General features: G+C 53.3%; 4 protein-coding genes and 2 long non-coding RNA genes across 18 annotated transcripts; 3 read left to right on the forward strand and 3 right to left on the reverse strand.

Annotated features, from left to right (window-relative positions):
* Window positions 1-4,949: 4,949 nt before the first annotated feature.
* On the reverse strand, window positions 4,950-13,038 carry LOC130679190 (uncharacterized). The gene is made up of 2 exons (XR_008992266.1): window positions 9,834-13,038; window positions 4,950-7,157 (listed from the first exon to the last, which is right to left on the reverse strand). It is a non-coding gene; the product is annotated as an uncharacterized LOC130679190 (long non-coding RNA).
* A 347-nt stretch (window positions 13,039-13,385) lies between these two features.
* On the forward strand, window positions 13,386-46,567 carry HDAC7 (histone deacetylase 7). 8 transcript variants are annotated; one of them, XM_057487509.1, is made up of 26 exons: window positions 13,386-13,404; window positions 27,851-27,901; window positions 31,060-31,244; window positions 31,370-31,460; window positions 31,706-31,817; window positions 32,388-32,503; window positions 32,715-32,840; window positions 33,205-33,296; window positions 33,444-33,554; window positions 33,684-33,864; window positions 34,079-34,275; window positions 34,506-34,679; window positions 35,888-36,107; window positions 37,141-37,274; window positions 37,413-37,533; window positions 37,726-37,775; window positions 38,944-39,051; window positions 39,992-40,047; window positions 40,235-40,322; window positions 41,396-41,515; window positions 41,730-41,827; window positions 42,731-42,849; window positions 43,475-43,608; window positions 43,912-43,996; window positions 45,132-45,267; window positions 45,418-46,567. In XM_057487509.1, exons 3-26 carry the CDS (start codon window positions 31,107-31,109, stop codon window positions 45,461-45,463), a joined length of 2,853 nt encoding a protein of 950 aa, XP_057343492.1. In that variant the 5' UTR covers window positions 13,386-13,404; window positions 27,851-27,901; window positions 31,060-31,106; the 3' UTR covers window positions 45,464-46,567. The 8 variants fall into 8 exon arrangements, with proteins under 8 accessions (XP_057343492.1, XP_036760608.1, XP_036760604.1 ...); XM_036904709.2 differs by lacking the exon at window positions 13,386-13,404 and adding an exon at window positions 13,541-13,880; XM_036904715.2 differs by lacking the exon at window positions 13,386-13,404 and adding an exon at window positions 14,413-14,486.
* An 867-nt stretch (window positions 46,568-47,434) lies between these two features.
* On the reverse strand, window positions 47,435-54,463 carry SLC48A1 (solute carrier family 48 member 1). Its single transcript, XM_036904721.2, has 3 exons — window positions 54,228-54,463; window positions 49,084-49,251; window positions 47,435-48,544 (listed from the first exon to the last, which is right to left on the reverse strand). The coding sequence occupies exons 1-3, from the start codon at window positions 54,361-54,363 to the stop codon at window positions 48,408-48,410; spliced, it is 441 nt and encodes a 146-aa protein (XP_036760616.1). The 5' UTR covers window positions 54,364-54,463; the 3' UTR covers window positions 47,435-48,407.
* A 1,796-nt stretch (window positions 54,464-56,259) lies between these two features.
* LOC130679189 (uncharacterized) lies at window positions 56,260-71,733 on the reverse strand. The gene is made up of 2 exons (XR_008992265.1): window positions 71,602-71,733; window positions 56,260-56,886 (listed from the first exon to the last, which is right to left on the reverse strand). It is a non-coding gene; the product is annotated as an uncharacterized LOC130679189 (long non-coding RNA).
* RAPGEF3 (Rap guanine nucleotide exchange factor 3) lies at window positions 71,605-98,039 on the forward strand. 4 transcript variants are annotated; one of them, XR_008992262.1, is made up of 29 exons: window positions 71,606-72,249; window positions 72,727-72,939; window positions 78,376-78,429; window positions 78,513-78,619; window positions 78,802-78,923; window positions 79,053-79,221; window positions 79,846-79,930; window positions 80,241-80,301; window positions 80,403-80,479; window positions 80,631-80,777; window positions 81,296-81,408; window positions 81,700-81,788; window positions 82,085-82,163; window positions 82,357-82,507; window positions 82,588-82,670; window positions 83,453-83,492; window positions 85,869-85,950; window positions 86,258-86,404; window positions 88,222-88,319; window positions 88,804-88,929; window positions 89,018-89,199; window positions 89,459-89,549; window positions 89,679-89,729; window positions 90,572-90,659; window positions 91,001-91,065; window positions 91,490-91,544; window positions 91,641-91,712; window positions 92,544-97,597; window positions 97,839-98,039. XR_008992262.1 is itself a non-coding variant. In XM_036904707.2 (28 exons), the coding sequence occupies exons 1-28, from the start codon at window positions 71,650-71,652 to the stop codon at window positions 92,660-92,662; spliced, it is 3,312 nt and encodes a 1,103-aa protein (XP_036760602.2). In that variant the 5' UTR covers window positions 71,605-71,649; the 3' UTR covers window positions 92,663-98,039. The 4 variants fall into 4 exon arrangements, 2 of the variants coding, with proteins under 2 accessions (XP_036760602.2, XP_036760601.2); XR_008992263.1 differs by having other exon boundaries at window positions 92,544-95,260; XM_036904707.2 differs by having other exon boundaries at window positions 71,605-72,249; window positions 89,513-89,549; window positions 92,544-98,039.
* A 2,350-nt stretch (window positions 98,040-100,389) lies between these two features.
* ENDOU (endonuclease, poly(U) specific) lies at window positions 100,390-115,358 on the forward strand. Of its 3 annotated transcripts, XM_036904717.2 has the most exons (10): window positions 100,390-100,600; window positions 104,910-105,032; window positions 107,191-107,262; window positions 107,700-107,834; window positions 108,234-108,405; window positions 108,793-108,992; window positions 111,621-111,734; window positions 112,354-112,460; window positions 113,186-113,328; window positions 113,936-115,358. In XM_036904717.2, exons 1-10 carry the CDS (start codon window positions 100,546-100,548, stop codon window positions 114,054-114,056), a joined length of 1,242 nt encoding a protein of 413 aa, XP_036760612.2. In that variant the 5' UTR covers window positions 100,390-100,545; the 3' UTR covers window positions 114,057-115,358. The 3 variants fall into 3 exon arrangements, with proteins under 3 accessions (XP_036760612.2, XP_057343496.1, XP_036760614.2); XM_036904719.2 differs by lacking the exon at window positions 104,910-105,032 and having other exon boundaries at window positions 100,392-100,600; XM_057487513.1 differs by lacking the exons at window positions 104,910-105,032; window positions 107,191-107,262 and having other exon boundaries at window positions 100,391-100,600.
* The last annotated feature ends 11,966 nt before the right edge of the window (window positions 115,359-127,324 follow it).

Here is a 127,324-nt window from a genome sequence, read left to right on the forward strand (position 1 = left end):
CCAGACACCGGAGGCTGGGAGGAGGAAGGCAGTTGGCAATTGGTAGAACTCTCCTTAGGCACCTGTGCCTTGGTGGGGAATGGAGAGTCACGTGTACCCCAGTTTGGCAGCCCCTATTTGACTACATGGGGCCTCCCCGTTGCCCTCTTCACTTGCACTGAGACCCCAGCGGGGTGTCTGGGAAGGCGCATGCCACCCTGACCCGGCCCCATCTAATTAAGAACCCTGCACGGGCCTATGAACATCTGTGGCTGCTCGGGTGGGGCTAGGGTGAGCAGAGCAGGGGCCCCAGCTGTCTGCGCCTGGCTCCTGCTTCTTCATTTGCCTGCCAGGACTGCCAGATGATCAAGCAGCCTATCAGAAAAGGCTTGGCCGCCAGGTGTAGCCCTGCCTGGACATGGTGTGCTGAGAGCACCAGTTCAGAGTGCCAGGGAACCCCCTTCCTGATGCCCCCTCTGTTTCCTCTGCTGCCCCCAACTGCACCCCCAGTTCCACTGATTTAAATTTCTTCCCCTTTCCCTGCCTGGAGCCCCCAGGGAGTGTCAGGGAGGGCCTGGCGGAGCAGTAGGGTGATAAGGCAGGGACGGGGAGAAGTGATAAAGCGGGTGGGAGAGAAGTCAGGCCCACTTCCTCTCCGATAGGGACCCCACCCAGGGGCTCCTTGACGTCTGCTGTGTTCATAGGAAGGCCTTGAGTGGTAGAGGAGTGGAGGGGTGGGAGGGAATGCTGTGGGGGCGGGGGGGCAGGAGACCACTGGCCTTGGAAGATGACGGTTCCTGGGTGGCTCAGTTAACCAACTGAGTTCGTTGTTCTTTGAGCGAATGCTCGCCGCAGCTCCTCCTACCACAGGCCAGCAGTAGGCTGTGAGGGCACAGAGGCAGGCGGGGCTCCCACCTCTCCCACCCCCCTCACACCTTCCCCAGCCAAGGTGCCGAATAAGTGCATTACCTTTAAAAGTGGGTCATCCTGAATCCTGAGGGTGTCTCTTACTGGCTGTGTAATTTGGGGGAAATGACTTGCGCTCTCTGGGCCTCGGTTTCCTCATGTATGAATGGGAACGTACAGTCTGTGAGGCCAATGCGAAGGCAGGCTTGTGGCAGGTGCCTGGCGGGGCCTCATTCAGGCAGGGGGCAGGAACAGCAGGACCCCATCTAGGGCAAGCAGGGTTTGAACCAGCTGTGGGGTGTGGGTTCTGTGTACCTGTTCTGGCTCCTGCAGGGAGGGTAGGAATGGCACTTACCGCTGGCTGTTATGAGGGCTAGGTTAATACACCATGTTTGGTTGGGGCCTGGCTGCAGTCAGCGCTTGATGACTAGTAGCCCTTACTCTTAGAATTTTCACCACCATCCGGGGACCCTGTCCTCTACCCAGACGGCCTCCGCCTTTTAAGGAGCACCTTCCCCCAGTGTGCACACACTCCAAGTCAGGCTTGGGGGGGCATGTGCCTCTTGTGAAGGACAGGCTGGCACCCCACGGTGCTCACAGCCCTGCCCATGCCCCCAGCTCCTCCTGCAGACAGGGCAGGCAGCTTCTGTCTTGAGGGGCCCCCTGAGGTAGCAAGAGCTGGTGGTGGGGAGCTGGTTCAGGGGTACCTGGCCCGAGGGCAGCTTGTTCCGACCAGTGCTCTGCTGCCCCCATTATCTCCTTCCACAAAGCCTTCTCCACCCGTCAACCCCCAACCGAGATTATAGACCCTCAACTGTCGCCAACTGCTCTAATTCAGGGACAAGGCTGGGCCCTCGTCCCCACACCCACACCCCCTGGCCTTCCCCATGTCTGTCACACGGGGCTGGGAGCCAGATATTCCAGGACTAAGGATGGAGGTGGCCAGGAGAACACGGGCCCCCACTGCTGGCTCGCCCCCAGAGCTGGGAGAGGAAAGCTGGTTTCTGGCAGGGAGAGATCTAGAAGCCTCCCGCGTCTTCCACTTGATCTGGCTTGCAGGCTCCTCATCTGCCTCTGTGTCTCAGCCACTGGTGCGGTTTCTGCTGCCCTCAGCCTGCTCCCCCCGCCCCCAGAGCGCACCTGGCCCCTCACATCAGATAACCCGACCACAGCGGCCCCCCATGGCCCCTGCTGGAGGCCCCTCCTCGCCCTCTGCCCTCCTCCTCCCCTGCCTCTCCCCACACAGATCCCTCTGGGGAGGGCTGGAGAGGGGCCCCCAAAGCCTTAAAGTTCTACTGGGTGATGTGAGAAGACACCCGCCCACCCCCCCACACCCACACACCACACCCACGCACTTACACACACATTTACATGCACGGTTGGAAACTCTGTACCCCTGTGCACTGTAGGAAACAGAGTGAGGAAAATCCAGCCTGAGGGAATGAGGGGTGGTGGGTCACAGCCAGGCCAGGTGAGGAGCTGCCTCTGGGGTTCACAGCTTCTGGCTCCTAGGCAAAGAGATGTGTCTTCCCTTTTCCAGAGCTACCTTGCAAGTAGTCCTAAGGCTAGAGGTCTTCCCCGCAGGGCCACCCTCAGGCCAGTGTCTGGGCTGGGGAAGCAGAGGGATTAGGCCTGAGCCATTTACAGCCCAGCCCCTGCACCCCCCCACCCCCCAACAAAGAGCAGGTATGGAGGAGTTACACAGGAAGAGGTGCTGAGGCTGGGGGCCCCAGGGTTTCCGGGTGGGAGGCAGTGGGAAGGGGAGTGGTGGTCTTGGGGCTGGTGGGGGCCTGGAAGCTGAGGCTGGAGGTTTTAATGACTCTTGACAACAAATGAATCATAGGCAAATTATGTGGAAATGATGGTGTAAATAAGGATGTGTTATTTCAAGGCCCCAGTGTGTAATTGTAGGAAGACAGCTGAGGGGGAGGAGCAGGAGGCTGCCCAGGCCGGATGGCGCCCGGAGGTGGGGGCCCAGGTAGAGTTCCTGTGTTGGGGGGTGCAGGTGACGGCCCACCCACATCTTGTGTCAGCTTAGGTGATAAGAAGAGCAGGTGGCCGGCCACAGCGCACCGACACTCCCCCTCCCTCAAACACCCAGAGCTCCTTGATGATCCCCCAACCCTCCCCTAACCTCACTGGGGCCACTGCTACCCACACACACTGTTCCCTTTTCCCAGGCCTGCTCTTGACTTCCCTGAGTCCTGTCCTCTGGGGCTGTCCCTGCAGAACCCAGCAAGGCCTTGCTCCCCAGCAGTGGTACAGGAGCCAGCGGAGCTCCAGGAGTTTCCAGGGGGCAGACCGTGCTGGAAGTGTCAGAGAATCTTTTTCCATTAGAAGAGCGTTGAGCTAATGCCCACAGTGACAGCTCCTGGCACAGGGATGGAGCCCAGTAATACACCTGCTGGACGATTGGATTCCTGACCTCCATGTGAACACCTCCTGGTAGCCCAGTCTAGGCTTCTGCTCAGCCTCCATCCTCACACTCCACTCTTCACAATGCCCACATTCTTAAGTGACTAGAAAACGTGCTCATGCCACCCTATGTTAACATTACCCAGTGCATGTATTTCCTCTCCAGCTCTTTCCCTGTGCCTATGTTGTTGTTTTTTTAAAAACAGTTGCCATCACAGGACATGCACAAACCTGTGTTCTCCTGTGAAGGTATGTTGCATTCATAAAAATCTTTTTAACAGCTTCATAATTTTCTATTAAGTGGAAATATAATTTATTTCACAATTTTTCCAATTATAGATGTTTGAATTGTTTCTAATTTTTCTGTATTGTAAATCATTCGGTGGTGAACATCATTATGCACAATTCCTCTGCTCCCTGCATTTGAGCTATAAAAATCTAGTTTAGGGTACATGGGATGGAGTTATTGAGTCAAAGGGTGAAAACATCTTATGGCTCTTACTACATATCGCCGAACTGATTTCAAAAGACGCTGCTCCACCACATAGATATCTCGCCCTCTCTCAGTGCTGCTGGAGGCAGTGCCTCCCTCATCTTGGTTTGATCGGCGTTACATACATTGATGACGAGCCGGCTAAACATAACCCTATCTTTCCTTGCTAGCTGTGTTTCCTCTTCGGAGATCTTTTCGGTGCTTTGAACTTCAGTCTACCACTGCTCTAATGTTCATTATCGGTTTGTGTGGGCTCTCTCTGTAAGAACAATTTTAAAGCATTGTCAATGGCCGTCAAGGGCAAGTCTCTTCTTGAGATTCTCTCCCACTCTGGATTCTGACATGGCACTTCCTCTGCTTCATCTAAATCTGCTCTCAGCTGCCTTTATTGGCTGCCACCCTCTGCCCACCCTGAATCTTTGTTCTGTCGAGTTTCTGCCCTCTTCCCGCTTCTCTTTCCTTCTCCCTGCTCTTGCGGCCACTCCCACTCCCACCTGCAACTCCAGCTCTCACCGACCATCCCAGATCTTTATTTGTCCCTCCCTCCTCTTCTGAGCTCCAGACAGCAACTGGCCACCCAACACCCGTGCTTGTCCCACCAGCCCCTCAACCCCACATGCCCACTGCTTGACTCTGTATTCCTCCCCAAATTTGTTTCTCCTCCTGTATTCCCTAGCTCTGTGCCTGAATACCTTTTGGGTTTGGGGAAAGAGGATGGTAGAGGTTAGCATGCCTGAAGAGGAAATTAGTGTAAGTCAACCTTCAGCTTAGAGGAAGAGGACAGGGAAGGGGAGAAGGCCAGTTGTCTGGAAAGATACTGCTCTGTGACTCAGTTTCCCTGCTTTCCTGTACGCTAGGACTGGTTCCAGGTCTGCAGATAGATGCTTGAAAGGAATGGCTGACCTCCTAGAGCAAATTAACATTGACCTTACTGACCTCCTCCTTCACTTTGTGAGCCTCTTCCCCAGCAAGGACTAGAAAGGCTGAGGCAGAGGCTAAGCAAGGTACAAGTCATTTAAACCTAGATCTTCACTGCAGTTACTCTAAGCCACACGGCCTGGTGAGCACCTGAAACGGGCCAGATTTGGAATGTGCTGTAAATGTTAAAATACACTTCAGATTTCAAAGGCTTACTATAAAAAGGATGCAAAATACTTCATCAGTAACTTTTTGTTTTGATTATATGCTGAAAGGTTTTACATATATTAGGTTAAATAAGTATACTATTAAAATTACATCACCTATTTATTTTAGCTTTTTTTTTTAAAGAAAATGTAAGGTTACATATGTGGTTCACCTTCTGATTCTATAGGGTGGTGCGCCGTCTAGATTCTCCAGCAGGCAAAACACGGGGCTCCCAGCTGAGGCGCAGGGAGGGGGCGTGACACAGGCAGACGCAGAGCCTGGAGCCTGGGCAGCGGAGGCTCCGGCCGGACGTCACCAGCCAGCTAAACACGGAAGGACAGACTCTGGGTGGTCCGTCTGCCCCAGGCAAGGCTCCTTTGATCCTGGATTTCCTGGGGCCCTCTGAGCCGTGCCATGGCCCCCCAGAGCTCACCCCTGTGGGGGTTCTGTTACTCCAGGAAAACAGCCACCGAGAGCCACCCCAAAGCCTTGGATCTCCCCAGCTCAAACCGTCTGTGGGGAAGTTCCCCATCATCCCGCAGGACCAGGCCCTGGGCCCCTCTCCAGAAGCCCAGAGGCATGCATCCGCCTGCCCAGAGGGCTCTGTCCACCCCTCCTGGGCTCAGGCTCAGCCCACCTGTAGTCTGGGAGGGAATGAGAAAAGGGTGGGCTTGGCGTCATGCTGCGCCTCTGGATACACTCCCCGGCTCACAGGCATGTTTTACTCTCCTTCCTAATGCCTGTCCTCCCTGTTGTCCCACTGAAAGGGGAACAGAAAGGGAATGGGAGGGGGAAGGGCGGTGGGCACAGAACACTAGGCTGCCCTTCTCTGGCTCATTCTCCCGGGCCTATGCCCCAGCTGAGCCATAGGAGGGCACCAGAAGCTGGGGCCACAGTCTGCATGGGTCTGCCCCTCCCTCTGCACCCTCCCCCAACATCCCCAAGACTCCACCTCTCCCAGGTCCTGGCTGGGATCCGAAGGCCCCAGGCAAGTGGAGGAAGGGGAGCCACTCCTACTTTCCCAGCAGCTGCTGCCTCTTCCTGTTTTGCTAAAACTCTGGCTCTGGACCCAAGGGGGTGGGGAAAGTAGCCAGGCGCTCCTGCCCCCCCAAAAGGTCAACCTCATCCCCCTGGTCCTCTTAGCTAGTTATTTATAGTCCCCCAGGCCCTTGCTGGGGAGCCAGATCTCTCCTCCCTCAAATGTCAGCAGCTGTGGCCATTGCCCCAGGGATGTAACCAGATGTGCCGGTCACTCCAGATGTAGTGCCAGAGTGGAGGTGAGGCCCTTTGCAGTCAGTGCGGGCTTTCCCTGTACCCCGATCCAGGCTGCCCTCAACTCTGAGTCAGCTCTGAGGCCACACCTTGAGTACCAGCAGGATTGGGAAGGTTCCACATATTTTGCCCGTTCCCACAGCCTGGCCATATCCTGTGCATCCCAGAAGGGTCAGCTTGGGCTATAAACCTCTTTGGATTTATTTGCACAAATTAGGTCAGTATTCATTTTCAGACCGAATTTGCAGAGGAAAACTGCAGCTTAGTGGGACAGAGAGACAGGACTTAGTTTTCTAATGTCTGCATGCAGCTGGAACCTTACGGGGAGCCTGGGGTGCACCAGGCTCTGTAATAAGCACGTCAAGTCCCCATCTCATCATCTTCCCAGCAGCCCTAAGGTGATAGGCACTTCACACCCCAGTATGCAAGTGAGGAGCTTCTGAGGGGCGAAAGAACGTGCTTAGATTATGCAGTGGGTGAGCAACAAGCTCCAGCCAGGCAGCCTGACTCCAGGTCTGGCTTTAACCGCAACACCACTGCCCAGCTGCAGCCATTCCTCTACAGGTTTCTAAATGGTTCCTTGAAAGCTCATAGCGGAGAAGCATGGAACCCAGCCTCAGGGTCTGCCATGGGGAGACAGTGTCCTCCTGCCCCTATTCACTCAGGCAGAGCTGGCATGACGGATTCGACAGGGCAGAGACTTCTAGAACCCTGCTCCGAGCACAGAAGCGGGCAGGTCGGAGAGCTGCCCTGGCCCACAAGGACCTGGCAATCAGCTACACCACCTTCAGCGTGGGCCTCCTGTGACTCTGTGCGCACAGATGTCCTTGGCAGCGCGGGCCACTGGAGTCCTTCCTGGCAGTCTTCTCCCTCTCTGGCCTTTTTGTAGCTGTGCCCTGCTCTCCAGGAGATGACAAATTCCTCAGTGACAGGGACTGTGGCTTCTTTGGCCTTTGTGCCCAAGAACCTGGCATGAAGTAGGTGCTTAATAAATATGAAATTATACTAATGCAAAAGAGTCTGGGGTGGTCACATGTGGGTGGGGCACCTCAAGGTCATGACAAGGACATTCCCACTCACCCTACTTAGCCACCCTCACCTCAGTTTGTCACTCCTTTCTGATCTCTACTCCCTGGCCACACAGAGGCATAGTACAGACCCACCTTGAAAGACACTCCTGAAGAAGAGAGGTGAGTGTCCTTAGGCCAGGACCTTCCCAAGGTCTTCCCTGGAAGACTCTGTGGCCAGAGTTAAGTGCCTCCAAAGAGGAACCATTAGGCTTGTAGCCAAGAGGCACCCTGCCTTCCAGCCAACATAGCCACTAGAGCTGCAGCGGGTCCTGTTGGATGCGTGTGGCAAGGCTGAACCCCCAAGCCCACCGGTGGGGGGATCACCGCATCCCTGCAGGGGACCCTGGAGTGAGAAATTGTGAGCTGGCTGCGGAAAGACGTTTTGCAACTCAGACAAATTTCTTGCTCCTGGTTAGCGCCTGGCCCAGTGGCTCCTGACCATGGTCTCTGCTGGCATAGGCATCTCTCTGGGGGGGCAGTGCAGGCTGCCAAAGGGGTGCTGAGCTAGAAGCTTGGACCCCTGGCTCTCTGCCTGCTCCCCGGGCACTGATTGACTATGCTGTCTTTGGCAAGCTATTTCCCCCGGGGTGGCAGGGGGAGCTGTTTCCTCTGCTGTAAAAGGAGTAGTTTGCATTAGGTCAGGGCATCCCAAATCTAACCCCACCTTAGAACTCCCCATGAGCTTCCCATTACTGGGCTATCACCCCAGAGTCTGATCGGGTCTGTGAGGGGGGCCATGAATCTGTTTTTCACATGTTCATCTAAGTGATTTCATATCAGGATTGGGGGAATGCCATAGATTAGATAATCTTATACATCACTTACAGCTGTTACGAGCAGACATTGTAATATATGGGATGGTCATAGCAAGAGGCTTTGGGGCTGTGGGGTTTTATCAGAGGGCAGGTGACAGGTACTTAGTTCCATCTTGTCATAGTAACTGTCAGTATTATTGTTCTGTTGCTGGCATTGTTGTTACGGACGTGGCGGCGCCCCCATTCATTTGTTTCCATCACTGACAAGGCTTTGGCTTCAGGGAGCCCTCATTCACCTCCAGGCTGGGAGTGGGGCTGGTAGAGCAGGGAAGGGTGGGTGAGGCCTCTTGGCCAGAGAACCTTTCTTTCCCTGTCTCCTGGGTGGAGTTTGGCTGCATGGGCTTTTGGCAGGGACCTCTGGGGCTAAGAGTGTCTTCCCACCCATCTTCCTCACCCACTCTTGTGTCTCGGCTGTCTCAGCCCTGGGGACTGCCCCATCCTAGCTTCCTGCCAGTCCTACCTCATTCCCAAGCCCAGCTAATCTGTTTGCCACCCCTCTGCTTCCTCGCCTGCCCTGCACACGCCGTGCTCCCTACCTGGAATGTCACCCACCCTCCCCAACACTGATTCACACATCTGGGCTGCTCCAAAACCCAGCTCAAAATTTCCCTATTTCATTCAGGCCTTGATCCATGCTGGTCTTTCCTCTTTGCTGTGTTCTCATTTGTACTCAGAATAACAGAATCAGAAAACTGCTTCAGACTCCGAAAAATAAGTGGAGATGGATTTAAACCAGTTTCCTCATTTGATAGATAGGAAAACTGAGGCCCAGAGAGGTTGTGACTTGGCCAATATCACACAGATAATGAGATTTTTTAAATAGCTGCCTTTGCAAGAGGCTTTCAAGTATTTTATGTGTTTGTTTTGTTTCCCCCACACATATTGTAATCAAAAGGCCGAGGCTGTTAATGTTCCCTTTAACATTTTTTATCGCCACTGTGTGTGTTGTGAATCCAGAGGCCAGAGTAAGCAGCTGTAATATTTCTTATGCAATTAGAACAACAATTTAAAAACTCACAGGGGTACAAACTTTGCATATGTAATTCGTATGCTCTCATATCAGCCCTGTGAGGTAGATAGCCAAGACATTGCTATTTCACAGAGCAGGAAACTGAGACTTAGAAAGGTGTGACCCAGGAAGTTAATGGGAGGATTGGGCCTAGAACTCAAGGCCCCTGACTTCCAGCCCCAGCCCAGGGCCTGGACACCCACAGGCCTCTCTTCCAGCTCTCTCCTATTGTCCCTGACTTGGACCTGGGGCAGTCAAGGGAGTGGCCTCTACTATCTTTTGCGTTCAGCTTGCCTTCATAGTGTTGGGGTTGAAGAGACCCTGCCTTTGGCTTCTTGCCCCTCCTTATCCTGTCCCACTGCTTTCTCCTTGTGTCCCCTCACCACACTGTTGGCACAAAGACACACACACACTCGGAACTGCAGGTGTCTAGGGCAACAGACCACAGGGGAAACCACATCACCTTGTTGACACTGTAGGGGGACGGGGGGAGGGCCGTCCTTGGTTCTCTCCACTTGCCTGGTGCCCATGGTCATCTTGCCTCCCTACTCGAGCCATCTGGTCTTACAGCCATGTCCCAGCCTCTTCTTGATTTATTCATCCGATTCTGCCCATCAGACTATCCAACCAATACATCCAGTCCAAGAAGATGTATAACCTCTTCTCTTAGATCCTGAAATGGTGATGAAGGTCTGGCTGGCTACACCCCAAAGCCACACACACCTCAAGCCTAGCTAGAATACTTACACAGTGCAACAGGGAAAGGTGGGAACCAGGGATGAGACAGCATGGTGGGGGGCAGTGAGGGAGGTAACTTGGCATCTAGGATGTCACACACCGATTGGCCAGGACCTCAAGTGACCAGGTTCACACGGGGGCAGGATGCTGGCAGCAGCTTCTGCATTGTTTCCACCTGCTAGGAGAAACTGCACAGGCTCTGAATCAACACACTTGGGATTAAGTCACTTACGGGCTCTGTGGACATGGGCAAATCATTTTGTCTTTCTAAGCTTTAGTTTGCTCACTAAAACATTGAGGACAATAATGAGATATAAGTGTAAGGGCCTTGAGCAGCACATAATACAAACGAACACTCAATCCTAATTATCTTCTCTCCTATCCTTCCCTCCTTTCCTGCCTTCTTCTCTTCCTTCCTGCCCTGCTGCCTTCCACTTGCTATGTCTGGTCCCCTGAAACCCTTGGGGATCTACCTCCCCTTTTAGTCTGCCAGTCCCAAACCCTGTGTATTAGCATTTGATTCCAGGTTTGGAAACTTAAATGCGAAGCCCAACCCAACTTCCCGCCATGGCTGTCCTCTGAAATCCCACCGAGGCATTGGGGCCGAGCACTGTCTCACTGGCTTTGTAGACGAAGTGTGGGAAGTGCGGCTTCGGGGAGGAACTGTGGCTTCAGTGACCACATCTAGAAGGCTGGGACAGAAGTGGTCTCAGTGTCCTGAGGTTTAGACCAGATGACTTTCTGGAGCTTTGAATCCTGGCACAAGGTGGGCAACAATAATATTTGCTGAATGAATCAATGGCCCCATCATTTACTAGTTGTATAATTTTGGTCAGGTTTTTCTCAACCTCTATAGGTCATTCTTTAATCATGAGCATAAGGATTACTGTTAAGATTAAATTATCTAATGTTTCCTAAGGGGATAGCAGAAGGCTGTTACATGGTAAACAGTCAGTAAAAGGTAGAAGAAGAGGAGAAAGAAAAAGAGAAGGAGGTCAAGTAGGCCCAGAACCCCAAAGAGAAGCAGAAGATGGGAGTCCTCAAGCTGTGTCCTGGCCAGAGCCTCCAGGAAGACTTGAGGGAGTCAAGGCAGGTCTCCCAGGGCTCATCCCCTCAGTTGGGTGCTTAGCTGGGCAGTCTGTGAGAGGCCTGGAGTCAAGAGCCTTTTTAAAAACTTCCCATGGTGATTAGGGTAGAGGAAAGAGAAGTCATTTGCACTTCTCAGCCTCATGCCTCTTAGGGTTCCTGGTGGCTCTGTAAGATTCCCCAGCAGGGGATGTGCGACTTAGAAACTGGCTTAAGACTCTGCAGTGGGGGTGGTGATAGTGATGGAGAGGTAAGGAAAGCTAGGAGGGGAAAGAGGAGCACAGTCCAGCTTCCCAGATGTAAATCTTACAGTTTTTCTCTCTGTCTATACTTTGGGGGAAGTGAGTCCTGCGGTGTGTAAAAAGCCATGTGCTGGGCACTGTGGACACAGATTGAGGCAGGGGGAGATACCCTTTTTGTTGAAATCTCTCAGAACTCAGTGATCTGGTCAAAAAGAAAAAGAAGGCTCACAAACAGATGGATGATGCTCATGGTAGAAATGAGCAAACAAGGGCCTGATTTCAGTTCACAAATAGGTACAGGAGTCCTGGTGGATATTAGGTGGGGACACTGTGGCGCCAAAGGACAGAGACAACAGGGGAAAGGCTGGGAGTCTGAAGTAACCAAGCAATTCTTCTGGAGGCTGTGGGCACAGAGAAAGGATATGGAAGGAGGGAGGTCTGGCTTAAAGGTGAGGGCTGTGAAGCACACACACGAGGTGGAGGGACATGTGTCTTGCCAAGTCAGCATGGGGAGGCATGGGAAAGAAGGGTGCAGTGGTGGTGTCTAGCTAGGGGACGGTCCTTGAAGGCCATGAACCTCTGTCTCAATTCAACAAATAACCCATAGGGAGCTTGAATTCTGTGCAAGGCACTTGGCAAGACCCTATAAGAACTGTGCTAAGACAGTAGCCGGGCTCAGGGGATGTCCACCTTTGAACATTCTCCGGAAAGAGAAGGAGAATTGAGATAGAGTAGGTGGGTGAATGTCAATGTAGAGAGAAAGACTGACAATGTGCTGGGTGGGGTACTTTAAGGGAAGGAAAGAATCCCTTTAGCTATGATAATCAGGGAAAGTGGAGGAGGTGGTATAGACCCTGAGGACTGGGAAGATTTCCACAGGAAGAGAAAGGGACTGGGAAGACATCCATTTTGGGAGGGAACTAGATAAACCAAGGTCAGGAGTTGGTCATGATGGGAAGCTGCAAACAGACCAGTTTGGCTGAAATAATAATAGTAATAATAACGACCAACATCATTGAGCATTAAGTACCAGGAGGCACTGAGCAGAACAGTAGGAGAGGTGTGTAATGCGGTGGTGCCATGTTGTAGCAGGGCATGGAGGGCAGGAAAGGAGTGTGTGAGGATAATTTAATAAATGCAAAGGTCTAGGATCTGTCTGTTGAATGAGCGGGAGGAAAGGACTGACGTAGGAAGCCAGCAGCTGAACTCCAAGGTAGCAACAGGCAGCGAGGAGGGCACTGCTTGCAGGAACAGGGAGTAGTGGGCAAAAGCTAGACCTGGGCGTGGCCAAGCCCTGCTCGGCCACTGTGGACCCTTGCTTCACCTCTGATGTGCCTCTGTGTCTGGCTCAGCCTCAGTTTCTGCTTCTGTAGAACTGTGAGAATCTTGCGGTTCCCAGAACAGAGGGAGGTAGGATGGGATGGAGAGAAGCCGCAACCGGCCTCGGTGCTTGCCTCACACTACAGGAGAGCCCGCTCAGAGTCGTGGACCTCTTCCCTTCCCAGGAACCGCTGTGTCTCTGACCCAGCAGATTGCTAGAGGCGACAGGGCCGACAGGCTACGCCAGAAAGCAGAGCGGTGAGGTCCGCAGCCCCTGACCCCTGAATATGACCTCGACCTGCTGAAAAGGAGGGGGCAGGGAGGGCTGCTGCGTAAAGCCACCGGAGCCGAGTTTACTAGCCCAAGGAGGGCTGGAGGCGGCCGCATTCCAACTCACAGACTGGAACATTTCTGTGATCCGCTGTAATGCACTGGGAGACACTGGGCACATTGCTGAAGTTTGACTCATAGGGACCGGGAGGGGTAAAGACGGGGCGGGAGGCGGCGGGAGGGGAGGAACGGGAGGAAGAGGAGAGGAGGGGAGGAAATCCCTTGAGAAATTCCTTTAAAAAAAGAAAACTTTCAAAATCCGCACAACCCCCAGCCCCCTTTTCTTTTAATAGGAACAGGCTGGACCCTTCTGTTCCCCTCAGCAGGCGTGGGGGCGGGAGTGGCAGAGGGGGAGGGCTGGACAGTGATTCAAATCAGATCCTGGAACTTTCCTCAGGCAAGTCATTCTTGGGGTGGGGGTGGGGGGTCCGTCTGGGATTCCTAGCACGGGACTTGGGATTCCACGCGTGTTCCACTGTGCCCGTGCGTGGTGGTTTGCTTGTGGGCTCTACGTGTCTGTACTTGGGAGCGCGAAGGATCCTGCCGGGTGTAAACACGGGTGTGTGCTCGCGTGCGTTGTGTGTGCACGGGTGCGTGCGCTCAGGTATCTGGCTTTCCGGGAATTGTGCGCGGGTCGGTGCGTCGCGGCGCGGCTCGGGGCTGGGCGGCAGCGCGGCGGCCGCGCGCGGGTCGGGGTCGCGTCCCACGCCCCGGGGTCGGCGATGCCTTGCAGCCCAGCGCCGCGGTCAGGCCGCGCCGTGCCTGCCGCCCGCCCGCGCGCGCGCCGCTCCGGGTCTGCGGGGCGGCGTGTCCCAGGGCCGCGAGCGCCGGCCCCCTCCTTCCCCTCCCCCTTGGCCCGCTCTCAGCCTCAGATAAAGCATTTCCTTCCATTGTCATCCTACCCGGCCGGCCGGGCTGCCAGGGCCCTCCCCCTCCCGGCCCCCTCCCTTCCTCCCGCGTCTCAGAGTCGCTCCGCAGCCTCGGCGACTGGGGGGATGTGAGGCCGGCGCCCAGCCCCCGGCGCGCCATGAGCCCCCCGCTCTGAGGGCCCCGGCCCCTGGATGCACAGCCCCCGCGCCGGTGAGTACTGGGCGGCCGCCCCCGCCCCGCCCTGCGCGCGGCGCCGCCCGGCCCTGGCCGGCCGCGCGGGCCGGGCCCTGCGTGCGCCCCCCGAGCCCGCGCCCCCCTGGCTGCGCGGGGCTCCGGCAGGCTCCCGGCTGGAGCTGGTTCGGGGCCGGAGGGCTCAGGCCGGAGGGCTCGGGCCTCCCGCGGGGCGCCCACATCCGCCCGCCCCGGGGCAGCGACAGGCCGGAGGGAGGGAGTAAGAGGCCCCGGGCCGCCGGCACACAGGTCCCCGTACCATTATTCTCAGTCCCTGCGAGGACGGGCCGGGGAACCGGGAAGGGAGGGACAGACGCCGCGGCCTCGGGAGGGGGCGGTGCTCCGGGGCGGAAGGTTTGGAAGCGCGAGGGCAAAGGGCAGGACCCACTGAGTTGGGGCAGGGCTAGCGGCGCTGGACATCAGCGCCCCCATCCGCGGATCCCGGCAGGGCCTCCCTGCGCCCGCTCCGCGGCGGAGAGTGATCCCCGGAGGGAGGGTCAGGACGGCGAGGCCTCTCCGAGCGCCGTCCCCCGCCTTTGCTCACCATCCGGCGAAGAGGCACCTGTGCCCGAGAGAGCCGCGGAGGTGCGGGCCGCGGCGCGGGAAGGTGGGGCCGCGGGCTGTGTACTGGGGCGGGAGGGCAGGACCAAGCCTGGAGTCCGCTGGTGCTGGGGAGTGTGCGGCAGGCGGCAGACCTGGCAGCTGGGCTGGACTCTGACGCCTGGAGCGTCTAGGCTCTTGGGCCGGGAGAGGCTCTCCGGGACCTGCAGGCCGCCCAGTTCCCTCTGCCTAAGATCTGCTTGCCTCTGGTTGCCCCTTCCGGTCTGACCTGCAACCCTGCTGCCTCTCCCGCCATGCCCAGGCCATGCCCTTGTCCCTCCTGGCAGTCCTGCGGACCCAGGCCTCCCCTTGTATCTGGACTCCAGCTATCTTGCTGCTGCCCATCCGTCCCACACCGCCATCCAGCATCTGCTTGAGGCCCAGCTCTGCCTGCCAGTTCGTAGGGTGAGAAGCACGGCATGGGTTCTCGGCGGCCTTTCTGAGGACTCAGCACCTGGACTCAGCCTATTCCTGAGCCTTGCACCTGGACCCAAGGGGACCTTCCTCAGTGCCCCTGCGCTGAAAGGAGGCTGTGACTCGGCCCTCCACCCCCTAGTGGGGCACTTTGGCAGCCCGTTTCTCCTTAACAGGACCCCATAGGCCAGGACCCTGGAGTGGCTTAGGCTGCCACACACACTTCTCTCATGCCAACCCCCTTATAATTCCCAGGTCCCTTCAGCTTCTGCAAGCCATCTCTTAGCATCTCATTCTTGTTACTTCCTGCTCTCTTTTCTCTCTTTGCCCCTCAATTAATTAGTAATCTCTGCAGGCACTTCTGAGGGAAACTGAGGCACAAAGCAGTCCACTGTGGTGCCCAGTTAAGCTAGGCTGGAACCAGATCCTGGAGTCAGTGGGACCCTTCCCCCACATCTAGTCCCTGATGTTCCTTGTGCTCAGAGGGGGCCAGGTGCCTCTTGGTGTTACATCTGGAATGGCCCTGGGCAGTGGTCTCCTGAGGCCTTGTTGCTTGACTTGAGCCTGTGGGTGGGTGTCTCTGCCTGCCAGGTCTCAAGCTGGGACCCTGAGCCTGGGAAGGGTGCACTCAGGTCTTGTAGTGGCCCTCACCCTCCCAAGGGTCTAAACTGGTCACTCTGCTTCGACACTAGAACCCATCAACAGAATGTGAAGAAAATTTCAGGTACACTTCCAAGAGCAGAGGAGGGCAGGCTGACTATAAAGAGGTGTATTTGGTGTCCAGTGTGGGGGCTCTTATGCCCCTTACTTCAAGGATAATGGACCCCAGCTTTCATTTTTGGTGGCCTCTGGGAATGAGAATTGGAACTTTATCTTACCCAATCCTGTTATAAGACCTTTGGGAGTGAGAAATTCACGCAATGTAGGAGTGGAGAGTGGGGACCTCCTATAGCTGTCGGCATGCTTGCCGAAGGACCCGGAAGGCAGAAGTCCATGTAATTTCCAACTCCTTTCTGTCTTTTTCTCCTGGTCTTTCACTAAGAGCTGGTAATTTTGAAGTTGGCAGGGGCCTTAGAGAAGATGAATTAATGCAAGGCTCAGGGTCACACAGCCAGGGAATGGGCAGGCTGGGGGCAGGAACCAGACCTAACTGCTGTTGCCTATTCTGGTCTCCATGGCCTGGCGCAGGTTTTGCCCGTGTCCATCCCTCACACCTTAGCTCTCGCCTGTCCTCAGACTTGAGACTGGGGCCAGTAGTGGGGTGTGGGCTATATCTGGAAACAGGGCTGGAGTAAGGCCTGGAGCTGCGGGGAGGGCATCGTCCTACTGAAGCCTCAGACTATGCGCGCGGTCGTGTGCGTGCGTGCGTGCGTTCGTGTGTGCATGTGTGTGTGTGTGTGGTGGTGAGTTTGTTCACTAGATGGGGCACTTCCTCTGGGGCAGGAAGCTTGATTTCCTGATTTCCTGTGCTGGGGCATTAGTAGGATTAGGAGTGGGGGCTTAGCCCTGGGCCATCCCTCATATTGTTGTTTGGACCCATTGAGGGTAGAGTTTCTGCACAAGGCTTTTCCCCCCAACCCAGGGGAGGCCAGGAGAGTGTTGGTAAGGAGGTCCAGGCTGAAGCAAGAGGAGGCCGAGAGGGCAGTGGGATGAGGGGGGCGGTGGGCAACATGGCAGGAAGCCTGGTCAGCAGGTGACCCTGCCGGGTATTGTGTTTCCCTGTGATATTCCCCCCACCCCCTACCCTGGGTTTCTGTGGTAACCTTCCCAGGGGAACCCAGACCTTCAGGCTGCAGGAAGCCCTTTCCTTAGCCTGCGTGTTAGGAGGAGTCCCTAGACTGGGCCACCTCCCTAACGCTTTTGGCTCCCGAGGACCAGGGCCTGGGAGTCTAGGTGAGTGGGCTGAGCAAGCCCTGACTAGGGTGCTGGGTGGAGGCCCCTTTGGATGTCCTTGCTGCAGGCTTTCCCTCACCCCATCTCTCCGCTGCCCGCTTCTCAGCAGCCCTACCCCTAGGTAACAGCATGCTGCCTGGGGCACGGGTAGTGGTAGGGGTGGCAGAGGAATGTTTTCATCAGTGGAGCACAACTCCTTTGGTCCTGGACCAGTTCCCAGAGACAAAATAATTTCAGGATAGTGTCTGTTTAGCGTGGGTCAATGTGTGACGGGTGTACATGCCCACTGGGTGTGTGATGGGGGTCTGTGTGTATACCCCCAGGCTTTGTATGTACATGTGGTTCTGTGGTAATATGTGATCCATGTGGTAGCTCAGCGTCGTGTATTTTTGGAGTATGCACACATGTAGTACAAATGTGTGTCATGTATAGGTGTGCACCTTTGCAATTGAAGGCTCTGCATGGGGTATACCGACATGTTTGATGGGGGGTGTATACCTGTGCAGGAATGGCTTTTTAATAGAAGTCTGGCAAGTACCATGTCATCCATGATTCTCAAATGCTAGTGTCTAGACCATTTGTTTCAGAGTCACCTGGGAGTATGTTAAAAATAAAGATCCTCAAATCCCATTCCAGACTGACTCTGCAGGGGTGGGCCTGGGAATGTGGATTTTAATGTGTGCTTCAGGTAATTCTGCAAAGCGGTGTTTGAAGAGCACTGATCTGGGCCAACCTCTTCATTTTTTTTGAGGAAACTGAGGCCCATAGAAGGTATGTGGTTTGTGTAAGAAGACAGTAATTAAGAGAAAGAACCAGGACAAAACTCAGGCCTTCTAAGGCTAGCCCACCTGTGCACACTGTGTATGCAGTATGCCTGTGTCCATAGGCGGCACGATGAAGGGGACCAGATAAGGCTGGTGCGGATGCCAGCTGGGCCTTGCCCTTTCCCCTGGGGTCCCATGCTCCCTGACCTTGTTCTTCCTGTTATATCCTGCTCTGTCCTCCCTGGGGAAATCCTGGAACTGTTGAGCATCACCCCTAAAGGTGATGCTGGCAGCCAGAGGCCCCATGTGCTGAGCCAGTCATCAACTCTCCATGCATTCACTGGAGGCACTCTGGGCCTTGCTGTGTGCCCAGCACCAGGCACAGACATGCAGTGAACACAGAAGTGGAGTGCTGACCTCCGGGAACTTGTACTTCATGGAGGAGACAGACAGTAACAAAGAAGCAGGTAAAGAAATGAGTGTGTATCTAGTTACACATTGTAAAGGCCCTAACAAGGAAATGAACTGGTACAGCAACTGAGATTAACAAGGTGGGACTTAGCTAGGGTGGCCAGGGGAGGCCTGCTGAGAAGGTGACTGATGCCTAGACGAGAGGTTAGTCCCAGAGGCTTCCCAGCCATGCTTGGGCATCGCCTGGATCCAGGTCGGGACCTGGGCTGAGCGCTGGCATCAAAGCCAGCAAGCTCTCTTCTCCAGAAGCGGCTCGTGGAGGTTGGCAGGAGGGAGGGCTGGACAGGGCTGAAACAGGCTGCTCCATGGAGTGGGGATGCAGTCTTTTCCCTTCATGGGGCCGAGTCCACGGCCCTGTGGATGTGTTGTGTGTGCCGGGAAGGTGACACCCTCCGGGAGCTCTCGAACATCACCCATTCCTGACGCCTCTGCGTCACCTTCCTCCCACATCATCTCCCTACCTGGGAACTCCTGTGCCAAGTCCCTCCCCTCTGGGTCTAGCCTGGCTGCCTCTGTGGCCCCTGGGATTTATTTACTTGGTTTAGGAATCACAGTGGAGAGAGGGGGTCAAGGTTGGTGAGGACCTGGGCCCTGGAAGAGAGGACAGGGCAGGAGAAAGCATGGAGAGCCCTTTGGCTAGGCGCCCCAGGGCCTTTCCTGGGCTCTTGGAACCTGTCCCCCCTGGGAGAGACCCTGAGCCCAGAGGGGCAGCCACAGCTAGAAGGCAGTGTCCTCACTGCCCCCTTACAGTTCTGTCCTTTTCGCCCTCAGGAGGCTCACTTTCACATACACAAGTGGCCTTCAGACCCTCTCATCCCCAACCTCTTCTCCTGGTAGGTTTTCCCTGTAGTACCTGTGGCTTAGAGACCTGAGTATAGAGAAAAGACCCTGTCTCCCCCTGCCCCCCTGGCTGGCATTCCACCCTGGGCCTCCTTTAGGCTGCTCAGTGCACAAACCCCGTCGACTCCTGTGCCTCCCAGGCCTTCCCACCCAAGCTCAACTCTGGGGGCTCCACAACCCCCATAGCAGGATGGGGAGGGGATTCTCCTAATGGGAGGGCCCTGGACTAAACTCATACCCTCTGTTGCCATGCCTTCCCACCCCCCACCATGTAGTTTGCAGGGATGGGAAACTGGCTGTCAGGACCATAGGCCTTCGGGGAGCGTAGCGCCTCATGTCCTGGGAAGAAAGAGGGGTACCTCACTCCCCTTCTGGAGTCCTGCCTGACTCCCCGCAGAACCCATTCCGAGGAGCCAGCTCTGGCTCCTGCTGTCACCCCAGCCCTCCAAGTCCCAGTCCTGCCTCCTCTAGCTCCCAGCACGGCCAGGGGAAGCAGGGCAGGCTGGGAGCCGCAGGTTCGGAAAGAGCCCGGGGTGGGGGAATTCGGCGCCTGGGCTGCAACCGTCTTGTTTTTCTTGCTCCACAAACCTGCATGGGCATCCGCTGCGCCCTTGAGGGCGTTCAGGTTGTAGAACTGCTCTCAGAATGACAGGCTGGTGGCACCCGGTTGGGGCAGAGGGTGGGGGTGGGGTGAAAGGGGGAGCCCCAGGCAAGGGGGAGCTGGAGGGTTAAAAATAGCAGCAGCCGGGTTTCGGTTAGCAAATGTGGAGGCGGGGAGCTGGAGGCGGGGCAGGCAGCAGGCAGTGTTTGCCCGGAGCACAGGGCTGTGCTTCCCCTGGGTCCCAGGAGTGAGTCACTGTGGAGACACTGATGAGGAGCCGGCACAGCACCGCCACCCCCAGCTGGGGCGAGGGGCTGAGCGCAGGCTTCACCCCCACATTCCAGAGGATGTGCATGTCCCCTCCAGGCCCTCGGAGCCCCTCTAGAGTTGGGCCGGGGGAGGTGGGGGGGTACTGTGTGATTCAGGGAAAGTCTCTGCCAACTGGCTGTGGGACCTTGTGTGAGGCTGCCAAGGGCTCTCCAGTCCTGGTTTCCTCCTCTTCCAAGTGGTGATTTTCTCATATGCATTTGTTAACATTTGGTGGGCTCTAAAGCACCCTGCCGATGTTAATCCAGCCTGGACTGCACTGTGCCTGTTGCAAAGCTTGGCAGAAAGGCCTCCCAGTAAGGGATGGCTTTGGCAGTCTCTATTTCTTCTGCAAACAGTTAAGTGTAACCTTGGCACATGGCTCTCTCCGTGCCTCAGTTTCTCTGTCTCAGTCATGTGACGATAATAACAGTTTCAACCTCACGGGGTTGCTACCAGGATTGAAGTAAGTAATGTTAAAACCATGCGTGGTATGAAGTCAGTGCACACAGAATATTCATCATTATTATTGGTGTTATTGTTCATATTTTTGAAGGTCAGGGATAGGGAATGTCAGAGACATGAAGAACAGAAACTGGGCCCAGCCCCAGATCACAGGAAAAAACAGGCCAAATTCACTGTTCCAGATTCCTCCACCCTAAGGGCCTGGAGCGGCAGGAGTCCACAGCCAGAAGTCGCAGGGTGGACCCCTTTCCTCTCGCGTTCACTGCCGCCTGCAGCCGCCCCCAGTGAGGCAGGGTGTGAGGGACCCGAAGGCCTCACAGCCAGCTGGCACTGGGGAGGGCTTGAGACAGGACCACCTGACGGCCTTGGTGCTGGTACCTGGCCAGCATCTGCTCGGGTGACCTTTATTTTAGCCCTTCCCTGGCAATTCTTAAGAGGAACATGAGGTAGAGGAGGGATGGGAAGGCCAGTGATGTCAGCAGTGAGTATTACCAGCACTGTGGCCCTAGAAGAGGCAGGAGGCATTTCTTTCAGGAAATGATCATTATTCAGCCTACAGGCATTCATTAAGTCATCCCTGACTTTGTGCCCAGACCCGCTGGTGATTCAGGGGAGGCAGAGGACCCTGGGTGGTAGACAACACAGAACCTCAGAGAATATGAGGTCCAAGAACATAGTATATAGTCGACAAAAGCTCCGTGTGCTGGTTGTCGCGGGAACCAGAGGTTACTTCTTGACTTTGCCACCCATTGGCTGCACCATCTTTATATTTGTGTGTGTATATGTGCATCTGTATTCTGTTTTATTATTACCAAGGCAGTTCGTGTGCATTGTAGATAGACAACACAGACAAGCAAAAATTAAAAAATAAAAAACCACAATCGCAGAAGCCGGAGAGCACTGCCACGGTTCCTCAGTGTGTACCTTCCCATTTTCTGATAGGCTTTTATATGCCATACTGTTACGAAAATGAGATCACACTGTGTGTGCTGTTTCCTCGGTCAGTGATCTCCACCTTCCACTGCAGTAAATTTTCCCCTTATTGAATTTCAAGGCAGCCAGAAATTGTCCTTTGCAGCTGGTTTGTCCGACTCCGTACCTGGGACCATGCATCTGGCTACTGAGTTCTCTGCAGGCTGTGCAAGCACCCTGGCTGCATTTGCGATCTGGAGAAACCCTGGCTGACCAGGTCTCAGGGATAGCATCGGCTGCATAAGGGAGTCACATCACATGGAGAATCTGCCCAACAGACCGCTGCCATCTTCCAGAAATAGAGGGCAAAATGAGGGGGCTTCCAGGGCACAATGGGGATGGGGACCTCTGGGGTATTTACTGTTGTTAATATTAATGTGGCACCTTGGCAAGTGCCAGCATCCATAGCTTGTTGCTATTCATGGACTCCCATCCGTGATGCCCCCAGTCCCATAGTGGGTCTCCATAGTGGCCTCTGCCTTCCCCCACTCAGTCCAAGGTGCCAATGGCCATTGGCTTTGTTCCTGGTCTGAGGAGCCTGCCCCAAAGGTGGGTGTCTCTTCTGCACTGGTGGGCGCCTCCATCCCTTCTACCTGCTGTGGCCTGCCTGTGTGTGAGGCCTGGGAGAGTAAGGGAGAAAGGAGAAGAAGAGAGCATCTCTCCCCAAGGGAATCGGCTCCTGAGTAGCCACTCCAAGGGCGACTTGCTCTGGTTGTGCAACCTACAGCTGATACAGGGCCTGACAGCTTCCAGGCTGCTTCCACACAGGGCCTGACCCTCTGGCAGCCCTGGGAGTTTGCTTGTTTAGTTATATCCTGCTGGAGGCAGCTTACAGAAAACAAAATAGCAACATGTACATTCACAAAGCAGGGAAAATATAAGACGAAAAAAGAAGTGAAGATCAGGTCGGGAGTGCCTCCTGGAGACAAAAGTGTGGAGGGACACAGGCAGAGATAACGATCTCTTATTTTTTGCTGTTGCTGTTCTCTGGATGGGGTGCCAGCACACAGAGGGGCCATGCTGGTGCAGGAGGCACGCCAGGCACTGGTGTGGGCCTGCACTGTGTTCTGGGCCCTCCCTGAGGCGAGTGGGTGGAACTGGGTGTCCACACAGTGTAGTGATTATAAGCTTAGGTTCTGTAGCCCCACATCTCCACTTACCTGCCATCTATGGGACATCTCTTAAGCCTCAGTTTTCTCCTTTGTAAAATGATAACAGTATTTACCTTCTAGGATTGTTGAGAGGACTATATGAGACATGCCCAGCACAGTAACATCCACACAGTAAGCATTCAATACGTGGCTGATCGTCACCCATATTATAAATAATCACAAAGAGATAGGAATTGTTCATATGGTAACTGGCAGTCTCTCCAGTGGACTGAGTGGCTTGTGGGTGGCACAGGTGAACGGAGCCGAGGAGGGCACCCCGGTTCATGTGCAGCCGGGAGAGGAGCGAGAGACATGGGGAGGCAGGGTCTGGTGAGGAGGTGGAGCAGCACGGTGTGTAGGGGAATGAGTGTGAGCCTCAGAGGGAGAAGGAGCGGCCCTGAGAGGCAGCCCCGGGGTGGTGACTGCGCTTCCTGTGGGGCAAGCGCTGCCCTTGAGAAGACTGTCTGGGCTGGGCTGCCGCTGAGAGGCAGCAGCTGGTCCGAGTGGGGCGCCAGGGGTGGGGGAGGGGGAGACAAAGGCAGAAGCTGACAACCTCACCTCTTCTGCCCAGACTACACCTGGGGCCCCCATCTTGACTGCTCAGGATGTTTTGTTTATGGTAGGGAAGATGGTGGTTAGACATCACGGTGAACGTCCCGTTCAGGGATTAGAGCTCCCAGAGAAGGGAAGTGAGGGCACGTGGAACATGTGTCGTCCAGGGCTTTCAGGACCTGAGGAGGTCTGGGGTGGTCTGGACCGGGGGCTGGGACTGCGGGAGCCTGCCACCTCGCCTTAGGGAAAGACTGTGGGTGATGGAAGGGGATGTAGGCTCTCGAGGCCAGCCTCCCTGGGCAAAGAAGCTCTGCCTTCTGCTTCACACCTTCCTGAAGGACAGGCAGGGCAGACTGAGGTTGGTCTGAGGCTCCAGGAGGCCGGCAGAGCTTGGGGAGCCACTGTTCCCCTTGGCCAGAGACAGTGAAGCTCTCCAGAGCAGCAGCCCCAGGAACTGACAGCCACACAGAGCTCAGAATGGCCCAGGTTCCCCTGCCTTCACCCGGAGGGGAGGCCACAGAGGGGCAGAGGACCTGGGCTGGGGGCAGGGAACCAGGGAGGACGCTTTTCCACCCCTGGGAGCTCAAGCTGTTGCTGCCATGGTTACATCTGCTTCCTGTTTGATTCATCTCAAACAGCAGAAAGGGGGGGTGCCGGCTCCCAGCTTGGGCCACCGCTGCGTGGGGCTGTTTACAACAGCCGCATGTGGGATTCCCAGAAAGAGACTCCAAACCGGACATCCTGCGGCTGCAAAATACCCAGGTGTCAAGAGCTAAAAATAGCTGCTGCAGGGCCCCAGGCACGGGGAAAGGGGCATGCTGGCTGCAGAGGCGGGCGGGCCGGCCTTTCACATCCCGCTTCCTTCTTGGTGCACAGCTCCTGAGCCTGCCCAGCCTCAGTCCCCTCACCGTGGATGGACAGAAGGCTTTTGTCTGGGCAGGCCACCCACCTGTGAGCAGAACCTCTGCCCATGGGCCGCTGACCCCTCTGCCTGCACTGGGGAGCTTGCTTTGGGACGCTAATGAGAGAGTCTGGAGGCACTTGGGAGCTTCCAGCAAAATGATACAGCTGGGCACCAAAGGGCAGGGAAAATGAAGCCCAAGCTCCTCTGAGACCTGAGCCTGTCGCCAGCTCATTGTTCCCACATGCAGTCTGAAGTCCTTGCTTAGAACATGCAAAGCCAACAGGTGCTATCTGTAAGTGATTGGGATTGCCTTCACAGAGACCCAAGGGTGAAGTAGGGAGCTTCTGCTGCAGGTGTGGGCTCCTGTGGCTGTGTGATGTTGTGCTCTTTCCCTGTGAGCAGCAGGGTCCTGCTATCTGCTCTCTAGCAGCTGGCTGGGGAGGAGCAGGAGGGAGCACTGATTGAGAGCATGCATTCTGGAGCCCGATTGGCTGGCTCAAGTCCCAGCTCAGCCACTTCCATGTTACGTGACTTCAAAGCTATTTAATACCACTGGCCCGGTTACTGATCTATATAATGGGAATAAAAATAGTAAATACTTCATAGGTTTTTCATGAGGGCTTGATGAATTAGCAAATGTAAGGCAATTAGAATAACTCCTGGCACACAGTAAAGTGTTAGTTTATAAAGGTCGAGATGGAAGGAAAAGAGAATAGATTGTGGTTAGCAGAGAAGGAATAAGAGATGAGGCCAGAAATACACCTGGGAGGAAATGGACTGTGGCCGAGGAGGATGCAGTTGGAACCAGACTCTGAAGTGCTTCTGCCAGGTGGGAGGCTGCAGACAAGTTCAGGGGCAAACTGTAATCACAGCCACTGAGGGAGCACCTTCCGTGTGCTGGCTGCTTCACACACAGCGTTGCTAATCTCAAATGAACTCTTCCAAGTAGATATTCTTACCCTCATTACATGCTGGGCAGCCGAGGCTTGACTAGGTGCGTTGCACCCTGGCTCTCTCTGCCAGCCACTGAGGGAGCCAGTTTGGACCCAGGTCCACCTGACCTCAAAGTCAACATCCTGCATGCTGTGGACCTTCACTCCTGTTGCTTCATGTGGCAGGAGATTCCAGACAGTTTGTAGCCTCCAGGGTTCTGGATAATGCTAAGGAGTAAGGAGCATAGTGCCGAGATAATGAGTGTTAGAATTAATAATAAGAGAATTTCTGGAAGGGAGACATAAACTGCTAAAAAGGGTTGATTCTAGGGAAGTCCTAGGGAGTTGGATGAGTGAGAACCTTTCTGATTTATACTTTTTGAGGCTCTTTGAATTTTTTATTATCTGCAAGTAGTATACTTTATAATTTTTAAAAAATTGTGGGCTGTATTTTAAACTCCTTGAAAATGAGAACCAGGTTTCATTCATATTTTCATCCCTTTGGTCCCCAGGACCATGATCTCACATGGAGGTGTTTACTAACTGCATTTGGGACTACCTGGCTTTCTCCTGTGCTGGCCTGGCCTGGCCTGGCTGTACCGCAGACCCGCTGGGTGACCATAGCCCAGCCCCTTCCCCTCTCTCTACTCTTCATCTGCAAAGTGGGAGTGTTGGCCTGGGCAATCTCTAAAGCCCCATCAGCCCCTAACATTCTCAGATTCTGTGACCTGATGCCCTCATGAAGAGCTTCTCTGGGCTCAGCCCTCACCCTGTCATACAGGCCTGGCAACCATGATGTTCTTCTCATGTTTATTTATCCTCGTATCTTCCCGAAGCTATTTCACCCCAGCTTTCTTCTCTGCCAGCCCCCACACGGAGTCCGGCTTTGCGTGGCCTGAGTCAGGGAAGGAGGACCAGAGCTGCCACTTGGGGGACTCAGCCTTGAACCCAGAACTGGTCTCCCACCGCTGCCTGCTTTCCTCTTGCCTGCTGGGGCCCAGATCTTCCTGCTACTCTTTTTCAGCTAGTTGGGAGACCAAGGAGGGGAGAACAGCCTCAAAAAGATCTGGAGGCATGGGGGAGGTGGTGAGGGCTTCTGGGCAGTAGTGCTCCTGACAGAGGCAGGTGATCAGGCAGGGCTCAGGTTTCCTCTGCGTGTGCTGGCCTTGGGGCAACCTCACATCTGCAGGTGAGGCCCAGGTCAACAAGGTGGGAGCAGAAGGCCGCCTGTGCAGGTGTTCCAGGGAGAGAAGGGTGGCGCTGGAGGTTGCCAAGGGCTGGGGCCGACCCACTAAGGCAGAGTTTCTGGGGCTCTGGTTTGGTGTGAGACTAGGTGCTCTGGTGTGGGAAAGTGACCTGTAGGCCCAGATGCCTCAGTACCAGGTAAGGCGCTTCTTCAGCCTGTGGAGGAGGTAGAAAAGGGCGTAGCCAGGATTCCAGAAAGAAGAGCTCTCCCCCTGGCTGGGAGCTGTGTGCAGAAGGGTCCAGCCCCTAGGCAGTGTTCTCAGTCCCTCAGGTCCACTCACTCCTGATGTTATTTCAGTCTCACCCCGCAGTATTGGTAACAGCATCCTGTGAGGGACCCCAAGTTGACCCCCATCCCTGGGATACGGGTTGTTCACTTTCCGGGCTTGGGTTAGCCCATGGCTGGGTACCTTTGGATACCTTTCCTCTCTCTTGACATGGGAAAGTTATTACCCAGGTCTGATCTCTGTTGCTCTGGGTTCTTCTGAACTCAGAAGCTCTCAGCACAGAGCCAGGGAGTTGGGGGAGAAGCAGAACTTTTTCCAGGAATTGCTTTGGAAGCGGCCCCTATTGGCAACACACAGGCACATATGTGGGCACATCCAGGCACACATGAAGGTGCACACACAGGCATGCGGGCACACGCAGGCACACACAGCTTTTCTCAAGGGTTTATATCCCAGATCATCACCCCAAAACACCCCTCTTGGCTAGGCGGAGCAGCGGCACTTCCCTGCTAGCCCTCAGCCACTGGAGCCTGGGCATGAGTGCTGGAGGGAGGCTGGCTGTGCCTGGGGTTGCCCCCGCCCCAGTGGCGCCTACCTGCAGGGAGTTCTCCTTTTTCTGCCTCTGGAAGAGGAACTGTGGCTGGCCCTTAAACACAGACCCAAAAGAGCGCTTGTCCTTCAGAAAATATCCCTTCTGCCCAAGTCTGGCCCTCGCAAGTCTGTGTGTCCAGGTGTACACCCAGTGTCCTGGCTGCTGTCCCCTTGGCCCTGAGCTGGGTTAACAGGAGGGAACATGTCCATCTTGGGCGGGTGGCCTTAGGACTCTCGTCTCCCCCAGGCCTCCCTGCTGTGGACTAGCTGGGCCCTACCGTGGTGTGCCATGGGTTCTGCATGGGATAGGGGGCCCTGGGCCAAGCTTAGGAGCCTGGGAGAGGTAGTCATTTCCAAAAAGAAAGACTTCTATTTCAGGTTATCCAAGAAAAAGGCTGAGTGGTTCTCTCTTCTCTGGGGGTACAGAGGCTGCAGGACACAGGACTGGGGACAAAAGGGGTTCCTACTGTGTGGTCCTGGGGCTGTTCCATACCTGCCACTGCACAGCTCTCACCAGACCTGACCTGACCTCCAGGCTGTACCCACGCCCTCCCCCATGGCGGAAGCCTCTCCATTCCCACCTGTTCCTTTCTGCCCCCACCTGGGAGGCATCTGCAGCCCCCACCCCTTCCTATTCTGCAGGCCTGCTCCTCCCTGTCTCCCTCCAGGCAGCTACGCTGTCCCGCCTCCCTTGGGGACCCAGGATTCTGGACCCAGGAGGATAGGTCTGAGCACAGCGGGGAGGGCTGAAGGCCTTGTCGGGTGAACTGCGCCCCGGCCAGACCTGAGATCTGAGTCGGTCAGTAGGGTGGCTGAGGAAGACGGGGCTGGGGCTGACGTCGCCTGACATGGGAATCTGGGGAGAGGAACGGGGCGGGATCTCCTTTTCCTTGGCTTCTGGTTTGGGCCCTACGTGTGGGGTGCTCAGGCTGGCACTGGGCCTGCCCGTTGTGGCCTCCTCCTCCCTCACCTTTCTCCCCTTCCCTGCCACCCCTTCATGCCATCTCTGTTCTCTCTACAGATGGGACCCAGGTGAGCCCGGGTGCCCTCCGCCCCAGTGCCCCTGGCCCAGGTAAGGTCAGACTTGAGGAAGACTGTGGTGGGGGGTGGAGGGTGACGACGGAAAGGACACAAAGGTGAGGAGTGAGGGGTGGGGCAGTGGGGTCACTGGTGCACCTGCCAGTGAGTGGGGAGCTGGGGGTCCAGGGTTTGAGGGCAGAGCTGGGGTTTCACGGGGAAGGGGCGAGGAGCAGGCATGGGAGAGGCAGCTCTGGCCCCAGGCTGGTCCCAGCGCCAGGAGCGCAGGAGGAGGAAACGCAGGGTGCTCTGGTCCTTGCTGAGTGCGGCAAGGTGGGAGGCAGATAGGAAGCTAACGCGTGAACCCCGAGGTCTGGGCGAAACCCGGCCGGGCGTGTTCTCTCCAGTGGTTTTCAGTCCTCACACTGGCCCCGCAGGGTGGGCGTGGCCTTGCCGGGCATAAAGATGCCTCACGCCGCTTCTGGGAAGGAAGGGCCCTTTCTCAGCCCTCTCACAGTTTCTGTGTATGTTGTGAGGCTGCACTGGGCATGTTACAGAGGGGCCTTCATGCTGCTGCCCTAGTTTAGGACATGCCCACAGGGCTGGGCTGCACTGGAGGAGGGCTGCCCCTTCCTTCACTTCATCCAGTATCCACTTAGAGCCAGCTGGGTGCAAGGGTCACACCTAATGCCTAATCACTGCAGGGAGACATGGAGGCCAGGTATCCTCTTTGCTTCCGTCCTGGCTGTCCAAAAGTTTAGAGGCAGGTTGGGAAGACCAGATACACAAATAAAAAGAGAAGTAATAGTAGAATGCAGTGTGTGACCAGGACCAAAGGAGGGAATGGCAGATTAATGAGTTCATCCCTGATATCATTTAGTTCTCCTAGATGTGTACTTTTCTAAAAAAATTAAAGAGAGAAATTTAAAAAAGGAAGAAAACATTAACAAACCCAGTCTCTGTGTCAAGGCACTTACTAGGCATTTTAGCAGGGATACAGAGATTTATTCCTGGATTCAACCAGTATTTATGGGGAGACTCATGTGCTAGGTACTGTTCTAAATGCTGGAAGAGTGAACAAGAAACAAAACTGTCTGCCATTCTTATAGGCACCACTGCCAGCATGATTGAAATCTAGAGAGGGGAGAGACACAGGGCATGCTGGGCTGGGTCCAGGTCGGAGGGAAGACCCCAGTGGGCTTGGAAGAAAGGGTAGGATCTGGAAAAGTTGAACTGCAGGGTGAGGGCGGTGCCCGCATGGGGACACTGAGCCACAGCCCAGAGGACATGGGCGTCAGGACGGGACCTGCGACCAGGGTGGAAGGTTGGGCTTAGCTGTAGGAGACAGAGTGAGAAGCCAGGTCAGTGCCAGACTGCGGAGATCCCCCAGTGCGTAATCACCCCGAGAGGCACTCCCAGGGCTTCAGGCAGAGCGCCTCCCCGCACGCCCAGAGCTTCTGCCCTGGAGGCCTCAGTGGTGCTGCGGTGAGGGATGCGGCTAGCTGGGCGTCCAGGTGGCCTGCCTTGAGTTCCTCAGGGTCCCTCTGACATCACTGGGGAGTCACCCTGGGAGCCAGGATGCCGAGCCTGGGAGGATGGGACCCTTTCTGGGGCAGGAAGCCGTTGGCATCAGAGGCCCAACCAGAGCACGAATTGGGATTCCAGGGGTGGAAGGACAAATAGTGGGGGGGTCCAGAGCCATGCGTCCTGCGGGCCTCATCTGGGCACATGCCCATCCTCCCTTCTTGACGTCTAGAGAGCCGTGGCAGGCAACTCCCTGCTCTGTTGCCCTCTCGTCTGCTTCTCACCATCAGAGAATGTGTGTGGAAGCCCTTCGTGGCAACCCACTGCAGGCCTCTCTTCCTTTGCCCAGTGAGACCTGCCCCCCAGGAATTGGAGGGGGCCTTCCTGAAAGTTGATGGGAATTTGAGCCAGAACACTGGCCTCGGAGGGGCTGGAGCACAGGCTCACTCGGCCCCTTGTGGGGCGGCCCTGGCTAAGACCTGCCACCTGGGCCTCGGTTTCCTCTTTTGGGGTGGTGGGACAGTGATGCCTCCCATGGCCTGCGGCGTGACCGGGTGGGAGGGTTTTGCAGACAGGTGCACAGGTAATTGTGGAGTAGGGCCTGAAGGCCGACTCTCCTGGCTCCCCGTGGTGCTTGGCCGAATTGCCTTCTAGTTCCCCTCAGCCTTGGGCCCAGAGGACAGCCTGTGGTTGCCCCAGAGGGGGATGCCCAGCACTGGACGAGCTGAAGGAGGCTCTCCAGCAAGGTTTCCCTGACTGTGTGCTCTGTCCTAGGGCACCAGCTCCCACTCCCACCTGCTTCGCTTTGCCAGGATACTTGCTCTATGGCAGCTCCACCTCCAAGTGCCTGCTGCCCTGCCCAGCCTGGCCCAGTGGGCACAGAGCACAGTCTGGTGGCTGGCTATAAATAGCCTCTGCACCCCTGGCCTTGGAAGGGTGTTCCTGGCATGGGTGCAGAGGACACTCAAGAAGAGGCAGCTGAACCTGCTGCCCTCACCATGCCAGGCCCAGAACTGGCTGGCATGAGGGTACCTGGGGGCAAGGCCCACGGGTGTGAGGTCCCAGTGAGCTGAGGAAGCTGTCCTGTGCCTAGGGCTGTCCAGGCCCAGAGTGTCAGGCCAGGGCTGGCTGTGGGCTTGAGATGCTGGGCCTTTGCCCTGTGGCCTGAGATAGAGCACAGGAGGGGGGGCGACTGAGAAGTCCTATGGGGACCTGTGGCTGGGAGGCTGGACAGAGAGGAGTGCTTGCCTGTCAGATCGCTGTCTTTGAGGGCAGCTCATTAGAGGGCCACTGGGCCAGATCCTCATTCTAGCAGGAACGGAGGGAAGGGGATGGCAGAGCCCAGAATGCCACAGGGCTCACAGCCCATCACTAAGTCGCCACAGCCTCAGCCCCTGGCCTGGAGAGGTGACATACTTAGTGGAAAGGCACTCTGCTTTGTGTCAGAAGGCTCAATTCAAACAACCAGCTATAGGCTAACTGCACAGTTTATCTGACCTCCTTGCCCATGGGCAAAGTGGAGTTGAAGGACCTTGCACGACTCTGCTGAGGATGGAGTGGGAAAAGGCTCCCCGGGGTGGGGGGTGGGGCATTCCCATTGACAGGTGAGTCTGAAGGGGGCTGATTAGGCGGTAACTGTGGGCCTGCAGACAAACTCCGGCTGACTGTGCCCTCCCTCTGTGTCCTTAGGCTGCCCCAGGCCCCGTGCAGACACACCAGGCCCTCAGCCCCAGCCCATGGACCTGCGGGTGGGTCAGCGGCCGCCAGTGGAGCGCCCCCCAGAGCCCACGCTGCTGGCCCCGCAGCACCCCTCGCGTCTGCACCATCCCCTCTTCCTCGCAGGCGTGCAGCAGCGCTCCGTGGAGACCCTGAGGGTAAAGATAGAGCTTCCTGCACGCAGGGCAGCCTTGAGCTCGCCCTGGCCCCCTCCCTCCCTCCATCCTCCATGACCCTGATGTCCTCACCTCCATGCGCTTCCTGGGCGCGGCCCTACCCACAGCTCCCGATGGACACGCCAATGCCCAAGCTGCAGATGGGGCAGCAGGAACAAGAGCTGCGGCAGCTTCTCAATAAGGACAAGAGCAAGCGAAGTAAGGATGGAGACTCCCTGCTGGTGGGCCTGTGAGGGCTGGGCTGGGGAAGCCACGCTAGCCTGGGTCTCCCTCTGCTTGCGGGGCCCTGCCTGCGGATGTCAGGTGGGTGGCCGGGTCTTGGGCCTGGCTCTTGTCTGAGGAGTGCCTGGGACACCCGGTACTGGGCGTGTGGACAGGGCACGCAGTGAGCCAGGGGGCCCCCCCCATCCCTTGCAGCCCCCCCATGATTCTCTGCCCCACAGGTGCCGTAGCCAGCAGTGTGGTCAAGCAGAAGCTGGCAGAGGTGATTCTGAAGAAGCAGCAGGCAGCCCTGGAGAGAACAGTCCATCCCAATAGCTCCAGTATTCCCTACAGGTAGCTCTCACCTGCCCTCTTGTGTCCCTGCCGTGGCCTTCTTCCCTGTATGTCAGCCTGTGAGTGCACACAGCCTCCCCTGCTTCTCCCAGCTGCCTGCCACCTGATCCTTACTCCTCATCCTTGACCGTGCTGCCTGCCCAGGCCCCTGTCCCACCTGACACCTGCCCTCTTCTCTCCTTTACTTACCTCTCCCCCCCCCCACCTGAGGCCCATCGTCCCTCTTATATTCACACTCTCACGTGTGTACTGTGCTGGCTTTCTTCCTCACATAAGTCCCTTTTCCAAGTCTTCCCCTAAGCTCAGAAAGATCCTCACTTCTAGAGCAGATTCCTCCTGCAGGAGACAGAGTCCCAGCATCTGGCCCTCACCCAAGCCAGGGAACCAGATGGCTGCTGTAGGGAGGCTGGCCCCATGCCTGCCAGCCACAGACCCCCTGGCCCTGCTGGCCGCCACCTCCTAGCATCTCCGGGGCACAGGACTCTGGAAGGAGCACCGGCGGAGTGAGGCGGCTGCCAGCCCTGTGGGCGTCCGTGCCCCTCTGAAGCTCTCTTGGCACTCACCCCACAGAACTCTTGAGCCCTTGGAGACAGAAGGAGCCACCCACTCCCTGCTCAGCAGCTTTCTGCCCCCTGTTCCCAGCCTGCCCAGTGATGCCCCAGAACACTTCCCTCTGCGGAAGACGGGTGAGTGGGCTGGGCAGGCAGGGACCTGCAGGGGCGAGAGGCAGAGGGGCTCGGGCAGAGGCTGGGGTGCGGGAGCCAGTGGGGAAGGGCAGCACAGGGGGCTTTTCTCCCTGGCTGCCCCTTCTCTTGCCTTAACTCAGAGGTGACTAGGAGGGAGGGCTGAGGGGCAGAGAGGAGGGTGCTGCGGGCTCTCAAGCTGCTGCCCCCGCAGTCTCCGAGCCCAACCTGAAGCTGCGCTACAAGCCCAAGAAGTCCCTGGAGCGGAGGAAGAATCCGCTGCTCAGAAAGGAGAGTGCGCCGCCCAGCCTCCGGCGGAGGCCTGCAGAATCCCTCGGTGGTGAGGGCCAGCAGGGTGGCGGGGTGGGGGGTGCCCTTGAGGTCCCACCCGGACTGCAGCCGCCTCCTCAGGGCTAATGTGTGGCTATGCAGGGTGTATCCTACACACTGAGGGGGTGCTAAGAGCAGCCCTTGCTCTTTTGGCTAAGCTGGCGTCCACCCAGAAGGGGCCTGTTAGGAAAAAGGTGTCCAAACTTACTGGAGACTCATGGCAGCCTGCCTTCTGCCCCTTATGGGAAGAAAGCAGGAAGCAGAGACTGCCTGCTGGGGAGGGGTTGTCCTGGATACCTTGGACCAGGGGCCCAGCCCTGCCCTCCTGGCCACACTGGCCTCTAACTGCACTTCCCTGTCTCCCCAACCCTCAGACTCCTCCCCCAGTAGTGGTAGCACTCCGGCATCAGGGTGCAGCTCCCCCAATGACAGCGAGCACGGCCCCAACCCTGTCCTGGGCTCGGAGGTAAGGCCTCGCAGGCTGGGCTCTGCCTTCTCAGCAGGTGGCCCTGACCGGGCCGGGCCGCCACTGGGCGGCCTCTGGGTGTCTTGGGGAAGGCGTGCCTGGGGTGGAGTTCTGGGGCCAGTGACCCGGCCCTGCTCCCCACGGCAGGCGCTCTTGGGCCCGCGGCTGCGGCTGCAGGAGACCTCTCTGGCCCCGCTCGGTTTGCCGACAGTGTCCCTGCTGCCCGCGATCACACTGGGGCTGCCAGCCCCTGTCAGGGTGAGTGGCTGAGGTGCCCTCCCCCATTCCACGTTCCTGGCTTCTTCTGCTTCCTTCTATTGCCTCCCTTTCTGCCTTTACCACTCGGCTGAATCTTCTCCCTGTAACTTCTCCCCATCTTTCCCCCAGGCTGATGGTGACCGCAGGACCCACCCAACTCTGGGCCCTCGGGGGCCAGTCCTGGGAAGCCCCCATGCTCCCCTCTTCCTGCCCCACGGCCTGGAGCCTGAGGCTGGGGGCCCCTTGCCCTCTCGCCTACAGCCCGTTCTCCTCCTGGACCCCTCAGTCTCTCACACCCCACTGCTGACGGGTGAGTCCTGCTGCTTCTCCAGGGAGGGGCTGGGTCTGTGCACCATGCTAAGGGCTGGTCTGGGGAGGGGTCCCACCGTCCCGGCCTCCTCTGCAGCTCCCCATCCTCCTGTGCACCTCCTTGCTGAGCCCCTGCCCCCCGCTGCATGCCCTTGCTGCTTCCACTCCTCCCTGCGGTTCCCTCCTCATGCCCACCCCCACCCCGTTCTTTCCAGTGCCCGGGCTGGGGCCCCTGCCCTTCCACTTTGCCCAGTCCTTACTGACCACCGAGCGGCTCTCCGGATCGGGCCTCCACCGGCCGCTGAGCCGGACCCGCTCAGAACCCCTGCCCCCAAGGGCCTCCGCCCCCCCACCGCTGGGCCCCCTGCAGCCCCATCTGGAGCGGCTCAAACCTCACATCCAGCTGATCAAGGTGAGGGCGGCTGGGTAGGGGTGGTGGTGAGGGTTGCCTGACTGGGCCCATCGGGGAACAAAGAAGGGAGGCTTAGGAAGAGCAGGGAGCTGAAGGGCCAGAGAGAACACGTGCTCCTGAGGGCCGAGAGCTGTGTGGCCACTGAAGTCCCAGCAGGAGGAGCAGCCACCAAGCCCAGCCCATACCCCACACTCCAGAATGGCTTCTCATTGAGCGTCTTCCCTCCTCAGAGGCCAGCCAAGTCAAGTGAGAAGCCCCGACTGCGGCAGATACCTTCCGCTGAGGACCTGGAGACAGATGGTGGTGGAGTGGGGCCCGCGGGCGGGGACAGTATGGAACACAGGGAGTTGAGCCACAGGCAGCATGACGCCAGAGGCCCTGTTCCTCTCCAGCAGCACCAGCAGGTATGATAGCACCCAGCTGTTCCTGGAAGGTATCACCAGGGAACCTTGGGGCCTGGCATAGACAGGAGGGAGGCAGACGGGGTCAGGGCCAGGAACAGCTCTGGGACCCGTGGTTGCCCTGCCAGATCCACACCAAGGTGCAGACACAGGCACACACACACACACACACACACACACACACACACGCACGCACGCACGCACGCACGCGCACACACGCATATGCACACACACTCCAGCAGCCAGCTAGCCAGTCTCCTGTGAGGCCATGTCACTTGTCCTGCAGTGAGGCTGGCCTTTCAGGAGCCGTGCACATCCTTGCCCCAGTGTTTCTCCCTGTGAGCAGGTGCTGCCTCCAGGAAGGTGGCTAGGGAGCAAGTGGGGCAGAGCCGGGCTCGAGCACCCCAGCCAGAGTGCTCCCCCACCTGAGTGAAGCCGAGCTGGGGCTGCTGTAACAGGCTACAGGCTGGGCGGCTTAAACAGCACAATACACTGTCTCCCAAATCTGGAGGTGGAGGTTTGAGATCAAGGTCAGTAGACTGGCTCCTTCTCAGGGTTATGAAGGAAAGCAGTGCTCCAGGTCTTTCTCTTCAGCTGTAGCTGGCTGTCTTCTCCCTGGGTCTGCACATCGTCTTCCTTCTGGCCATGTCTATGTCCAATTTCACCCTTTTAGAAGGACAAGAGTCATACTGGATTAAGGCTCATCCTAATGACCTCATTTTAAATTGATTATCTCTGTAAAGACCCGATCTCCAAGTAAGGTCACATTCTGACATACTGGGGGGTGGGATTTCCTTCCTAAATGCAAAGTTGGAAGGGGAACACAATTCAGCCCATGATATGTGGTACCACTAACACATGCTCACCCAGAATCCTGTGTCCTTGGGCAGGTGTACAGTCCCTGGAAAAGAGGAGATGGGGTTAGAGCTGGTCCTGAGGCCTCTCACCTGGTTTCTGGCTTTGGAGTCCCCAGGGCCCAGGGAGCTCTGGTGGAATGGGGTGGTCAGTCTGGGGTACAGACATTTGGGGGCCTGGCAGGGGTGAGGGGCTCATAGAGTCAAAGGCCAGATCCTGTCTGGGAGGCAGGCCTAGAGGCATCCTGGAATCTACCCAGAAAAGGGGCCTGTCTGGAGGTTTCTGAGACTTTGGGCAGCAGCAGGACGGAGCAGGGTCCTGAGAACCTGGAGACTGAGGCCCCCTGTGTCCCTCAGGTGTTCCTCTGGGAGCAGCAGCGGCTGGCTGGGCGGCTTGCCCGGGGAGGCACTGGGGAATCTGTGCTGCTTCCTCTGGCTCAGGGCAGTCACCGGCCCCTGTCCAGGGCTCAGTCATCCCCGGCCGCACCTGCCTCACTACCAACCCCAGAGCCGGCCAGCCAGCCCCGTGTCCTGCCTGGCTCAGAGACTCCTGCCGGGACCCTGCCCTTCACCACAGGTAAAACCCGGATTCTAGTGGGGCAAGAGGACGGGGCTGGGGGCACACACAGGCCCAGGGCGTGAGTCTGTGTCTGTGTCATGGCGTCACTGGGACATTACAGGAAAGCGTAAGAATAGAATGAAAACTGTCCCCCAGTGCTGCCACTCTGAGGCGGCCACTCTTAAATGCTGCTTTACTTCTGTCCAGTCTCTGTTCTGGCCTTAATGTGTACATACAAATACCAAATACACGGTAACCACATTGTGTCCCCCATTTATTCAGTTAACATGTTTTGAATACCTTGCAATATAATTAATCATTAGAAGTGAGATTTTTGTGGTATTTCATTGGAGTATTTTATTTTGATTTAAGATTTCTTACTGGTTGGGGATTAGAGGGCACTCATTCTCCCTTATCTGAATTTCCTTGTACATAAATCTTTCCTCATCCCCGGGACTGTTTCCCAAAAGTCGCTCTTCAAGAGTGGCATCCCTGGGCCAAATGGTACCAACACTTGAAGATGCTGATGTCTGGAGGTGCATTGACAGTGAGCCCCCCCACCAGCAGCGGTGCAGGGTCCTCTTGGCGTCCTGCCGGTCGCCTGAGAATGGCATTTTCCCCAGACTGCATCTGTCCTGTCTCATTCCCAGCTCCCAATTCTGGGGGTTCTGAAGAATTCTTTCTCCTTTTGCTTCCCCTTTGTAGCCTACTTGGGTCATGACATCCAGTGTGAGACCTCCCTTGGTTAGGCTTTGAGCTCTTGAGGCGATAGTATATGTATTGGGCCATATAAGGAGGGTTCGGTGTGTCTAGAAGGCAGGGCCATGCGGCAGTCGTGTTGCAGGGGGTGGTGGTGCTATGAGATGCCTGAGACTGCCCGGGGAGGCTGCCAGGGGGTGTGCATACAGGTGTGCAGGGCCAAGGGGCGGGATGGGGTATGTGGTACTGTGGGTGTGGGGGGCATGCTGACCCTGGCCGTGTGTGGGTGCTCCACGTGCAGCCGATGGTGGGGAACTCCCTGGGGTCCAGGCCTGAGCCCTGCTCCTGGCAGGGCTGGTCTACGACTCGGTCATGCTGAAGCACCAGTGCTCCTGTGGAGACAACAGCAGGCACCCGGAGCATGCAGGCCGTATCCAGAGCATCTGGTCCCGGCTGCAGGAGCGGGGCCTCCGGAGCCAGTGTGAGGTGAGGAGGCAGGATGGGTCTGCAGAATGGATGAGGTGAGAGTAACAGAAGGAAGTGTGGGCTGTGGGGCCAAGGGAGCAGCGACCAGGGTGGGGTCGGGCTGAATGGGGCTCAGGAGCTCCATGGGCCCTTTCCCAGTGTCTCCGGGGCCGGAAGGCCTCCCTGGAGGAGCTGCAGTCAGTGCACTCCGAGCGCCATGTGCTCCTCTACGGCACCAACCCGCTCAGCCGCCTCAAACTGGACAACGGGAAGCTGGCAGGTAGGGGCCCGGGGGCGCCTGCTGTTCCTGTACCCCTCCTGGCTCACCCAGCCCCAGCCTCTCCTGTGCCCTCTTGTCCAGCTCTGCCCAGCCTGCCCCTCCAGCACCCTGGATGTACCCTCACTGCCCCTTGTCCCTCTGCTGCCCACCGCTGCCCCCGGCAGGGCTCATGCTCTGGGCCTCTCCCCGCAGGGCTTCTGGCACAGCGGATGTTCGTGACGCTGCCCTGTGGTGGGGTTGGGGTAAGTGTGCCTGTGGCCTCACGCGGCCATTGCTACGGGTTCTTGGATCCCCTCCCCTCCTTCTCCCAGGCCCAGCCCCTGCCTGCTTGTTCTGGTTCTGCCAGACCCAGCAGGCCAGGGGCTTTCCCATAGTGTCCCTCTGCTGGCTAGAAGCTCCTTGCAGGCCCGTCAGTGTTTCCTAAGCGTGGAGCCCTGGGCCTCACACTTAGCCGGTGTAAATGATGAGGAAGGCTCCAAGAGCAGGGCCGAGAGTGGGGCTGGGGGTCATCTCCCTTCGTGACGCCCTGGTGCTCAGGACTGGCCGTTCCACGCCAGCCTCCAGGTGGTCTTGCCCTCCCCGAGTGGGCCTCTGGCCACTCGGGGCTGCCTGGCCAGGGGCTGAGGGGTACCCTCCTCTACCACTCCCCAGCTTTCCTTCCTCCTGCCGCCTCTGGCGGGGCTCTCCTCACCTGAAAAGGTCCCTGCAGTGTTTCCCAGCCAGCTGTGTGGAGGCAGGGAATGGAGGCCACGTTGTGGAGGGAAATGGGAGCCGTAGCTGGGGGGCTGTTTTGGGAGCCAGTCAGCGCCCTGTTCACAACTTCCCATTTCTTGCCACTTTCTGATTTTTCCAACTGTTGTTGCCTCTGTTTTCTCTTCCCTCCTCTCTCTGTCTCTCTGTCTCTCTCTCTCTCCAGCCTCTTGCGACTCTCTCTGCCTTCCTCGCCTCTCTTGGTCCGCCTCGCCCTCCCCATCTCCCCATCATGCCCCCCGGCCCCTCCCTAGCCTTGAGGCCCAGGGACTGGGTTTGGGGGGCCTCCCAGCCTGGGCTAGGGGCCCTGAGTGGAAGACAGTGGTGCAGACGGCCCCTCGAGCTCCGACCATCCCGCAGGGCCGGAGCAGAGTCAGCTGGGGCTTAAACCCCTCCCGGCCCAAACCCCAAGTCCCGCCCAGGTAACGCCGCGCCCCCAACCGGGAGGCAGGGGCGAGGCTGCCGCGCTGGTGCAGCGCACTGACGCTGGGAACGAGTCGTGCCGGGCCTGGGGGGCGCAGGAGGCCTTGCCTTCGGGCGGGCGGTGCGGCACTGGGGGGCGGCGCTGTCTGCCCGGCTCCCTGCCCGGGGTCCTGGCCGCGGGGGCCGGCTCCTGTGAGACGCCTGGGGCGATGCCGGCCCTGACTCTGGCCCCCGCAGGTGGACACCGACACCGTCTGGAGCGAGCTGCACTCCTCCAGTGCGGCTCGCTGGGCCGCTGGCAGCGTCACCGACCTCGCCTTCAGGGTCGCTTCCCACGAGCTGAAGGTGGGCGGGCCGGGCGTGGAGGGGGTGGGTGTAGAAGGCGCGGGGAGGGCCAGACCCAGAACCACAGGCGTTATTTTTCTTGGATATCACCACGGGGTTTTGGAAGGGATGTGGAGAGTTCTGGGACCAAAGTGAGGTTTGGACACTAGTCCTAGGCTCCTTGGTGAGGAATCAGCGCACCGTGACACTGGGCCTTTGGTCTCTGTAAGACACACGGGGTTGTGATCATCCAGGATCATGTAACAGACCCGCCGCATGACCACAGGCACACCTTGGGTGTTTCTGGACTTCTGCATGTTGGCAGATTGGTTCTTGGGGAGGCTGATGTACTGTTTTCAGGCCTGGCTGGTTGCTCTAGGCTGGGCAGCTGACAGATACCTGTGCTAAGGACCATACACCATTGCCTGAGGGCTCACAGCCTGAGGCGGTCCCACTGTGCCCCCGTCAAACAGCTCCTGATGGGCTTTGCAATTAAGGGCACAACACTGGGTTTAAAATCCTGGCTCCATCATTTACAACCAGGTAACTTCACACAAGATGTTTTCCTGTAAACAACATTTTCCCTAGCCTGTAAACTAGAGGTAATAATAACGTTTATCTTATGGAGATGTTGCAAGGATTAGACAGCACGCACCTCAGAGAGATGTCAAGAGGAACTCCAGCACTCATAAAATGCTTAGCGCAGTGCCAGGCAGGTGGGTTTTGCCCAGGAAATAGTAGCTGTTGTTATAGTGATAACTGCCAGGACACACCAGGGTGAGGGTTCTGTGTTCACAACCACCTAAAAGCAGAGAATGCCCAGCCTGGGGGCCGAGCACTAGGTCATAGACATGCCACATGCTGGCAGCCAGGAATGAGCCTGGGGCTGGGGGCAGGTGCATGGAGATGTGGGTCAGAGGGCTGGCTGACTGGTTGGTTGATAAGCATTCTTTGTTTCCAGAACGGTTTTGCTGTGGTTCGGCCCCCAGGACATCATGCAGACCACTCCACAGCCATGTAAGGCCTGAGGGCGGCCTGGATGGGGGGCAGTGAAGGGCAGGTCCCCAGGGCCTTCCTATGAGACGTTTCCCCTCCTTCCCCTATGCCTTCTGGGGCTGGGTTGCAGGGGCCAGTTACGGGAGGAGGCCCTAGAGGTGGAAGCACAGGGAGGGAGTGGGCTTGCAGGACCTCTCTCTCCTCCCAGGGGCTTCTGCTTTTTCAACTCAGTGGCCATTGCCTGCCGGCAGCTGCAAGAACAGGGCAAGGCCAGCAAGATCCTCATTGTGGACTGGGTAGGTCCCCGTTCCTTGCCCTTCAGATCCAAGAGCCCCGTGGAAAGAGCCTGGCATCAGAAGATAGGGCTTTGTGGCCTAGTTGTTGGTAGCCTCCTAAGCCTCAGTTTCCCCATGTATAAAATGCCGGTGAAGATAACACCTCCTGGGGGAGGCCCAGAGGACACTAGGAAGGCCTTCAGCCCTCACAAATCCGCACAGTGGGAGGAGCCATTTGAATGCTGTCCTTTGGCCTCTGTTGACTTCCTTATGCAGAAGTAATGTCTACTTTTTCCCTGCAAAGTTACAGTAACCTGTTAGCGGATAGCATCAACATGCCTGTAATCACATCCAAACACTGTGTAATCCTGACTGCAACCCGGTTAAAGAGGAGGAAAGTGAGCACAGAGAGGTCACGTCACTTACACACTGCTACATGCCAGTAAGTCCTGGGCTGCGTTTTGAGCCCAGGCCTGTCAGCCTAGAGTGCATGCACCTGACTGACAGCACTCTGCACTGGCACTGTGGATGGAGTGTTCTTACACACAGGCTGAGGACAGCAGAGGGACTGTGCCCCTTGCACCCCTACATGTCCTAGAGGTCACCAAGTGGCAGGCCTTAGCTCGTCCTTGGGGACAGCACTGGCCGCGTTTTCGTGACGCTCTGTAACCGACCTTGTTTCTGATCACCTGCATCACTCCATGACCTTGGGCAAGATAGAGTAGCAAGGTCTCCTGACACGTGTGACCCTGGACTCTTCCCTGTCCTGCCACTAATCCACTCCCACACACTTAACTCTCTCTGTGGCTGGCCTGCCCTTGGCATGCCTGCCCCACTTCAGGGTCTCACACCTGCCCTCCTCTGGTGTGTCATATACATGTCTATACATACATGGAGAGGTTGAGGCTCAGCAAGGGCCAGCAGATTGCCTGGGGTCACTCTACAGCTTACCACTAGGACCCCATTTCTTTATCTCCAGTCTGGGGTCCTGACCCTCAGATTGGGCACTGACCTAGAAACCCTTCCAACCTGTCCCAGGCTCCATCTCTCAGCTCTCAGGCCTTCCCTAATCCACTGCCCATCTCCCTGCACAGGATGTTCACCATGGCAACGGCACCCAGCAGACCTTTTACCAGGACCGCAGCGTGCTCTACATCTCCCTGCATCGGCACGACGATGGCAATTTCTTCCCAGGCAGCGGGGCTGTGGAGGAGGTGACGCACGTTACCGCCCAGGCTCACTGCCTCCTTTGTGGCCCTCATTCTGCCTCTGTCCCAACCAGCTGTGTGATGCTGGGCAGACGTTTTAGCCTCTCTGACCCTCCATCTCTCCTAGAAGTGAAGAGGCTGGGTGAGCGGTCACGCGGCCACACCCTGGGCTTCCTCTCCCGGGACTGCACTCATGTCTCTCTTGCTTCTTGTTTTCCAGGTGGGAGCTGGCAGTGGTGAAGGTTTCAATGTCAACGTGGCCTGGATGGGAGGCCTGGACCCCCCGATGGGAGATCCTGAGTACTTAGCTGCCTTCAGGTAAATGCTCTGGGGCCACATTACCAAGAGCAGCTGCTGGCCTGAGAGGGGAGACGGGCAGGGGCGGAAAGCTGTGTGGACGAGGTGGGCTTTGCTTGGGAGATGAGAAGCTTAAGCTGTAGAGAAAGAGGGAGGGCAGATGGCACCCACATCACAGGAGTGCTTAAGAAAAGCCATTCTAGAAGAGGGGCTTTGGGCTCTGATTCAAGAGCGCTTATATGTTCCGCTCTGGAGTCATTATACTCCATTTGGGAGAAGACAAGCCAGCAAGTAGGTCTCAGAATCCTTTCTGGAGATAATTCTCCATGAGAGCTAATTCTCCGGAGCCCTGGACTGGGGTTCCTGGTATCTGTGTGCAGAGCCCAGGGCCTTGGAAGACGTCAGAATGGCCCCCAGAGTTGGGTCAGGGATGGAGGGAGGCAGCTGTGGGGACCTGGCAGAGAGTCCTTCTGGGTGGCCCAGACCTTGGAGGGTCTGGTCGCCCTGGTCAGGTCTTAGGCGGCAAGTGGTGAGGTCTGGCCAACTCAGTGTACAGGGGATAGCACCTCAGTCCCAAGAGTTTCCAGTCCCCAACTGGGTCTGACTCCTCCCTGGGGCCCTGCCCACTGCAACCCCCAACCCCCAACCTATCATGCTCTCCTCTTTCATTCCCTCTGCTCCCCCACCCTTGGTTCCCTCCTGCCTCTTGCCAGTTAGAGGCCCTGGGTGGCTATATCCTTAGGCGTTGCCAGGGACATAGGTTGTCAGCCAAGGTCAAGGAAATCAGAGGGATCCCTAGTCCCGCTGGGACACTGGGTGTCTTGGAGTCCTAAGAGGAGGGTGTAACCCCAGTGAAGTTGGCGGTAGAGGGCCTCTGCCCTCAGCAACCCTGCACAGTGTGGTGAGCTCCCAACACCTTTGCAGGATGGTCGTGATGCCCATCGCCCGGGAGTTCTCTCCAGACCTGGTCTTGGTGTCAGCCGGATTTGATGCTGCTGAGGGCCACCCAGCCCCGCTGGGTGGCTACCGGGTTTCTGCCAAATGTAAGGAGGGCCCAGCCCAGGAGGAGGTGTAGGGAACGAGAGCTGGGCTTGCCCAAGTCCAGGGACAGGCAGTCATGGCTGCCATGAGTGAGGACTGGGGAGTGGCAGCTGGCTCTGGAAGTCCCTGGGCTCTTCTAGTCTAGCACAGCCCAGGGCCCTTGCTCATGACCACGTTGGTTCACCATGAGAGGCCTGCGCCACCCTGGGACTCCATTCCCATACATCCGGGAGACTCAGCCATAGGACACCCCCTGTCCCAACTGTCACTCCCAGGCTGGGCCGGCAGCATCTCCTGAGGGAGTGTCCTCAGGACAGAGGGAGCCCACTCAGCCGACTGGGCCATGGGGCTGGAGGACAGAAAGAGGATGGTGTGGCTTAGTGAAAGGGCCATCGGCTAGAGTTGATGCCCCAGGCTCCAGCCAGCCCTGCCGTCTACTAGCCCTGTGCAAGCCCCTTATATCTCTGAGCTACTCGTGGGGTTTGTATGGGGCTCCTTGGGAACGTACTTGGGAACTAGGGTTTGTGCGTCTGAGTCATCGTCTGTAGAGGAAGAAGCAGGGGCACGGGTGGAGAGGGTCCTGGGTCCCCCCCGCACCCTTCACATTGCTCCCCTCCCACCCTCCAGGCTTCGGGTACATGACGCAGCAGCTGATGGGCTTGGCAGGAGGCGCGGTGGTGCTCGCCCTGGAGGGTGGCCATGACCTCACGGCCATCTGTGATGCCTCCGAGGCCTGTGTGGCTGCTCTTCTGGGCAGCAAGGTGAGCTTCCCACCCCCACTGCTGCATCTGTGGGGCAGAGAGCCCAGCTCTTCCTGGATGACCTCTGAGCTGACAGTGTGGTGTCTTCCTGAAGGCTTGCAGGTGGGGTGGGTGGCCGGGCTTGGAAGGAAAGGGACAGAGTGGATGCCTCTTCCTCACGTCAGGTCTAGGGCCCATGTCTCTGCTCTTGGCAGAGCCAAGATCACATGCCTGTTTGTGCCTGGAAAGCCAGGGACCTTGGGGTAGGAGAGAGCTGGGCCTGTGGGTCCCTGAGATGGGTGGCTGATGTACTGTTTTCTGTAGGTGGACCCCCTCTCAGAAGAAGGCTGGAAACGGAAACCGAACCCCAACGCCATCCGCTCTCTAGAAGCTGTGATCCGGGTGCACAGTGAGTGTGGACCGCAGGCTGGGAGACCCTTAGGGGTCTGCTGTCCCCAGTGACTGGGTCCCAGGGCTTCCAATGCCAACCAGGCCAAGGGGCTTGCTGGTCTGGAATAGGCTCCCTATAAGTTACCCTGGCAGGGATGGTGGGATATCCTCAGGGCCTTCCCACTGGACCCAGCAGGGCCCACCATACAGTCCCCCATCAAGGCAGGACTGGCTTTCCATCTCCAGCCACTGCCCTGGGCCAGGGCCAGACCAACAGCCACACTGAGGCCTGTGTGCTGAAAGCACTGTCCCCAGGCCTGACCACAGGGGTCTTCTTAGGAGCTCTGCCTGCTTTGGGGGCTGGGTCTGAGAATGACCCCACACGGAAGACACTAAATTTTCAAGTTCAACTCAGCATCTGTGGAGCACTTTATGTAAAGCAGCATGTTCTGCGCCAGGGTATAAAAATGGAGAAAACAGATCTCCCCACGTCCGGGACTCAGGCAGACGTCTGTGACAGAGCCCTCACCCTGGGGCAGGCTGTGTGCTGGCGTGTCCCGTGGACAATATTTCTTAAAACAGGAGGCAGGATGGTTGTGACCATGGTCTGGGTGGGGAGTGGAAGCCCGGGGTGGGTAAGTGGCTTGCCAGCGGCCACACCGAGCGGCTGTGGTGGAGATCAGCCCTCCCAGTGCCCAGCCCTCCCGCTCCCACATGCCCATCCTGCTGCTGGCTGAGCCTTGCTGGGGCTGCCTGTGAGGGGGACCTTGTGCTCCAGGAGACCGGGGCTCGGGATCTGTGAGGTCACCCTGATACAGACCCCATCAAGGGGAAGTGGGCCCTGCTGGTGTTCCAGCGACCCCACACCTATGGGAATGAATCAGAGGTGGACTTTCAGCCAAAGCAGTGGGAGAATGGCCGGGGCACCGACTAGGGCCCCTCACAGCAGTGCTGAATCTGCTCCACTCACCTTGTGAGAGCGGCAGGGGAGGTGTTGTGCTGAGGTAGAGGCAGGTGAGAGAGAGCTCACCCCACACCTATGATATGGGCCCTCGGCCTGAGAGGTCACCTGAATGTGGGTCTAGGGTGTGTGGTATAGCAGGGGGGAGGGGCTTGCTTTCTCCCAGCCTTTCTGACTGGACTTCTTGCCCCAGGTAAATACTGGGGCTGCATGCAGCGCCTGGCCACCTGTCCAGACTCCTGGGTGGCCAGGGTACCAGGGGCTGATGCAGAAGTGGAGGCGGTCACGGCACTGGCGTCCCTCTCCGTGGGCATCCTGGCTGAAGACAGGTAAGGCCAGCCTTCTGGCCAACAGCCTTTCCACCCCTCGGATCCTCCCAGCGTGAGGGCCCCACATCCTCGGACAGCTGCCCCAGCCTTCCAGGCCTCCTGGGAAGCTGGGCTGAGGTCTTCCCAGCATCTTGTCCTTGTCCCTCCCAGGACCTCAGAGCAGCTGGTGGAGGAAGAGGAACCCATGAATGTCTGAGGCTCCAGGACCCACCTGCCCACCCTTTGGGCCTGGTTCCCGCCTAACCTCTGGCAACAGGACCCACTCCTGGGGCCTTCAGAGACTCTCCGGGCAGGGAGCTGGAGCCAGAGAACAGACCCGACAGCCACCCCAAGGAGCCTAGGATGGGGCCCAAAGAGGACCCGGAGAAGAGGCAGGCTGGGTGGCCAGCCAGGCCCCAGAGGGTTCTCTCAAGAACAGAGTCCTCTGCTCTGGATTCCAGGCCCCTGGCTGGAACCCCCTTCCTCAGGACTGCAGAGAGGACTGGCTCAGTCTGGCCCACCCATAACCACTATTCCTGGCTCTGTAGACCCCAAACTTTGCACACGGCCCCAGGCTCCACACAGAAATGTGAACTTGGCCTCAGCCAGGGTAGCCCTTCCTAGTTCTGAGGGCTGCATGGGGGGAATGGGCAGAGGTGGGAGGAGCCAGGGGTTCCATCTCTGCGTGCAGTGGGAGTCCCTCCTCTCACCAGCTTCTTGAAGTGATTCAGGAAGCTGCCCACCCCCCGCCAGCCACCACCAATGGGCAGTGAGACAAAGCTCCTTCCAAGAGCAGCCGCTGGCGGGCCTCCCATCTGGTCCCTGCCCCTGACAGGGGCCACCCTAGGTTGGCCGTCTCAGCACCCTGGTGGAGCAGACAGGTGCTTCTGGAGTTCTGTGCTTCTGATCAATGGTGCCAGCCCCTCCACCTACCCTTGGAAGCACAGCGTGATGCCCAGGGATCCCTCGGTCACTGACCTCTCCATGAGCCTCCTCTCTTTCTGGGGTGTCCCCCACCCCAACTCTGACTCCTGCCCCATCCATGACTAGTTTGGCTGGGAGGAAAGGGGGTTGGAGAGTGGGTGCAAGGTATGGTGGAGGGGGAGCTGCCTTGGCCAAGTCTTCAAGGCTTCTGGGGCCTAGGCCTGGGGCTAAGAAGGAAAGAGTGTGTGTGTGTGTGTGTGAGAGAGAGAATGTGTATGTGACAGAATGTGTGTGTGTCTTCCCTATGACTACCATACCCTGTGTATGTATGCATGTTTTTGTAAAAAAGAAAAAAATGGAAAAAAATCTGAAGAATAAATGTTTTATTTGCTTTAAAGGAACATGTGAACAGGCTTCTCGGAGTGGGGGGTGTGCAGTGGGCATACAGCTGTAAGCCCAGTGTGCGCCTGGTTCGGTGTGAAGAAGGTGGGGCTGACGGGCAGCCCCCTTCCGGCTCCTTGCCTTCATGTGGACATCCTGGACACACCTTAGCTGCCCTGCTGTCCCACCTCAGGATAATAAAGAGGCAGCGGCTTTGGGCTGAGTCCATGGGCAGAGGGCCCACTGCAGCATCAGGGATACAGGTGTCCAGACCCAGTGCACTAAGGGAGCCTCAAAGAGTGGTCAGTCAGACCTACCGGGGGTTCAGGTCCCAGTGGAAGCTCAGGTAAGTCACCTCACCTCCTGAGGCTTCTGTTTATCAGTGAAAGCCTCCAGAAATAGACAGTTTATGGTTCCTTCCTGTTCTAATTCACCATGACTTCTTAAGCACAAGTTAAGCCTAAAAGAGAGAATGGGTGAGGCCACGGGCCCGCACAAGCCCATCCAGTGTAAGAAGAGAGGAAGGTATTGGGGTTGCCAGCACCCATCTTCACGGTTCTGAGTCAGCCAGGCCTCCCCAGCCAGCAGCCTCCTCGCTTCAGACCTGGCCCCAGGCCCGCACAGCTTGGCAGCAGATGAAGGGAGGCAGGTTCATCTCCTTTCCATCTGTCCTGGCCTCTTGGGTAACAGATACTAAATTCCACAGGGGGTTGCAAGGTTGTGCCTACGGGCATCCTTGCCCCACCTGAGGCATGTGGAGAGAGCTGAACTAAGGAAATGTCATATGAGACAACTTGACACCCACCACTCCCACCCTTCCTGCCCACCACTCCCACAGTCCACCACCCTGAATTCCCACCTCACAAGAAATAACCAGAGGCTGTCTAATACAAATGGCTGCTGTATTTCTGCTAAAGTGACAGTGACACAGATAAGGCAAAGGGCGCATCAGGTGGGAAGGGTAGATGTGCAAAATAGCAACTTAACAAAAGATACATGTAACAAAAGCCCCTTCCCTCCCATGCTAGGTGAGCCTTTCGGCCACTGTATAGGCAGAAAAGCAGATTTTGTTCTTCCGAAGGGAGATTTAAAAAGAAGCTCTAGGTGAAGGGCAGTGCACAGGAGCAGGGTAGGTGTCTCACGGTTAGGGTGGGAAGGGGGCAGGCATGAGAAGGTGGAGTGGCAATGCAGGCTGGAGGTGCACAGGTCAGGTTTGAAGGGCTCCCCTTCCAGACTACCCCATGCTGCCCGCTCCCCAAAGCACCTTCCCCAGACACTTAGTCTGGTCTCATTTGGGGAGCCCTGCTCTGGGTGTGTGGCACACATAAGAGAGCTCTTTGGGTGTGGAGGAGACGACTGGCTCTACCACTTGTTGGGGAACAGGGTGGGAAAAGGGACACACTTGAACTCAGCTTAAATCCCCAGGTGATGGACAGACTACCAAAGGTTATCATCCCTGGACCTATGATGGGTTGGGGAGTTGGGGGGTGGGCAAAGGGTAGGGAGTTGAGAGGTTTCCACTAGAGACCCCTTCCTTGACCTGACCTCCCCAGGTACCCAGGCGTAGGTCAAGGCCTCACCACCCTACCCCTCAATTATTGCCCTGGCCCTGCTCACAGATTCCTCACTGAGTGCTAAGAAAAATGGATCCGTTTGAAAAGGTCTAAAGCTGCCCTCCAGCCAGGCTGATGAGGAGCAACATGGCAGGACCCCTTCCACTGCCCCCAGCTTCCTGGGAGACTACAGGCATCCTGCGATCCATTTTCTGCCAGTGCTGGGGTTCCCAGGGGGTGTGGTAGGCCTGCCCAATGTCTCAGGCTGACGACCCCCAGGGTGCAGAGGTCTCGCTCCTTGGGTCAGAAATCGCTCAGGATGCTGATGTCGGCAAAGTCAGCCCGGTAGCGGTGAGCATACAGGCTGAGCAGGAAGGCCCACTTGCAGGAAATGAAGCTCCAGACGCAGGAGAGGTAGTAGCTTTTGGGGTCTGTGAGGCCTGCGTGGGAGAAGAACCCAAACCAGACATGAGAGGCTTGCTGCAGCCATCATGTCACAGAAGCCGAGGGCTGCCCTCCCCACAGCCCCCAACAGAGTCTACGCCCACCCTGGAGAGGCTGTGATGGAGGTTTTAGAGGAGTGGCGGGATGAGGACAGGTCAGGGCTGGCCAATCATAGGTCTAGATAATCTACTCTGTTTTTGTGGCATTTACCCCAACGTGCTCCACCCTGGCAATCCCCAGGGGCAGGCAGCCAGGGCCTTTGCCTACTTGCGGATCGCAACCACTAGGGGGCGCTCCCACCCCAGAGCTCCGCCCCGGGAGGCCCTGAACGTCAGGGCCCAGGTCGGTGGGGCACAAGTTTCCCTTGAGCTCTTCCAATCCTTAGGGGGGTGGGGCGCTCACTCTACCCACTTTAACACGGAGAAAACCCAGGCACCGGGAAGCTAAGCGATCTGCCCAGTCCCTTGAACCTTATCTTTGGAACCAGGACCCGACCCTTAGGCCCTGCACCGGCCCCTCCCTGAGCAGCCCTTACTTTGGTGTTGGGTGATGGCCAGCGCCAGGAAGGCGCAGAAGGTGGCAACGGAGAAGGCCGAGAAGAGGATGCCCACAAAGAAGCAGCCACGCAGCCCCTTGAGCCAGGTCCTCCAGTAATCCTGCAGGTACATCACGTGTGTCACCAGGACCCACAGCGCCAGCACGCCTGCAGGGACAGACGGGGTCAGAGCGGGGCACTGCAGCGCTCTCCTCACCCTGCCCCGCCCGTGACCCCAGGGGTCCTGGGCCCTTTAGATCCTCCACTCTCCTCTCCGGGGTGCACAGGGGCGATTCCAGGGGTTCTGACATCACCAGAACTTGAGTGCAAAAGCAGATTAGAGAACTTCGCTGCCTTGTATTAAGCCAGGAGGACTTAAAAAAGACTACCACAAATATAAAAACATGCCATTTTCCCCTATTGTTTTGTTCTGGAAAACATGATTATTTCTTACAAAAAAGTTAAGAATGTTATTTTTAACGTTACATCAAGAGGCTTTAAAATGTTTTAATTTCTCATATGGTATGTATCAACAGATATAACCCACATAAATAAAATTTCCTTGGGGTTTCACTACTTTTAAGAGTGTAAAAAGGTCCTGAAATCGGCAAGCTTGAGAACTGTCCCCAGCCTGCTTTCTGGAGACCTCCCACTGCCTAGCCCTGGAGAGCCACTGACCCGAGAAGCGGTCCCCGTGCCCTGATGCTTGGGCTCCACCTGTCCCTCAGAGGCTACAGCCTCAGCACCCCATGTCCTGGGGCTGAGCTCTAGGACAGCGAGGATCTTTCCAAAGTCCCTGGTTTGGTCTTGTAGGATAAGGAGGCCCAGGGCTGGGATCCCCAGGGCTACTTAGCTCCCAAGTGGCCTTCTTGCTCTTGGCCAGACTCCCTGTCACTCCCTCCTGTTTGCTGAAGGGCATGCCAGACACCCCTAGCCTTTCTCGGGCCTGCCCTGTGGGCCTGGATGGGCACTTCCCCTACAAAGCCAGCTGCCACTCAGCCAATACAGTGGATGCCCATTGTGCCAGGCCGTGCCTGCCAGTGCAGCCCAACAATGGAACAAATATCAGCTCCATTGGCAAGGCTCTGGAGCAGGGCTGCGGGGTCCCAGCAAGGCAGGGATGAAGCAGCTATTGCCACCTGTATGTGGACTACACATCTAGGCTTCAGGGGACCTTTCAAAAAGGGAGCCACACATGCTACGTGTGAACAGCGTTCATGCACAGGAAGGGTGGGAAGTTGACAGGGAGATTGTGGTGGGAGATTGCTTTGAGTGAATCTATTTTATTTCTTAGGCTGGATGGTACATAGGGAATTCACTAAATCACATGCCTAAGATATTGCATATATATATATTTTTTAAGTTAGAGGGAAAAAAGGGTCAGGGTATCATCATCACAGAGCTATGCTCTGGTTATCAGCTCAGGAGCTATCACAATTAGGCAGCCTGGCGAGGGACAGAAATCACAAGACCACGAGCCAGGAAGCCTGGGGCCTGGCACTGTGCCGCTCATGACTCCTCAGAGCCTCGGTGTCTCTACGTCCAGAACTGGTCGAGCCCAAAGGCCCCGCCAGCCTGGAAGCTTGGCAGCCCCAGGGTTCCATCTTACTGAGGGCTCAGCCCTGCCAGGCCCCGCCGCTTCCCCTCCCATACTCTGCCAGCTCTGCCCCTGCCTGCTCCCAGCTTTGTGCAGAGATCGGGGCCTGGAATGTGGGTGGGCCAGGACAAGCATCTCTTCCCCACTGCCAGCAGGAAGCTGGAGCAGGCCAGAGGTGGACAGTGACAGCATGGCTTCCACTTCTACCCTTTGTGATCTGGGCAGTAGGCCAGCCATCCTTCCCAGAAGTCTTTCCCAGTCTTCTCACATGCATCCTAAGTGTTCATCTGGAGGGCTGTTTGATTTCTTAAAGGGTCCTAGGAAGGAAACTTGTCACTTTGCACATCCAAGGAACAATCAAATGGGCACCTGTCTGGGACAGCGATACTTGCTCTCCACCTGCTCAGCATGCCACGGAGGGGCTGGGGCAGATGAGCTCTAAGGGCCTCCACCACTCAGAGATGCAGAAGGCAGCCTGGGAGAGAAACAAGGGGATCAGAGCAATCCCTCTGTGACTCAGCGATTTCTAGGTCAGGAAATGCTGAAATAGGGGCCTGTGAAAATGTAATCTCTTAGTCCACTGGCCATTCTCCAGCAGTTCCCCAAACTCTACTCCCACTACATCCACATACCCACAAGGGCTGAGCAGGAGGAAAGGGAAGATGGCTGCTTGGGGTGTTCGAGGTCCCAATTGCTTGTTCATAAGCAGACACAGCCTTACCCACCTCTCACTTCCCCTGTACACAGGCCTCCCCTCCAGATAAACACAAGCCGTATCTGATAGCAGGCCCATTCCCACCCACCCTGGCTCCTACCACTGTCCCTGAAAGAGGGACCTCCCCCAACCCCACCCAAGGTAGTCAGTCAGTGAAGGAGTAGGAGCCCCCCTGATTCCCTCCCACACCTCAGGCAGAAAGCATTTGTTCCTCAGCCTTACTCCCTTGCCCAGGACACTGGATTCCAGGAACCTGGTCGGCTCAGTTCTGAGCAGAATGGACAACTCTCCAGCCTCCCAGGCTGCAGGACCCGGCCAGACTCACTCCTCACTCCCCCAGACCTGCTTCAAGGAGCAGGGCTCTGGCTTTGCTCAGGGCCCCACAGCTGGCAGGCCCTGGCCAACGAAGGCACGCAGTTGGTCAGTGAGCATTTCCAGTGGTGGAGGTGAGGGAGGAGCCCAGGGGAGCTCAGGGAAATGCAGAAAAGCAGGACACAGGGCCTGAGCCAGGGCCCTGCTGTGTTCTTGCATCCCTGCCCTGCACTCCTGGCCCCAGGGCCCCTCTCCCTCTCAGCCCACATAGGGCCTGTTAGACTCCTGTGGCAACTTTTCTTTTCCTCTTTCCTTGGTCTATGAGACCCAGAGAGCATGAGTCTAGGTGTCCCCAGGGTTCCCACAGCAAAACCATTTCTGCAACTGCCCTTCCTCCAAGTCACTTCCTCCCAGACACCCAGGAGGCTGGGAAAGAGTGGGTCTCCACCAAAAACACTCTTCTTGTCTGACCAGGGGCTTCAGAGTCTTGTCCCAGAAACAAGCACCCCCAACGAGCCCCTGCCAGGTACACAGCAGAGAATGGCAGGCTGGGGCTGCCCTCTGGTGACTCGGCAGTTTCTGGGTTGGAAAATGCTAAATCAGAAGTGGGGTGCTCACAAGTCAGTAAATTTGCTGATGCTTCATCCCCAAAAGCGGAAGAAGGCTGACTGGCTACACCCTCTCACAACCCATGCAGGGTGCAGAGGGCACGTGGCCCTGACCTGGCAGCCCTTCCCTCCACCTGCCGCACCACCACACAGAGGCCTTGGCTCTTCCTTGGCTACCCCCTGGCTCCCAAGCCCACCCTGTTCCGCAGTTAGCCTGCCTCAGAGGCCGAGGGAAGCCTTTGGGGAGGGAGAGAGGGCAGTTTGGATTGGAGGGAAACCCCAGCCACCCTAAAGCATAAGCCATGGAGCCTTCTCCACAGCCCTCTAACAGGCAGCTGGCAGATGCACGATTCAGAGATAAGGTGCTAAACTCCAACATTTCGGAGCTGGGGGGAGTCTCAGAGATCATCTTTCAGGGGCAACTCCTTTCACTCCTTACAGACTGGAAACAGGCTCAGAAGGCATTGACGTGCCCAAGGTCACACGACTAGTAGGGGCTGATGCTACTACACCCAGCTCTGACTCCAGGGATGGCCCTCCCTTCTCCTGCCACCAGCCCCCTCACCTCGGGTCTTATCAATGCAACCACAGGGCCTCGCCTGAAGAGACACCAAGGGAAAGCACAGGGCTGATAGGAAACAGAAAAAAAACTGCAAGAGAACCTTTGGTAGATGGTGGAATTGCAGATGGCAAGGAGCCAGGGTCTGTAGGTAACATCAGAGATGGGCTGACTGTCCCCAGGGAGGGAGAGGCCCCCAGGCGGTAGAGCATCCACCTGACCTCAGGCTGTGGCCATTTACATCTTTCTTAGAAGGCAGAAACCCTACCCCTCATTCCTTCTCTACCCAGGGATGGCTCTCAGTAAGTGGATAGAAATGAGTAAATCGAGTTAGTTTTAGTTAGTCCTCTTAGGGCTCTTTTGGCAGAGGGCTGCAGTAATTGAGTAAGGTCACTACATTTAAAAGTGTTATCCTTATACATATTTTTTTATCAAAATTCTTTTCCCACACATTTTATTTCATGTAGTGTGTAACCCTGGGAAACCTACTTATTTACTCTTAAGACTCAGTTAAGCCTTATCTGTAAAATGGGCACAATAATAATGCCGATTTCATGGACTAATGTAAAGATTAAGTGAGACAATGGAAGCAGATTGCTTAACACAGTGCTTGACACGTAGAAAGTATGGAAAAAGAATTGTTAGCAAGTAGAAATAATATGTCTTCACATTAGTTCTACGACAGACTGGTTCCTCATGCGCCCAAGGGTCACAAGTGCAGAGCGCTGGTGAGCACCAGCCCCACGAGAGCCCTGAGGTTCTCACTCTACCACATGCCTCCCCTTTGCTCCTTGAGACACCGAAAGGGCGCCAGCGGAGTTCAGCAGCCTTGGCGGACGAGCCACAGCTGGGAAGTGGCACAGAGGCAGCAACGTCGTGGGAAGAAAACGTCCAGATTCCACGAGAGCCCTAGCGCGGTCCTCCGGGTCTGGCTGAGGACGCTGCTGGGCACGTCCCCCCTGGGCGGCGCAGATGGGCTTCCCCGGGAGCCCCCAGCCCTTCTTTCCACTCACTCCTTCTCGGTCCTCACCCGCCAGGGAAGCGGCGCTTGCGGGGCAGGGGTCTCCCAGGCCGCGGGGGTGCTCGGCGAGCAGGGTCCGCACAGCTGGGCGCGTGCAGAGGGTGGCGGGGGAGCGCGCGCGCGGGGAGGACGCCGCCGTGGCGCAGCTGGGCGGAGGGGCCGGCGAGCCCTCGCGGGTGGCGGCGGCCCTCGGCGGGGCGCGGGAGGGGGCAGGGGGCCGGGCCCACGCGGGGCCTGCGCCGCCGACGGGCGGCTTGGGGCAAACACTCCACCCGCTCCCGCGGGAAGCGCCGCCCGTGAGGAGCCTCCCGCAGCCGCGCGCCCCGGGGTACCTGCTAGCCCCCCCATGGCCGAGGTCGCCGGCTGTTTGTAGACCACCGTCCAGACAAGGAAGACGGAGAAGCCGGCCACCGAGCTGAGGCCGGAGTAGGCGGCGCGGAGGCCGAGCTGCAGGCGGGACGGGGCCATGGGGCCGCGGCGCCGGGCGCGGAAGGCGAGCGCGGCCGACGGACACAGGTGCAGGGCCGGGGCCGGGGCCGGGGCCGGGGCCGCCCGCCCGCGCCCCGCCCTCGGCCCGCCCCGCGCCGTCCCGCGCCGCCGGCACAGCGCCCTCTGCGGTCGGAGGCCGTCCTCGCCGGAGCCACGGGCTGTGCGTCCCGGGCTTCGCAGGATCCTCGGCCGCTGGATCCTTCCCGGGGGGCCTGTTGGAAAGGGAGTGCCGAGGCTCATCCTCAGACCGACGGTTTCAGCATATTTTTGCTGTGTAAAGTAACATAGTCATGAATTTTGGGGCTTAGGACATGGACGTCTTGGGGGACCATATTCTGCCTACCACACCCCTCCAGAATGTAAAGTCCATGAGCGGGGACTGCACCATTTTTGTTCACATGAACCACCTAGAAGAATGCCTCCTTGGCGCATAGTGGCCACTTAGTGTACATTGTTGAATAGGTGAATGCAAGTGAATGAAGATAAACATTAAATAATGATAAGGTGATTATACAGAAGAAATCTAGGCAGGGCATGATTAATTGCCAAATGAATGATAAAAACCAATGTAAACCATATTTGCCTCCCTTTAGAATAGTCTGGGGAGCTTTTTTTTTTTATATTCTAATATAAAGCGCCTTGCATGCTCTGCTAAGAGGGCTGTCCTGCTTCTTGTGGGGCCAGAGGAATGAGTTCTGTGCTCTAGAAATGGTACTAGAGTGAGGGTGAACTGCCCTTGAAAAGGCTAGAAACAGATTATTTGGACAAATCCTTTACCTCCCTGTGCTTTAGTTACCCCATCTGTAAAATGGGGGCAATAGCGATATCTGTCTCAAGAGTTGTGATGATGAGTCAGTGCTTAAAAGTGTCTAGCACGTAGTAGGTGCTCGACGAACGTCAGCAAGTATGATTAGAAGAGCATTACAGCTTCCATGGCAAGAGATGAGGAGACTCTGAAAGGTGCTTCAGGCTGAGGCAGTGTGAATGGAAAAGAGGCAACTGATGCAAGAGACATTTTAGCTATTTGAGTATCAAAAGTCAGGTAGAAAAAAAAAAAAAGACCCCCAGACTCCACCTCTGGCCATTAAATTTGAATCTTGGGAGTATATATGTTTTAATGAGAAGCTGAGCACCCAGCCCTCCTCCGGAAGCCACTGCTGGAGGGAGTCAACTGGATGTTCGGAGGAGGCAGAAGCCCCTGGGCCCGGAGCTCAGTGCTGCAGGCGGCTGCAGAGCCGGCGGCCGGGGTGACTCCCGGCAGTGAGAACAGCATGTGTGCAGTCCAGAGGCAAGATGGATGAGTCAGCCAGACAGCAAGGAGGAGAGCAAAAGCGTCATGACTGGACATGTTAGGACTATTGAAGAGTAGTGAGCACCCTTGTTACACTGGACTGTGTGGTTGCACAAGAAAATAATGAGAAATAATTCTGTAACGGGAGCTGGGGCCCAGGTTGTACAAGAAGGTTAAGAATAGGCTGAAACTTTTTCTCAATTGTGGAAGGAATATAGAGTCACTGAAGGACTTTATACACAGATGGGGCCACCCACTTAGTCTGATCCTGGGCAGGTACCCTAATTCAGTAGAACTTTCTGCCAAGAAGAGAATATTCTCCATCTGTACTCTCCAAAACGGTAGCTATCGTCATACGTGGCTACTGAGGACTTGATATGGCTAGTGTGACTGAGGATCTGAATTTTTGTTGTTTTTGATTTTTAAATTAAATAGTCACATGTGGCTAGCAGCTACTATATTAGACAGCATAGAACCTCTCAGGGTCCCTGCTGCTTTGTCTATATAATGAGCATGATGATAACACCTCATAGGTTTATTATAACAATTGAGATATTTAACTACAGCTAAAGCACTCAGTACAATAACTCAATAAATGTATTATTGCTGTTAAAAATTGTGATTTTTTTTAGCAGGAGTAGCATTACATAAATGGTGTCTTAGGGAGATTATTTAGACTGTGATATTCAGTTAGATTTCATAGGAAAAGAAACTTGTAGAAGAGAAAGCATCCATGAGGCTATTTCACTGGTAAAGTGTGGGATAATTAAGATGTTGTCTGGAGAAAGCCCACAAGAATGGACAGAATGCAAGGCTCATGGAGCTACAGAGCACACAGTGTGCGCCACACATACGTGTCTCCCACACCAGTCTCCTACCCAGACTGCCTTCAGAAAGTGCACCCCCATGCCAACCCAAGACAGACACTACTGTCCCCTGACTCAAGACAGACGGCCATTCTCCCTGCCTGAGTCAGAGACCAGTGATGCTCACCAACAGGGGCTCTTCTGGCACATGAACTACGAAATTTGAACTTGGACAGTTCCCGGTGTCCTTGCAGTTGAATTGATGCCTTGGGATTGAGTTCTGAGTGATGGAATCAAAGCGAAGTGCATGCCATTTCCAGGCTGGACCTTAAAAATCTCCCATGCATCCTCCATTCACTCTTCCTCTTTTGTGATGATTTTGGATGTTGAAAACTGCAGCAGCGCCTGATGGAAAGAGCCCGAGACCCCTGAGTGAATGATGGAACAGGATCACTCCCTCCATCCCCCAGACCCTCATTGGACTGTAATGTGAGCGAAAAGCACACCTTGTTGTGCTGAGCCACTGAGATCCCCAGTTTGCATGCTACAACTGACCTTGTTACCTCAGCATGCCATCCCTCTCTCCCTTTCAGGCCATGTAAACATATCCTGTAAGGATCAACTGTCTGAGCTATCAGTCCCTCTGGAGTCACTCTTAAACTGGGCCCCATCATTATTAAGACAGACCTCTAACTCCCCACTGCAGACTCCCGTCTTGCCTCTGAGACATTTCTTCCTCACTCCCCCAAAGCAAGCCCATTCCAGACATGCATCTCCTGCCACAGTGCTACCCCAAGAATAAGCCCACTGAGCTGTGTTCCAGCTGATTGCAGCTGACAGACCTGCAGGGCTCCCTCCTCTCTGCTCGATGATCCCCTGGAGACCCATGGTGCTCTCCAGGGCACACCCTCGCTTACTGTGGCTCTGCTGCAGACCTGGGCATCACTTCCGGGTCCTGTTTCCCTTCACCCACTGCCTCCAGTCCGTTCGCCGGCACAGTTGGGTCTGGCCTGTGTTTTCCCTCCATCTCCCAGCACCACCCGAACCAGCCCCCATTGTTATCGCCTGCCCACTTGCGAGGGCCTCCTCACTTGTCCTCCTCTGCTCATTCTTTCCCTTCCAATCCCTTCTCCTGAAGTTGGCATGACCTTCAAAATAACAACCAGAACATGGTACTCCCCTTCTTAAACCCCTCCAGCGGCTTCTCATCTCTCTTAGAGTGCACTGATCAGGACTGTTCCAATGCCAACTAGTCTCACTTCTGCTCATTTCACTTCAGGCACTGCTTTCTGTTTATTGAATATGCCAAGCTTGTTTCTGCCTCAGAGTCCTTGTGCTTTGTGCTTGAAAAGCTCTTTGAGTGCTCATAAGATTGATCCCTCATCATGCAAATCTCAGTTCAAATGTTACCTCCTCAGAGAGGCAGTCCTGTCCTCCCCATGTAAAGTCTGATCCCTTGTTCTGTTTTATATCTGTCATAGCACTTACCACTATGTGCAACTGTCTTATGTATTTGTTTGTCCTTGCACACCACACCCCTGCCATCCCTGCAGAATACAGCCTCCACAAGGGCAGGGGCTATCTGTTAGGGGCCAGCTCTTCTTGCTTTGCCTAGGGCTGACCTGATTTTAACACTAAAAGTCCCACATCCAAGAAACCCCTAAGTCTAGGGCAAATCATGATAGTCAGTCACCCTACTGCCTGCCTGGATCACTTCTGTATTCCCAGTAATGAATCCAATGCCTGGTGCGTAAGTAGGAACTCCATAAATACTTGTGCATTAAGTAAAGGAGGAATGAATGGCTGGCTGTCCGTAAAGAATTCTTGGATTCTGGCTCTAGGGGGCAGCCTTCTTCAACCTTGTGCCTTGAGACCCAACTTGGCAAGGTTAAGCTAAAAGTCTCCTGTGCTTGAATTTAAGTGGTGAGTTCCACAAGATTCTGCCCAGAACTTTACGTGGTCCCCTTGCCCACCCTAGCCGTGTGGAGCTGAAGCCCGAAAACCCTAGTTAAGGCAGCCAGGGCTGTGCCTGACACAGAAGTGGACCCCCTCTCACCACCTCTCTACAGCCCTACCTCCTGCAGCCTTGTCTTCCTCCTGGTCAGGCTTGTAGACCACAGAAAAGAAAGGACTGTTCTAGAGAGGAGGAGCAGGTGGCTCACTGCAGGGAGGGACTGGCCCCATCACGAGTATCTCTGCAGGAAGGTGTCTAAGTTGAGGGCTCAGATCTGGGGTCTTCCTGCCCCCCTCACCCCACCCAGTGCTGCTGCCTTCTGCCCCTAGGAAGGGATGTCCTCACCTCTCAGGGCTCCAGTGAAACTGCTCAGAGTCTGGCTTCTCATTGAGGCCCCACTTCCTCTATCTGCCCACTGACAGCCTGGAAGTCCAGGCAGAGCACAGGATGCTGAGTGAGAAGATGCTGAGTGGGAACAACAGGCCTCTGAGCTCAGGAGCTAAAGGAGTTTCAGAGGCAGACCCAGAGGCAACAAGGTGAGGTGACAGGAAAGGGGGCATGTACGTGAGTGTGTGTGTGTGTGTGTGTGTGTGTGTATGTATGCATGCGTGTGCATGCGTGTGCTCTCACAGCTGCAGTGACATTTGGCAGTGAAGTGTTGCGGGGGCTGGGGTCCAGGCCTGCTCGTCTCTCTTCATGTTTCTCTGGCAACCTCATCTCCTGACCTGAACCCCACTCGCCAGTACGTACTCCACTCCCTTTTCCTTTCCCTTTCACTGTGGAGTTGTTGGGTAAAGAGGGGGAGAGGGGCCTGCAGTTAGCCTGTGCACAGACTACTCTCGGGGCAGTGGCGAGTGAGAGAATAAGAGGCTTAGGGCAGGAAGGGAGGGACCTTCCTAAAGGACAGAGCTTGCCACAGGAATGAGTACATATTTGTCCATTAAATCTGAGTTTGGGGATGGATTTATTGAATGATAAAAGTCCCCAGCAGGAAGAAGAAAGGGGGTATTATGATTAGCATGTATAATGTGGGGGGTGGGGGAAAGGGGAGGGCTGTGCAACACAGAGAAGACAGTAGTGAATCTACAACATCTTACGATGCTGACGGACAGTGACTGTAATGGGGTTTGTGGGGGGGATGGTGTAGGGGAGAGCCTAGTAAACATAATGTTCTTCATGTAATTGTAGATTAATGATAACAACAACAACAACAACAAAAAGAATCAACCGAAAACAAACAAACAAACAAAAAAGTCCCCAGCAGATCCTCCTCTTCTCTAGTTGCAAGGGCACTGGGCAAAGGGACTAGAAATTTTCTGTCACCTGTGCTTAGTCCCGGGCCTGGGAGCCAAGGAGAGCCCCCTGGAGAGGTTCAAGTGGCCACGGCTGAGAGTGCTTCCTGGAGAAGAGAGTGGGCTGGAGACGGACTAAGGCAGGGTGAGCAATGGATGTAGGTCAAGAACTAGGTGAAAGGCTGCAGGGAGAAAGACCGATCTGAGGAGCCATCAGGCAGGCGGAAAGGACCGTGGCCCGAGAGGGAGAATTTAGTTTGCCTTTTTGACTCAAGAAACCTCCCTTGAGGGCCTTCTGTGTACAAGGCCCTGTGTGCAGGGTGGGCGGCCCTGGGCAGAGCAGAGCCAGTACCTGCCCTGGGGGAGCATATGTCCTTTTGGAGGAGGAATCACTAGTCATTAGGAAATGCGGTGATGCCAGGCATGTGGCTGGGGGCTTCCTGGCACAGGCCGGGCTCTGTGGGGGTGAAGGCCCTAGTTGGAGAGGGAGCCGAGGAGAAGTTGTCTGATGCCCAGGGTCCCAGCAGGCGGCCGGCCTGCAGAAGGCCTGAGGATCCTGGGGCGTGGGGAGGGGCTGAAGCCACTGGGGACAACTAAGTCAGGATTCAAGCCTCAGGGCTCTCTGTGGAGCAGGAAGGAGAACGCTGGGTGGGCTCTGTGCCTGTCACACAGCATGTGTAAGTGAGCCTGCTCTCCATTTCTCTGGAGGTAAAGTGAAGAGAGGAGGAGGGGCCAGGGCCAAAAGCAGGAGGGGCTCCCTGAGGCCTGCAGTGGGCCCTCTGAGCAGCTCAGCCTCTCCATCCCGGAGGTGAAGACTGGTGCCAGGAGCAGGGCAGCGGTCTGGCCCTCTCTGTCAGGACTGCAGACTTCCTCCATCTTTTCCGTTTCCCTCTCTGGACCCCATCTTTGCAACCTGCTCCAGCCTTTCACTGTGTCCTCTCTGGAGGGAGGAAATGGCAGTGGGTCTGGTGCTGGGAAATCTTGGGACTCTTCAGCTTCTTCTCCGGCCCCAGGACTTCCTGAGTTGGATTTAGGGACAGGACTGGGGTCTGCTCTCCCTGGCCTGCTTGCCTGATATTCCACGTCCCTGTCCCTTCCTCAGGCAGTGCTCTGGACCCAGACAGGACCGGGCAGCTCGTGAGCAGGGGCCAGGGCCCTACCAGGACCCCCACTCAGGTTCCCGCAGCTGCCCCTGCAGGATCTCTAAAGCACGAGGGCAAAATGAGTGCAGCATTTCAGTCCTGAACTAAGTCTGTGGGCCCAGGATGGACCAGAAGATCAGAGCGGTCAGGACTAAGGTTTCAGGGAGGCTGGGAATGGCGGGCAGAGGGAGGTGGTGGCCGGCCCCGGGTGGAGGCTGGGGTGCGGTGTAGGCCAGGGTAGAGGCCAGGGCAGACCACTCTAGCAGGGCAGAGCAGGAGTGAAGGAAAAGGAGAGCAACATGGCCACAACTGGTCAGGAGCCGCCATTGCAGAGCCCTGTCTCTCCAGGTCACATGTAGCGACTCCTAGATATTCAGAACACATACACGCATGCACGCACAACCTTGAGAAACAGAAGCTGGGGCAAGAAAGCAGCTGCTAATTTATGTACATTCATGTAACACCAAATCTGCCTGGCGGGCAGGCCTGTTCCCCTGCCTCTGGCAGCTGCAGTCCTGCCCTGCCTTCCCTGAGGCTCTGCCAGCCTCTCCTGCCCCCCAGCCACCGCCACCTTCACCACCACAGGGCTCTGCAGTGATCGTGTCCTTGCCCCGCCACACGTGGGTTCCTTGAGCACCAGCCAGAAACACGAGCCTCCAGGAAAACATGGGGCCCCTGCTCTTGCCTTGGTCGGCTCCCTGCTGGCCCCCAGCCCTCAAGCACCTCCCTCCAGCTTGCCTCCTCACCTACCCCCCAACACCTGGAGAAGGCAGGAGTCCATCTCTTTTCGACCTCCCCTCTTCACCATTTTCATAAGTTGCTTGTGAGCAACTGGCTGTGACCTGCTAGCCCTGGGAAGGTCTGGGTCAGTGCCATTCGCCTTCCAGCTTCCTGCCTCTGCCTCCCACCCCAGGAACGGGCAGAGGGGAGACCGGGGAAGTGAGCCGGAACCACCCTTGGAGGAAGGAGCCAGGACATGCATGGGAGAACTTTAAACCTTCCAGAGACAGGAAGTAGAGCCCATGTGAGGGTCCTGGGCTCAGTTCTCAGTTCCTTTCCCCTGTCATGGACCATGGCTGAGGCGGAATCCCAGGGAGGCTGAGGGAGGCTGGGCAGCCCAAGGTGCCAGGCACAGCCCTTCCGCCTCTGGTCTCCAAGCTGGCTCCTTTCTGCAGCCCCACGGGAAGCTTGTTGGCTACAACTTCCTCCAACATCCCACTCTCCATCCCACCACCTTCAAATGTGAGAGCCTTGCCCTGTGAGCAAACTGCAGCGTGGGACAGGAGAGGACAGCAGGAGACAAGGAAGCAGCATGGAGGGAGGGAGATGGGACAAAACTCCCCCAAACTGAACTCAGAAACTGGCCCCTCTCCCTTCCACCTGCCCTGGGTGTAGGCCCTTAGCAGGCACCAGCTGACCTGCCGTAATTCCCATTCCTTCCGTTTCTCCTGGTAATGGTTAAACACCTACTTTATGCCAGATGCTGTGCTGGGTAGATGAATGTGTTAAGGAGATAAAAGAAAATTCCACTGGACTCGGTGGTCCTGAAGCCCAGTATCTGCTCAGTTTTAGATCTCCAGTTTATAGCAGAGTTCCTGGCATTTACAATAAATATTGAATGGATTTAAGATTCTTGTGGCAGTATACAGGAAAGACTAAGGAAGGCAAAGTTGAGAGTGGTGATCAGGAAGGCAGTAAGAATGATGGTTAACAGTGTACAGTCAAATTGCCTGAGTCTGGCCCTCTGGAAGTCGGCTTGTGACCTTGGGCAAGCTCCACCACCTCTCTGTGCCTTGGGGTCCTCACTGCAAATAAAAGGATTATTCTGAGGATTGAAAGATGATGTCTATAAAATGACATAGTACTCTGCACACAGTAAGTGTAGTGGGGATGGGGCTAATGGATGGATACAACAGATGATTCACTGGTTCAATCAACCAGATTGGTGGCTGACTGGACTTGGGAGGAGGGACCAAGGTATCAGGTTTCTTGCTAAGGCACTGTTGGGGCTTCAGGAGCTGGGAGCTGAGAGAGGTGGGGCTGGAGGGGCATGTTGGGGTAGGACAAGGGTTAAGTGCCTAGTGAGAGGCCCCTATGAAGATCCCCGAAGCTGTGGGCTTCACAAGTTAGAGCTCAGCAAAAAGGCCTGGGTGGGAGGAACACAGCTATCAAAGCCAGGAGCCAAGAGGCCCTCCTTCGCCATTCATTCACCCTCCTGCACTATTCCCAGGGGGCCTCTGCAGGCTCCTATGACCTGCCTGAAGGGAATAGGCAGGGTTCGTGCAGGTTCCTGCCCTGACAGAGAGTCCTTGTAGGGACAGACTGTGTTAAGGGGCTCTGCTCTGCAGCTCCATCATCGGTGCCCCCACCACCTCTGGAGCCTGTGCTGTGCTCCCAGGTGTGGGGTGAGTGACTCCAGCAAGGGGCTTCTCCCCTTCCTGGGAGCTAGTGGTATATCCGAGAGGCAGGACTGCTGAGAGGTTAACCACAGGACTTCTAACTGCTTGGGTAGAATCATTTACTGCTCCATATCTTTGAAAGTTGTGGATCTTGGAATATTTAACCTTTTCCCTTCTTAGTTTCCTCACCTGTAAAATGGGATAACAATAACAGCTATCCTATGAGATCTCATAGGATTGTTGCAATAATTAAATCAGTGAATGCACATAAAGTACCAACTGCAGGGCCTTGTTGAATGTTAAGTATTGTTATTATTTATCTGTCCTGACACACCTGCTACACATCTAGTGACAGCCAGGGGAGGTGGAGGCTGCAGCAGGGTGTGGCATGGCTATCCCCAAGATGGCTCACCATCCGGTTTGGGATGTCTTCCTCAGGTACACCGCCTTAGTCCCCTGTCCTGTCCAGGCCTCAGCCTCCATCAACTATCTACTGAGCAGTCATTCCACTGGCCAGTCCCCACCTAGGAGTCCTGAGAAGCAAAACCTGCCCCATCCTCTGCCTCAGCAGAAGTTGGGAGGTGGGGTTGCGTGTCAGTAGTAAGAGTGAGACAAATGGGAGGTCCAAGCCCTTTGGTCTCCTCTGTTACCAGTGAACAGGTAGTCATCCCAGGCCATCTTCTCAGTCTTGAATGACTTTCGTTGGGTCCTTGCCCTCCCCCCAACACACACACACACACACACACACACACACTCGCATGCATTCCCTTTTCCATAGCTTCCTCTCTTAGGCATAAGGTCCAGATTAGAAGAATGAATGATGTATATGCAAGGAAGTGTAGCATAGGTTAAAGTGGAGCCAGTCAACCTGGGTTCAAGCCCCAGCCCCACCATTTACTAACTGTGGGACCTTGGCAGGTTACTTAACACCCCTGAGCTTGCTGCTTACCTGTCAAGTTGGAGTAACAGCAGTAGAGCGCTTCCCAGGGTAGTGGCAGAGATTAAAACCTGTGAAGCACTTGGAACAGTGTCAGGCACTTGCTGGCTGTTGCCCTGTAAGGGCTACAGGGGCGCCCATGTCCCGCCTCCCTGCTCAGCTCCTTTTCCTCCTGCCCAAAGTAGGAGTAGTAGACATAGAAGTGGGGAAACCCTTTCTGACCCCACTGCCAGGCTTCAGACACTCCCCTGCAAGAAATTTTAGGTCAGGTCATTGGCCCCAGCAATCTGAAACTGCCCCTGCCTCCCCACCCTAATTGCCCCTCAACTCTCCCCCCACCATGTTCACCTGCCCATATGTTCTTCCTTCTTCCAAATTCCCAGAATGTGGGTAGGTTGGTTTTGGGCCTGGGGCCAGATTCATTCTCAGGCTCCTTTCTTTCCCCGAAGGGACACTTAAAATTCTACCATCATTTCTCAAAGTGTGAACCCAGCAGATAAGTTTGGGATATATGACATGGAACATTCTCCAGAATAGACCACATACTAGGCCACAAAAAGAGCCTCAGAAAATTCCAAAAGATTGAAATCCTACCAACCAACTTTTCAGACCACAAAGGCATAAAACTAGAAATAAACTGTACAAAGAAAGCAAAGAGGCTCACAAACACATAGAGGCTTAACAACACGCTCCTAAATAATCAATGGATCAATGACCAAATCAAAATGGAGATCCAGCAATATATGGAAACAAATGACAACAACAACACTAAGCCCCAACTTCTGTGGGACACAGCAAAAGCAGTCTTAAGAGGAAGGTATATAGCAATCCAAGCATATTTAAAAAAGGAAGAACAATCCCAAATGAATGGTCTAATGTCACAATTATCGAAATTGGAAAAAGAAGAACAGATGAGGCCTAAGGTCAGCAGAAGGAGGGACATAATAAAGATCAGAGAAGAAATAAATAAAATCGAGAAGAATAAAACAATAGCAAAAATCAATGAAACCAAGAGCTGGTTCTTCGAGAAAATAAACAAAATAGATAAGCCTCTAGCCAGACTTATTAAGAAGAAAAGAGAGTAAACACAAATCAACAGTATCAGAAACGAGAAAGGAAAAATCACGACGGACCCCACGGAAATGCAAAGAATTATTGGAGAATACTATGAAAACCTATATGCTAACAAGCTGGGAAACCTAGGAGAAATGGACAACTTCCTAGAAAAATACAACCTTCCAAGATTGACCCAGGAAGAAACAGAAAATCTAAACAGACCAATTACCAGCAACGAAATTGAAGCGGTAATCAAAAAACTACCAAAGAACAAAACCCCTGGGCCAGATGGATTTACCTCAGAATTTTATCAGACATACAGGGAAGACATAATACCCATTCTCCTTAAAGTTTTCCAAGAAATAGAGGAGGAGGGGATACTCCCAAACTCATTCTATGAAGCTAACATCACCCTAATACCAAAACCAGGCAAAGACCCCACCAAAAAAGAAAACTACAGACCAATATCCCTGATGAACGTAGATGCAAAAATACTCAACAAAATATTAGCAAACCGAATTCAAAAATACATCAAAAGAATCATACACCATGACCAAGTGGGATTCATCCCAGGGATGCAAGGATGGTACAACATTCGAAAGTCCATCAACATCATCCACCACATCAACAAAAAGAAAGACAAAAACCACATGATCATCTCCATAGATGCTGAAAAAGCATTTGACAAAGTTCAACATCCATTCATGATAAAAACTCTCAGCAAAATGGGAATAGAGGGCAAGTACCTCAACATAATAAAGGCCATCTATGATAAACCCACAGCCAACATTATATTGAACAGCGAGAAGCTGAAAGCATTTCCTCTGAGATCGGGAACTAGACAGGGATGCCCACTCTCTCCACTGTTATTTAACATAGTACTGGAGGTCCTAGCCACGGCAATCAGACAAAATAAAGAAATACAAGGAATCCAGATTGGTAAAGAAGAAGTAAAACTGTCACTATTTGCAGATGACATGATACTGTACATAAAAAACCCTAAAGACTCCACCCCAAAACTACTAGAACTGATATCGGAATACAGCAAAGTTGCAGGATACAAAATCAACACACAGAAATCTGTGGCTTTCCTATATACTAACAATGAACCAACAGAAAGAGAAATCAGGAAAACAACTCCATTCACAATTGCATTAAAAAAAATAAAATACCTAGGAATAAACCTAACCAAAGAAGTGAAAGACTTATACTCTGAAAACTACAAGTCACTCTTAAGAGAAATTAAAGGGGACACTAACAGATGGAAACTCATCCCATGCTCGTGGCTAGGAAGAATTAATATAGTCAAAATGGCCATCCTGCCCAAAGCAATATACAGATTTGATGCAATTCCTATGAAACTACCAGCAATATTCTTCAATGAACTGGAACAAATAATTCAAACATTCATATGGAAACACCAAAGACCCCGAATAGCCAAAGCAATCCTGAGAAAGAAGAATAAAGTAGGGGGGATCTCACTCCCCAACTTCAAGCTCTACTATAAAGCCATAGTAATCAAGACAATTTGGTACTGGCACAAGAGCAGAGCCACAGACCAATGGAACAGACTAGAGAATCCAGACATTAACCCAGACATATATGGTCAATTAATATTTGATAAAGGAGCCATGGACATACAATGGCGAAATGACAGTCTCTTCAACAGGTGGTGCTGGCAAAACTGGACAGCTACATGTAGGAGAATGAAACTGGACCATTGTCTAACCCCATATACAAAAGTAAACTCAAAATGGATCAAAGACCTGAATGTAAGCCATGAAACCATTAAACTCTTGGAAGAAAACATAGGCGAAAACCTCTTAGACATAAACATGAGTGACCTCTTCTTGAACATATCTCCCCGGGCAAGGAAAACAACAGCAAAAATGAGTAAGTGGGACTATATTAAGCTGAAAAGCTTCTGTACAGCAAAAGACACCATCAATAGAACAAGAAGGATCCCTACAGTATGGGAGAATATATTTGAAAATGACACATCCGATAAAGGCTTGACGTCCAGAATATATAAAGAGCTCACACGCCTCAACAAACAAAAAACAAATAACCCAATTAAAAAATGGGCAGAGGAACTGAGCAGACAGTTCTCCAAAAAAGAAATACAGATGGCCAACAGACACATGAAAAGATGCTCCACATCGCTAATTATCAGAGAAATGCAAATTAAAACTACAATGAGGTATCACCTCACACCAGTAAGGATGGCTGCCATCCAAAAGACAAACAACAACAAATGTTGGCGAGGCTGTGGAGAAAGGGGAACCCTCCTACACTGCTGGTGGGAATGTAAGTTAGTTCAACCATTGTGGAAAGCAGTATGGAGGTACATCAAAATGCTCAAAATAGACCTACCATTTGACCCAGGAATTGCACTCCTAGGAATTTACCCTAAGAATGCAGCAATCAAGTATGAGAAAGATCAGTGCACCCCTATGTTTATTGCAGCACTATTTACAATAGCCAAGAATTGGAAGCAACCTAAATGTCCATCGATAGATGAATGGATAAAGAAGATGTGGTACATATACACAATGGAATACTACTCAGCCATAAGAAAAGGGCAAATCCAATCATTTGCAGCAACATGGATGGAGCTGGAGGGTATTATGCTCAGTGAAACAAGCCAAGCGGAGAAAGAGAAATACCAAATGATTTCACTTATCTGTGGAGTATAAGAACAAAGGAAAAACTGAAGGAACAAAACAGCAGCAGAATCACAGAACTCAAGAATGGACTAACAGATACCAAAGGGAAAGGGACTAGGGAGGATGGGTGGGTAGGGAGGGATAAGCGGGGGGAGAAGTAGGGGGGTATTAAGATTAACATGCATGGAGGGGTAGGAGAAAAGGGAGGGCTGTACAACACAGAGAAGGCAAGTAGTGATTCTAAAACATTTTGCTATGCTGATGGACAGTGACTGTAAAGGGGTTTATGGGGGAGACCTGGTATAGAGGTGAGCCTAGTAAACATAATATTCGTCATGTAAGTGTAGATTAGTGATACCAAAAACAAAGCAAAAAAAAAAAAAAAAAGGACAGTTCCTGTGCGGTGACCTCCAATGAGTTCTACACAAGGGTATAAAGGGCATATAAAAGTGTAGGCAAAGGGTCTGTTTGCGGCTAAACAGAAGATCAAAGCCTAATTGGGCTACCCCGAAAATGAACTAAGATACGATATGAAAGAGAACTTCCAACATCAGCACTCTCTGGAAGACTCATGCCAGAAGATGATCATCAAAAAACCCCAACAAAGATCCACGCACTGCTACAGCTGTAGATGCACTTATCCCACCAGTTCCTGGACTTGCCATGGGAATGAGGAAGGAGATATCTAAGCTGGCCTGTGCATACAGTAAAAGAACAAATTTGACTGGATCTATACTGTTGGAACTCAACCAAGAATTAGGAGAAGTGCAAATTGTAGCGCTCCAAAATCTTACAACTACAGACTATTTACTGTTAAAAGAACATAAGGGATGTGAACATTCCCCAGGAATGGGTTGTTTTAATTTGCCTGATTTCTCTCAGACTGTTCAAGTTCAGTTGGACAATATCCACCATATCATAGATAAGTTTTCACAAATGCCTAAGGTGCCTAACTGGTTTTCTTGGCTTCACTGGAGATGGCTGGTAATTACAGGTATGCTTTGGTTATGTAACTATACTCCTATTATGTTAATGTGTGTGCGCAATTTAAGTAGTAGCTTAAAACCTATACATGCTGAAGTTACTCTACAAGAAGATATGTCAAAGAAATAATCAATCTTCCCATGTTTTCTTCCGCCTGCTACTTCTATAGCTTTTCTTCTTCCTTCCTAATTACAACCCTTAAATAGAATTCGTGCCTCATATCAAATTTACCGAGTATCATAATTCTTCCAAGTGGTAAAGATACCTCAAGACAAATGCTGGGCATAGAAGCCACAGGGCATAAATATGCAAAGAAGTAAAAAGCTAACCTTTTCAAACAATAAGGCTTCCCTCTCACTTACCAACTTCACATTTCCCTGTATGGCCCCGGAAGATGACTGGTTAGCCAGAGACGGGTAAGATTCCTCAAGGGAGGAACAACCTAAGACAGGCACAGTCGCAGGGGGGCCATCAGGTGAGAAATTGGGGATCAACAGAGGTGAGGCTTAGAACCTCACCCCCCTGTTCTGAGAGAAATCTTCTGCATACGTGGATGTTTTATTGCCCTTGTCTAGCTTGGATTAACACATAGTCTACAGGCACACACCTGATCATCTACATTTGCTCTCTTACAACACTAAACTATGTTTTCTACCTTTATCTTATATCTACCTACCACTTCAGCATTTTATTAAAAATAATAATAATAAAGAGAGAAATGTGGTATCCACATATAAATCAAGTATAAAAACCAAATGTGTATTCATATTTGAACTGACTGTTTATAGTTCATAATGCATGAGCAAAACCAAAAGTTTCTGTGATGACTGCCCTTGTACTGTTCACCATGTAACTTAGTCACTATGTAAGAATTTGTTCTCTATGTAAGAACTTGTTCGTTATGCTTCAGAAGATTGGAGACTGACGAAAATTAGGCTTGGGGTGGATTAATGATTGTGCATTGAGCATTGAGTCCCCTATACAGAATTTTATTGTTGTTAACAACCATTTGATCAATAAATGTGAGAGATGCCCTAACAACAACAACCAAAAAAATGTACACACTTCCAATTGTAAAATAAATAAGTAACCGGGATGTAATGTATAGCATAAGGAATATAGTCAAAATATTGTAACAACTTGGTATGGTGATAGCTGGTACCTAGAATTATCATGTATATAAATGTTGAATCACTGTGTTGTACACCTGAAACTAATGTAATGTAATACTGTGTGTCAACTACCCTTCAATAAAAAATAATTATCTAAAAAAAAAAAAAAAAAAAAAACCAAATGAGTATTCATATTTGAACTGTTTATAGTTCATAATGCATGAGCAAAACTGAAAGTTTCTGTGATGACTACCCTTGTACTGTTCACTATGTAACTTATTCATTATGTAAGAATTTGTTCTACATGTAAGAACTTGTTTGTTATGCCTCAGAAGATTGGAGACTGATGAAAATTAGGCTTGGGGTGGATTAATGATTGTGCATTGAGCATTGACTCCCCTATACAGAATTTTATTGTCGTTAACAACCATTTGATCAATAAATATGAGAGATGCCCTCACACACACACACAAAAAAAGACAGACTTCCAATGGTAAAATAAATAAGTAACCGGGATGTAATGTATAGCATAAGGAATATAGTCAAGATATTGTAACAGCTTGGTAGGGTGATAGCTGGAACCTAGAATTATGTATATAAATGTTTTATCACTGTGTTGTACACTTGAAACTAATGTAATGTAATACTGTGCATCAACTACCCTTCAATAAAAAATAATTATTAAAAAAAAAAAAGTTTGGGATATATGTTCAAAATACAGATTTTCGTTTTCATGCCTATAGGACGAAATCTGAATTTGGGGAGGATGGAATTTGCATTTTTGTAAGTTCCTGGGAGAATTTTTTTCAGTATACATTAAAATTGAGATTTTAAGCCATTAAAATAGCCCCACCTCCAAGAAAATAATCATCTGTGGAAGATGGGGGCTTGGCGTCCCAGGGCAGGGGAATAGATTATAAGATGTTTCCCCCAGTCCCGGCAGGCTTAGCAGCAAAGGTAAAGGGGGCAGAAAGGGGGCAAAAAGGGAGAGTCCTAGAAGGCTGGGGGCGGGGCGTGAGACTCCTTCCCAAACCCTCCTTAACGTCCTGGGCAAAAAAAGACGCGGCGCCGCGGGAGCCAGAGGCCCTCCACGCTCCCAGAAGCAGGAGCGGGGCGCAGAGGGCGGCGCGGGACCCCCTGCGCGGGGGTGTAAAAGAAGGCGCAGGGAGGCAGCGGGCCTTCGCACAGGCCTGCGCAGGACGCAGGGATCCCGGTGCCGGGCCTCCGCCCTCCCCGCCGCCAGGAAGCGCGGTGGGGCCTCGGCTCCCTCCAACCCGCTCTCCGTCGGAGCTCAGCCAGAACTCGGCCCCCAGCCATCCTTCAGCGCAGGCCTTCCTCCCCAGCTTCAGTGTTCCCCAGCGCGCCTGGTGTGTGTGTAGGGCCGAGGGATGCGCTGGGAGTGGGGAGGGGTTGTGTGTGACGGTGGGAGGCTCAGCAGCGGGCTTCCCCACGGGAAAGCAGCCCAGTCCGTCCCCGGCGCTGCTAGGGATCCTGGGCCGCAACAGGAGGCAGGACGCCCCCGGCCGGGAAGCGGCCCCAGCCCGGATTTCCCTCCAGGGTGGGGCTGTAATGACTCACCCCTTCCCCTTTCCCCGTTTCCTTGTTTGCATTTCTCCTCCCGGCCACATGGCGGCCGGTGCCGTAATTCACTGCCCTTGCCCGGACACCCGGCCGCTGCGGCTCCAACACGCCAGCCAGGGCCGCTCCTGCTCCCTGGGCTTTGGCGGAGCTCAGGCTCTGGCACGCCCCCCCGCAGCCCGGAGTCCGGGCTCCACCCCGTGCCCGTCCCCGGCCCCTGCCCTATGCCCTCAGCTCTTGAGGCTGGGCACCTCCCCCTGCCGGCTCTGCCCGCCGGAGGAGGGGAAGGGGGCGGGCAGCGCAGGGGGTGTGACAGCTCCCGCCCGGACCAGTGCCGGCTGCAGCCTCGCTTCAGCGCCCGGAGCCAGCTGGATCTTTTCGTCTGGGACGGAGGCGGAGGCTCCGGGCTTCTTGTCGCTGGGGGGGACCCCTCCTCACGCCCCCAGCCCTCTACCCACCAAGACGAGCCTCCCCACCCAGCCCTGCCTCTTTCTGCCCTGGCAGCTGGTCCAGCCAGGAATTGGCCCTGTTCACTTCTCCTGGGACTTACAGCCCGCACCCCTCCAGGAGCAGACGGGCTCCCCGGGGGTCCCCCAACCTTTTACTAGAGCCTGCGCTGGCAGTGCCAGCTTGGGAAGGAACATGAAGGTGGGTAAGGTGGGATCAGGGGCGGGAAGGAGCCCGAGAGGAAGCTGAGGTGGGAGGGGAGTTCGGGTGGAGTGGGGGGGGTTGTTCAGGGTTGAGGGAGGAGGGGAGAAGAAAGATTTGAGGTGAAGCTGCATTTCTGGGGGGATCCAGTGAGTCCATAGCCTCATACTGGGAGGTGGTGGAGATCCTTGCAGGGATATGAACAGTGGGAAGGGCAGAAGTCCAAGGAAGCTGGGAAAGAAGGGTTCAATCTCCCATGTGCCAGCTGGAGACCCCTAAGTGTGCCCGACTGGCAGGCCGCCGGTGAAGGTTCTTGTTCCTCCCCCGGCTCCTGGCCGGGTTGTGGCACCTCCGCCTGACCAGTCCAGCAGACTCTGAGGAAGTGGATCTGCCCGGGGCATTTGGGCCCTGTCCAGCTGCCCCAGGCGCAGCCCCAGCCCCAGCTCCATGGCTGCCTGCCTTCCTCCCCCATCACAGGTGGGCTGGCCAGGGGAGAGTCGCTGGCAGGTGGGCCTGGCTGTGGAGGACAGCCCAGCTCTGGGAGCACCACCAGTGGGTGGCCTCCCCGATGTCATGCCAGAGGGGAAGCTGCTCGACATGGTGCTGAGGAGGATGCACCGGCCCCGAAGCTGCTCCTACCAGCTGAGGCTTGAACACCAGCGCCCCAGCCGCATCCAGGGGCTTCGCTGGGTGAGTGCCCATCACCTGGCCAGACCAGGGCAGCCTCAGGGGGCTGGACTGGGAGAACGGGCATGTTGCTGGAGGCCCAGCTCACTCTAGGGGCATAGAAGCGGCTCCGGGGTAGACAGTGTAGGTGTCGGTAGTATGTGTGTATGTGGCTCACACAGCCGCACCGTGTGCATCTGTGTGCATGTGGCACCCAAGCCCCCCTATTCAGGCGTGGGGGGGAGAGAAAAGGATTTGTCCTTTATCCATCACCTCTGTGTGCCTTGAGCTAGGTGCTTCTGTGCTTTCCAGGTGGGGGTGGGAGGCATCTGTCAAATACTGGGGGCCAGGTCAAGTCAGGTGGGCAGGTAAGCTTGGTTACTGTTCTTGATACATCACTGTGGTAATGTTCTCCTTCAGTGAGCAACTAAACTGTGCTGATTCTGCTTTTGTATCTGGGAGTGAGGCTGTTGTGTGGGCAGTGCTTGGCATCTGGCTTTGGTGGGGCTCAGGGGCAGATTCTGAGAAGTTTGGAGAATTGGAGATGATGAGAGCTCCTTTGCCAGTGAAGAGCATATCTGGAGCTTCAAGAATGAAGGAGAGAGAGCAGGAAGGGGAAAGAATGGAGGGGTAGGCAGCTGGATAATGCATGCACGATGCAGGTCAGCAGAGAAACTCTTTACAGCCACCCAGATTTAATAGAATTCCTTCATCTGAGGTTCAGTGTGTGCCTATCATGTGTGCTCACCTGGGGCAGCGGCATGCCAAGAGGGTGCTTGGGTAAAGGGGTAGAGGGAACACAGGAGCAGGTGATGTACTTGAGAGAGCTCATCTCTTATCAGCAGTCCCTTTGAGTAGAATGACCACCGCCTTCTGCCTCCTTCCTCCTGCCTTGCCCAACCACCATTTATGTTTACCAAAATGTGAGGCTGAGTTGAGACAGGCAAGGCCGCCAAGGTGATGGGGTCCTCCTCACACTGCAACTGAGAGAACCTAGGTGTCAGCCCAGTTCCTCCTGCCATCTCTCCCTGCCCTGGGTCCTCCTGATAGGAGGCCTGTTGGGCCTGGGTCCTGCTCAAGTTGGGGCTCTGGAGGGGGCAGGGCAGCAGGTCCCTTGAGGGGCTTAGCTGTTTCCCCTCACCCCTTCCAGGTCACTGGCAGTAGCTGCAGTTTGGAGCTAGTGGGCTGGAACCCTCCCCGCCTCCTTCCCTCTCAGGCTATAATTACTTGTGCATTTCCTGTCCCCCCACTTCCCAGCCTGCAGAGGCAAGGTGGGAGTGGGGGGAAGGTCAGGTGCCAGGACCATGAGGTCACTGGAGAATCCCCTGGGATTGAAAGTCTGGTAGGGGGTGGAGGAGGCTGCCAGGCTGTCTCCTGACTCTCCCAACCCCCCAGAATTGAAGGGCTGGTGTTCTGGGGAGGCCGGAAGGGTGGGGTGAAGGTTGTTGGCATGTAAATGGGGTCAAAGGCGCAGAAACAAGGCTGCTCCCCTGCCAGGTTGGGGGGACAGGCAAATGAGGATTGGTGATGAGAGGGAACATAGAGTTTCAGGGCTAGGGGCAGGGGCAATGCCCTCTCATGATGACTGCCTCTGGGAAATGTGGGAAGGGTGGTTTTGGTCCACTGCGTCTGTGCTTAGGAGGCTCTGGGTACCTGTGAGTCTGCACCTTACCCCTCTGTGTGACACCTTTGGCCCAGGAAGGGCTCACAAGAGGAACAAGTGCTGGGCAGGGAGTGAACACACAGGGAGAAGGGTGGATGTTGTAAAGGAGGTGGTGACTATTGCCGGGAGTCATCCAGACCATCCCTGCCTCTTAGAAAACCAAGGGGAAAATGCATCTACCTCCTGAGGTCTGAAGACAGCACTTTCTGTTCCTACTAGAGCAGAACAATAGAAAATGAAAGCAGGTTATAGCAGGAGGGCCTGAGTTGAGAGGCTGGAAGGACTTACCAGCCGCTGCCAAGGTGGCACTGGTATGGGATGGAAGAACATCCCCTTTGGAGACATGACAGGAAGACAAGATCTTGTCTGGGAGCCAGCAGAGGGATCAATCTCTCTAGAGACGGGCCAAGATCAGGATGAGCTCTGGTGGTCTTGGGAGCTCAGAGAAGCGTGGGGTGCTTTCCTTCAGATGACTCCTTTGCGGAGGTGGCTCTATTATTTAACTCAGAAAACGTGTTATTAGGCAACCTGTCCAGATAATGGTGGTACTTATGCCCCAGGCACTACTATAAGAGCCTTACCTTTATCATGTCAAATGACTGTACAACAGCCCTCTGAATAGGCGCTAATGTCATCACGTCATTTTCTAGATGAAACTGAGGCCAGAGAGGCAAAGTGATAGGTCCAGGGTTACGCAGCTGCTAAGGGGTGAAGCTGGGCTTTGCTTTCTGGAGATCTGACTGTGAAGTCTGGGCTCTTGGTGTATTTTCTCTTCTGCAGATGGTGACACTGACACCCCAAAGCAGCCCCACCTACTTCATTCTTGCCCCAACTGCCAAGCACTGATCTGGCCTGAGACCCTAGCGGTAGCCTGAGGAAACTGGCCTAACGGGTCACCACGTGGCTGTCTGGCTCTGTGCCAGTCCAGCCAGTGTGGCAATGACACTCAGCCACAGGGAGGGAAGGTTGGACAGGTGTGGTGCCACTGCCAGGGAAGCTAGTTGGCACCTTTTCCCACCCTGACTCCTTCTGTACTGGCATGAGAGGCAGTGGTGGGTGAAGGCCTTCACTCCTACCTGGACCTGCTATTTCTTTCCAATTGAGAACCCCTAAGCTGATGCTCTGGGTTGTCAGGTGAGGGACGGGGTCAGCAGTAGCTTTTCCTGCACTGAGCCCAGGTAACAGGTGCCCATCATGCAGTAATAAAATGTAATCAGTCACTCAACATTCACTAAGATGTCACTACAAGCCAGGCTCTGCTCCAGTGCTTCACATCATTAATTCCTTTGACCCTCGTAATTACCCCGTGGGCCAGGTGCTATTATCATCAGCCCCATTCTGCACACGAGGGGACTGAAGCAGAGGGAGGTTGATAAGCAGCCCATGATCCCAGAATGAGCCAGGAATGAGGAACTGAGACGTGAGCCCAGGTGTCCCACCGCAGAGCCCACACACTTGCCCACTCACTGCCCCCGAATAGTACCCCCACCTGATCCTAGGAGGCTAGCGGTGCACATGAACATGGTGGGGACGCAGAGGGACTATGATGGCAGACCTATGGAACTTCGTTCAACCTGCTGTTTTCTAACTTGCTCCCAGAGTATTCTTGGGGACAGAATCCACCTGTACCATCTCTGCTTCTGTGGTGGGCAGCAACAGGAGCATGAGGCCGTGGAGGTGCCGTGGGGAGGGGAGGGCGTGGTGCCCGAGAACATGGGCTTTGGGACCAGATGGGAGCAGTGTGAATGCCGGTGCCCCTATTTGCCAGTTGTCAGGGCAGGTTATATAACCTCAGAGCCTCCTCCACTCAAGCTGTGAAATAGGAGACAAACACGTATTTCTAGGGCTAGTGTTGGTAGCAGAGTTATTGAGTAGGATCTTAAATTTCTAAGCAGTTGTGTGACTCTGGGTGAGTTACTTCAACTCTCTGGGCTCCCGCTTCCCTTGGCAAAATGCGAGGGATGCCTTCAGGTCCCTTCCTCAGCTCTGCTGGGCCAGAGCCCCCTTCCTCTGACCTTGTGCTCATTCCCTGGGGCAGGACAGGAAATAGCTTGAGCAAGGCCTGTGGATCTGGGATCTTGCCTGTGACCAGCCTGGCCACGTGACCTGGCACCTCCCCTCCTGAAGTGCCCTCCAGGGTCAGAATAATACCAGGAAGGAGCTTGTGCTGGAGCCGAGCCTGGGCAGTGGGCACCAAAGGGAGTTGGGGCAATACCGGGACCCCTGTGCAGTTTGACATGAACAACAAGAAGTTGTTAGCATTCAGCACTGTTTGTTCCGACACAGGGGCTGGCTGGGTAGTGTCCCTGCCCTTCCTCCTCCTCCTCCTCCTCCTCATTTCCTGTCACTGAGCCTCTGAGGCTCTGCATCTGGCACTGGGCTGGGCCCCATGACCCGGGCAGGGACACCTAGGGACTTCCGCCTGGCTGCCCATGCCAGACCTCTGGCCTCTGCCTGGGGCACAGTGGGAACGTGCTGGGACCAGGCCTGGTTTGCGCCCCAGCCCCCCAGCCAGATTCTCTTCAGGGGTCTGAGAGCAGATGGGGAAGCAGGAGAGAGAGCTGGTGAGAGAAGGGAACAGGGAGAGGGGCCAGCAGGTGTGGTGGGTGGAGTGAGACCGAGAATGTGAGCATGCCTGGTAGGAACTGAGTTTACCCGCAGCTGTCTGGCTTTCCCAGGTATGTGACTGAGTTACACAGGCACTTCACCTCAAGACTTTTGTTGCTTCATAAGTCAAAGGAGACGGGTAAGCCCTGCTCTGCCTACTTCATATCTGATCCTATTCTATGTAGGAGTCGAGTGTAAACTCTGAGGTGTTCTGTCTTTGGAGGGCCCCAGAGGATAGAGCATCCTGTGGAGAGAAGTCCACAATTTCCAGTTCTCAGGCGGCAGGAAAAGAAGGGTGGGGGAGGGCTGTAAACGGCTGACATCTCAGAGCATATGCCCAGGAGTCCAGGATGGCTCGATTGGCACTAAGGGCAGGGAAACCTCGTTAACCAATGTTTCTCCATAAACCCAAGAGCCAGAGCCCACTCTTACAGGTGGACTAGCAGCATCTCAGAGAGGAAAGGGGCCTTCAGCAAGCTCCTGTCCTTTGCTTCCCAGCAGAGTAATAACAGCTAACATGTGCATACAACTCTATGCCAGACAGCGCTTTGAACATTCAATATACATTACCTCACATTAATCCTTCCCAAAGCCTACAAATTGGTATTATTACTGTTTTATAGATTTTATAGACAAGGAAGCTGAGTCAGGGAGCAGTTGAATCATGTATTTGGGGTCACACCACTAGTAAATGGAGGAGAGGGATTGGAAGGCAGGAGTCTCGCTCTGGAGTTTGTGTTTTTACTGCCAGGCTGCATGGGGGCCCACAGAGGGCAGGCAGCTTGCCCACGTCAGAGACAGACCCTGGCTGGGTGTCAGGCCTGTGGCCACTGCCCAGGAGCAAGAGTTGCAGGCCTCCACACTGCTCACTTCCTGGCCCCTCACGGGCCTTCTTATCCCTCATGGGCCTCTCCCTGGCAGAGCTGTTCGCCCGGGCACCTGGGTGTACCTGGGCCTGAGTGAGCGGAGCTGGGGTCTCATCTGTTGGCACCCAGCACTTGGGTCTGGAAGGAGAACAGGTGTGGTGATTGGGTGGCAGGGCCGGGGGCGGGGCACGCAGTGGTGCTGTAAGTATCTAAGTGGATGCCTTTGGGGACTGGCTCAGGAGGAGGGGAGATGAGGGAGGGGTGGGGCCACGAGTGGATCTGAAGCTCTGGCACTAATGTGTAGACCCGCCGCTCTGCCCTCAGACGCCACTCGCTGACAGTGAGGAGTCCCTGGATTTCGGCGTGAGCCTGGAACAGGTACAAGCCCAAGGGGTGGAACTGGAGGGGCAGCGCTGCTGGGGGTTCAGGGTCCGAGCCAGCTCTGGGGCTTCCCCTCCTAGGCCTCCATGGAGCGAGTGCTCAAGGCTGGGAAGCAGCTGCATCGACATCTGCTGGCCACTTGCCCGAACCTCATCCGAGACCGAAAGTACCGTCTTAGGCTCTATCGGTATGTGGGGCCTCGGCTGCCTCCCTGCCCGTCCCCTTGTTTCTTCCCCTTTCACTCCAATCCAGGCATCCGGGCCAAGCCCTGCCTCCAGCCTGGAAGGCGCCCTTCTGATGGAGTTCCTCCTGTCCTTCGCCTGCTGACATTCGGTGCCCCTTCCTCCTCCCGTCCCTCACCTCCTGTAGGCAGTGCTGCTCTGGCCGGGAGCTGGTGGATGGGATCTTGGCCCTGGGGCTTGGGGTCCATTCCCGGAGCCAAGCTGTGGGGATCTGCCAGGTGCTGCTGGATGAAGGGGCCCTCTGCCATGGTGAGCGTGAGCCCAGGGTGGGCACCTGAGGGTGAGCAGTCCTGGGGAGCAGGCATCTGGGGTGAGGAGGGGGCGGGCACGGCAGTGGGGCCTCAAACCCATATGGCCTCAATTGCCTCTGCTCCCTAGTGAAACACGACTGGACCTTCCAGGACCGAGACACCCAGTTCTACCGTTTCCCTGGGCCAAAGCCAGAGCCTGCAGGAGTCCATGAGCTGGAGGAGGAGCTTGTTGAGGCTATGGCCCTGCTCTCCCAGCGGGGTCCTGATGCCCTGCTCACTGTGGCACTTCGCAAGCTGTGAGTGGAGCACCCTTACCCTGCATTTCTTGGTCCCGCATGGCCCTCAGACTCTAGTTTCTCAGTTTCATCTCTGAGGAGTTCCCTTACTTCTCGCTGAGGGAAAGGACCCTGGCTGGACCAGATGCCTGAGCTCCGGTTTGCATTCTGCCATAGACTTGCTGCGTGATCTTGAGGCCTCTTTCCCCTACTGAACCTGTTTCTTTCTCTGTGACCAAGGGTGTGGGGCATATGGCCTCTGAAGCGCCTGCCCATTCTGAGGCACAGCAGTGAGAGGGTAGTGGGCTTTGGAGTCTGCAGGCGAGTCTGGGTTCAAATTCAGGTTCCACGGGTTGCTAGCTGTGTGACCTTGGGCTTCTCTATGGCAGCTTTCTCTTCTGTCATAGGAGGATAATACCTGTGTCACGGGGCTGTCATAAGGGTAGATTGAAATAATCTGTGTGAAGCACTTAGCCAGTGTGTCGTGCACAGTGTTCACTCAGTAAAGGTCAGCCCACTGTTGGTAACGATCATTGCTGAGGCACCGGCTGGCCCTAGGCCCGGGCTTGTGGGTGAAGTGGTTCCCCACGCCTGGCCTCGGACCCACAATTCATCATTTGCTTCCCGGCCCTCCTGTGCCCATAGCCCAGGTCAGCGCACGGATGAGGAGCTGGACCTCATCTTCGAGGAGCTGCTGCACATCAAGGCCGTGGCCCACCTCTCTAACTCGGTCAGTCCACCTGGCCCCGCCCCTGCCCCTGGACCCTCTCCCCATGACCAGCCCGAGGTCCCAGCTGCTCGACCAGAGGACAAATTTGGGAATTTCCATCAATTTCTTGCCTCCAGCATCCTTGTCTGAAAATCCTCTGCCTCTCTTAGCCTCTTTCCCCCTCCTGGTTTGTCTGCTGCTGAATCTCGAGCCACCTGATCTAGCCACATCTCTGCCCCAAGCTCTCTTGTTTTTGGACCCAACTTCCTCACCCCTAGCCTGGCCCCTGTTCCCTTGGACTCTCCCCACTGACCTCTGCCTGCCCCCACAGGTGAAGCGAGAATTAGCTGCAGTTCTGCTCTTTGAGCCACACAGCAAGGCGGGGACAGTGTGTAAGTCAGACAGGGGACAGTAAGCTGGGCATAGGGGGCCTGGGCATGGGCAGAGGCCATGGAGAAGTGGCAGGTGCATGTCTGATCTGTGTTTCTCTCAGTGTTTAGCCAGGGGGACAAGGGCACCTCATGGTACATCATCTGGAAGGGGTCTGTCAACGTGGTGACCCATGGCAGGGTGAGTCCTCCTGCCTCCCAGCCCCCTGCATTTGACTGGTCCCTGTCCACGTGCTCATGGGCAGGGCCTTGGGGACCTCCCAGGCCTTCCCTGCCTTGGCCACTCTCCCCGTGGCGGGTCTGTCCTGGTGAGGGCTGATGTCTGGCTTCAGGGGCTTGTGACCACGCTGCACGAGGGAGACGACTTTGGACAGCTGGCTCTGGTGAACGATGCACCCCGGGCAGCCACCATCATCCTGCGAGAAGACAACTGTCATTTTCTCCGTGTGGACAAACAGGACTTCAACCGGATCATCAAGGTGCCATTACTGAGGGTGGGGAGGGCAGTGGACTGGGCAGGGACACTTCTCTGGAGAAGTGGTGTGAGGCAGGTCCAGAGAACCTGGGAGGAGCAGGGATAGGTAGAAAATGGACATGATGACTGGAGGTGGGGGCACAGCCCTGGGTGTATGATGAGGCCCTTGGCATGCTGAGGATGTTCAGGGAGACTCATCACCGCCAGCTTGGTGCAGGAGACCGGGGAGTAGTTGGGGGCTGGGGGGCTGGGGTGCAAGGAAAGGCAGTGTAATGGAGAGGGATCTATGGAGAGAGGCCGGGGAGGGATGGGTGGAGGAAGGGCTCAGGCTGTAAGATGGGCAGGGGGGCGTGAGGGGCAGATCCAAGGTCGTGGGCATTGAATGGGGTGGAAAAAGGGCCGAGGGTTCTTGTGGAAGCCTTCTGAGGCTCAAGGCCTGGAATGGAAGGGGTGGAAGGAGAGGTGTTAGAATGGGGGGTGAGCCTGGGTGTGTGCTGAGCATGGGTGTGGCCTGTTTTCCAGGACATGGAAGCAAAGACCATGAGGCTGGAAGAACACGGGAAGGTGGTGCTGGTGCTAGAGCGAGCCTCTCAGGGCGCCGGCCCTCCTCGGCCCCCAGCCCCGGGCAGGAGCCGGTAACACACCCACCACACCCCCTTGCCATGCCTTCTCTCTTGCCCAGTTTCTCTCCTTCCACTTCCCAGGCTTTACTCCCTTCCCCCATGTCATACTGCGGCCTGCTGGCCTCCTATGGGGGCAAAGGCATCCAGGGACTAAGGTACACCCCTAAGCCAGCCTCCTCTCCACCCCAAGGCAGGACAGGGCTGGCAAACAGGGAAGGGAGAGATGATTGATTATTGGTGTCTGCCCCAGCTGTGGATGTGGGGAGTGGGGGCACAAACACAATGGGCTGCCATTTCTGCTAGGTATACAGTGATGTCTGGCACCCCAGAGAAGATCCTAGAACTGCTGTTGGAGGCCATGCGCCCTGATTCCAGTGCTCATGACCCAACAGGTAGGGGCAGGAGACATCCTGTCTGCTCTCTGACTCACTCGGTGGTCAAGCACAGCCTGGGGAGGGCTAGGCGCCTGCCGCAGACCTCATCAGGCACTGGACTGGCCCCTGTGGCCAGTCAGCAGGAAGTCCTCATTCCTGTGCTCTTGGCTGGGTGGGGGGGTTGCTGTCACGGGCTGGGCGTGGCTGGCTCCTGCCTATGTGGGACTAGGCGGGGATGCTCTGGCTGGGCATATACCTGTGCTCTGTAGACTGGCCTCTGAAACCCCTGCTGTCCCCCTGTCCCTGTCCTACAGAGACCTTCCTCAGTGACTTCCTCCTGACCCACAGCGTCTTCATGCCTAGTGCCCAGCTCTGCGCTGCCCTCCTGCACCAATATCCTTCAGTTAGAGTGACTAGATGGCATGTGGAGCAGGGAGAAGGGGCCCCTATGGGCTGTGTCAAGCCTTCCAAAGAACAGCCTCCTGCCGGGCTCCGCCTGTCCCTGGGCCTGGGCGTCCTGCCCCTCCTTTGCCTGAGGTAGGTGGGCAGTCCAGCTGAATATTGGGATTCCTTGACTGGTGCCCACCTTCCATGCGGAGCCCACGGGAGGCGGCGAGCAGGAGCGCAGCACCTACGTCTGCAACAAGAGGCAGCAGATCCTGAGGCTGGTCAGCCGGTGGGTGGCCCTGTATGCCCCCACACTGCACACGGACCCCGTGGCCATCAGTTTCCTGCAGGTACCTGGGAGTGTGGCCGGGCACCGGGGCTCCAGGGCGGACCCGCTGCCGCTGGCTCAGTGCCTCTTGGCTCCTCCCAGAAACTCTCCGACCTGGTGAACAGAGACGCCCGACTCCACAACCTGCTTCGGGAGCAGTGGCCCGAGAGGCGGCGACACCACAGGTGGTGCCTTGGCTCTGGGTCGGCCTGTCGTCTGGGGATGGGCAGTGCGCAGGGACAGAGCGCCCCCTGTGGGTGGGGCCAGAAATGAGGCTTCACAACCAGGCCGCACCCTCTTAAGAGATGCGCTGCCTCCGCCAGTTCCCGCCTCGGGCCCCGGTCTGTGAGACGGGAAAGCGCCGCCCCCGCCTGGAGGGTGGAATGGGTGGCCGTGCCTGAAGGGCGCCGAGCAGCGCCTGGCGCGGTGCGCATGCGAGCACGGCCGCGGCTGCTGATCCGTCCAGCCCTGTTCACATCGGTTGGCTGGCTTCCCAGCCTTTTCGCTGTTGGCCCTCGCGCCAGTCACCCGTTCTCACGCATCGCACAGCCAACTTGCCCTTCCCTTGCCCCGAGGGCCTCGCTGTTCCCACTCCCCGGTTCAGGCACATGTATTACCAAGCGAGCATTGTGGGTGCCAGTTCCTACTGTCCCCACTCAGCAAATTTCCTAGGCCTTCCTGGACGTTCCTACAGGGGCAGCTTGGGCTCAGGGAGCGCTCCCCTGGGGCAGCACTGGAGCCCGTTTCTCCCTTGAACTCTTTCCCCTCCCCTGCCAGCCTGGGGAAATCACAGAATCCAGGGACTGGGTTTTGAGCCCCAGGGTTGCCCCATCTAGGTGACAGTCACCAGCTGCCAAGCTCTGAGCCTCTGGTGGGGGCAGGTGGAATCCAGAGCCAGGCCTCTGGGTCACTGCCAAGCCAAGTCCTGTTGGTAGAGGCCCCTGCTCACTTCCCTCCTTTGTTTTAGGTTGGAAAACGGCTGTGCGAATACATCTCCTCAGATGAAGGTGTCTGCCTGAACCTCCCACCTCAGTCTGGCCCCAGATTCTCTCCTCTGCCCCCGAGTTCGCCCTGTCCCCATCCATCCCCGTCCCTGTCCCCCTCCCTCAGCCCCCACCCTGAAGGGCTCTGCAGGGGAAGCATTGCCAAACACAGACACACCCTTGGGGCTGGGATAGGTGTTCACAGAGCAGGAGCTGCCTGTGATGGGGGGCCAGGCCCTGCAGGGGACACAGAGGTCTGAGGTCACCGGCGCCCCCCCATCCTCCCACCACACCCCGAGGGCCTTTCTTCCATTGGGAGGTAGTTCACAGTGAGAGCCAGTCAGCAACTCTGCCTGGGAGGTGAGGGGCGATACCCGAAGGCTTCCGATGCCCTGGGCTCCTCGTGGCCAGTTGTGGGGGCCCCAAAGGAGGCAGGCCCCAGCCCAAGGGTCTGCAGTGGCCCATGTCATGAACGGCAGGGGCTAAGGGGAAACAAAGGGCCTCAAGAAGATGTGTCTGGAGGTGGGATTTCTTGAGGAGTGCCAGGAGAGAGGGCGGGAACGGCGGCTGGGGCTGAGTGCAGCAGGCCCAGCCGCCTCTGCCACCACGCCCTGCCCCCTCCCTGCTGGAGGCTCCCATGGCTTTTCTTCTCTTCTTCCGTAGGTGAAGCTTGTTCCCATCAGGGCCTGGAGCTTTCTCTTTCTCTGGCTCTTTGTCTGCCTGGATCCTTTTCATCTTTCTGAGCTCAGCTAAAATGTCAGGGCCCAGACAGGTCCCCTCCCAAGGCAACTCCCCACCCATCCAGTTGCTCCCCTGTAAGGTCCCCTCTGATTTTCTTCAAAGCATTATCACCACTTGGAATCGTCTTCCTTGTTTATTTGTCTGCTTGCTTGTTGTCTGTTAGTGCCTGTCACAGGGCACTGGGACGCTTGGGTCATGGCTGAGGGGCCTTGACCTCTGTCTCCCCAGGGCTCCCATGCTGCTTAGCACCTGACATGCTCGGGAGCCATCGTGGCATCGCTGTGCTAGTGCCGACAGTGCCGCAGAGGTCTGGGAGAGCTGCCCCTGCTCTTCCTGGGCTTATAGGCAAGCAAGGGACAGAACTCCTGAACAATCTCATTATGCATAGTGGCAAAGATTGGGGTCTCTAAGTGCAGGGAGGGGAAGGGCTAACAAAGGTTCGGGGGCAGAGAGTGTCCCTGGGAAGCGACTGCTGGGCTGAGAGCTGCAGAGGGTGAGGGTCTGAGGGCTGGGGGAAGAGGGCCGCGGGCAGGTACAGGGGAAGGGAACCCATCCTTTAGGAGCCCTGGAGGAGTGGCCACCAGAGGAGGCTGGGGGGAGCAGGCAGGGTCCTGTGGGCCTCAGGAAGGGGTTTAGCCCTTGCACTCAGAGCAATTCGAGCCGTAGAGGTTTGAGCCACAGATCGAAAAGATTAAATTTGTTTTGAATCAGTCAGCCAAGGAACCCATGCTTTATCCAGTGTCCAGCGGACAATGATGGCCTTGAAGCTTTGTCAGAAGCTTAACCTGGCTCTGGCCAGGCAGATTGGAGAAGGAGGGAGGGAGGCGCCCAGGAGCCAGGGCGGAGGAGGATAGTTGGGCCTTTGCAGTAGGTAAGGAGTGAGGCAGCACGGGCTGGTGGAACTGGTGGGGGGGCCTCAGCTGGGGAGGAGGGGCTGAAGGACACCCATTTCTAAGATCCCCAGAACAAGGTGACCAGCTATGGGGAGGCAGGTCGGGGAGGCAGGATGCGGGTTACTGGGGGATGTGCTGGATTTGGGGTGATGGAGCACAGATGTGAAAGGACCTGGGAGGCATGGAAGAGTGGTTTTGAGAGTCCGCCAACACAGGTGGTATGCGAGGTGATGAAGGACTACGAGGAGAGCTCTGAGCCCTGGGAATCTAGGGGAGAACCACAGGCTGAGTGTGAACTTGGGGGGCCTACCACACTTGGAGCTGGCAGGAGGAAGGGAGTCAGTACGAGCATCAGAAGTACTGTCAGGAACCGCATCACGGAGGCCTTTGCCCAGCGGGGGCCTCGTCAGCCCACTGTGCTTGAGACCCATGGAGGATGGGCTGTACGGTCTGACAGGGCAGTCGACCTGCATTTAGCCTGGCATGTAGCAAAGAGCAAATTAGCAAATGGTAATCAAAGGAGGAAAAGGAAGAGAGGACCAGGGTCCCCAGCTCTGGATGTAATCGTCAGAGGGGTTGATACACACTTGGAGCTGCAGGCTTCCTCTGAGCCCTGCACTGTCCCTCCTGAGGGGTTCGGGTTCATGCAGCCAGCAGAGCCCACTGCTGTGCTGTGTGAGCTCCGTGCTCCCAGTGACAGAGGCCCCTTCCCGGCCTTACATGCTCTCCCCTGTGTCCTCCAGGCCTTACTCTCTCTCCCTCCCAGGCCAGGAACATGCCTGTCTGGCTCCCCAGCCAGGACGAGTCCCTCCCCAGCAGCAGCTGTGCCATCCGAGTTGGAGACAAAGGTTGGTGGTCCAAACCAGCCAGGGCGCAGCCCACACCCTGCTGTTGTTGCCCTTGACCTTGATGGGCCTGTCACGCTGTATTCCCCAAGGTCTCTGTTCCAGGCTGCCAGGCAGAGTCTGCCTTCTGTGAACCTGCCTCTCGGCTCAGGGCCTCCTTCCTGCTTTGCTCAGCATATGTACCCAGGCTTCTCCTCAGCACCCTTCCCACCTCCTTGAGACCCCTCCCGTGGCTGTTGCTGCCTCTCCCTGTTGGGGTGGGTGGACTGAGCAGCCCCCTCCCACAGCTCAGCCCGGTCTTCCTCTCCAGTCCCCTATGACATCTGCCGACCAGACCACTCAGTGCTGACCCTGCAGTTGCCCGTGACAGCCTCAGTGAGAGAGGTGATGGCAGCGCTGGCCCAGGAGGGCAGCTGGACCAAGGGGCAGGTGCTCGTGAAGGTCAACTCTGCAGGCGGTGAGTTGAGTCTCTGGGTAGGGTAGCTCCAAGGGAGGGGGTCCCCTCAGATCTATGCCCAGACTCTTCCAAATTAAGATCATCATCATCAATGTTAATGATGGTCAGCGTTTATGGGAGGTTTATGATGTCTCTTCAGAGTGCTTTCATGTCATATATAAGAGCATGCGCTCTGGAGCCTGCTGTCTGCATTTGATCCTGCCCTTTAGCTCACTGTCTGCGTGTCCTTGGGAATGACACTTAAGCTCTCCGTGCTCTGTTTCATTATCTGTAAAATGGGATGATAAGAGTCAGAGGAACTGTGAGGATTAAATTAGCTAATCTATTAAAGGGTTTAAAATGGTGTCTGGCACACAGCACTACAGGGTATTAGCTGGTACTGTTATTATCTTGCGTGTATATTAATTTAATCCTAATAACACTCTTATGAGATAGGTATTATTAGCGTATTTTCAAACAAAAAAACAAAAGCTCAAGGGGAGGAAGCAGTCTTCCCAGGCACTCACAGTGAGGATGGAGCTGGCCTTTGGACTAAGGTGGTTTTCATTCATTTAGTAAGTCAACAAACATATTTGAGGTTTAGCTAAGGGCCAGCAGTGTGCTAGGAGCTGAGGTACCAGGGCAGATAAGACAGAGCGGCTTGAAGGTTAAGAGCATAAACAGGACCCGAAGACTTGTGTTGGAATCCCAAACCCACTGCTTACTAGCTGTGTGATCCTGGGCAAATTGTTTAATGTGTCTGAGCCTTCGTTTCCTCGTGTGTCCACTGAGCACAGAACTACCTGTCACACAGGACTGCTGTGGCTATTACATGAGATCATGTATATCAAGCACTCAGCAGGGGCCTGGCACAAAGTCAGTGCTCAGAAATGGCCGCACGAGGATTATTAAGACCTGCCTTTGGAGAACCTGGGACATTAAAAACTACTGTTCTCCACGGAAGACACAGACCAGGTTTGACAGCTGGAGCCCAGGGTAGACAGGAGTTTGGTGCATCCAGAGAATAATGGCAAGGAGTGGAGGCAAGAAGACCAAAGCCTTCTCCCGTGAGTGGGGAGAGGACGAGACCTCGGCGCCTGGGCACAGTGCTGGGAGCACCGCCCTCTATTGGCCATCTGCAGAGTTGCGGTTGTCCAAAGCTGTACTTACTGAGACCCTGCTATGTGCCAGGCAGTGTTTGGAGCTCTGATCGCCAGATACTCTTGATCGGCACTCGTAACCAATATTTTATTACAGACCCTCTGCTGTGTTCATGTTCCCTTATAAGTCATACACATATATTCCTACACTATTGCTAAATAATTATTTAAAGCTACCCACAAAATAGAAATGCAAAACATGAAAAAAATCAATGTAAGTAGAAGAGCTAATATTTTTCTTCTGACCATGTAGATGGTCTTGTGTGCCTTACTTTGGAGGCCGCTGGTCTAGGGACTGGGGACTCAAACATGACTCAAAACACTCTCAGTCCACAGGAGCTGGTGAAATCAGCACCGAGACTTCAGTAAGGCATTTCCCAATTTTCAAAGGGCTTTTATGTATGCATCATTTACTTATAGCCACTATTTATATCATCAACTCTTTCATTTGACTTGTGAGTAGTCAGAACGAGTTATCATCTCCACTCGACAAAGGAGGAAATGGAGGCTCAGGGAGGCCCAGTGGTGCCCAAGTCCTGCCTGTCTCACTAAGCATCCCCGTTCATGTATATCAAGCATATCATGTATATCAAGCCTCTGGCTGCTCCACCCTGCCTCTGGCTGCTGCCTGGCCTCCCTCTCTGTCCCCACCTAGTGCAGCCTCTGCTCTCTTTGCAGATACCATTGGCCTGCTGCCAGATGCCCGTGGAGTGGCCACATCCCTGGGTCTCAATGAGCGGCTTTTTGTTGTTAACCCACAGGAAGTGCATGAGCTGGTAGGGACAGGCAGGATGCCAGGGCCCGGGCGGGAGCTACGTCTTAGGAGTGGCGGTGGTGGTGGGGGCGCATCTGGGGGGTTGCAGAGAGTAGAGAGGGGCCCTGGCTCTGGCTGCTGCTGGGCTTTAGGTGGGGAGAGGACAGAGTGGGCTTCAACTGATGGGGGGGTCCAGGGACTGGGTGTTGGGAGAGGGGGAGAGCTGGCTGGAAGCTCTGAAGGGGAAAGAGGAAGACCTGCCTTCTTAGTGGTTCTCCAGGAGACAGATGCCCTGCAAAGGGCTGTCCCAGCAATGGGGGGCTGTCAGGAAGATGCCTCCTTGGGAAGCCCATCCTAGAGAGGCCGCTCTACTCCCTGCAGCACCCCTGCCCTCCCCTACACCCCTGTATCCACAGGCAGGGGCTTTGCCCCAAACTCTCTCCTCCCACCCCATGCCTTTCCCCTGGATTCCCCAGGCACCCCCCTGAGCACTCTCCTACCTGCAGACCCCACACCCTGAGCAGCTGGGGCCCACTGTGGGCTCTGCTGAGGGGCTAGACCTGGTGAGTGCCAAGGACCTGGCGGGCCAGCTGACGGACCATGACTGGAACCTCTTCAACAGCATCCACCAGGTGAGGTGGCAGAGCTGAGGGGATGAGAGCAGGTGGCGGGCGCCACGCCACCTGGCGCAGGCTGGCCTCTCATGCTTTTCTCACCCAGGTGGAGCTGATCCACTATGTGCTGGGCCCCCAGCACCTGCGGGACGTCACCACTGCCAACCTGGAGCGCTTCATGCGCCGCTTCAATGAGCTGCAGTACTGGGTGGCCACAGAACTGTGTCTGTGCCCTGTGCTCGGACCTCGAGCCCAGCTGCTCAGGAAGTTCATCAAGCTGGCGGCCCAGTGAGTGCCTGTGGGGTAGGCGGGGTATGTGGCTGAGTCCTGAGGCTGCCTTTTCTTAAACCCCCCATCCTTGGACAGTCTGTTGCCAAATCTGCCATCCACTTGCCTCCCTCGGAGTCCTGGAATCTCTACCTCTCCACGAGGCAGCAGGCACCATGGACCTGGCCTAGTTCTGGGCCCCAGGCCTGTCTGTTGTCTAGAGCAGGGATCTGTGGTGTGGCCTCACTTCCCCTGAGGGTCCTTGGGTCTCTGCTCACAGCCTCAAGGAACAAAAGAATCTCAATTCCTTCTTTGCTGTCATGTTTGGCCTCAGCAACTCAGCCATCAGCCGCCTGGCCAACACTTGGGAGGTAGGTGCAAACGGGAGTGGGAGGCCAGGGCCTCATGAGGTCAGGCCCCGCGCCCATCCTGGGAGTCCTGCTTGGGGATGGGGCTTCCATCCCAGAGCAGGGATGGCTCCATCTGCCTGTCTTTAACAGAGGCTGCCCCACAAAGCCAGGAAGCTGTACTCGGCCCTCGAGAGGCTGCTGGTGAGTGCCAGGCCTTAGGTCCTCCCTCCAGGAGCCCAGCTTCCCGGCAGCCCCTCTATCTACCTGTCCTTGGCTCCATCCAGGGTTCCCAACCCTGGGCCATGGCCTTGTTGCCTCTGGCCTGAGGAATGGGTGTTCAGTATTATGGTTGGGGGCACAGTATATTCTATCCCTCAGGACGTATAGGTATGGGGGTCATTTGCTTTGGCTCTGAGGTCCTATGTGAGGACCAGGACAGGGTACAGGAGGTGTCTGGCCCTGAGTCTGAGCTGCCCAGGGCACCACCGGGGGACACTGATCTCCAGTTGACCTCCCTCAGGACTCACAAGGCATACACACCCCTGGTGTGCCAGGGCCTATCAGTGGCCCCTGAGAGGGGCCTGCGGGTCACTGGGCCAAAAGATGAGGAAAGATTTGAGGAGCTGAACCCTCCCCGCCGCCAGGAGCCTCTGGGGGCCTCACAGGTTGGGTAGCATTTGTGAGAGGGCTGGCAGAGGTGCTTGTCGCAGCATGGCTCTGAGACCTGGAGGAGAATCCTCGCCTCGTGGGGACCAAGGTCAAAGGAATTTACCACTAGAAAGAGACAGAAACAGACACAGAGAAGAGAGAACAAATTTTCCGGGAAACCTCAGGGCCCCTGTGACTAGAGCCCTGAAGTTTGCTCTGGGGACTAGCTGGAGGCCAGGAACTTCGGGCCCCCCAGCTGCCCCCACACCTGCCCTGGTGATCTGAGCTGGGAGGAAGCTGTGCTCGGAGGCGATGGGCGTTTGGTTGTGTTGGGGTGTGTTGGGGTTATGGTGTGCAGGACCCTCCCTCTCTCACTGTGGCTTCTTCCTTCTCAGGACCCCTCATGGAACCACCGGGTGTACCGACTGGCCCTCACCAAGCTCTCGCCTCCCATCATCCCCTTCATGCCCCTTCTCCTCAAAGGTAACGGGAGCAGCGTGCACATTCCGCCTCCGCCCTGTTCCTGTGCCCGCGTGTCCACTCAACCCCTGCAAGACCCCACTGTGCCGATGCCTTGGGAGCACAAAGATGACTCAGGAGTTCACAGGCTAGAAGCAGCGATAAGATATGAGGACAAATATTGGTGACATTAGATAGTCTATGATATGAGGCCTAAGCGATATAAGAAAATTGCTCCAGGAGGTTGGGGGTGCCAGAGGAAGAGGGCAGTGGGGGTGGGCTCCCCATTATTGGCCTCCACCTTTCCTGGACTGCAGGAGGGGAAACACTTTGGGGACCTTGGAGCAAAACCTATTTCTTTGCAGATATGACCTTCATCCATGAGGGAAACCACACGCTGGTGGAAAATCTCATCAATTTTGAGAAGATGGTGAGTTCAAGGAGAGCAGGTGAGGGTTGTGACTGTGGCCTTGGGAGGGGTTGGGGTGAGAGACAGTCTGAAGTTGTTATTAATAATATGAGTACTTCTTTTAAAGCAGCCCCCACCTTACTCCATATTGGTGGTTCTGGTGTCTTTTCGGGGGACTGGGGTGACAGCCTCACTATCTCCTCCTGCCACCAGAGTCCTCTGCAGGCCTCTTCCTCTCTAAGCCCTTCCTGACCTGTGTTCCTCCCACTGCCTCCACCCACCAGGCTGCTGGGTGGCTAGGGTGGAGCAGACATGAACCCATATCTTACAGCCCCTGGTCCCTAGAAGCACACTAGTCTAAGGGAGCTTGGGTCCCCAGCTGCCCCACAGGCCATGCCAGGGCCCTGCCCCTTGGGCCGTTCTCATGTCCTTGCATTGCCCGCAGAGAATGATGGCCAGAGCCGTGCGAACCGTGCAGCGCTGCCGGAGCCACAGCAGCGGTGAGGAGCTGTCCTTCCACCCTGCGGGAGCCCCTGCCCCGGGACCCCGGCAGCTCCCACTGGGCCCTGCTCCCTGACTCCCTCTCCCCCTCCCAGTGCCCCTCTCGCCGCTCAGGAGCCGCGTGTCCCACCTGCACGAGGACCGCCAGGTGGTGAGGATGTCCACGTGTAAGTGGGGCGGGCTGGGTGCGGCGGCCGGTCGGGCTGGCACTTAGAGGCGCTTGCTCGCTCTGCACAGTCCCCTGGGGCAGGTGGGAGATGCCCCAGGTAAAGACGCACAGACAGGCTTGAGGTAAAGTGGCTTGTGGAAGGCATCCTGCAGGAGTGCTGGGACCTAGGCATCTTACTCCAGACCTGCATCGTTCTAACTGGCTTTCAGGTGCATGAAACAGGATTAATCATAATCCGTGGTTCCTACCACACTGCCGCCACTGGCCTTTTCTTTTATGTATGTATCTATTTGATGATATAATGAACGCCCCTTGGCCAAGCCAAGAATAAGCACATGGACAGTAACTCATGCCTCCCTCTGTGGGGTCCCTTCTCCTGTCTGCTTGCCTCTCCCCACCCATGGTAACCACTCTCCTGAATTTGGAGCTACTCATTTTCTTATTTTTTAAAAAGAGCCTTATCACCTATATTTACTTATATTTGTGCATTCAAATATACACAAATATATCTTTAAAATGCTTTGCATATATAATGTATACATTATGACAAAATACCTGTCAGTTTTTGTTATTTTTGCACTTAGTGAAAGGGGAATTACACTGTATGTGATCTTGGGGACCTGTTTTTTTCTGGGTCTGTGCTTTTCACCCCCAGATGAGGGTAGGAGGGGAACAGGGGCACAGTCTCCTGGACTGGTCATGGCAAGTGGCAGATTGGCAGAATGGGCGGTGGGGAGCAGGGAGGCCGAGGGGCTCCTTGGAGGGGGAGAGGGTGGGCTCAGCACAGTGGAGTCAGTGGCCCCCCCTGACTGCTCTCCATGCTCAACAGGCTCGGAGCAGTCCCTGAGCACCCGGAGTCCGGCCAGCACCTGGGCTTGTGTCCAGCAGCTGAAGGTCATCGACAGCCAGAGGGAACTCTCCCGCCTCTCCCGGGAGCTGGAGCCGTGAGGAGGGGCTGGGGCTGGAGCAGGCACTTCCCGCCAGAAGGCCAGGGTGCGCCTGGGCCAAGAGGCCCACAGGCTGGCCACAGCTGGGCAGGGCTCTCCACGGAGTGGACTCAAGGCCCTGGAGTGGGCAGCGTGGAGGCAGCGGTCCCCTGTGGTGACTGGAGGCCGAGGAGGACCTTGGAGTGGAGTGAGCGGGGCCCAAGGCCAAGGAATGGGGGACAGAGGGGCCTTGGAGTGGGTGGGAGAGTGGAGCAGGCGCTGGAACTCTGTGTTCAATAGAGCTCTCCACACCAGGTTTTTCCCAGATTGTGTGCCTCAAGGCTTTGTCCAGCCATGTCCAGGCCCCTGCGGTCTGCTCTCCCAGGGGATGGAGGGAGGTCTGCACTGTCCGGTGGTGTGTGGCAGGACTGCAGGGCTTGTTGCCTGGGGAGGGGAGCGGTGGGGGCCCTGTTGCTTTTCTTTTCATCGCCTGGGAGATAAACAGCTGGGTGTGGTCCGGCTGCTTGTGTGGGAGTGGTGGTCCCTGAGGAGCCTATTGTTACGGTAAATGAAGAGACAGGCTGGGTTCCTGAGGCCAGCCTGTGGGGGTGTGTCAGAGAAGCCAGAGACCCTGTCCCCAGGCCAGAGCTGAGGAAGGGGTGCTGCACCGTGAGGTGGACCCGGAGGGGCTGGCTGATGGAGCAGCATCCCCACCACCAGGTGCGTGGTCTCTGGGACCCAGGCAGGGCACCAAGATGGCTAACTACTGTCCCAGTCTGAACCCCTTGGCCACAGGGGCTGTGGGAACCTGGAGCCCTGTCAGTGGCTGGCCAGGGTAACCGTCAGCTCTCCTCAGTGGTCCGAGAACACAGTTATAGCCCAGTTGCAACAGGCTCTGTCCACGCTCTCCACTTCCTGTCCCTCTGCCTGGAGCCCCAGTTGGCACCACGCTAAACCGAGGCTCCAGAGACGTGACCAGTGATAGAGAGGACACTGAAGCAGAGACTTCTGAGGGGAGCCTATCCCTTGCTAAGGCCTAATGGGCTTCTAGGAAGTCAGATTTCTTAGTGATGAGAATGGTCCCAGTGAGCCCTGTCAGCACTGAGCCCCCTGGGAACCAGCTACGGCAGAGACCCCTCAGCCCGGGGTGCTCATGCAGGGAACCTGCAGGGTGGCCTCCCTCCTCTGTTCCCCATGACCCTGAGCCAGGAGGCAGAGGGACCTCTTCGCCTTGGGGGAGATCCTAGAGTAGGTACTGAGCAGCAGTGCCCGAGGGCACCTGGAGGAAGTGGGCCCACATCTGGAAGGCGAGTGGGCAGCTAGCAAGGCCCTGTACTTGCTCAGCAGGAACATCTTCTGGGGCTCAGGCAGGACACACCCCTACCTTCTGCGCTGCCAGACCCCTCTCAACCCCCTGGGCATGGACACACATGCAAACTACTTCCAGAAAGGGTCAGAGCCCGTAGCAGGAGGCAGCAACCGGGATTGTATGTCAGGCTTCTAAGTAAATCTGAGCAAGCCAACGAACAGTTTTCGGCTTCCATTTCTCCACCTGCAAGATGGATGCGAAGATCTCAGGGACAAGTCAAACTGTAGCTCTGCCTCTGCTGCCAAGGTGACAGGTGTGGGCAGTTCTGTGTCCTCGGACTTAGAGAGGGGCAGCATTGCCTTGGGTGAAGTTGGGCAGAGCCCAGTCCCCCAGACAGAGCCTGGGCTGGAAGAGATGGCAGGCCCAAATAGCCTGCTCCCAGGGCCGTGGTCCCAAACTAAGCAAGTCTCCTCTCAGGCCTGCCCAGCTGCCCTGGGCAAGCCAGGGACCCCTTTCTCAGATTCTGGACTCTTCCAAACCTAAGCCTGGCCCACCTGAAGCCCAGCCTGCCAGGGCACCTGAGGGTGAAGGGGCTTGTGGCCCAGGTGATGGGTGGCTGTCACCCTCCCAGTGTTGACAAACCAGATCACTGGGAAGCTGAGTTTGACTCAGCTGTGCTTTGAGAGCATCTTCTCTCCCATGCCTGGGGACTTCCTGGAGCAGGGTGCCTTCCAGGCGCTGCTCCTGGCAGGGGGAACACCGAGGAAGGAGCATGGGCCTAGTGACTCCAGAAGGGAGAAGGCTGGGCTCAGGTTTATTAGAAGGATTTTCAGAGTTCCCTACCCCTAAGTGTGCCTCCTGCAGCCTGGCTGCAGAAGGCCCCTGTTGTGTACATTCATAACTTGGGAAGATTCTAATAGTCCCGTGGTCAGGATTCTAATTAGTACTTCTGAGGGTCACTTTAAGGGGGCAATGGGGAAGGAACAGCCACAGGGCACTGGTATCAGGGGAGCTCTCATGAGGCGCCCCAGGGCGAGAGTCGGAGGGAGCGGTGCACGGCCAGCTTCACCTGCTAGTCTTGCTGTCCCTGGTAGCCCGCAGAGGAGAGTGGCCATCTCTGTTCCTCCTCCTCTCCCGCTGCCTGGCTTCTGCACCGGACAGCTGGTGGTAATCTCATCAAACGGAGAACAAGACCCCGGAGGCCATAACCGAGGGTTTGCCGAAGCTCCGAGCTTCCCACAGAGAGCTCTGTTCTCTGGGCTGCAGTCACACCCCTAACAAATGGGTGGTCACCTTTGGCAACCAAACCAGGTGAGTTAGATGGTGTGGCAGTGTGACAGTATGTAGAGTCATCCCCAAGACTCAAAAATACTCAAAAGTGAACATTTTAAAAATACAAAATTTTTTTTTGGAGTTATAAAAAGAAATCACATTATGGAGAGTTTAGATTAGATAAACTGCCACTTTGTTGTGCTTCATGTTTCTGTTTTAAATGTCATTTTTTTCTGGAAGGCCTTCCCTAATCATCCTAAATTAGGTCTTTTGTTGTTTTTTTTTTGAACAAGTACTTCTCATTTGGTCTCATTATGTGCCAGGCGCTGTTTTAAAAGCTTCCCAAATATTGATTCATTCAATTTTACAAGATTCCTGCAAGAGATCTCATAGTTCTGGGGGCATCGAGGCACAGAGAGGTCAGGGCCGCTGCCCAGAGCTGTCAGCTGGTGGGTAAGCCAAGCTGGGAGTCAGACCCAGGCGGTGTGGCTTTGGAACCGGTGGTTGTGGCACTGTGTTCTGCTCCCCCAGTCACAGCTTTCAGTGTACTCTGTCCATAGTCTCCCTCCATCTTTGGATGCTGAACTCCTCACCCCGGCAGCCACCTCGTTAGCACAGCGGAATGAATGAACAAGTGAGTGAGAAAGGGGGAAAATACCCACAATCCACCTACCTTAGCACAGTAATTGTGATTCTGAGACTGTAGATCTATAGGCCATGGTAGGAATTGCTCCTGCCAGTCCTGTGAGGTCAGAAGCACACCTGGGATAGGAGGCTGGCAAAGGGGCCTCGTGCCAGCACCCGGCTCGTCCGGCCACCTCCGCCCGGCTCTGTCTCCGTCTCACCCTTGCCCACCCCCTCACTATCTCAGGCTGCATCATCACTGTCTGCCTACTTTATCTGCTTCTCTTTGTTTCCATTCGTGCCTCTAGATCATCTCCAAAGCCATTGAGGTTTGAGGACATGAATAGAAATTTTATTTTATAATTACTATTAGGCAGCATGAAACAAACATTAGCACAGCTAGGGAAAAATACAGGCAGGCTCCTGAAAAGCAGAATGAAGTTATGCTCCACTGTGGATGGTTCTGTCTGACCCCCATGGTGGCTGCTCCTTGCGGTGGTTTCTGGGGAGGCCTGGGGGTCCTGGTCCCCTCAAGTTTCCATCAGTCCCAGAAAATTTACAGTACCGCTGAAAACAGTGTGTTTGCTATGAGAACACAACCACACTGTGAGTCTCTGTACCCCATTCCCACCTACTGCCCATAAGCCCCACCCATGTACAAATTGGGGCCTCCAAATCTTGTAACAGGAGCCATGTGCTCTATGCTGGGCTCATTGTCTTCTCTCCAGCCTTTAGCACAAACGGGCTGGAAGGCTCCGTTTGCTCATTCATTCATTCATTGCTGGGCACAGCACATGCTGACAGTTATCTAACACACATTGGATGACAATAGAAAGCAGCAGAGGGGGCCCAGGACACCTTATTGGAAACAGTATCTATCAGAGGTGGCTGTGACACGTCAAAGGCATACAGCATAGCTGTCCAGAGCTGAGTCCACAGGCAGGAGGGACCCTCAGGGCGGGAGGGATGGAGTCAGGTTTTGTGGACAGGTGGGTTTGTGCTGGGGCTGGAGGGGGTGTAGGAGATGGACAGCTGGTGAGCAGAGGACTGGCATGGGACCTGGCCAGCAGAACCAGAAGCACAGCCTGGGTCTCTGTGATGAATGGCCCAGGTGGTATGTCTGACTAATGCGCAGAGGGCAGGCGGTATGTGTGCTGAATGTCAGGGCTGCCCACCGACTTCAAAAGAAATGCCTGGAAATGCAAACATGGTACACAGCATACAAACCACTGTGAGAAAGTCACACATGGAGCCATTCTAGGACACATTCAGTAAGAGGTAACTGCAGACTGAGGTGGCTCATCAGTGATCAGATGTAGGTGACCTCCTGGGCCTCTATCCTGGGACACTCCCAGGCCATAGTGGGATGGAGACTGAAGATCCAGCATCTCCAGGAGCTGGGGATGCCCTCAGGAGGCGACTCCAGGCTTGTGTGCTGGGCTAGCCTCTGGGCCTGTCAGTCTCTGGTCCTGTGCTGGTGGGTCCCCGCCTTGGTCTCATGGGGACAAGAGTGTGGAATAGGCTGGCCTGGGCATATGTGCCCTTCAGTAGTCCTCTGGGTCAGCATCTCCCATAGCCTGTTGGTCCTAACAGACCCTTGACCAGCTTGGTAGTCCAGAGATGAGTGGGGCCTACTTCAAGCAGTGGCCTAATGCTGGAACTTCTCTGACCCCTGCCCCACCGGAAACCAGGAGCAGTTTTCCAGCCTGAGCCCTGCCAGTCCAGTAACAGCATCACTGCACCGGGCATATAGTGAGCACTCTGTAAATATTTCCTGATGGAATTCCCATTTCCCACACCACTGACAGCTGGCTGCCTCCTGGATCCTTGCCCAGGTGGCTTCACCCTCTTCCCCACGCTCCAGGCCTCCACGTAGGCGCAGCTGCACCCCGCCTCACTTCCTGATGCGGAGGAGGCACCCTGTTGGTGTCTTCACTGTGGGCACATCATCCCCCCTGCAGCTCTGGCTAACCTTCCCACCCCTGGCCCCCAGGACCCAGCCTCCGGGGACCCCTGACCTGCTGGTTGCCCCCAGTGGCTGACTGGAAGAGCTTTCAATCAAGGGCAGAGAGCTGATGTGAAGACCTGACTGGGGGAAAACTTGGCAGGAGGAGCAGCAGAGTTACCTGCCCAGACCAGGCCAGCCAGGAAGAGAAAGCTGTCTGAAATACAATTTAATGTGTTTGTCTCTGTATACATTTTTATGTGCATCTAAGTTTATCTATGAGGCATCTTTGTATGAATGTACTGATATATGTTCATATACTGGCTGAATGGATTTTTTTCCTATTGTCCCATCTACTTTTTTCCAAGTCAGCATGTCTTGGTGTATAAAGTCCCAAAGCTTGGGAATCAGATCTGGGAGGTGGGGATGAGCAGCCCTGAGAGGCACTGGAGGCATTCCCATGGAGGCAGGACAACCACTTTGGCTGCTGAGGGCATTGCAGCATCACATGAGGGGTGGGGCTAGCTGCCCCTGAGGTCCCTTTAATCCCAGAGAATCTGATAGTAACCTAGTGACCCAGACACCTTTACTGCTGCGGCTGCTTGATGCACTTAGATGGTGTGACTTTGTGGTGATGTGGCATCATGTTCGTGCGGATGGCCTCTAGGCAGTGAGGTCTAATAACTGTGTGCTCCTGGGCACATCTTTGCCTCAGTTTCCTCATCTGTAAAATACCACAGTTATAGCCATTAAGGGTTGTCATGAGGATGGAGGCGCTCACAAATGCGGAAGCCCTTGGGGTGTGGCATGCAGGTGCTCAGCCAGTGCTGGTGGCTGTCCTCAAGGCTCACATGGTTCTGGTCGGGGGATACGGTCAGAAGCACCCAGGTCTTCAGACTACCCACCTGGCTCTAGGGGTCAGTCTCAACTGTATCTCCAGCTCCCAGCCTTGCTCCTGACCTAAAATTCCCCTGATGGAGGGAGGCACTCATGCCCTGGAAGGTCTATTCCACAGTCAGTTCAGCTGGATTCAGGGCCACCCTGGCCAGACCTCATTCCCACTCTGACAGCTTTGGCCTCAGCCAGGGTTCCCCCAGCTGGGCCTGTGGAAGACACAGACAATTAATACCAAATTTTGAGGCGTCCTTTTTTCCTGGACCAGCCAGTGACACTCTCCTTTATTCCCTAAACTAACCAGAGTCTGAGAAATGTTCACAAGTTGCCAGGCTGGGGAGGATGAGGATTTGCCTGTCAGGGACTTAGCAGCCTGCTTCTGGGTTGTGCAAATAAAGCTGATGCAAATGAAGCGGCCATTCCTGCGCCTTCTCCCTTTGACTGGACTTCCTTCCTGGAGGAAAGAGCCAGGCTTACTCCTCAGTTGCGTTTCTGGTGTGAGTCCCTTGCCAGGCGGCTTGCCCCAGGCCAACCTTTCCACCCAGGAGGCCCCACACTTGGTCTCATTTCCGCACAGCAAGGGGTTGGGGGTCCCCATTAATCTACCACAGGGGCTCCACCTGGGTGTGGACAGGAAGCCTCAGAATTATAGTCTGCAAACTGTAAGGGATTATCAGATCCAAGTCCATTATTTCAAAGATGAGAAAACTGAAGACAAAGAGAGAGAGAGTTGTTAAGAGCACACTGGCTGAGGGGCACATGCTCACCCCCAGAAAAAATACCTGTAGAATGGTCTCAATGGTCCATCAGCTCTGCCTTTTTCAATGAGTTTTCAGTTTTGAGAGGGCTGAGAATCTCCATGCAGTGCGCCCTCTGGAAAGGGCATTTTACTTAGCAGACCTTACCATCTTACCTTTATTATTGGGGGAAATCTTGGCAGCCCCAAGTTGTTGTACCTTTGGGCTTGGACTTGGGAAGAAAGGAGCCCTGAGAAGCGTCACCCCTCTCTGGGAGGGGTCCTCAGGGAGAGGGGGTAAGTAGGGGATGAAAGGAACGGGGCTGTGGGCCCCAGGAAAAGAAGGGTGGGTCCTTCGGCTGCCTCTAAGGGGCTTAGCCTCTCCCTGGCCCCATAAACCTGCAAGCTATGGGACCCTGAAACATGTAAAACCTGAGATGCTGACTCAGTAAGAGTTAGGGACTCATTTGCATAATATTTCTAGGGTGATTTAGCATGTCAGTCCAGCTTGACGGTAATAAAAACAGCCTTGTTTTTGACCCATGCCTCCTGTAACTCTCTTTCCAATGACCCTAATGCTTGCTCAAGCACTTACTGTTTGTCACACTTGTAATGATCATCTCATTATGTTCCTTGCTCATGCTAAGCACCAGCAGTTCAAAGATGAAGCCAGTCTGTAGCCCCCTGGGGGGTCAGGCCTGTGGCTTAAAGGTAGGTGGGTATTTGGAGGGCATCGCCCAAAGATAAGCCCATGCATGCTCCTAATTTAGACAGAGAATCCCCCAAACTAGGCCCACACGCTGTGCCTGCTTTCACGACCTATTTTCTAGCTACAAAGAGCTAGCATTACCTGTTCTAAACATCTGGCATTACCTGCCGGCTGAGTCACCTTCCCTCCAGCTTCAAACAGCTGTTGGATTCCACCCTCTCTCCACCTCCTACCCATCTGCGGTCCCTCCCTCCCCTCTTTTCTTCCTGGATGGATCTGGAGGTACCAGAGCCACAAGTTCTGATGTTTTTAAAAGGACCAGCCTGGGAAATAAGGTTCATTTGAGAGCTGAGACATTCACCTTGACTCTAGTAGAAGTCCAACAGCCAATCCCCTTTTGGCTCCAACTGGGCAACATGAAGACTGGTGTGTCCCTGATAGTGGCCATGCTCTGCGGCCTGGCCTGGGCTGGTGAGTTGCTGTCTGATGGGGGTGGGAGGGGTCCTGCATAAAGAAGCAGAAAGTTGGGGAACTTGGTAGAGGGGAGGGCAGTGGGACAAGGGAGAGTCAGCTCTATCCTAAAGCCCCGTGGCTTAGACCTGCCCTTGTCTGAGGTCGGGAGTTGCCTCTGGAGTGGAGCCGACTGTGTAAAGGGAGTTGCAGGACTGAGGCCTAATGGTAGGGATACCTTGGAAGGCCGGCCACAAACATCCTTTAGTCCACCCTGACTTTTGATCTCACTAAGACTTTGTTTTCCCAAGCCACTTATGGGATAAAGCTGGGGCTGCCCTTGCCACTCCCTCCAGTGCTAGGGATAGGTGAGGTGTTCTGGGTACATTTTCTCAGGGTGAGGAGCTGGGCAGGCTCAGGAAGAAACTGGAAAAGCCTTGACCGAGGTGGGCCGCATGCTACCTGGGGATGCACGAGAGGTCAGAGGAATTTGTCCCAGTGTTAGGGGAGTTAAAGCACAGAGAAGAGCCTGTTACTAGAGGTACAGGGAGGGAACCAAAAGAAAAGGAACACTTTCCTGCTTCATAGCTGGGTGAGATGCAGGTGCTGGTGTGTTAGGTGGTGGCTAATGGGTGGGTGGGAATGAGTGCCCAAGGAAGAGGCGGAGCTGAGGGGTGGAGGGAGAATCCTCCCCTGCCCAGAGAAGAACGAATCAGAGCTTGATACGCATCCCACCCAACCCAGGTTGTTCCTACATAGGACTGTTGTAAGGATTAAGTAAGATAATGCGTCAGAAGCACCCCACATGTGAAATCTCAATGTACTGTGGTTTTGATTTAAATATACGATTATTTATATATTTTTATATAAATAATATGTACATTTTAGAGTCATTTCTGGAAAGGTTGTGGATAAGGAGACCTTAATGGGATTCCTAAATGGAAAACTGTGCTGGGGAGAGCTGTTCCCAGTCCTCCCAACACAGGATGGAATTGGGTATCTCTACTCCAGCCCGCCTGCGGAGCAGCCAAGAATCAGCTCTGCCAGGGCTCTGGGTGGCCGAGAGCCTGTGGTAGAGAGGGGTGTGCACACGTAAGATATTCTACCTTAATGTGAAGGAGTGGCAGCTGGACTGGCACATCCCAGCCTCAGGAGAGGAGGGCAACTCCAGACATTTGGACTCCGGGGAAGTCAGGGTCCAGTGGGTGATGCTTCCTGCTTTCCTAAGATGGGAGGGAAGAGGCTCTGCTCCTGTCTAGCCTATTTCCGACATCTCAGAACTCAGATGCAAGAACATGAACCCCATGGAGGAGTCACTGCCAGCCTCAAGTCTTTGGCTGTTTCGAGTGAACTGAGGCAGGATGCTGGTCCTGAAAATGACTCTTCGTGGTTGACTAAGTCTTCACGGAAACGGCGTGTGGGGCATGGATGCTGGAGCCCCCACCATCAGAAGGCTGAGCGCCGACACGGCAGGGACATCCAGGCTTGGGGCCAGGCTCTTTCACTGGGCAGTATGGGTAGGGAGTGGGCATTCCAGCATGTTGGTTTTGGAAGGTACGGAAACATTTAGCATTTCTTGGGAAACGGGGTGGCTAAGCTCTTCAGTGGGGAATGGAGGGAGAATCTGAGAGAAAAGAGGCCCAAATGAAGAAAGGCAGGGAGTCAGAGAGATGAGGCCGAGGGACAAAGGACCGACATGTGCTGGAGCAGCGATTCAGGTGCCTGGCTGGTGTGCAAGGCACATGGAGTGTTTGTGTGAGTGGGTGATACAGGGCAGGGGTGCCGGAGTGAAGAGTCAGGGTGCCTAGTCACCTGAGTGTCCCCAGAACAGCATGGTGAGGTGCCTATTAGGAGAAGTCCATCCCACCCCTCCCCTTAGCCCTCTACTTCCAAGGTCATCTTGAGGCAGACCAAGCTTACAGGGAAGTGTGAAGAGTCCCTGGAAGGGACTTCTTGTTAGGGACAAAGTTCTTGAACAGAGATGAGAAAGTCCACTCATTGGGCCAGTGCAGGGTGTTCTGAGCACCACAGAGCTGGCTATTCACTTGCCAGCCCTTCTCAACTGGTGCCAACTGCTGGAATGGAGTGAATTCTTTCCTTGGACTCTGCTGATCTGGCCCATTATAAATCTCGCCCTGATTTGTCTGAATTCTCTCCTTTGGATTCTGGGTGTACTGCCAGGCTGACTGGGCAGGCAGTGGACAGAGCCTTCCTCAAGGACTGAAAATTGCTCCTTAAGATCTTTGCATTCAGGTTCCAGTGGAGCATCATTTAAGATTCAAGAGGAGTTCCCCAGGGCTTGAAGGGCCAAGTGGCCTTAAGCCTGTTTTTTTCTAGGGACAATACACTGGATCAGAGGCCTGCTTTCCTAGCTGAATTGGAGGCCTTGTACACAAGTGTGAAATTGCCTCAGGACCTGGGTTAACTTTACCTCTTTGATGTAAAGAACACAGACTCAGCAATGATGTCAGTTAGTAACATAAATGCGCTGACACCCTGGCCCAAGGGATGGCCCAGCTGAGACCCAGCGAGGTCAGGAATGCTGCCAGAGAAGGGTGCTCCAGCCAGTCTGAATGCATGCCACCTGGAGGACAGGCATGGAATACTGACATTGCTTATCCATCCGACAAACGTGTATATGGTGCTACTCTGTGTCATGCACTGTACTACGTGCTTTACAGATATTAAGTCATTTAACTTTTATAAATATTCTATGAAATGGGCTCCATTATTATCACAGTTTTACAGATAAGTAAACTGAGGCACAGAAAGTCAAATGACTTGCCCAAGATCATAAAGCTAGAAAGTGGCAAGACCAGAATTCCAGCTCCACGCAGTTGGTTCTTGCCCTCTCTGCTCTGCCACCCTTGGTGGCACAGTATAAAATCTAACCCCAGAATCCAAATTGGTAACTAAACTCATAGCCCTAATGTTCACCTCCAACCCAACCCAGGCTTAAATCGAGACACTATACCTGTGTGGGATCACAACCAGAACCAAGTCCCAAATCTAATCTAATGCAAAACTGGAATATTTTCTCAATCCTGAATGCAGTCTTAAACCTAGCCCCCTCCTCTACCCAAACAGCAATACAAAGCTGTTACTTTACCAATAAATTTACCTCAAGCCCAACCTTAACTGTAGCTCTTAATCCTAACCTGACTAACCCTAACCCAGTTCAAATTATGTTTCAGTTTCCTCATTCATACAGATTCCGATATTCACAGTAACTGCCTCTGATCTTGACATTCTCTGTAACCCACAGCCTGACCCCCTAAACCCAGCCCCTCTCTATATCCAAACCTCAGGGACCTCAAATGGAAACAAAGGCTTTGTTATTACCCTTCAAGCAGAGAGAGGAAGGAAAGGGCCCCGGCGCCAGCCGTCATCCAGGCGCGAGCCCTGCACGGTCTGTTGTGGGGCGGGGGCTGGGGGTGGGCTTGACTTGGTAGAAGGGCTGGTGGGTTTGGATCATTTCTGTCAGAATTTCTTGTCTTATACCCTTGTGACCAAAAGCTTGCTTCTGCCAGCCATCTGTTGGAGCAAGGGGTGTGGCCTGTGGTTACATAACAGATCCTAGTCCGTAACCCAGTTCTCACCTATACCCACCTCATCCCCCACCCCGCACACAAATGAACCTGAACGCATTCCAAAGACTCAAAGAAACTGGAAGACATGACACAGGGAAGCAGGCTGAGAGGAGCCAGATGAAGGGGAGGGGAGAATAAAACAGCAGAAGATATAAAAGGGACAGGAGGAGAGGAGGGGGTACGTCAAAGGGGAGAGGCAGGTGGGATTACTGGAGCGCAGCAACTCACCTTCATGTGCATGACAGTGACTGATGGCCTGTGGGATTTTTTTTGGTTTATTTGAATTTTTTACAAAATGGAACTTTTCATGTAAAAAATGAAGGCTTCTCTTGAAAAACTGGAGGCTCTGGCAAGACTGAGCCTGCCTCTCAACATGGATGGAGCTGATGGTGGCTTCCAGTTGCAGGCAGGGCCTGGCTCCCGGGCTTGTCATGGTCCTCACCTCCACCACCTCCCTGCTTCTTTACTCATTTACGCTACAGTCTAGCCCCAGCAGGCATGTGAGTTTGTGATACTGGTCTACACTATGAGCCCTGAAAGACCTGGTGGGTGGTGGGCAGTGGGGATGATGCATATGCTACACACGGGAAGCTGTGCATGCACTTCTCCCTTTCAGAGTAATGACCTTCTCTGCTGAGCGGGGGCCCCTGCCCCCATATCTGAACCCTCCTGCAGGGGGTACGTTGATGAGGAGAATAGTATTCCCAAAGAACTGAGTTTGTGGACCTTACTGCCCATAGGAAAGATGGAGTCATGTGCATTCTGCTGTAATGAGAAACTTAACCGGAAGGCTGAGTGCCAGAGTGACCGCCGGTGTCTCCAGCATGGGGACTGCTGTGAGGACTGCGAGCACCTGTGTACCAGTGAGGCTTCTCTGGGGTGGTGGGTCCGGAAGGCATGGGTGGCTGCTGGCTTGGGTGTCCAGAGCAGTGTTCAGGACAGATGACGGGGTTCAAAAGGCCAGAAAAAGAACACTGGGGGCAGAGCAGGGGCCAGGGATTTGGCTGCCATTATCCCAGGTAGTCTAGGATGTCACCAACATAAAACCCCATTTAAAATAAAATAGATGTCATTTAACTGGAGTATCTGTCTGTACTATCAGAAATAATAATATTTTTAAAGTTACTAAGTAATTCCCAAAAGAGTAAAATGATAAAAACATTATTTTAGCATGTATTACATTACTGATTATTATTTAACACTTTCAATCTAAGAAGAGTAAAAATGGCAATGAACTTTCCCAACCTGCATGCTGCCAGGAAGCCTGCATGGTTCTCACTGGCTGTCACTGTTTATACTGCTCTCCTGCAGTGAGTGGAGCGAGGGGCTGCAACACCTCCAGAATGTCATTCCCAGTCCAGCAGTCACACGCGACATCCACCACACTCAAAAACCGATTGTTCCTCTGCTACTCCAATAACACTGTTTTAAAGGAATTGTTGGAAAAAATCGTTTTGATCCCTTCTTTGGATGCTTCCCATATCTTAGACTCCCAGACAGTGTTCTGCTTTGGGGCATGAAGCCCTGCTTTGTGCTGACTCCTAGTTTGGAAAACATGGTCACTGAAGTCACGGTGGACAATGGTCAGCAAGGCCACTGAATATGGTTGGGGCTGTGTGCTGCAGAAGGCCACGTGGCTGTGAAGGCACGTTGGACCCAAACTGAATCTGTACCCTTCTTACTAAGCCATACGCCTTAGTGAAGACCTGTCTGCTGAGAGATAGGAGTAGTTTTATCCTTATTTGCCCAAAGGCAGTGTCTGCTGACCCAACCAAGTGCCCCGTGAACTGCTTGCACCCAGAAGGAACCCTTATTCAATTTATACAAAAGCACCATATATATATAAACACTATATATATAATATATATATATGCAGAAGTTCTGCTGATCAGGCCCAGATAGGGAAACCTGGCCCAGAGCTTGGTGCCAGAATCAGAGCCTACTCCTTTTCTGCTACCCTGTGCCCCACTCAGCAGACACAGGAAGGTATGTTCATCTCGGATCATCCTGCAGGCATTCTAACATAGAGACGGTACTCACACGAGGAGCCATTTTATCTCTAAGTCTGTTATTTGCAACTCAGAAGTGATGGTTGAGATTCTCTGTTTGCTCACTAAAGTCTATGTGGCATAAAATGTAGCTGAGCTAAGAACTCCCTGGATCACTGGACTTAGAACACATCCTGGCATGAAGCATGTGATCAGAAGGTGTTTGCTGGCGGAGTGAATAATCAGACCTGAGGCTCTGACAGCAATAATGCAGTATCACCTAGCAAACTCACTAAGAGGTTCTAGATCACTTTATAATTGTGCTGTTTGGGGGTAAATTATTCCCCCAAGAGTAGGAGAGAGAAGCCCGGAGTCCCCAGAACATCCCTGCCCCTTCCCCCTTCCACACACTCCACCCTTCTCTGCCCTGAGCCCAGGCCGGGGCCACTCAGCTTTCAGGCCACAGTGGGGATGTGCTTTTCTGAACACACCCTCCCCCACAACAGCCTCTGTGGCCATTGCCAAGTATTGCAAAGAAAGAAGGGAGGCGGGTATGTCAGGAAAGTTATTCCTGGAGGCCCTGGGAGGAGTTCACCCTTGGCTCTGACTGGGAGTTAGACCTAAGGGATGGTCCTAAGTGAGGGCCCTGTGATCTGCAGAAGGCCAAGCCCATCCATCTATCAGCTTTACACTGATGACAGGTCCAAACCAGAGTCTTTGGTGCAGGAAAGACCACCTCCCGGCTCCCTCCCCATTGTAGAGATGCGCATGCTGGGTACCAGAATGGCAGTGAGGAGGGGCATCCCCTGGCAGAATTCTTTTCACTTTCTGTAAGTTTTCAGTGATCGGCCTCCTGTCTTCCAGGCTTAGTTTTTCTCCTCCTTCACTAGTACTTGTTCACTGTACCTTGGACTGTTTTATATTTTCTTCCACTGAACTTGTTTGTCCCTGAGGCTGGAGGAACTGATAACCAGAGATAAAAATGGAAGGAACCCTTGGGGGTGGTTGATGGCTTTACTTCTCTGACTTACAGCTGAAGGAGACCCCAAAGAGCCAGAGCTGTTCCTGGACGTGGAGGGAGAGGCCGAGGGGGCCCCTGCCAGCAGTGAGTCTGCCTCCCCTTCTGGGGGCCTTCGGGGTAAAGGGTGACAGGGCAGGGGGAGCAGCCCAGGCCCACAGCAGACAGAGCCCAAACCCAGCACCCGGAGGCGGCCAGAAGGGCTCACTGGCTCTTGGGCCCCTGCGGGAGGAAGCCTGGGATTTGGCAGGAAGGAGAATCTGAGACCGAAGACAGTAGGAGAGGGAAGTGGAAGAGGTTTTATTTTTAGAGTGGGAAGATTATAAAAACAACAGGCCAGAAAATGCAGTTCAGCCTCTGAAAGGACCTCCTGCCTGTGGGGCGTGCACCGGTTAGGCGCGCTTGTTTTCCTTCGCTGGAGATCCTGAACAGGAAGAGCAAGGGAGGGAGGCAGAGGGGGGCCTGGCCACGCCGGTGCGACCTCTGGAGGTCTGCCCGGGACCCACTCCCCTCTGTTTTCTCAGACCTGTATGTGGCACCCAACTCCTGCCAGGGCCGCTGCCGGGAAGCCTTTGACAAGCACCACCCCTGTCACTGCAACTCCCGCTGCTGGGAGTTTGGGAACTGCTGCGCGGACTTTGAGAGCCTGTGTGGCCACGGTCAGTGTCCTGCTCTCTGTGGTACAGTCCAAGAGCCACAGGAGCTCTAGGGTGCTGTCCTTGCCCAGCAGCTGTACCCTCTGGGAAGATACTCTCAGGCTTCCCCCAGACCTATGGAACCAGAGACCCTGGGTGGGGCCCACCAGTCTGTTCTAACAAGCTCTCGGGTGATTCCGATACATGTCAAAGCTTGGGAGCCTTCCTAGAGGAAGGGAACATTCTGTGGGCAAGGGCACGTCTGGCTTTGAGGGCCCATTAGGCTCGAGGCCCCTGTCCTCTGATTATGAGGGTGCCTGACTGCAGCCCTTCTCCGTGCTGCTGGCTTCTGGAAGGCGCCCAGGAGCTGCCCCACCTCGGCCTTCCTGGGGCTCTGAGATACCTCTCCCCAATTCCTCCCAGAGGGCTTCTCCCACAGCAGGGACGCCATCACCGAGGAGAAGCTGCAGAGTGTGTCTGAGAAGATCTACAGGGCAGATACGAACAAAGCCCAGAAGGAGGACATCACCCTCAATAGCCAAAAATGTATCTTGCCCTCGGAGACGGGAGACCAAGTGGACCGCTGCCCAGAGCCGTGAGTCCCCGTCTTTCCCCCGCCTGAGCAGTCTGTCCCCGAGCTCTGTTCCTTTTGCCACTTCAGCACTTTCCTCCTCAAGACAGGTAGGTCAAAAGGACAGGGAAAATATAGGCCCCCAGAGACAGACAAAGCCATCTTGAGGGACTCTGGGCAGCCAGTTGGGAGGGTTTCTGTGACTGGCTGGGCTGAGAATAGAACTGATCTTCCAAAGAGCTGAAGTGGAAGAAAAGAAGGGCCCCATGCATAGCCTTCAAGAGAATCTGAAGTCCCCGCTCTGCTCCGAACCCGCCCTCCCATGCCTGCCCTGGGTCCCCCTGGCAGCTCCCGGAGGGGTTTCTGTTCCACATGCAGGCGTCTCACTAGGCCTCCCTCCACCTCCCCCAGGCTCTTCACATATGTCAATGAGAAGCTGTTCTCCAAGCCGACCTACGCAGCCTTCATCAACCTCCTCAACAACTACCAGAGAGCGACAGGCCGTGGGGAGCACTTCAGTGCCCAGCAGCTGGCTGAGCAGGACACTTTCCTCAGAGAGGTCATGAAGACAGCTGTCATGGCAGAACTCTACAGCTTCCTCCGCCACCAGAGTGAGTGAGCCCTCTCCAGTGCTCTCGCTGCAATGCTGAGGACTTGGGTCTGTCTGCTGAAGAAACGGGCCCCTTGGCGGGCTCCACGAAGGGAGGCAAAGAGGGCAGGAGGGGACTATGTGGAGGCCAGCCTGTGTTTGGAGGGGACATGGAGGGGACCAGAGATGGGCCCAGAAGAGATCACGGGCCTAAGCAGGAGCCAAAGAACCTCTGCCTGGCTTGGAAGTCACCTCACCTTTCGACTTACTCTTAGCTGCCTTTTTACCCCCCCCACCCCCCCACCCCCACTCGCTGCTTCAGTCTCAGGGTCCTCTGCAGGGCTATGAGTCACCTCACTCCACCCCGGGCCACTTCTCACTCGCCTCAGCTGATCCCAGAGTCAGCACCACTTTCCAGGCACATAGAGTCCTTGATTCTACTCTCTTCTCCTGCTCTAAGTCTAGTAAGGAGGCTGGCTTGCTCCACATTTTTGCTGGGCAAAACAGCAACAGAAAATCAACAAAGATTCAAGAGGGGAAATCTACTCAGAAGGGTTCTGGTTGGTGTGGCTCCAGGTAGAGATATTTGCCAATCAGACCAAAAAAGGCTTGGGCCGCAGGACTTCTTGGCGCGGCTTGTTTGTTAGTGTCCTCTAGATTCCTTTTCTGAACTCCACATAGCTGGGCTGTGCCTCAGGGGCAGCGCCATTCAGGTCTTCCCTGCTGGCCCCGGGGTCGCCCCGGCTCAGAGCTGCTGCATTCCATCTGCCCGCCTCCGGTTAAGCACTAGTTCCACACTCAGGTTTTAGGTAAAGCCTGCACATAAGCAATCCCTGTGACGAGGATGCGATCCTGCACCGCCCCCCAGTGTTCCCTTTGTAGTAAACACAGGAGAGAGTCTTGGAAGTCAAGCCTGAGCTCGCCAACTTTTCAAAGGAGAAATGGAGGCCCAGATAGGCTAAGTGACTTGTCTGAAGCCACAGAGGAAGCTGTAAGCAGAACTGGGCTGGAACCCAGGATTCCGATGCTGAGGCCGGGCTGCTGCATTACTCCATCCCTCTCCCTGTCTAATCCTACTCCTCCATAAAGATCTAACTCACATCCCACCCCATTCATGAAGCTCCATCTGCCCCAGCTCACAGCTTTGATGTGGATCAATACAGCCTTGAGCCAAAGAGACTCCTGGTTCTTCCACTTGCTAATGGTGTGACCCTGAGCCTTATCTGTGAGATGGGGTCTTCCACTAATGCTTGTAAAGCACTCAGTGGGAAGCCTGGCATGGGTTAGTGGTAGCCATTCAGATTGTGAAACCATTCTGTTATTTTGTGTATGTTTAGTCTTATTTTCCAACTGTATTTTAAGTCCTTGAAAGCAGGGAATATGTCTCTTTTGTATCCTCCATACAAAATTCTGGGCAATAAACAGTCCATATCTGATGGCTCCCTAATTTAGATCCCCAGCCTTGACCTTTCCCTTGGGTCGCAACTCCCTTTTCAACATCTCCACTTGACTATCTCACCAGCAGCTACTCAGAAGGTGGGGGAAAGAGGATTTAGGGTTCCTGCCTCTTCCTCCAGACCGGCTCCTTTGTCATACTGCCCTGTCTCATAAATGATACCAGTATCCATCCAGTTGCTCAGGCCAAAAGCCCAGGAGTTATACTCAACTCTTCTCTTTATCTCACTGCTTCCTATGTTCATCTCCTGCTCACATCCACCTTCAAAGCCTATCCCTCATCTGCCCACTTCCCACCCCCTCCACGGCTGGCACCTTAGAGACTAAGCCACCACCACACTAACCCAGCAAAACGTTAGCCTCAAATCTGGCTTCTCTGCTGCTCAGACACCCCACTGACCCTGTTACATACACAACCAGAGCGGTCCTTTAAAAACAAAGCTCCTGCCTAAGTGTTTTCACACAATTCCCCTGCTTAGAACCCATCAGTGGCTCTCCCACCTTCCAGAAACTAGTCAAGACGTCAGCCTCTGGAGCCAGACTGCATGGGCTCAAGTGCTGTCTCTACCTCTTGCTGTGTAATCCCACACGAGTTATATAACCTTGGTCTGCCTCATTTTCCTCATTTCCAAGTTGGAGATTAATTAGTATCAACCTTATGTGAAGATTCAATGTGAGGATTAAAAGCACTTAAAATGGTGCCAAGCACATAGGATGTATTCACTAACTCTAAAATATTTTTGTTACTATTGTGTTTTGGCTGAGAGCCCACCTTCCTGCAGGGGCTTGCAGTACCTGGCTGCCGCCTATCTCTTGGACCTCCTCCTAGACCACTCTCCCCTCCTGCTCACGGCTAGAGTCCCAGTGACTCAGCTCTTTGAACATGGGGCTTAAGTTGTCTTAGAGCCCTGTGCTTGCTGTTCTCTGTATGCGGAAGAATCTTTTCCTCAGATCTTTGCATAGCCAACTCCGTATCCTTCAGGTCTCTGATTAGCACTATCTAATCAGTGAGGCCTTTCTGACCTTCCTTTCTAGAGGGCTTCCCACCCCATCCCCACCTCCAGCCGTCAGGGGATCTCTGCCTTATTTTCTTCCCAGCACTTACCTGAAATCATAGTGTTTGTTTATTACTTGTCGAGGCCAGGATCTGGCCTCACCTCTGCCTCTCCTAAGTCTTCTGTGTTCCTCTCCCAAGATCGCTACAGCTCAGAACAGGAGTTCTTCAGTGACTTGAAGAACATGTGGTTCGGACTCTATTCAAGAGGTGATAACAAGGCGGATTCCAGTGGCTTTGAACATGTCTTCTCAGGTGGGATCACTCTGCTCGGAAAGAAAGAGTTGGAAGGATAGACAGAGACAGCTTCTCTCAGGAGCAAGGTCACTGATGTGGCAGCAGCCCAGCCAGCCAGCAGGGAGAGACACAAATACTTCCAAACCCAGAGGGAGGGCCCCAAGGAGCCCTATTTGAGAAACAGTCTCTTCTGGAGTATCAAAGGGGGAAAGAAGACCAAATACTGAGGCCCCCAAGGGGCACACGTGGGAGGGGCGATGTGCTCAGCAGCATGCTGTCTACCTCTGAGTGGTCCTCTGCTCCCAGGGCTTGATCAACTGTTTCCAAGAGGCCCTTGGTCTTTCTCCCCACTAGCCCACCCTGTAAAGATCCCACCAAGTCTGGCTTGGTCCTGGAGAAGTGGTTGAGAGGAGTGTCCCAGACTGGTCACCAGGGTCAGCCAGGAGGAAGAATTCTCCTAAGAGCTGGAGCTGGAAGGTTAGGGGGGCTTCCTGAGGTGAGAGGGATGTGAGGGACTCTGGGGAGTCAGGGCAAGGGGCTTAGGAGGTGTTCACACTAGAGTCAAAGACTGGAGAAGAGGGACAGCCTTGGCACGGGCTGCAGGCCCAAATCACCCACCTTGGATTCTTCCTTACAGGTGAAGTAAAGAAAGGAAAGGTTACTGGCTTCCATAACTGGATCCGCTTCTACATGCAGGAGAAGGAGGGACTGGTTGACTACTATAGTTACATCTATGATGGGCCTGTGAGTACTGAGTGCTGACCCATGGGCTGGAAAAGCCTTGCTAGTGTCCCAACTTCTGCCTTAATTCTGCATTCCAGTCAGCCTTGTCTCTCGTCCCCTCACCAGCAGCTGATGGGGACTGCCCTCTGCTGGAGAGTGGCTTTAGGCAGCCAGGACATTGGGATTCTCTTCCAAACAGTGAATACTCTAGAGCTGCAGAGATCAAAAGATGGAAGGCACCATCCCTGGCGGGAGGTCCTCAGAGTGCAGAACCAAAGGACATGCAATTACCCTATGACTGAACTTCTATAGAATGTGGCCATGGCTAGAAGTTTCTGCAGCTAGTCTGACTTAAACCCCTTACATTTTATAAAAAAGAAACTTTTGCTATGGGAACAATTTGGAAATTATTTGGTGGTAATAAATAATCCTCTTTCAGATGTGAGAGCCACAGGGAACAGTTATGCCCCTGTTTCCCTGGCATCAGTCATACGGGTGCTGACTCCAGTGTACATCCCTGGTGGAGGTGGCAGGCAGCTGCAGACCGATAGTCCAAGTGGGGCTCAGACACCTGAGCAGGGCAGACGGTTCCCTCTGTCAATTTATAGAATCAAGCCTCCCTGGAAAGCTCACATAGGTTCCTACTGGGCCATGAACAAATCCTGGCTGACTGTCACCACTTGCCACCCCTGTCTGACTCCACTCTGTGCCATTCACCAGCCCCCTTGCTGCCCTTCTCTCCACAGTGGGACTCCTATCCAGACGTGCTAGCCATGCAGTTCAACTGGGACGGCTATTATAAGGAAGTGGGCTCAGCTTTCATCGGCAGCAGCCCTGAGTTTGAGTTTGCACTCTACTCCCTGTGTTTCATCGCCAGGCCTGGCAAAGTGTAAGTACAGGCCAGCCAGGCCTGGGGAGCAGGCTGGGTTCAGACTGTCCTCAGCCAGGACAGCCAGGGGGATGGGATTCTGCCACTTGGTGACTTGGCCAAAGCACTATTCTAGGTCTGTTTTCTCACTTGGGAAAAAAGGTTGTTAGAGTAGATTGGTGGCTGCTAAATGTCATCCTGGCAGCAGAGCCGCTGCCCCTCTCTCCAAGCAAGATCTTAGGCATCACCTTAAAAAGCAGCCGGAAATGGCATTACCCTGGTGCTCTATGCCTCCCTGTTTGGTCCCTGAGGCTGCCTGGGGAACCCTCTGGCCCCAGAAAGCACACTTTGAAATTACTGGGCCTCATGTTCTCTAACATTTGAGGATTTTCTGTCCTACTACTTCTGAAATCCTAAGATTTAATTTCTGGGGGTTCAGCTCTAGGATCTGAGGTTCTAAAATACTGTTCTGGGAAAGATGAGGACATGTCTTAAGAAGACATAAAATAAGCATAGATTTTGAAAGGGTCCCTTCATGTAGGGTGGGGGGCCCTTCCGCATGGGCAGCCAGGGCACAGAGGTAGAGTGAAGTGGCAGGCCCCTATAATTTGGTACTCTTTCTCCACAGGTGCCATTTAAGCCTGGGTGGATATCCCCTGGCCATCCAGACATTCGGTTGGGACAAATCCACCTATGGAAACGGCAAGAAGTACATTGCCACAGCCTATGTGGTATCTTCCACCCACTAGAGATTGGAACCAGATAGGGGCATGAGGGCAGATAGTACGTCTTGCAGGAATGAGGTATTATCTGCTCTGAGCTGGGTGGGGATGTGTGTGGAGCCTGGGATTCCTGAACCCAGAAATACCCATATGGGTGAGAGAGAAAAGATACAAATAAGAAAAATGCAGAAAATAGTCAAATACTTTTTTTCTAGCATTTTGGAAACAATCCAGACAGAGAAGGTGGGAGCCTTGATAGTTCTTTGACCAGATGGAAGGTGGAACCATGGGCAAGTCCTTGACCTTTCTGGGCCTCATGTTTTCCTTTTAATGTAAAGGGAAGAGGTTTGTCCATTTCCTCTTCTTTTGGGTTGGTGAAAAGGCAAACCTGATGATATTATTACTGTGAAGGTGTTTTTAATTGTTCTTAGGAAGAAAGGCTGCTAGACAATCAAGATTACTATAATGGCTATTATTACTGCAAACTGCAATTCAGTCCTATATTTGGGCCCCAGAGAAATCAGGCCATAGAAATCAAGTACTGGGTATTTGGTCTTTCTGTGGTTAGTTACTCTCCAAACAGGGTCTGGGAGAATTCTGATGCTGGATAGAGAGGGAAATGGGTTGGCACAGTGAGGGGGATCAGGGGAGTGGACTTCTCCAGGCCTGAGTGTTCTTGCACCCCCAGCTTGGTAACTGCATCAAAAACCTCCAGTCATAGATGTTTAGTGTAGTTACAGAGCTGTATTTTGTTCCCAAATAATTTATGAAAGAGCTCCTCAAGATGAAAGATTTTGCATCAAAAGAAGGGAACCTATAGCTCAGTGCCTTTAACATAATTATTTTAAGGCTTATCTAGCAGCCATAATTTGCATAAACTCTAATATGGAAGATCAGGGAGAGTGGGGCTCCCTACTTCAACCTCAATTATGAATTTCTCCCCTGACCTCATGCGTCCCACAGAGCCAGGCTTGAACTATGGTTTGGAAGGTTCAAGTCTCAAACCCAAGTCATTTAAGAAAACTTGAAATGTGTCTTTTCTCTGTATATAGCCCTCAGCTATCTGTTTCCCTGCCTTTCCCCAGAGCAGGGCTGGAAAGGATGCTTCTGGTGTTAGTGTCTCCTCAGAATGCCTGGAGAACGTGGTATCCCAAAGTCCCTGAGGACTCATAAGCATATCTAGCCAAGAGGGGAAAAGACTTCTTCCTCGTGGACTTGTAATCTGAAGAATGTAAGAAGTGTACTTTGGGCTTCTGGTTCCACACATAAGGAGCTTGGAAGTCCTTACCATATCCTAATAACAAATAAAAAACTGAACAGACTAAAAAATCACCTCTTCTTGGATCTGTTAAGAGGGGAGAACACAGGCAAACCGCTGCCCTCAAGATTGTTCAGACAGGTGAATATGGATTGGAATAAGGATAGATTAGAGTAAAATTAGAGAGACAAGGCTTACTAGAGCAGAGACACAAGCAGAAACCACTGCGAGGATAGGAAAACATGCATGGTAATTGGTGAATTACTGGAGGCTCAAAGTGGACAAGCCTGAGTGTTAAAACTCCAGGACCCAGTCATAATGGGGCCTCCACAATATTGTGAGACTTACCTCTAGGAGCTCAGCCAGATTCCCATAGTAAATATCAGAGAAAAATCCCCATGGGCTTCCAGGGAGGAGAAGTGGGATCATTTTTCAGTGGTCAGAGTACTCTGTCCTTAACAAAGCCTGTCCTCTGGGCAAACTAGTTAGCCAGAGGCCAACCTGCTGGAGTATTATCAATGCCTAACTGACCTGGAGAAAGGAAATACCCAGCTACACCCTACTCTAGCCATCCTCCCCCACACAAAGTGGGAGGAAAAAACCTGAGAAACACCTCTGCAGTTTCAGCCGAGAGTCATAGGCTCACTGAAAGACTGAGACACAACCACAGAGACACACCAGAGACTGTAGAAAACTACCCCTCTCTCTACACCTGACCACCACATTACTAAAGGCCTGGTTTCAGGAGTTCCTTTTACCAGGAACATCATATCTGGCTTTTCAAGAAAAAAATTACTAAGCATACCAGAGGCAAAAGAACACAATTTGAAGAGATAAACAAGTATCAGAACCAGACATGGCAAAGATGTTGGAATTATCAGACCTGGAATTTAAAATAACTATGACTAATACACTAAGTGCTCTAATGGACAAAAGCAGACAACATGCAAGAATGGATGTGCAATGTAAGCACAGAGATGGGACATCACCACAGATTCCATGAATTCTAAGAAAAAAAACAACAAAAAGAAATGCTAGTGATAAAAAACATTGTAACAGAAATGAAGAATGCCTTTGATGGGCTTTTTTGTAGACTGGACATGGTTGAGGACAGAATCTCTGAGCTTGAGGATATCTTAATACAATCTTCAAAAACTAAAAAGCAAATCGTATGACAACTGAAACAAAACAAAACACTGAACGACTGAAGAACAATTACAAAAGGTATAACTTACATGTAATGGGAATACGAGAAATAAAATAAAGAGAGGAAGGAACAGAAGAAATATTTGAAACAATAATAACTGAGAATTTCTGCAAACTAATGTAAGACATTAAACCACAGAATGAGGGAGCTTAGAGATGAAACACAGAATTAATGCCAAAAAACCTGTATCTTGGCATATTTTTAAATAACAATAAAATAAAATATAAAAAATTGTGAAAGAAGCCACAGAATTTATACTGATAGAGGAACAAAGGTAAGAATTATATCTGACTTCTCCTCAGAGACCATGCAAGCAACAAGAGAGTGGAATGAATACTTAAATTATTGAAAGAAAAACCCACCAACCTAGAATTCTGTATCTTCAAAAAATTATCTTTTTAAAAGTGAAGGAGAAATAAAGACTTTCTCAGATAAACAAATTGAAGGAACTTGTTGCCAGCAGACCTACCTTGCAAGAAATGTTAAAAGAAATTATTCAGAGAGAAGGAAAATAACAGGCCAGAAACTCATATTTATATAAAGAAAGGAAGATTATCCAAAGAAGAAATAAATAAAGGTAAAAAAAAAATTTATTTTTCCTACTTTTAATTGATCTAACAGATAACAGTTTGTTCAAAATAGTAATAACAATGTATTCAGTTATGTAAGTATGTACATATACACTGATGTATGTACTTATACTTCTATATATATATTACATGCATATCTATATTTACATGTGTCTATATAAGTGGAACTAATGACAGCTACCAGGATGGGGGAGGGATTAAGATTACTTTGTTGTAAGGTACTCACATTGCCTGTGATGTGCTACATTATTATCTGAAAGTGGGCATGTATTTGTTGTAAACATATATTACAAAACCCAGGGAAACCATGAAAGAAGTATAACTGATTTTCTAAGAATGAAGAGAAAATAGAATCATAAAATGCTCAATTAAAAGGATAAAAGCCAGGAGGGGGAAAAAGATGGTGGCATGAGAAGTGAAGCAGAAATCTCCCAAACCACATATAATATGAAAATACAGCAAATACAACTATTACTAAAAGAGTGACTAGAATTTAGATCGCACCAGCCATTCTACATCTGAGAGAAGAGAAAGAATAAAGTAATAAAGCTGTGACCCAGTGGGACCAGAGCACTCCCCCCACCCAAGTCACAGATGTGGGAGGAAGAGAATCAGAGTGGGGAGGGAGTAGAAGCCCAGGACTGCTAAATACCCAGCCCAGGAAATCTACTCTGGGAGCACAAACCCACATTGCGTGGTGCTCTGGAGATTAGAGGGGGTGAAAACCAAACTCAGAGACTGAGACTGCAAGCAGGTTCCCACAGCCAGCTGCCCTGGGACAAAAGAAAAGACTCCTGGGCACTTTGAAAGACTTCCCAACAGTGAGAGAGCTGCTAAAGGGGCAAGGGTTCAGTAGAAGGAACAGGTGGACAAAATCATCCCAGCACACTCAGCCCAGCAGGTTGGGAACTTTGAGGAGCTACAGGTGCTCCATCCTCCTGGCTGGCAATGCAACCCCAAGGTCCCTCACTACAATAAGCAGCCTGCCACTTTTTTTTTTCCCCACCAGCACCTGTGTGTAAACCTGCTGCCCCAGCCATTGCTCCAGACCAGCTGGAGGGCATCCCCGCCTACAGCAACTACATAGCTTCACACAGAGGCTGCTCCCTGTGCACGGCTCACTGGTCCTGACAGTGGAGGCAGGCACTGTGGCTGGGAAACAGGAAAGGACTTTGTCTTCCTGGAAGACACCAGCACTGCTCACCTGCGACCCCTGCCATCGCTCCAGGCCAGCCCAAGGGCAGCCCTGCCCATGGCAGTTTAGGAGATTAAGGCAGAGGCTGCTCCCTGCATGTGGCTCACTGGTCCTCACAGTGGAGGCAGGTACTGCAGCTGGGAAGCAGAAAGGAGCTCTGTCCTCCTGACAGACACTGGCACTACTTGCCTGCAACCCCCGCCATTGCTCCAGGCCAGCTGGAGGGCAGCCCTGTCCATGGAAGCTTAGGGCCTTAGCCCTGTGGGCAGCTCACTGGCCCTGACAGCGGAGACAGGCACTGTGGCTGGGAAGCAGTAAAGAGGTCTCTCTTTAGGATAGGCACTGGCATTGCTCACCTGCGACCACTGCCATCCCTCCAGGTACTGGGCAGCCCCAAAGAGCAGAGCATCTGGGCACTAGAGGGTGCTGCCTACACAAAGTATTTCTCACTATCCATTAGGATTATGAAGAGGCAGAAGAATTTTATTCAATCCAAAATCCCTTAAACACCAGAAAAAGGGGTCAGTGAGACTGAAATCACCAATCCACCTGAAAAAGAATTCAAAATAAAAGTCATAAGCAAGTTAATGGAAGTACAGAAAAATATTTAAGACACCTAAGGGATGAATTGAGGAGGGAGATAGACACATTAAAAATACAGTAGCTGAAATTAAACATACAATGGACAGAATTAAAAGCAGATTAGAAGGGTAGAGTAGACAGTAAATGGAATAGAAATTAGAGAACAGGAGTACAAAGAAGCTGAGGCAGAGAGAGAAAAAAGGATCTCTAGGAATGAAAGAATATTAAGAGAAATGTGTGACCAATACAAACAGAACAATATTTGCATTATATGGGTAACAGAAGAAGAAGAAGAGATAAAAGGGGATAGAAAGTGCCTTTGAAGAAATAAGTGCTGAAAACTTCCCAAATATGGGGAAGGAAATAGTCTCTCAGACCATCGAAGTGCACATATCTCCCAACACAAGAGACCCAAGGAAGACAACATCAAGACATATAATAATTAAAATGGCAAAGATCAAGGACAAGGATAGAGTATTAAAAGCAGCCAGAGAGGGAAAAAAGATCACCTACAAAGGAAAACCCATCAGACTATCGTCAGACTTCTCAGCAGAAACTTTACAGGCTAGAAGGGAGTGGCATGATATATTCAATGCAATGAAACAGAAGGGCCTTGAACCAAGACTACTCTATCCAGCAAGATTATCATTAAAATTTGAAGGAGGGATTAAATAATACCCTGATAGGCAAAAGTTGAGGGAATTTACCTCCCACAAACCCTCTCTACAGTGTATTTTAAAGGGACTTCTCTAGATGGAAGTGCTCCTAAGGCAATATAGCTGTTACCAGAGAGAAAATAAAACCACAGCAAAGGAAGTAGACCAATTAATGACTAACCAAATGGAAAATTAAGTCAGCTACCCACAAATTCAGACAGGGGTACATAAAGAGTACAGAATATGACACCTAACATATAAAGAGTAGAGGAGGAAGAAAAAGAAGGGAGAAAAAAAAGAAACTTCAGATTATGTTTATAATAGCATAATAAGCAGATTGTTGGAATGTTAGATAGTAAAGAAGCTTCCCTTGAACCTTTGGTAACCATGAATCCAAAGCTTGCAATGGCAATAAGTACATACTTATCACTAATCACCCTAAATGTAAATGGTCTGAATGCACCAATCAAAAGACACAGAATCACTGAATGGATAAAAGAACAAGACCCATCTATATGCTGCCTACAAGAGGCTCACTTCAAACCCAAAGACATACACAGACTGAAAGTGAAGGGATGGAAAAAGATATTTCATGCAACTAATAGGGAGCAAAAAGCAGTAGTTGCAATACTTGTATCAGATAAAATAGATTTCAAAACAAAGAAGTAACAAGAGACAAAGAAGGACATTATATAATGATAAAGGGGTCAGTATAACCTTTATAAATATCTATGCACCCAACATAGGAGCACCCAAATATGTACAATACTAACAGAATTAAAGGGGAAAATAGAACGCAATGCATTCATTTTAGGAGATGTCAACACACCACTCACTCCAAAGGATACATCAATAAGATAGAAAATAAGTAAGGACACAGAGGCACTGAACAACACATTAGAACAGATGGACCTAACAGACATCTACAGAACACTCCACCCAAAAGCAACAGGATACACATTCTTCTCAAGTGCACATGGAACATTTCCAAGAATACATCATATACTAGGCCACAAAAAGATACTTGGCAAATTCAAAAAGACTGAAATTGTACCAACCAACTTCTCAGATAACAAAGGTACAAAACTAGAAATAAATTGTACAAAGAAAACAAAAGGATCACAAACACATGGAGGCTTAAGAACATGCTCCTAAATAACCAATGGATCAATGACCAAATTAAAACAGAGATCAAGCAATATATGGAGACAAATGAAAACAACAGTTCAACACCCCAAATACTATGGGATGCAGCAATGGCAGTTCTAAGAAGAAAGTATACAGCAATCCAGGCCTATTTAAAGATGGAAGAACAATTTCAAATGAACAGTCTAAATTCACAATTAATGAAACTGGAAAAAGGAGAAAACTTGAGGCCCAAAGTCAGTAGAAGGAGGGACATAATAAAGATCAGAGAAGAAATACATAAAATTGAGAAGAATAAAACAACAGAAAGAATTAATGAAACCAAGAGCTGGTTCTTTGAGAAAACAAACAAAATAGAAAGACCCCTAGCCAGACTTATCAAGAAAGAAAGAGTGTCTACACACATTAACAGAATCAGAAATGGGAAACGAAAAATCACTACGGATATCACTAAAATACAAATAATTATTAGAGAATACTATGAAAAATTATATGGTAACAAACTGCATAACCTAGAAGAAATGGATAACTTTCTAGAAAAATACAACCTTCCAAGACTGAACCAGGAAGAAACAGAAAATCTGAACAGACAAATTACCAGCAATGAAATTGAATCAGTAATAAAAAACTACCCAAGAACAAAACCTTCAGACCAGGTGGATTCACCTCTGAATTTTATCAGACATTTAGAGAAGAGCTAATACTCATCCTCCTTAAAGTTTTCCAAAAAGCAGAAGAGGGAATACTTCCAAACTCATTCTATGAAGCCAGCTTCACTCCAATACCAAAACCAGACAGAGGCATCACAAAAAAAGAGAATTACAGACCAATATCCCTGATGAACACAGATACAAAAATACTCAACAAAATATTAGCAAACCTAATGAAAAAACACATCAAAAAGGTCATACATCATGATCAAGTGGGATTCATTCCAGGGATGCAAAGATGGCACAACATGAAAAAATCCATCAACATCATCCACCACATCAATAAAAGGAAGGACAAAAACCACATGATCATCTCCATAGATGCTGAAAAAGCATTTGACAAAATTCAACATCCATTCATGATAGAAACTCTCAACAAAATGGGTACAGAGCACATGTACCTCAACATAATAAAGGCCATATACAACAAACCCACAGCCAACATCATACTTAACAATGAAAAGCTGAAAGCTTTTCCTCTAAGATCGGGAATAAGTCAAAGATACCCATGCTCCCCACTTTTATTCAATGTAGTACTGGAGGTCCTAGCCATGGCAATCAGACAACACAAAGAAATAAAAGGTATCCAGATTGGTAAGGAAGAAGTTAATCTGTCACTGTTTGCAGATGACATTATATTGTACATAAAAAACCCTAAAGAATCCACTCTAACACTAGTAGACCTAATATCTGAATTCAGCAAAGTTGCAGGTTACAAATTAATACATAGAAATCTGTTGCATTCCTATACACTAATGATGATAAAGCAGAAAGAGAAATCAGGAAAGCAATCCATTCACAATTGCATCAAAAAGGATAAAATAACTAGGAATAAACCTAACCAAGGAAGTAAAAGATCTATACCCTGAAAATTGCAAGACACTCTTGAGAGAAATTAAAGAGGACACTAATAAATGGAAATACATCCCATACTCTTGGGTAGGAAGAATTAATATTGTCAAAATGGTCATCCTGCCTAAAGCAATCTACAGATTCAATGCAATCCCTATCAAAATACAAACAGCACTCTTCAATGAACTAGAACAAATGATTTGAAAATTCATATGGAACCACAAAAGACCCTGAATAACCAAAGCGATCCTGGGAAGGAAGAATAAAGCAGGGGAGATTACACTTCCCAACTTCAAGCTCTACTACAGAGCCACGGTTTAATCAAGACAATTTGGTACGGGCACAAGAACAGAGCCATAGATCAATGGAACAGAATAGAGAGCCCAGAGATAAATCCACACATATATGGCCAATTAATATATGATAAAGGAGCCATGGATATACAATGGGGAAATGACAACCTCTTCAACAACTGGTGTTAGCAAAACTGAACAGGTACCAGTAAGAGAATGAAACTAGATTACTGACTAACTCCATACACAAAAGTAAACTCAAAATGGATCTAAGACTTGAATGTAAGTCATGAAACTATAAAACTCTTAGAAGAAAACATAGGAAAAACTCTCTTGAATATAAACATGAGCAACTTTTTCATGAACATGTCTCCTCAGGCCAGGGAAACAAAAGCAAAAATGAACAAGTGGAACTACATCAAACTAAAAAGCTTCTGTACAGCAAAGGACACCACAGTAGAACAAAAAGGCATCCTACAGTATGGGAAATTGTATTCATAAATGACATATCTGATAAGGAGTTGACATCCAAATTATATAAAAAGCTCACATGCCTCAGCACCCAAAACGCAAATAACCCGATTAAAAAATGGGCAGAGTATCTGAACAGACACTTCTCCAAAGAAGAAATTCAGATGGCCAACAGGCACATGAAAAGATACTCCACATTGATAATCATCAGAGAAATGCAAATTAAAACAACAATGAGATATCAACTCACACAAGTTAGGATGGCCAACATCCAAAAGACAAGCAACAATAAATGCTGGTAAGGATGTGGAGACAGGGGAACTCTCCTGCACTGCTGGTGGAAATTAAGTTAGTTCAACCACTGTGGAAAGCAATATGGAGGGTCCTCAAAAAACTAAAAATAGAAATACCATTTGACCCAGGAATTCCACTCCTAGGAATTTACCCTAAGAAAACAGGATCGCAGATTCAAAAAGACATATGCATCCATATGTTTATCGCAGCACTATTTACAATCGCCAAGAAATGGAAGCAAGCTAAGTGTCCATCAGTAGATGAATGGATAAAGAAGAGGTGGTACATATACACAATGGAATATTATTCAGCCATAAGAGGAAAAGAAATCCTACCATTTGCAACAACAGGGATGGAGCTAGAGGGTTTATACTCAGTGAAATAAGCCAGGCGGAGAAAGACAATTATCAAATGATTTCACTCATCTGTGGAGTATAAGAACAAAGCAAAAACTGAAGGAACAAAACAGCAGCAGACTCACAGAACCCAAGAATGGACTAACAGTTACCAAAGGGAAAGGAATTGGGGAGGATGGGTGGGAAGGGAGGGATAAGGGGGAAAAGGGGCATCACAATTAGCACATATAATGTAGGGGGGGGTACACGGGGAAGGCAGTATAACACAGAGAAGACAAGTAGTGATTCTATAGCATCTTACTACACTGATGGACAGTAACTGTAATGGGGTATGTGGTGGGGACTTGATAATAGGGGGAGTCTAGTAACAATAATGTTGTTCATGTAATTGTACATTAATGATAGGAAAAAAAATGGGCAGAGGATGTGAACACTCCTCCAAAGAAGAAATACAGATGAACAACAGGCACACGAAATGATGCTTCACATCTGTAACCATCAGGGAAATGCAAATTAAACCTATAATGAGATATCACCTCACACTAGTTAGGATGGCCAACATCCAAGAGACAAGAAATAACAAATGCTGGTGACAATGCAGAGAAAGAGGAACCCTCCTACACTGTTGGTGGGAATGTAAATTGGTTCAACTGTTCTGGAAAGCAATATAGAGGTTTCTAGAAAAACTAAAATAGAAATACCATTTGACCTAGTAATTTCACTCCTAAGAATTTACCCAAACAAGATCCCTGATTCAAAAAGGCATATGCACCCCTGTTTATTGCTGCACTATTTAAAATAGTCAAGATATGGAAGCAACCCCTAAGTGTTCATCAGTAGATGAATGGATAAAGAAGAGGTAGTACATATACACAATGGAGTATTAGTCAGCCTAAAAAGAAAGGAAATCCTACCATTTGCAACAACATGGATGGAGTTAGAGGGTATTATGCTCAGTGAAATAAGCCAGGTGGAGAAAGACAAGTACCAAATGATTTCACTCATTTGTGGAGTATAAGAACAAAGCAAAACTGAAGGAACAAAAAAATAGCAGACTGACAGACTCCAAGAAGGGACTAGTGGTTACCAAAGGGAAGGGGTTGGGGAGGGTGGGTGGGGAGGTTCTGATAAGGGGATTAAGAGGCATTATCATTAGCACACACAATATAGTAAGTCACAAGGAAGACAGTACAGCAAGGAGAAGACAAGTAATGACTTTATAGTATCAAACTATGCTGATACACAGTGACTGCAGTGAGGTGTGGGAGGACTTGATGATATGGGTGAATGTTGAACCCACTGTATTGTTTATGTGGAACCATCATAAGTTTGTATATCAATGATACTTTAATAAAAAAAGTCAATTTCTTTCCTATACACCAGCAATGAACAAGTGGAATTTGAAATTAAAAACACAGTATCGTTTACATTAGGACCCCCAAAATGAAATACTTAGGTATAAATCTAACAAAATATATATAAAATCTTTATGAGGAAAACTACAAAACTCTGATGAATAAAATCAAAGACTAAATGAATGGAGAGATATTCTATGTTCGTGGATAGGAAGACTCAAGATTGTAAAGATGTTGATTCTTCCCAACTTATCTATAGATTCAATGTAATCCCAATCAAAATGACAGCAATTATTTTATGGATATCAACAAACCAATTATAAAGTATATATGGAGATGCAAGACTCAGAAAAGGCAATACAATATTCAAGGAGACCAAAGCTGGAGGATTTTGCTCCCTGCCTTCAAGGCTTACTATAAAGCTACAGTAATCAAGACATTGTGGTATCAGTGAATGAAAAGATAAGTAGGTCAATGGAGATAATAGAGAACGTAGAAATAGACCTTCGTAAATATGGTCAACAGCCTTTGAGAAAGGAGGGAAAGCAATACAATGGAGCTTATAGAATCTTTTCAACAAATGATGCCAAAAAAACTGGACATGCACATGCAAGAAAAACTGGACATCCACATGCAAAATAATCAACCTGGAAACAGACCTTACTTACACCGTGAACAAAAATTAACTCAAAATGGGTCATAGTGCTAAATTAAAATACAAAACAATAAATCTTAAAGATAACAGGAGAAAACCCAGAGGACTTTGGGTATGGTAATGCCCTTTTAGACACAACACTAAAGACACGATTCATGAAAGAAAAAAATTGATAAGCTATATTTCAGTGAAAGCAAAACTTCTGCCCGGCAAAAGGCATTATCAAGAGAATTAGCAGATATGCCAAGGAATGGGAGAAAATATTTATAAAAGATACATCTGATAAAAGACTATTATGCAAAATATACAAAACATTCTTAAAATTTAACAATAAGAAAACAACCCAATTAAAAATGGGACCTTAACAGACACCTCACCAAAGAAGACATACAGATGACAAATAAACACATGCAAATATGCTCTCTATCATATTCATCAGGGAAACTCATTACCAACGAGTAACACTACACTTCTATTAGAATGGCCAAAACCTGGAACACTGACGCCAACTGCTGGGCGTCATACATTGCTGGTGGGAACACAAAGTACTACAGCTACATTGGAAGAGAGTTTTGCAGTTTCTCATAAAACTAAGCATACACTTACCATATGATCTAGCAATCACTCTCCTTGGTATTTACCCAAAGGAGTTGAAAACTTATGTGTACACAAAAACATGCATGTGGATGCTTATAGCAGCTTCATTCATAATTGCCAGCACTTGGAAGCAACTGGGGTGTTCTTCAGTAGGTGAATGGATATATAAACTGTGCTATATTCAGACAATGGAATATTATTCAGCACTAAAAAGAAATGAGCTGGCAAGCAATGAGACATGGAGGAACCTTAAATTCATATTGCTAAGTGAAAGAAACCAGTCTAAGAAGGCAACAGATTGTATGATTCCAACTATAATGACATCCTAGAAAAGGCAAAACTATGGAGAGAGTAAAAAGATCAGTGGTTGCCAGGGATTAGGAGAGAGAGAGAGACATGAATAGGCAAAGCACATTTTAGGGCAGTGAAAATACTCTGTAGGATATTATAATGATGGATATATGTCATTATACATTTGTCTAAACCCATTGTGAAACACCATGAGTGAACCCTTAGTTAAACTATGGACTCTGGGTAACTGTGATGTGTCAATGCAGGTTCATCCTTGGCAAAAAACTGTACCATTGTGGTGAGTGACACTGATGATGGGGGCGGTATGCAGGCGTGGGAGCAGGAGGTAAATGGGAAATCTCTGTACCTTCCTCTCAACTTATTGTAAACCTAAAACTGCCTTAAAAAATAGAGTCTTTAAAAAAAGAATGGAAGAGGCATTGCACATAGACTATGGGAGGTGGTAAATGGAGACCTATGGCCCCCTGCCCTGAAAGGTAGACTCCTTGACCACATATACAAGGAATGGAAGGATGCCTCTGGATGCAGCTTCTGGAGCTGCAGAGGTTGACCAAACCGAGGGAGAAGGAGTTGTCTTACAGATTTTTCACCTGTGTAGCCCACAGATGCTAAGAAAATGCCGGGTATGAAGGAATTCCTCAGGCAAGTTAGAGTGAAGATGGTTGAAACAGGGCCTTGTCCTGCCCTTCCTTAGGGAAGCTCACAGTCAAATGAGGAAGACAGGGAGTCAGTAGTACATGGCAGTCACAGGAGCTGGCTCTGAAGT

This window comes from Manis pentadactyla, chromosome 10 (genome assembly GCF_030020395.1).
Source record: "Manis pentadactyla isolate mManPen7 chromosome 10, mManPen7.hap1, whole genome shotgun sequence".
Lineage (NCBI taxonomy): Eukaryota > Metazoa > Chordata > Mammalia > Pholidota > Manidae > Manis > Manis pentadactyla.

What these genes read in the sequence shown, in the direction of transcription:
- HDAC7 (XM_057487507.1), top strand. Translation starts at nt 17,904, where the DNA reads ATGCATTCACTGGAGGCACTCTGGGCCTTGCTGTGTGCCCAGCACCAG. An exon ending in GCCTGCAGAATCCCTCGGTG is followed by an intron (nt 32,841 to 33,204) that starts GTGAGGGCCAGC and finishes CCCAACCCTCAG; the next exon opens with ACTCCTCCCCCAGTAGTGGT. An exon ending in AGATCCTCATTGTGGACTGG is followed by an intron (nt 40,323 to 41,395) that starts GTAGGTCCCCGT and finishes CTCCCTGCACAG; the next exon opens with GATGTTCACCATGGCAACGG.
- RAPGEF3 (XM_036904706.2), top strand. Translation starts at nt 71,650, where the DNA reads ATGGCGGCCGGTGCCGTAATTCACTGCCCTTGCCCGGACACCCGGCCG. An exon ending in CAGTGCTCATGACCCAACAG is followed by an intron (nt 81,789 to 82,084) that starts GTAGGGGCAGGA and finishes CCTGTCCTACAG; the next exon opens with AGACCTTCCTCAGTGACTTC. An exon ending in GAAGGTCAACTCTGCAGGCG is followed by an intron (nt 86,405 to 88,221) that starts GTGAGTTGAGTC and finishes CTCTCTTTGCAG; the next exon opens with ATACCATTGGCCTGCTGCCA.
- SLC48A1 (XM_036904721.2), bottom strand. Translation starts at nt 54,363, where the DNA reads ATGGCCCCGTCCCGCCTGCAGCTCGGCCTCCGCGCCGCCTACTCCGGC. An exon ending in GGCCATGGGGGGGCTAGCAG is followed by an intron (nt 49,252 to 54,227) that starts GTACCCCGGGGC and finishes CTGTCCCTGCAG; the next exon opens with GCGTGCTGGCGCTGTGGGTC. An exon ending in GGCCATCACCCAACACCAAA is followed by an intron (nt 48,545 to 49,083) that starts GTAAGGGCTGCT and finishes TCTCCCACGCAG; the next exon opens with GCCTCACAGACCCCAAAAGC.
- ENDOU (XM_036904717.2), top strand. Translation starts at nt 100,546, where the DNA reads ATGAAGACTGGTGTGTCCCTGATAGTGGCCATGCTCTGCGGCCTGGCC. An exon ending in CTGCGGCCTGGCCTGGGCTG is followed by an intron (nt 100,601 to 104,909) that starts GTGAGTTGCTGT and finishes TACTGCCCATAG; the next exon opens with GAAAGATGGAGTCATGTGCA. An exon ending in CAGCTTCCTCCGCCACCAGA is followed by an intron (nt 108,993 to 111,620) that starts GTGAGTGAGCCC and finishes TCCTCTCCCAAG; the next exon opens with ATCGCTACAGCTCAGAACAG.